At 42.3% G+C, this 109,787-nt stretch overlaps 1 protein-coding gene across 1 annotated transcript; it reads left to right on the top strand.

Moving 5' to 3' along the window:
• The first annotated feature begins 19,502 nt into the window (after window positions 1-19,502).
• LOC105683217 lies at window positions 19,503-101,641 on the top strand. Its single transcript, XM_012395670.3, has 2 exons — window positions 19,503-20,521; window positions 98,361-101,641. Exons 1-2 carry the CDS (start codon window positions 20,273-20,275, stop codon window positions 98,436-98,438), a joined length of 327 nt encoding a protein of 108 aa, XP_012251093.1. The 5' UTR covers window positions 19,503-20,272; the 3' UTR covers window positions 98,439-101,641.
• The last annotated feature ends 8,146 nt before the right edge of the window (window positions 101,642-109,787 follow it).

Here is a 109,787-nt window from a genome sequence, read left to right as displayed (position 1 = left end):
TTTCATCTTTACTTCTTGATTTGAACGATATCCAAGGAGAGATAATAGGAGCGTCCGAAATAGGTGGAGCCTAATTGACGTCACCCAACAGTGATTTTCAAATCAGAGAAATTCTAATTTCTCCATTTTTGAAGAGACGACTGATTGATTAAGATATGGGCATTTGTCTTCGAGCGAGACTGGAAGGAAGTAAAACACCTGACACCGGTTGGCCGGTAAAATTATGTGCTCGGCAATAACATCACTTTACGTTCTCTGGCTAAGATGGCTTTGACTTTCGATAACTCCTGATACATCGTCTGAAAAATTGTGGTGTGCGCGAGCGAGAAGAAATCGGGTCCATTCGGCTTATCTTAGGTACTCGGATAGTACGTATTTCCCCTGCCTACGCCCGAACATATTCAGGATAGGTCGATCCGATCAAACGATGTATTCTTGCAATTTCGCCTGGTTACATCGACAATTTATGACTCGATTTCGATTCCATTTCACGCCACAGTTTGTTTACTTATCGGCATCAATAGTTCGCACGTATACCTGTACAACTGCTGCTCGAGATATTACATTTATTTTGTAACGCCCACCAGGGAATGATACATCATTTCGTGAAAAATGTGTACATTTATATTCCTGTAAAAATAACAGAAGCAGCGTCGTCACGCTACACGCTATCAGATGCTATATTTTCAGATCTGATTCGGGGCTTAGCTGCAATTTAAGTGACAAAGCTCGTTTTTTCATTTTCCGAACATTTTGGGAACCTTATTGACTGTTTGTTCAAAATTATCAGTCCCAAAAAGTGTGATACGTGGTTCCAATGATTTCAAAATGAGTAGTCTACTCAAAATGACGATGTAAGATGAAATCAATGAATTAGTATTAATAATTCATCACTTTCGGAAGTCAATTTATCACCGGTCACTGAAATGGGCAAGTCTACACGGTGTCCCCAGGTTTGCTGCGAACTCCGATTCAGCGGATGCCTAGTAAAATGGCCGCGCTCTGGAATTGGCTGCAGCTCGGCTCGTAAATTCGGTTTTTCGTCGCCAAATCGCAACTATCACTTGTGAGATTCACCTAAATGATCGATGAGATCGGCTCGAAGGGAGCTCTGGTAAGTATTTTGGTTTATTTTCTGTAAATAGTGTGTATTTCATGAAAGTATTGCACCTGCTCATGTGCTTCGAGTAAGTATCGGTAAGACCCGATCCGCGCCGTCTGCATCACACTTCACTAAGTTTTTCCGAGCAGTTTCGGACCGATCCATTGTTTCACGAGGCTGAATCACAAAGGCGCACAGGGTCATGAGAAAATGGGATATGACGAGGGTCGCTGGGATAGCTATAAGTTTTTCAAACGATCCGCGGTATACCTACGGTAGATTTCACCCAATTGCAGCAAGTGTTTCATCCGCACTCTACCTTGCCAGCTGCAGAATCTTTTTTATTTCGGTATGGGTATCGACCTGTGGAATGCTCGTACGCGTACGCTTTGTTATCAATGGTGAGCTAAGTTGGCATTCTCATCATCGGCTGAAGATAAAAGATGAGAAGAGTCTTCCACATCAACATTAGAAATTTCATCGACGCTCAATGCATTTATCGAGGAATGGTCAAATTAGATTTATACCTACGGAATATGGTCACGGTATTGGTAATTAACTGACTTTGGAAGTGAAAGATTGGCTTCTATATTTCGCGAAATTCCTAATCGAACACCCTCTAGCACCCTTATCGCTCGGCCGATCAGAGATGACGAGGATTTAGGTATTCTCTTGATGCTAGTAGAATCATGCATCACTGATTGAACGGAACGTAATGTTGATTCAAAAAATGCTTTCAAACGAGATGCTATCCAGAAAACAACAGGTAATGAGAAGAAATCGAAAAGAACATTTGGCACTGTTCGTACGATGCCATGATATCAACACGACATACACTAGGATCTTATTTTGTTCAAGTCTTTCCAAAACAATTCTTATATAGTTCCAGAAAAAAATGTTTGAGTGAAGGTACATAATTTGGGAAGATGAATCGAAAACAATGAGGCCAGGATTCTCTTAGGAAAGGGAAAAAATAACGCCAATTCACCTTGGATGTTTTCAAAAATTTTGTGCAGATATCATAAGAGATGACCCACTTTTCGTTGCAATCCATCAATATTCTGCAGTGGTGGCCACTTTGCTTCGGTATTCTCTGATGTATCCGATCATCTTCGTATCAACCTACTTTCTATTTCTATATTCCTCCGTCGATGAAGATTTGATTAGATCATGTTTTAATGGATCCTAAGCGAGATCGAAGTAGAATAATTGGATGTGGAATTTCTTGTCAATAGTAATCGCGCAGAGCTAGGTTAATGGTATAGTAAGTGAACTTTTCTATCTTGGTAAACAATTTTTTTGATTTTCAGTTAATTTGTCAATAATTGGCGGATTTGCCCATACACCAGTCTGAGTACTAATTGCGCGTTCTATCCTTCTCAAATTAATTCCTATACAACGCAAGTACAGCAAAGGGGATTGAAACCGCGACTTCAACATTTTGAGCGTAAAAAATAATGGTATGAAGGAAAGTTCGAACGATTTTCCGATAGGTTTGTTACGAACCCCTGGGATGTGTTGCAGTGCACATAGGTGAACCGCATTACTGCAAGTCCCGCGTCGATTTCTTGTATAAGTTTGACGATAAGATTGAAAAGGCACTTTCGTATATGCGGCTATTTTGCCCTCACGTATCCTACCCACAACCAAGTTTCCTGTTCGGAATTAGAACTTTAAAGTACATTCCAAACTATTTCCCGCACTCTGCACTTTCAATTATATTTTAAGCGCATGCAGTATTCCGCGCCAACTCTACAAATTTATCACTCGGACGAATTCTGTTTTTTTCTCACATTCACACGTTGACCTAAACCGAGAATTGGACTAAAAAAATTTATAATGGTATCTTACCAACAGCCTGGTGTATACAGGGAGATTCACCAGAGGTATCCAAATAGGTGGAGTCCAAACGACGCTAAGCGAGAGCAATAACGAATGCGATAGCCGGTCTATCGTGTCACTGTTTTTTCCGTGGCTCCTCTCACTGTTCATTGGCTACAGAGCGAGGCATAACGTCGATCAGTCTCCGCCTATTTGGACACCTCTGGTGACTCACCCTGTACATGTAGTTTAAATACAATGTATCAATCAGTTTATACACACATATAATTGTGCACGTGTATACGTGTGAGAAATAGCTTTGATATTGAAACCTATGATCCAAGAGGAATAAATTGACTGGATTCTAAAGTCTCGTAGTATCGATAGGTCTGAATATGAGAACGGTGATTAATCAGTTGCATGGTAGGATGAGAAATTTCGAAAAAAACATCAGCAAAGCCCAGTTTCTTGTGAAATTCAGAAAAAAATGTTGTAAGATTGGAGGTTTGCCGAGTTAGCATACAATGCCCAAGTGGTATATGAAATTTTTACGACCCAATTCGCCGAATAATTACTATTAGATTCGATCAAATCGTAAATGCGAATCATGATCTTGTAAATTTGCATTCCCTCCGAATGAAAGTTATTTTTCGTAATCGTGAATAATGGAGAAAAATGCAGTATCACATAAACTGATACACGTACACCGCATTCACGGTTCAAGTGGGATGGGCGGGATTAATTTTTTGAAACGAAACTCCGCTCGAACGTTGTTAGGGTGAAGGATTTATCCCATACGGAAAGCATTATTATTTCCAGAAATGTACTGTAAACCGTGATATATGTAACACACATATGCCATACTCGCGTATTTGTATTTGTATACCTGCTGTCCCGGCGATGCCCCGGAGAAAAATTTCGACGCAACATTGCCCGGAATTTGGGTTTCAGTTAATTTTACCTTGTTCTCACGGCGTTCCATTCCCCCGGTTAATTCCGAAGTGCCTCATTTTTTTTTCTGCTTTTTAATTTTTTTCCGCTTTACAACCCCCAGTGGGCACGTGTGTATGTATGTTGTGCATTACGTTTTACGCATACGGTATAGGTATACATAAATACATATACAGGTATTACTTTTAGCCTCGCTGGCTTGCCGCCCAAAACCTACAGAATCACCCTTTTCGCCTCGCAGAAAGCTCCAGACCGGTTCTAGGTTTAATTTGGCAACTGTTTATTTGCCCACACGGTCGAGGTCCCTCGGAGCTTCAGAAACTCGCGCCAGTTATCACAACTGCTTTGAGGGCAGATCCTGTGTCTCTCGTCTTCCCTGTATAGTTCCTCGCTCCGCTTCGCCCCTCAGTTTGGTGGAAAATATAGAGATATAGTTTCCTCGGACCCCTCTGGCCTGTCGGCAAACACCGAGAAAGACAAATAAAATGAACCCTTTGTCATCTCGAGCTGCGTGCGATGCTGAGCGAAGTTCACCTCGAGGTTCAGCTACACAGCTAAGAGCAATTTCCGAACAGGCTGTGGCTCGGGCACTAAAACAGCCAGCGGCGTTCGGGAGATTTTCGTATTTGCTTGGTTTGATGCGAAACACGGCCAGATGAGATGACATTCACGCTAGGTGGAGACGAGCGACGGGTAATAGGGCGATATTGTCTTTTTTACGCGAACCCTTCATAATTCGTGTTTCTTTCATTAGACGTTTTATGCTTTTATCGCGAAAATTGCTATACATACACCTAAATACGGAAGAAGCGAATCAGTGCCCTACTTCTGTTGCGATTCCCTTTTACACTTTCACTCTTTGCTGATGCATCACTTCGCTCGCTACCTGCCGATGTGCATGCTATACACCTTTCCACATGTCCAACGGTAAATGAATGCATGATCGTGGTTCCTCTCATTTAGGACATGACATTAGGGCGATCCACAATTATCTTTGAATATTCGAAGAAAGTCCCTGCTAAAATCAATTAGGCGAAAATCCGTGTTCAAATAGCGTGAAATTAATTGAATCAAACTCTCTGTAGACGACGAATACTTTACATAGTACAGTGAAGCACAGTTTTCAGTGATTATTTTTCTACGAATACTTATTCCGAATAAGAGAAGTCACCCTTGCCCAGAAAGTGTTTCATGCTAAAATGAAAATTCTTGATCCCGAAAAGTATGTCGTGATTCATTTCTCTTTTACTGTCATCATTTTCGCTTGATCTAGTTTGTTTTTATTTCTAGCGAATTCAAGATTCGCGGATCAGCAGCAGAGAAAAAATGTTCATACATTGTACAGGGACCGTCCTACAATGTATACCGCAACGTTATACTGAAAAGGGGCGAGAACAAAAGTTGCTGGATAACAGACGATGCAATGGTCTCAGCCAGAAAACTATAACCAACTTTTTTGCGCCACCATTACGCGTCACCTACCACTTACCGCAGGAATACGCACCCACAAATACACAAGGTGGCCCAGAAAAATAATATCATCTTAGAACTTGAATGCGTAAAGTAATCCTAAAATACTTTGAGGTAAACAAGAGAAATAACGTCTCATTTCTTCTCAGAGGTTCCAAAACGTTTCTCCACCACGTTTTCGGAGATGGGGGTTTTCATACGGTCGAAATGTTCAACACAATTCGAAGGATTTCAACATGCATTATTGATAAGACTTCGCTAAATATTGAATGATATTCCTACCATTCGCAACCCACAAGACGCAAATGAGAAACTTCACTGACATGCATAGCATAGAATATTATGCACGTCTCCAGCGGAAAGCCGTTTCTCACGAATGCGATTGCGGACATTAATCTTGGAATTGTGCTGCAATATTTCGCATTCATTTTCAGTATGAATGACCTACTTTCCGCCCTTGAATCATGTAAAACTTAATTTCTAACGCTTTTTCGCCCGTATCCCATGCATTGAAAAATAACCAAGTGCGAAGGGATTTGAAAATCCTCACGGGGACGCATCCATTTTAGAATCAAGCATCTTCAATAATTTGTCCGAGTTGCTCTTCAAAATTCGTGATAATCATGGAAATCGAGTTCGATGTAAATCCCATTGTCGCTGTAACTCGTCCCCCTGACAGCGACTTTTTTATAACCTTTTTTTGTCAAACGCCCACTTCTCGACAAGGGGGAGCGATTCGTAGAATCCGGCAAAAACAATGTTGAAGACTAATTTTCGCGGTAGTCTTTGAAAAAAAATTCAACAGTGATGTAAAATTTCGCCCTTATTCGCGTTTTGAAGTCGACCGTTATTTCCAGTCACCCCGTATACGCAGAACAGAAATGTATACAAAACATCTACCGCGAGTATAATACATATGTATGGTATATATAAGTATATCCAAATACACATAGGTATAATAACGCAGACCCCGTAGCGTGCAACTTCACTGTGGAGTATCATGCAAACTCATTCGTGACGAAATTCGCCGCAAGACGACGGAAAAAAGGGCCGGGGGCCCAGCCAAGGAATAAGGACGAACTAGATGGAAGCGGAAGGGGCACACGATGGGTACGGACAGATGAACGGACTCCTGTATACGTATCAAACCGCGTGGAACGCAAGCTAAGCCAACGGGGATATGGCACCGTTATTAGGCTTATGCTCGCGTTGGTGAAATTGAAAAATAAATTGTTGAGGGACTTGAAGTCCCCGGTATAGTAGGCATGCCCGTTATACGCAATATTTACAAAAGCTATAAGCCAACCTTATACTTTGCTTGTAACGCCCTTGTCATAATATATTATACTCTACTTCTGTCACTTCCAAGAGAAAAGTAATTTCGATACTTTCGAGTTGAAGAACACTCCCGCCGCGCCCGTCCGTTCCTGTTTTATTACTACAGACACACATATTTATGTACATATAAACGAGATTACACGAGGAAGGGGTGGAACAGTTGCGTCCCGTCGACTATCGCGAGCTTTCTCCCACCCTGCGAAAACTCATCAAATGAATTTTAATCTATTTTCAAAGGTGTTTCGAAGTCACGATTAAATTGGAAAATAATCCATAACTTTTTCCCCACTTACAATTAGACAGGCCACAGCGAAGCACTCCAAAGCCGAAGGGTTTGATCGCAACGACCTGACTCACCTTTCGTTCCTTCACGATCCAATCGCATGTAACCCACAGAAAAATTTGGACACTATAACGAAAATGTACTATCCTTGAAACTTGAACTGAATAAAACAGAGAACATGGAATCGTACTAGTTCCGATTGGACTGGTTTAGAAATGCAAATGGTTACAACGCTTGAAATGGTTGATTTTTTCCAGTCGATATTTATTGCTATACATAAAGACCAAGAGGGAGCAATTAAAATTATGGAAATGAATGAACAGGCGTGATTGCGCAGACATATGTGTTCACGTACATTATTTGTAGGTATGCTTTTCTCAGAAGTTAGAGCTGAATCGATCTATCTACAAAATTGATCGAGTTATCGCCATTTTATCGACCCAAAAAGTGAAATATCCGGGATATCTCGATGGGGAAAATTCGTAGCTCAATTTGACCAACGGATTCGTGTTTCTGAGGTCAAAATACGTAAGAAAAGTACCCTACAACCCATTTTAAAAATTCAAAATTTCCAGCCCAAAAATCAAAAAAATTCAAAGGGGTACCCCTTGGATTTTTGTCGATTTTGGACCAAAAAAAAATATTCTATTTTATATGCTATTCTGATGTATTTTGACCCCAGGAACCCGAATCTGGGTGCCAAAATGATCTATGTATGAAATTTATCAAGATATCGTCAATTTATCGCTCTAAAAAGTGAAAAATCCGGGTTATCTCGATGGGAAAAATTCGTAGCTCAATTTGACCAACGGATTCGTGTTCCTGAGGTCAAAATACGTAAGAAAAGTACCCTACAACCGATTTTAGAAATTAAAAATTTTTGGCCCAAAAATCGAAAAAATCCAAAGGGGTACCCCTTGGAATTTGCTTGATTTTGGGGTCAAAAATCAACTTTTTCTTTAACTCGAGGTTCTATGGTATTTTTATGGATTTTGATCCCAGGAATCCGAATTCACAAGTTAAATTGATTTATCTATAAAATTGATTGAGCTATGACCAATTTTTCACATTGCGGAACAGAAAGATTGAGGATATCTTGATGAGACAAATTTGTGTATTGATAAAAAAAAAACTCTGACATGCGTGTAAAAATGACCTAAAATTGAAAACAAATTACGGGAAAAAAATTGGAACGACGAATGAACTCAGATGTGGGACGCGCGATCGTACGCGTGCAATACCAGTTCATAGGTACACAAATGCGGTGCGGTACCATTGATCGATTGCTTGGGTCCTCTTCGCTTTACGATACTCCGGCTCACACAAACACACGCATGAGTCAATTTGCACTCTCGGAGATGCATCTAACCCAGTATGATATACAAATAAATAAACAAGTACCCACATCCATAAAAATATCACAGATCGTAGAAGTGGTTAAGATAATACGATAAGCGTATTTGGCGAAATCAGAAGCATTCGAGCACGCAACGACTACACAATACAATATAACGATACAGTGGTATACAACAGATAACAGATATATTTTGTATGAAAAAATGGTATGAGTAGAAGATCATCAGATCCGTCGTATGTAGTCAAATTATTGAGTCTCAATTTCTCGAAATACAGATATGCTTATAATTATATATATATTTTGTAAAAACTTATCTCAGTTAAGCGGGGACCTGACAGAACCCAGCGTCAATCCACGTTGGTGGTTCCGGCAGAATAGAGTGATTTTTGGCTATCGTCGTTGAGGTCGACAATTATCGGTATTACCCGACAATCGCCGACTCCTTAAACGTTCCCCCCTACCTTCAGTCACTCGGAATAATTGAAATTTTTTGCGTCGCCGAAAGAGCGTGTACAGTAACTTCACTCGATGATGATAACAATCAAAGTTTCGCACTCCGTTCGAGAAATATAAGCGTAATTTTCATGTTTTTCTAATGCTATAAATTTTCAGGAGACACCTCCTCGTTGAAGAGCGAGAGGTAGGATTTCATTAATCGATTCATTTCCCAGTGAGGCATGGCATCCATCAATAATTCGGGTAATCTAAACGGTCGAAAGAATCTACATTGTTTATCTACATGTGCCCCGTTTCAGTCTGCCGGGTGTGCCTCACCGATCGATGTTTTTTTTCGAGTCATAAAACACGTAGAAGATACCGAGGAATCCCGAATAACGGGAATACGATTTCTCCCATTTCCCTTTAAGTTTTCAAACTTTGAGCCACAACACGATTGAACTCATTGATCAATTTCAATGCTGTTAATAAAATAATAGAATTGAATCGTTTTGATATTTCAAAACCCATTGCATCAAATTTCTGTCGAGGAATGGGGGGGTGGCTCTTATTTCAGAAAGTCAACCTACTGTCAAAGAAGTGGTGGTTACGCCTTTCTGGTTGTTAGGCTTCGATGTAGAAGCATTAGCTCAATGGGGTGACTATATATACACGCGGGGAGGAATAAGATAAGAACCTGGGATTTTACGGCCCTATGAATTTCCGAAGGAAATCTCCGGTAGTCCCAGAGTTATAATACGTTGTTTACAGGTATAAGCAGTTTGCTTGGGTACCTAAGTGATTCACGGTTGTGGAGATACCCGGGGCATAACTCGGCGGCGATTCGCCACCGCGAATCTTGATACCGCGCTTCGGTCTCTTTGTTGTACGAGTGGGTTGTACAGAGCATAGTACCAACTACCAACGTGTATCGTATAGGTCGGATAGGAATTGTGCCATACATATATTACGCACGCACACGTCCACCTGTGCACATGTACAGTGCCGGTTTACAGGTGACGCAGTAATACATCCTGGCGTACATTTAACGTCAAGGTCCTACCTCCACCGGCAGGTCACGGTAAGGTGCAATAATGTAGCACATCTTGCGTGCGGTAGACAAATGAATCGCAGCGTTTCGCATCTCGTATACACTGCAATCTTCCTCCTTTATAGTCGTTTCGTTCAACGTCTTCATTTTGCCTGCACAAACTAATACCGAACTCGCTACAATATAAGCGTGTACCAGGGTGGTGCTCGTCAGGATCATTTTGAAATTTTCACGTTCTCGTACGCCCGGTTAGGTCGATTGCGAATCGCTTCGCGGCCAAGCGCACGTTTGGACAATTTTTTTTTCATCACTAACATCGGAGTTACGAAAAGTGAAATTTTTATACCAAGAAATACATGTATCTTCCCGATTAAAACTCTCCTCTCGTGGAGGGTTGGGTTTGTTGTTGGTACGAAAAGCTCAATACTTGGCAGAGATTGTTCTCAAATTTTTCAAAGGGTTTGAGGGGATGCACCAATTTGAATTCATAAATGACCTTCGTAAAGACTACCCTAATGTATGCATGTTATTTATATGCATATCATATGTATGTACGCATGCCGCAGTAGTTGGTTTCTTGATGCAAACACGACAAGAGCTATTCATTTCCTCTGGAGGAAACCAACGCCTCACCGTTAGTCGGTGCGGTCCTGATTAAACATCCGACAATCAGAGCGTTCTCCGTCACTCATTTGTTTCACGGTTGTCTACGGGGCGCGGGGATCGATGAAGGGAGTCAAGGGAAAGACAAGCGAGAAAGAGTGAGAAGGAAAATGGAGAATATACGTTTATGACAAGGAACGATCAAGCAGGGTCGAACGGGCGCGGGGAAACGGAAAATCCAACCCCCGAGTTCCCTTCCCCAAAAGCATTGATACCACGAGGTAGGGATTTTTATTCGAGAATTCTCCAACTCTCCGGTATAATTGCCCGCGATGCGCCGATATGAACGTTGTACGAGTTATTTTATTTTTTCTTTTGTTTTGCTTTTTTTACTTTCATTTTATTTTCATTTTTTACGGTATACCTACCTTACGTACGTCCGTACACACGTACCCCGCTTTTCCACTCGTCAATTTTAATTGGCGACTGGTAATTGGTAATGTCGTGTGCGCCGCGATAATTGAGGGGGATTAACGATGCTGGCTCGAACAGATGATGCGGTTCTAATGCTATAATATTTACACTCGATACCGAACTAATATCTAGACGTACTATGCGCACGTGCGTATTTGCAGAGGGTCGTTTCGGGGGAGATGATCATTAGAGAAACATGCTCAACGGTCAAGGGCTGAGACGTCACGAAAATCATTAACTGAAAGTTACAATTCTCATTCAAACAATCATGTTCATGACGTGGAAAGTTTGTTTGGAAAATTTTAGACTCACATAATTCTCTGAGTCATGAATTTTATCTTCCCTAATGATATTAACTGTTTTCCTAGGTCTTGAAAAGTTCACGTAAATCCAGAAAACAACGTAGCTTGACCCTTTATCGTGAAAAATGCCGAGATCCGTCGAAGTATTGAAAAACAAACGTCATTACAAATATCTCTGCTCTATCCCATTGAATATTTATCCTTTGTCAGGGAAGAATCAGAAATGCGGATGAGATAATAATATCTATCGATTTTTCGAATCAGGTAATTAGATGGCGTGCTGATACAATAAGGGTAACGCCGTCGCGTATTACAACTAACATCGACAAGGACACCTTCCTTCCAGCCTCTCTGAATCAAATTTGCTACCACAATTAAATTCTCTTGGGCCTTTACCCGTCAAAATACAAGTATGCAAACATCTACCCGCACGTAACACGCTGAAGGATAATGCGTTTACGTACCTACTCATTGTCGGAGCTTGGGGGTACTTTGATACTTGTTCGGTGGCTACCGAGGAATTACACGAGATAATTTTGACCGTGACTACGCACTGCAGCAATATCGATTGATTGCTCGGAAGTTTATCCTCAGCAGAATTCATCCAGGAAAAGTTGATATCCAGTTAATTTCGCAACGTCGCCGAGTTCGGAATTGTCCCACTTTTGAACGGCGTCGATTTCGTCATGTTGTCCGATGAGACAATTAAATATGCAACTCGTGAATCTGCGAGAATACTCCCAGTTGAATCGGAATTGTATTTGGATGAGATCTCTTTCCTGTTTCCATGAAACGTATTTTGATACTCGCTAACAGCAACAGCGAATAGAGCGTCGACAATGTCAGCAGAGATAGTGACACGACATGAAATTAAGTTTGAGACTTGTATATTTCATAAACTCAACTAAATGAGAATCGATTTATTTGAAGCACCCCTCAGGTATGTATAGCGGATGCTTCGCGGCTGTAATGACATTTATTGATCAGGGAAACGGTCGATTAATAAAATGCGAGAGAGAGCAGCTGGATCCGTGGCAGGAAACGTGAAGCCCACGTTTAATAAAACAGCCGGTTGGAACGAAAATACCAACTGGATAAAGACGTGAGTATAGGAAGAGGGTACAGGAGTGATAAGGAACGTCGAGGGAACGAGCGATCGAGGATGAGAAGGAAGAGACGACATCACAGGGGGAGATAATGAGCGAACCAGGGGGATGGCGGGATAACTGCGGAGAGAAAAAAAGACGAAGCGAAAGGTGAGGAGAGAGCGTGCGCGCCTTCCAACCCCGCGAGCGAGGGCAAAAAGGAAGCGATGGGCGAAGGTGGGGGGGGGGGTTGAACCGCTCGGGGCTGTAAGACAGTTGAATAGGAAACAATATGCAATGCTGCCAACTCTCCCTCCTCTCCGCCCTTGCTCGTCACTCTCTCGCAGCGGTAGAGAAAACGCTTCGAGCTCGGGTCCCATTCAAAATACAATGTCTAGCAATAAGTTACCTTGAAAATGGAGCATTAGAATCTGCCGGATACACCCTTTGTGCGGATTTCTCGCTTAATTGAGCTTTACAATATTATAATGCGACGAACACTGCTTATGTATTGTCCGTCTCAATTTTTTCCCCTCTCCCCACGACGCCCCACGCGACTCCGTCGCCGCTGCCGTTTGAGCCCTCGTACAAATGACGAGTTCTTATCTTTATATCTTGAACAAAACTCAGATTACAACCTTGTAGCTCCGGTTTCTTTCCATCCTACAACTCTGACGATCGCGAGTTGCGGTAATTTTCACGTTTCTCACCAGCTCGTATTATTTCGGTCTACAATGTATGGAATTTACAAACGTATAGTATAAGGTAGTGGTCAGCATGGACGCCGGTGAGTGGGAGCACGATTTCTTTTATTTCGTTCAACCGCATTCATTCTTCTTGCCTCCGCTATGCCGCAGCGTGACAGGAGTGCAAGATGCACCTTCGTCCTCCACCCCGCCCTGATGTCGAGAATATGTGGAAGTTGTAGGGGAATTTCTCTAGCCGATAAAAGGCAATAAGTGTCTGGCATCGAAGCTGCTATCGATCGATCGCAACAACATCAGTAGCAACTTGCACATGAACCACGAGGGAAAAGTATTTTTCAACTGCATCTATTCATTGATATTTCTATCTGGAATATCGGAGAATCGCACCACTGGCTTCTGTAATTTCATGGACTACTGTTTCGTGGATGACCGTTCCTTGGGTACGGTATTATTCCGTTATTACCCCAGATCGTCGCCGACGTCAATTCGTGTACGTGTGCGTATTTCGAATATTAACAACGGGTACAATTTTCTTTGGATCCTTTTCGATATTTCGAGGACCTTGGAAATTCACCCGTCGGTTGTGTGTAGGATGTTCCCGGTGAAGTTCCGCTCCTCGGAACAACAAAAAAAAGATCCATTTCTTTCGGCGATATGCGAACGGGAATAATTTGGTCTGAGGTAAGTTCCATGGAATGCGACGGAGTCGGAGGAATGCCTATAAGTCCTCCGAATGAGAAATTTTTCGTCGGGTGATTTATGCGTCATCTTTCCTGGGATCGTTTGAATATACAATCCGGGGAACTAACCACTCGGTATGCGTAGTATTAAAGGTGTGCAAGTCATTAATTTGTTATTTGTATCTTGAATATTCATGCTTATATCCGTATCGGTGGTGCGGCAATACGAGAAGTGCGTAGCCACGTACAGTCTCGTGTATGGTGGTATAAAACGCGAAGTGAAGTTAGGTCATACAACTGCGCAGGGGTTCTCCCTTAAAAGTTTTGGCGAGTACCGAGAAGTTCAAAAACTTTGTATGTATATCGTTTGCCATCGAGAACGCAACTAGGAGGGGGTTGGGCGGGTGAAGGAGGTGGGGGAAAGTTTTGAGATGAGAGGGTGTTGTTGATATATTTTTAAGAGCGCTCCGTCGTCCGTATTTAAGCCGTTTGTCAAACAAAAACCGAACGCGAATCTCGTTAGCTGAACGTGAGCTTGCTCAGCTTTGTTTGCCAAGTTTCGATGGAACGGCGGGGCGGAGGAGGCGAAGAGGGGTGAGTTTGCCGAATGGGCCGTGGGACGGGTGGATGCGAACGGGGCGCGCGGACTATGCTTTTGTTTCGATGTTTATTCTACGATTTGTTGCTTTTCGTATTTTCCGTAAAACTTCAACGGCGGTCGAATGGTCCGATTGAGGAGGAAAAAAACAAAGTGATGAGCGCGGCTCGTCTTAAGCTATTCTAGTTATATCCACGAGTAGACGGGCTTGAGTCCGACACATCCGGATGGGATGCGCCCTGGTTAACCTCAATCCTCTTTACTCCACTTCTATATCCATTAGACACGTAATTACATCCCTCTTAGCACCTGCCCGACGAACGACTTCTCCTGAAATTCGATACGTAATTTTCTGCAGCTCCTTTGACGAGGGAAAACAAATAGATTGATTGGACGAGCGCATCGTACGAGGATATTGATTTATTTTCAAGGTGCAGCGCGATCTATGGAATAGGTATTTTCTTGTCGCCGAACTATACCGTGTACTTTCGTCGATTCGAAACCACGATTCGATTATGGCCGTGGAATTTGGTTGGCATCGTCGTTATAAATTTCCACGTTCTTCGAACGATTGTGAGCCGATCAATCGATGGGAAATAAGAGTGGCGGCGGACTTTATCCTCGGTAGTTCCGATCCACTTTGACCCTTTCGCGAGAAAACTTGAGATAGTTGTTCCTTTTGCTCTTATTTCTATTCCAGAAAAGCCCGGTAGATATATAGGGAAACACAAGATTCAGAATCCGGGCTTGAAAACCCATCGGTAGGGAAAATAGATTTTTTCACCATACACGGCCCCCTTGAATTTATCAAGTGTCAAGTCCGTCGGATTGCCGGAAAACCCCGATAGGAAAAGAACTTGAAAAATAGTTCCGTGATATATTTAAATAAAAACGACCCGAACTCCTCGCGCCGATCTATTCCTAGGTACTGTTGAGACATTTTAAGCAATAGCAGCGTAAATTTTTCGTCTGCCGTACGACAATCGAGTGAGGCAAGACCCTTGACGGTATTCAAGAGTGAGGACCCCTTGAAAAAGGCTAGGCCACGCCATGCTCCACCACGGAAAATCCCATGAGAGTTGAAAGTCTTTAAATCGCACCCTACAATGCGCCGAGATTCGAGCTGAAACATTCATCCCTCCATCGCGGGAACACCGGGCAACATTTCCGGGTCGTTTTCAGTCTTTGTAGTAGGACAGCCGGGGGCAGGATCGAAGGCCGTGTTATACAGGGTGACTGTATTTGGTCATTCGTTTCGGCGATGGTGGCAAAATTGAAGAAGGTACGGAAAAATAAGGTTTGCAAAACTTCAACTTCCGACCTCTGGAAAAATTTTGCAGTTATCATATTTTTTCGTGCGTGGTTCAATTTACACTTGCAACCAGATATCGTGTCGTCGATTCATCGAAATCGGTCATACGGTGTATACGTTATACGACGCAGCTTCATTCGGCCAACGCCATGCCTTGCTTTTCGGCACGAGGATTTCGTGTTACGTGACATTATAATTCTGATACCCGTTCAAATATTTGCGACAAACACGTGTTCGATAATCTATATACCTGTGGGCATCCTATGTCATAAGGAGCTTTTTGAAGGAGTCAGCCGGTTGTCTCGTGGTCGAATTGAGATTAAATTCAGGTCTCTGAAGTTTTGCCACGTAATTTAAGGATAGGCTTGTTTCGAGTTCTCATGAAATTCCCGAAGGGTTCCTCGGTCCAGAATTTAGGAGATGATTTCTACGTTCGTTGACCAGAGAACATCCCAGGGTGAAGATTCCAGATCCAAACCCGGGTTCCTCGCTCCATTCGACTGGATGAATACTTTGTCTTAATACAAATTTGCTCAATGGCGAATTGAATACTTGATTTCCAATTTCGCGTATAATCGACGTTCGTTTCTTCCCTCTCCGGTTCTCAATCTCTCCTTCGGGGTTCTCCCGAGTCATCCTCCTCGCCCCAACGACGCTACGACACGGTTCGCTAATGCTCTACCTTCAGATGAACCTGAATTTCCACCTATCTTGATTTGGACCCCCTTCACTTTTGATTAACTTCTCCTTACTAATTCTCTTTGGATTTATTCCCGCCTACAATTCCTTCGAGGGATTTTCGATTTCGAAATTCTCGGATCGTATAATAGGCGTCCCCGCGTCTTCCATCACGGACTGCGTGCACTAATCTCAATTTACATTTCAATGGGAAAATCATCTCGACGCAAGTCTACCGTCCGACATTGATTGAAAAGTATACTTTAATATTGTACTCGTTTTATTTATGCCGTTGCGTACTGGTCGTGAAATCGCTCGTTCGTTCGGCGATCGTTCCATCGACGAAAATATTTCCAATCGAAGGTTCGGGGGGGGGACACTTGAATCCGGTGAGCAGCCGAGCATTTGGTGGGTACAGTCGGTTGACGCAAAGTTAATCAGGGTGAAATTATTGCCGCGCGCTTAATTACTGGGCTAGTTATTGGCCGCATCTGGTTCTGCCCACTGCGACCAACCCCATTCCTCCTAATTTCAATTATTATCCCATCCGTTAGTTCCAGGGACCGCCTCTTCGCGGGCTTGTCGGTTTCGCCACCCACTATTCAGGGGTCGGTCCGCTCTGTAGCACCGCGAATACCTTCTCGTATATAAATAAGCTGGCGGCAGGAAGCCTCGCAGGGGCGAGAAGTGTGCTGAGGATAAAGAGCCGTCGAAGCCACGGGAGATGCGCCGGGACATTCGTCGTGCAACTTTCCCGCAGGAGGTGTGTATTTGTGTGTACGTAAAATTCGTATGAGACTGTCAAATAAAGAGCACGTTAATAAGGAGTAGCGCGCGTGGCGCTCGGCTGTCGGAGCCACGAAGAGTCCTCACTTCGAAATTTATTACTTGTGTAACGCCGGCGTCAAGCTCGCGACGGTGCGGACCACTGACCCCCGCTTCGTGTCCGCGTTACTTCTCTTTTCCAAGAAGGGAGAAAAAACCAAACCGCATCGGGGACGGCCGAGAGACAAGAGTTAAAACCCGACCGAGCCGAGGAAGAGAACTACCCTTACCGCGCCACGAGTCCATGAATTTTTAAAAAGATGCCGAGGGGGAAAAAAAATTTCTGAAAGCGGTGGGATATCAGCGATTCCTTCAGGATACGAAGGCACGTGTACCCCCGTGCATAAGCATACATACATGTATTATACGAAATAGGTACGTACGTGCGCTATGTGATATAATAATAGGCTTTTCCCCTCACATATGATACAGGAATCCTATGCCAGCTGCCCACCTCCTATCTTTCACGACAGCACCACTTTCCCACCTGGAATAGAGTTCGACTTTTTTGTTTGAAAGATTTCATTCGATTCCGTTGCCCTTGTTACAGCTAGATTTATCGCTTGAATGGAAGTGTTGCTGTTGCCACATCGCGCGAGCTATACCTACTGCACCTTATTGTTGTAGTTCTTCTCGAAGGAGTTTTCTCATCAAATTCCGGTGAAGATATTACCCTGCGGTTCCGAAGCCCTTTAATCTTGGAAGTTCAACGGGCTCGGATTATTGCCGGACAAATTCTGGAGGTGGTTCTTCTTTTTATCAGTAAATCATTATCCTTTTTTTCCAAATCCTTTTCGCGCGACCTCCATCTATTTTTCTATTTTCAAACAAAAACGTGAGAGTTTGGCACGGGACATACCAAGTCCTGAGAGAGAGGCGATTTCGAATTGATTGACGTTCTCGCGACCCCGAGACAGTGCAGGGTACGCTTCGAAGTGATGGATTCGAGACGTAATATTGGGCAAGTCTGCTCGTGGTGAAAAGGCCAATGCTTTCTGAAGATAGACATCTCCAGACAGCCACTGACTTGCCCTACGGGATAATAAACGACTGTTTTACGAATAAAGTTACCCAAGAATGCTTGTCTACGTCGAGAATTGTGATGTCTCGCATTTACCACACGGTCACCTTGTACCCACTCAACTACCATTTCGCTCTTCTCACTTCCTTAGTTGAGTACATGATTGGTTTCCAGTTTTAGTTCTTTCTTACTATTTTTATACGAGGTAGGTCATGGCATGTGGAGAAAACCGACTTATACGCAACCTTCGAAATTTAGACAGATTATCGTCAGCTATTAGGTCGCGCGGTTTGTATTTCACGTTATACGACTATTGCAGAATAATGATCGAAATGGCAAGGAGAGGATTCAACCGGTAGGTGGAAGAAAATACTTCTGCACTTCAGAGGCTCAGGCTTGAGGCTGAAAAGGTTTTTTCCTCAAAGTGGAGATTCGGGAGATCCCCGGCATTTAATATTAATATTTTTCGGATCGGATCATGGTAACCGCGATGTATACCTTATCGCTTCGTTGCGTTTTCCATTCGTTTTTTTTTTTTTTTTATTTGCAATTTAAGTACCTACCTATATTTATCTATGTGGATGACATCCAAATCCCATTCGAAACGATCAAATCTTCGTTTCTTGATCTTCCGAAAAATTGAAAGAGAAAAGAGAAAGATAGAAAATCTTAACATCGTCTCAAGAGACTTTTGATGCAACAAGGATGGATAAGTATCTACAGGCGCCAAGCGAGGTCATATTTCTGAAAATTTTTCGGACCCTCAAATGAATCGTAAACCTCCATTCCAGGGAATATAATTTTCATCCCTTACAATTGTGAAATCATTTGCAGAGTAAAGAATTATATCCCTGGGTCAACGATCTCAATATTCGAACACGTAATGGGTATTCGGTTCAGCATTCTCAGCATTCAGCCTCATACCAACCCGATCTACTTACCTTCCTAATTCATGTAACAAACGATGTTTGTTCGAAGCTACCGCAGTGATCCCTGAAAATATTATTTCAATGTCGGCAATGTTGACGAGTCAAAGGAAAAAATCGTCCGGTTTCCCGGCCCATGATATTGTGCATGAGAAATTGAGAGAAAGAAATTGAGCGCACCGAGTATTTATTATTCATCACCGCGCTGCTCGTCCGGCTGATCATACCCCTTACATTACTACTATCATTTTCTGCCCCGGCTGACCAAACTCATGTAGCTATCACTAATTTCCCGTAGCACCGTCTTGGCCTGTGACATGAGATCTTAAACGCCGATCATCCAATGAATTTTCGCATCCTCCGGTTCTACGAAGTAAGAGGGCTACGCGCGCATGAGCACGGACCGCGCTTGCGCTTATCTTTTGTTTTATCTATAAGGGTAGCTACCCAGACCGCGGGTGGTTAGTATCTGCCTGACCTGATCTGAGCGAGCGTCGAGACGTTGCGTCGATTAGGCTGAGGCTCGCGCGAGTCGTTGTTGTCATATCGTTACATTAAGGTTTCTCTCCGGTGGCTCGTCATTCCGCCACTGCTGACAGGAGCGATAAAAGGATCGGTCGGCTGGTTTGTTTTTTTTTGAATATAAAAACAGCAGTGTTACACCTGGATTCCTGGTTTGGACTAGTGGCAAGAAAAACCGTAACATAAACAGTTGAAACATTATAGGGGATGAATTGAACACCTGATGATTAAACGAGGTCGTTTCGTCGGTTGAATTCAATCGCACGTAAATCCTGGTTTCGACTAAGAACAGTATTTATAAACCGTTCGCTAATAAATCGCAGCTCGATTTGATGCCACTCCATTTCACGAGGCAGCCACAATCTCACAACCCTCTGATGTAATGATACGCGTTTGTCTTTATTTAACTTGCTCTCCGCTCTTTCCTCCTCCTTTTCCTCTTCCACCTGCTCCTTCCCTCTCTCGCCACCGATCTATCTATCTGGCCTCGGCTCGCTGACTCTCGGAATAACTAAAGGCGTACTTATCTCGCCCATTCATCCAATTTCTTTTTCCTTCCTTTCCTTTTACTTCTCTATTCAAAAGAATAATACGTCGCGTCCCGACCAGTTCTTCCTGAGATTTCTGACTTTCCGGACCATGGTTGCCGATGGGATTTAAGAACCGAAGTTCACCGCAGCGAACCTTGTAATAATAAAAATAAGTATACACACAAGTATCATCGATACACAATGGGCGTTCCCGATGTCGAACACGCCAAAAGACGTCTCCAGGATATCCTGCGACGAGCTCAAAAACTCGAGGTTTCCACTCAGGAAGTTATCTCGACAAGAACAGCCCAAAAACTGCTAACCAGATCCAAAAGCGCGCTCGCTTGGAGTATTTGGATAGCCATCTTCGTTTTGACACTTTCCGCCGTTGTTTACTCACGTTGGCCAGTCCAGGAAGTTGAAACTGTACGCACTGTCCTGAGGAGAACGGTAAGTTCGATTTGTAACACTTCTGATAATTGAATATCGTCAAAACAAACTCCAGCGAATTTCAGACAATGACACTTCAAATGCCACTTTGCCACCATACTCGCCTCCCTTTGATTCGAGTCGAGCAAATCCATCACCCACAATGACACTTGAAAGCTACCGTTTACCCTACGCGATGCGAACGGTTACTCTGATGCGAAAGGGTGCAACAATCATATGTTATTCGCACTCCGCTCATGTTTTCGAAAGTAATCATGTGCACATCATGAATCAGCTAATAAGTGCGACGTCATTGATATTTCGGCATGCTAGTTTCTCTGCTCATCCATCTCAATGACCAAAAGACATTTGAATGGCTAATGTTCAACCGTGTATCGAGTGGCATTGTTAATGTTACTTCAATAAGCCATCTCGATGGAAATATCGGATCGAATGTTTTTGCCGTTCGCAATGTAGCCATCGATCTATCCACAGTATCTGAAATCCCCTCGCTTCGCGAGCGGAGGAGGAGTATGAATAGGAACCTGCACGCTGGTGTTCGATATCATGAAACGGTTATTTGGGCCGACCTTTATGCGTTTAAACCGATCTACCACGTACTCGGGAAATCTATAGATAAGTAAAGTACATGGTATACACATGTGCATATGGGAAACTGATCTCACGATATGACGTCGTACGGTGCTGGTGTGGTTTCGGTGCAGGTAGTGGAGGAACGCTGAAACCGCTTTCGCCGGGCGGCGAAGAAATGTTGGCTTGTCAGGCGGAACCAAAGGCGTGGTTCTATAACACGTGTTTGGGAATTGCTTCGTTGAACAGAGGAAAAGTAGTAAAATCGAACGCGAATCGAGCTATTTGTAAGGATAAACGGCTATTTTCTGTTCCGCAGCTAGCGATCAGCTAGCTCCTATGGCGTCAGAAGGCTTGAAAACGGTGTAGCTCTAGAGAAAACGACAATGGCAAAGGTATGTAATACAACCAGAAAGCCAAGGAGTTTAAGTAGCAGCGGAAAGCGGTGCTCATCCATAGGAATGTCTGGTATTTAGAAATTCTGTGGCTTCTTGCACCAGACATGCTTCCATCGATTTCCAAGTTCGCATTCACCGGAGGCTAACCCTGCTACAGGTATGCTTTGATCGTCCGTATGTTACAGTCGGGCAGGGTTCTTTGTGTCCATGTTGAAGACCTGAAACCAAGTGGAGAAAAGGAAGGGGGGAGGCAGAAGGACAGTTTACAAAGGAGAGAGCGAGTGCGGAAGAGATGAGGCGAGGGTAGCGAAGAAACAGGGGTGAGAGAGGTTGCTCATCGCCCTTATTTGTTTGTCACTTACAATCAGTCGCGCAAAGTTAAATTTAGAGTTGAAAATTCATTTTAATATCTCCACGGCAGCAGCGCTACGCCGCGTCTATGAATCCTCATCCGTAAACGCGAATGACTCGCTCTGCGATGAACACAGTAAATTGTTTGGGGAAGTAAGTTAATTAACTTCTCGCCGTTGTAATTATCATTGTTACACACGAATAAATCTTGGGGCTCCTGCGACGGTAGGAGCCCTAATACAGCGGTGGTTGGAACCGTCGTTTGTCCGTCGCTACTCACGCAGGACATTTTGAGACATAATTTTAACGTTTTAACGCGCAGCCAGGCGACGCGACGCCGCGGAAGACATCTGCGATCGTAACATCTGCACTGTCAATTATATCGAGCTCAGTAGCTATTTTCGTATAGATTTCACGCAAAAGATCTCGCCGGTATTAGATACTGGCATTGAACGATCACGTTTCCGCGTCAGGCGTAACAACTAATTCGCGTGTATGGTATCGAATGAAACTTTGAAATGAGTTTTATCGGGACTTTTTTTTAATTCGCCGTCTATCTCTTGAGTTTTAAAAGTACGCTACAGGGGCGGAAAATTGATTCAGGCAACGGGATTCCACTGGGTGCGAAATAACAAGCGGTGAGGTGGAAGCAGACGGAGGGTATCATGCATAGGAGTAGAAAATATCAGTTCGCAGGTCGTGCTGTGGCTAAGGGAGGAACAAATTCCGACATATTGACCCATACTCGGCTCCTTGTCAACCGAGACGATCTATAGCCGGGGGTATTCCACCGGTGGCACTTTCTATGAAGGATAAACTGTCCCCAAAGGGTCAAATGACATAGTCCGTCAAACGCGAAGGCGCATACGAACGAAAATCATATCATCATACACATTTAAAGACGCGACATTCTTAGCACGGAGTGTTCCCATTTTGCAGAATGGGATGAATTATTGTAAAAACGATTTGTAGTCTAAAAAAATGTTTCAAACTACAGTCGCAGGTTTCGTGTGGCTGTAGCACCTTTTTAATGAATTTAGTAAAGTTGTGAGCCTTCGAGGTTCGAGGTTGGACAGGATGCATGAAAACGACGCGTCGGGTCAACGCTTCACCGATAGATTTTCCTTTCCAAGATCGGTGAAGATCCGTGAAAATTTGTTGCCGCAAAATTGATTTTGACCTTGTGCGTGCTCGGGGTCAAAATTCTTAGTCGCTTATACAATTTAATCATCACTAGAATCTTAAGTTCCAGAGACCGTGGGTCGTTAACGAACACTTTAACCTTGGAATAATCACGAAATCAACACAAACTGAAAAATAGGGATCCTTTTGTGTGTCTAATTGAAACTTTGGGACTACACGACGCAATTATAAACACTGTTCACCCTTCAATTTTGCGGTTACAAATTTACATAATTCATTAGCAATGTCGAGTTGGAAAATCACTTACTGACAAATCTAAGGCACATCATTTTTATATACCCTGTACAAGCTTAGCCTAGTTGGGAAATTGTGATCTTCGTTTCAATCCGAATCGTCTTGAAAAGAGCTGCACAATAATTGCAATTCTGATCGAAAAGTCGAATTCCTCCATCTCAAGCATTTGAACTCTTGGTTCGATGTAACTTACCCACGTTTCGCGGCGACTTGGCGAACGAAACTCGCACAAAATTATACGAGCACAATACTCCTCTTTGATGGCCTGACCAAAACAATGCCGCACTGGACTACAATTATTTATTTCTGGTGGAAAACCTGCAGCCGCAACGCCGCACCGTATCCCACGGAGCGCTTTGTCCGTGGCGGGTATAGAACTTTACGAATGTATGCTAGCGAGTCGTGAGGTGCGAGGTATACGAACATCGTGTAGGGGATGAGGTGTGTAAGCCCATGGGTGATGGTGTAGAAAGAGAAGTTAATGTCTTTCCGTAATGGCGTAACAACGGGCTGAAAGAAATAAATATAAAGAAAACAGGGGTATTCAAATTGTCTCCTGCCATTTATTTCTATTTGCGATAACGCGTTGTAATCTTCCAACGAGGGTTAGCAAGTCACGACTCAGGGTTGCGGAAGCTCGGGAAAAATGAGCCTCAGGAATTATGGAGAAATGGAGCATAGGTACTACGCGCAGATATGCCGGTGTACGCACACCGCGTTCACTACGCAGAGAAACGATTAACGAAGCGCGGCTCAATAAAAATCTTTTATACTTTCGTCTCTTCTTTCGTTCGTTATTTTCCCTCGAAACGCGTTTTTCGTATTCGGGCTAAGCACTCGCAGGGCAGGTGTACGAATAAAAGATAACAAAATAAAATAAAATGAAAAAATAAAAAAGTGAGAAAATGTAACGAAACAAAAGCAAAAGAAAAAGGAGGAAACCGAGTGCGGGAAAGTAGAACGTGGAAAAGGTTCGTTGTTATCTCACAGATAGCGGAAGCTTTCGATGAGGGAAAATGTGCTTCGCCAATATCGCCCTGAATTCTTTATTCCAGCTCCCCGAGATGAAATTTATTAACGACTTTTCCTTCCGAAATAAAAGGGGACTATGTCGTCGAGGGGTTCACGAAGAAAGTAATACTTCAATAATTTACAACCATAGAAGTAGTCGACCTCCACTCGCAAGACCTGTAGATAGAATTTTCTTTTTCCTATTTTTTTTTCATTTTTTTTCTTTATTTTTCGTACCTTTTTTGTCCTCTCTTTTTTCCGCGTTGAAACTTTCCAACTAAAACCTTTATTATTTATCTTCAACATTGTGCCCGTCACTGGCACGTCGGGGTCTCGTAAAGGGATCCCTTTGTAAATATATCAGCAGGTGAGGTCAATCTCATTGGTACCAGTTGCAGAAGTAATTTCCTGTTGGTATCCTGAATAAATTCATAACATAGCATACGTAGCTACCTGCCTTTGCTACCAACCCTCGTACCTACCCGCCCGATATCTTGGATCAGATAATGAGAATGGAAAGACTTGCAGAAGGCAAGTGCCACGACTGTGGCGTCGTTCCGTCTATCGCTGGGAAAAGATCGAAGCCAATTGAATTCCCACGCGTGTGTATAAACGGTGCGTTCAGACTCTAAATTATTCCGAGTACCTACCCAGTCTTGGACGAGTTTTAATTGAAAGTGGAAACCATCAGAATTTTATTTTTCGGAAAATTATTTAATTTTCTTTTTATTTTCATTTCATTTGCGGCAGCTCTTACCCCAGACCCCGTTTATTTGATTTTTGGGCATATTTTTAATTTAAAAAATTCGTCAACATCCAGCTACGACAACGATATGAAAATTCCTTGGAGATTCTTTCGAAATTGTTTGTCGATAGATCACAGAATCGCGTGTGCTTTGATACCACCTCGAAATTAATCACGCTAAAATTTTCCCGTCTCATTTCGCTTTTTCGATGTGGTGACGTTTTTTCGTCTCGCTTCTCTTCTCTCCGTTTCACGGTTTCCACACACCTTTCGCCACCCACAGATCGGATGAACTTGGAGATGTTTTGAAATATTGATAAAATCCGCGATATCTCCCTGATCGGATCACCATCGGCAAAAAGTGGTTTGCTGCATTGACCGCAATTGATTTAAAATATATGACGTATGGAATCCGTATCGAGTCGACAAACAAAGACTCTCATCTATTTCGAAATCGATCGACGGGCTTTCGTAATGAATTCGATTTCGTTTTCCCTTTTTTTTCTTCAAGCTTTCGAAAGTCTTATTTTCGCTTGTCCTTTCCTTTGTCAACGTCGTTCTACTTGTTATTTTCGTCGTAAACAGGACGCGACAGACGAGGGTCGAAGAAAATATTACGAGATCTCATCTGGCCCACTCCCTGCAAAAGCTTCTTTCACTTGGAAATTATTCCCTTCTTCGCACCAATCAACTTTTTTGACCAAAGAAATTATCTCGTTTTTATTTTCATTTATATTATAATTTTTGTGTTCATTTTTACATTCGTTTTTACCTTGACGTATGTACACCTTATGACCACCCCTCGTCGCATGGCCGCATTTTATTTCCTTTTTTCACGACGAAGGGCTTCTTAACAGTATAACTCGTATGCCTGATTGTCTTCACGTCGTGTGTTGGTACAGGAGCCGCATAGTTTTCCAAATGAAATTAATTCTGCGAACTTTCGCTAAACGCGCCGCTCGCGTCCTCCACGAAATAACGTGACGCTAAACGGTTTCATGCATCCCGGTAAATAAACAATTTTACGTCCAACTTTTATTATTTGTCATTCTGATTTGCGAGGCGATTATATCATCGAGAAATAAGGGTCATATCGCATCGTACATGGGTATGTTTTTATCAGGGAATTTTTTGTTTTCGGAGGGTTGAAGTTCCTCTGGTTGCCACGCCGCTACGCATCGTTTGTTTGCCACGGAAATTGACGCCCTCTTCTTGTAACCAATTCCTGTGAAGTGTCGATCTAAATCTCTGTCAACCGTCGAAGGCACGAAATTCAAACATACGCCTCTAGCCAAAACAAGAATCTATCTAGCGCCGGGATTCTTCACATCGCTACGTATGGGTTGTACAGATCACCCCAATACTAACTCAGGCGAACGCGTACGGGGCGATTCTTCTTAGAGGCTTATCCCGAAAAATCAAAAGAATTCCGAGACGACGTTGAAATGAAGATGGTGCTAGTCGAATGAGGATTGATAATTCAATTATACCGATGATCGAAAGTCGTGTGTTTACTGCGGATAACTCGCGATCGCATGGAACTATTTCAATTCAAAGCAGTAATACATTTTTACCACCTAGCAATCGATGAAGGCTCTATCTATAAGTATAACCCAGAAAAAAATCCAAGCGGTTCCAGTCGATTTCTAATTCCGCAGCGATACATAAGCAATAAATCTACGTCAGAATTTGAAATAGCTGAATATACATATATATGTATTCCCATAGACGAAATACGGATCAATGCTGCAACCGCGTATACTACATAGGTATACGCGCTATGTATAATCCTCATCGCTGCAACGTGTAGATCGTGCAGATGTGTCATGAAACTAATGTTTTATTGCTCCGCGCGTGAAACTAGTCCAGGTAAATGGGGTATACTGTACGTGTATAAATATACCCGTCATCCACGTGCATCTATAGGTATATAAGGATATAAGTTACGGAGAATTTCAACAATTTTTTTTCAGTTCTTGTCGTTTTATTTCTTTTCATGGTTCGGACAGTTCTTGCCTTCCTCTATTAGGCAAAGTATAAATAAAGGGACAGCGTTGGCCGGGCGTGTGAAATGAACAAAATTTTCACACTGCTGATACATACGTGCCGTATATATAACCGTGTATTCCATGTAGTCTCGGAGAAAAATTCTCCCGCGATACACAATAAATCTCTGTCAAACTTTCAAAGTGTTGAATATATATCGTCCTAGTGGAGAATATGGATCGATCAATCGAGGAATTTCACCGATAACGGCTATACCACATCGCTGTTCGCACAGGTGTGTGCCTGGGAAACTTGCACGCTTATTTATTTCATTATTTATTTAGTTTGTTTTTTTTTTTTTTTTTTTCTTTTTTTTCGCGTACTGCAGTTCGCCTTATACCTAGCGCCGATCGTAATCTTTCCCCCCGGAGAAAGTGTTTCCAAGTATTACACCTATACAACACAGACATATTTTCGCAAGCGGGTTATCTTTTATTTTTCTTCTTTCCTCGGAGTATACCCACCATTCGTTATAATTGCAGGGTGAGAACTAGGAGAGAAGAAAGCCGTTGAAACGCGAAACTTTAGTTCCAGAGAACCAGATCCTTGTTGTGTCGTTGGATCCGTGTTGATTGTATATTGTGTTTCACGCGATACTTACCGTTCGTATACTCGATACCGGTAGCTGTGTATAGGAGATATCGGAGGCCGATGAGATGGAATTAGTAGACCGGTAATCCGGTAGTTCAGACTCATGAAGTGAGTAGGGTTGAGGTATACATATATGAACACAGGCCTGGGGTGAGATGGGTCTCTACGGATTCTGTTTGCATTTCCAAATCGCGCTAATTGTCTGTCAATACCGCGGGACACCGACTTATCGAGCGAAACTAGAACGCGGCAAAAAATTTTATTTACAAGTATAAACTGAACATGTATACGAAAATTATCCATTTGGAAGAGAACGTATTACATTGACTCCGAAAATATCACGGTGGGAACTCGATCCTAGCCGTTGAAAACTGATGCGAATGTTCTATCTTCTGTGTTGTGTCATACTATACTAGCTCTACGTACGTACGTCGTAAATGGCGTCGCCTGGAATGATGACGAAATCACCTTGCTGGCAAATAACTGTTATTTACTACCTCACAGCCACACGACATTTCCATTACCGTTGCCGTTGCCGTTGCCGTTGCCCTTGTTGTTGTTGTTGTTGTTGTTGTTGTTGTTGTTGTTGTAGTACCGTCAACGAGGTTAACGCGGTGCGGCAGTCTTTTTAGCATTTAAATAAGTACGCAAATGATCTCTACCTTTTTGCGTTCTTTGTATTCTCTTTCTGGGGTAATATTGTACGTTATCTACCCCATAGGCGGTCACGTGTCAAGCTTTTACGTCACGTTTAATACAGTCAGCAAAATTGAGTTTGAAAAATTTTTATATACATCCTAACAAGCTACATATTTGCAGAACATGCTTCACAGTGCTGTGACGAACAAACGTATGCGGCATTTTCCTCGGAAATGGAGCCATTGTTTTACACACCACTACATTATCATTGTCAAAAATAATGAGAATCACGGTCGGATTAAACGATGGAAATATGTTTTACCATGGACGAACCGTAGTGGATGCTAACGCACGTATTTTCAGTAGCTTTTGCCAACAAATAGTCCCTCGGTGGAAATTGAAGAGCTATACGAAGTTAAGCTGAAAATATGGCAACAATTTGTGTGTTATTAAAATGGTAAAATTCAAAGTTAACATGAAAATGTGTTCGGAAGGAATTTCTTTTCAGTCGGTCGGAGGACACGTTTCCGTGTGCACCGAAAATAAATTCATCCGACACTCCGTGAATAAGGATAACTATACTACACCGAGTCAAACGTATACGTACACGTGTTTACGCGTGTACCCGATGCGAAAGTACTGCACTGTATATTCATGCTGACTACACACATACTGATATAGTCATAAAAGATATTTTATTCTGACCACCGGTCCTGCAGGGTTGATCTGTCGCGAGCAGACGACACGGGGGGATTTTGCGGGCGAATATCCGCGTGATGTGGTTGTAAGGTTGGGTGTATGAATATGCACGTACAATACATATCTATGCACCGGCCCGTGTAATACCTACAGCTGCAAAATGGTTGCGAGATTATAAGGAAAACCTGGGACCCTTCTCTGAAAACCTGGGAGGCTGTTGGACCGCCGCCGCTGAGAGATTTTAATTAGGATAACCACGAGCCATGCTCTTGAATATTACATTAGCACCGTTGGCTACCAGTCCTTATACCTTCTGGTTCTGGCTCGTACAGCTGCTGAACAAACACGATGTTTTGTACGGTCAAGCGGAAGGCTGCTAGAATCCACGGCGAACGTGTCTTTTTTTTTTTTTTTTTTTTTTTTCACGTTCTTAAACTCGCTGCGGGTCGTTTGACGAACCGGCCAACTAACCGTGTAGCCCGGTCATTTTAGGAAAAAAAAATCAGCGAAAGTTAGACCTAATTTACAGCAAAGGGCAAAAATAACCCCGGGGTAGCTCGTTGTCCACGAAATCTCACTCCGAATTTTGTACAGTACTCCGGAGGGCGAGCAATTTCAATGAAAGAGCAAAAGCTGTTTCCGACGCTACGACCCGATTTCACGGATTTTTTTTTTTTTTTCTTTCTCTTTTTCGTGGAGAATTGAATTCCCCAGAGAGAAAAAATCCGCAAGAGCCCGTACCCGAAGTGTCTGGTTTTAACGCGAGCAGCGATCGAAGTCGTACGTCAAAAACAGGGCTGAAAGACATCTGTGAAAAACTTACACCTGATGAGGTAAATCTTCCGTATTATAGTCCACACGGTCGTTAATGACTGTGTGCATAAATCATATACTTCTCAATGCGTCGCACGAGCGCAACTGCATAGATTCGTTAATTGAATACATCAGCTCAGTCATGTGAACAATGCTATTCATATTTGTAATAAACGACATCACCGAAGCGCAAAAAATGATCTGCAATCAGAAAACTTAATTGGGAATGTTTGTAAACAGAAGGAAGAAAATAGAAAAAGGGAAAGAAAAAGTGTCCGAATCTCATCATTATCGAGCTCGTAGCAACGGATATCGAAAACACTCGGCAGAATGAGAATCCAGACATCTCGAAGGCGTACGGGTACAAAAAGCTCTTGTAAAAAGCAGATCGGAATCACGGCGTTGATCGTCTTGATGGTGTTCTGGAATGAGCCTATATACAGTTGCCGAATAAAGGACTCAAATGTCTCGAGGTTTTATCCTCTCACAAAACAGACGTCGCACAGATGGATTTCGAATCCGGATTACAAGTGGAGAGAATTTTTCACCGCCCGCTCCAAAAAAGTCGATACAACTCGTTAGGGAGCCAGAAAATGAGGGATGTTATTTCGATCTTGGCGGAAATTTTTTTTTCAGGCATCGCGTCGTCGCCGGGTGAAAAGGAAACGGAAACGGGAATCGTTGTTTCCGGTATTCGCATCCGGTCTGACCGCGACGAATGGAGAAGGACATATCCCTGCGGGGGCTCGAGGAAAGGAAGCGAGGAGGAATGAGACAATGGAAAATAAAAGAAAAACGTGGAATCCATTCCTGGAGAGCTTCCCTTCGCCGCAGCAATGAATGTCTCCGTATAACGCCGAGTCCATAACTGTCAACTCTGACTTGTTCGCTTATGATATATAACCGTAGTTTTCTGCACGGTTACGCGCTACGCAAGCCAAAACTCTACCCTTCATCCCCCCCGTTTTCGCGACCTGACCGTCCGTACCTCCCGCACCCTCCAGGGGAAATCCCCCTGGAACTTACCATGGTGATTTCAACGGACCCCCCCTCTTTCGCTCAACGAAGCCTGGCCGAAGTTAACTGCCATTAATTACGCCATTGTGTGTTAGATTAACGGGAGTGTGAGAGGGAGTCGTATCAATCACTCAGCGACGCACCGTATGTAGAGAAGGGCACCGATGTAATTTCAAGGGGTTAACTGGAATTTAGCAGTTTGAAATTCGGGTAAAAGTCAGACGTGCGAGTGACTGAAGTACCTCTCGATGCGGGGAGAGCGTATTCCGGACGCTTTTGCTAACGGGATATCTCACGGGCCTTTGAACACGCCCGGCTCTACCGCGTAGAGATGTAGGTAGATCTGGTGTACACGGTCAGGTGGGCCGTATTATTTTTCTCCCCCGCGAATTTCGGTTCCGCGAACCTTCGAAAGAATACCAGAAGTCGTCAAAATTCGGAATCTCCGGGAAACTAGCGATTTCGCTTGGTCACCGAGTCCTGCCCTTCACCTTTATTTTTTTTTTTTTATAAAAAGCTTCCGAGCTCCAAATTCTAATCGTTTCATTCAAGATTCAAATCGGTGTGAAAAAATTAACAACGCCGACGATTGAAATCGTGAAAACAATCGCTCATCTACCGAAAGGCGAAAGCGAGGGGCGAAATCCGAAGATCGAATCCAATCGTGAGAGGCTTGAATAACTCCGATGCTTACCATATCCACAAAATCGAGGAAGTGAAATTCGAAGAATAACGCGGCATTTGAAATCGCGAGCTCTGGGGGTCTTCAACGTCAAACGTGAACTGACTGTGTTTTAGAAAAAAAAAATGTAGATTCAGCTGATCATGAGTAAGTCGATCTCATCAAGTGCACGTGGAAAGTTACGGGTAGTCGGTTGAAATCAAACGACAAAAGTAGCGCATGACGAGTAATGAACGTATTTTATCCGAAGTAACTACTTACTGCAGACGTACCTACCAACGAAGGTAGAGGTGGTAACACACGCTGCACACGGGAGCCAATCTAAGTTGTGCTTAAGTACTAGTTTAGCAGCACTTACAACATAGACTCCTCCAGACTTTGGTCTCGAGATTTACTGGTGTAAGATTCCTCTTCCCTTAGCGTAATTGAAAGATAACATCAAGTGTATATACACATGTTATACTCATAGGTGTGTACCGGATCCTTAGTTTCTCTGGAATATCTACACCCCGGGGACACTAATGCGTAGATATTGAATACCTGAATATGTGAATAATCTGAATATATGTGTAGATATTTGCATGCATAGCTATGTATAGCAACGGTCTACAGTAGACTCAGACATGCAGGTTCCATCACTCGCTCAGTTCACGCTGCTATCTCAAATAGTAATCACACACGTCGTACGAATAATTAACAAATACACCTCCCACACCAGAAACCCGGTTCACCGAGTTCGCGTGCGCGCCACTCATGCAGAAAATTTAGCACTGCTTGAAGCCCCAAGTGGAGATACTCGTTCTACCGTACACTCTCTAACAAACATTAGAAACTTTCTAACGGAGGATTTAGCCCTGTGCGTCACATCTCTGTGCTCAAGGGATGTTTTCTGTTTGCTCTGTAGAATGACCTGAGAACACACTACGTAGAAACGCGGCGCCGCGTTACGGAACCTGTAGGTTTACTCCGACTCACCTTGCCGCCTTTATTCGCTGGGTTTTTGAAGTAACTGCTTTGGACAGGTTCGAAAAAGTTCTCGAATTTCGGACGTAGCGACTTCCGCGAATTCGGAAGATTGTTACACAAAAATAGCTCTCGCCGTGGTATCTGTGGCCCACGCGCTCTGACAATGAGACGAAACTTGGTCTGATTAACAGAATCTTTTTGTTGAATCAAATTCCGGGCTTCACCGTTACTTTGGACCAAAGTTTTCAGCGATGGGAATTCACTGTTTGATAATTTCGTGTGATTTCGTCGCACGAAACGACATTTGGACAAAAACAATTTGGGCAAAACAATTTTTAATTTTTGAAAGAAGCAATAATTCAACAGGAATTAGTTTTTGTTGCATCAGGTTTTATCCTCGTCTGATTAATAAAAGGTTCGCATTGAAATTTTTTATTCGACATTTTCCTGATCGCTGAGATTTCCTTTTTTCGCAATGCATCGTCCCTGTGGAGGTATATTTTCGAGGAAAGTACATTTTTTTTAGAATTTTAAAATACGTTCATATCCCGCAGCACCTTATTCGGTATGTTTATTATTGGTGGGGAACCCGAAGGTCTATCCGAATCTCGAGACGATGTATTTTTTTCCTACAACTTCTTCCCCACGATTTTCTTCCCTTCTTTTCTTTTTTTTTTTTTTTTACTTTTTTCATATCACGAAACGCAACGGAACGAGCATCTGACGCAACTTTACGAATTCTTTTGATACTCCAAATCAGGGATTCCCGCACCATAGCCGCCGTAATTGACTCTCGGAATATCGAGAGGAAAACAAGATACATCGTCTTGGGGTTTGGTAAAGACAAGCTAGCGATATTTTCTAAGGTGAGGAGCTATAACATCAATTATGGGTACCGCCCGACTTTGTCTATCGTTCAAATTGAACGACGCACTTTCGAAAGTGGCGAGGTGAAAATAACTTCGAATTCCTCAGATATAGAAAAAATTGACGAAATCTTCCACTTCAGGGTACCTGCGCTAGTTCAAACGTGTGTGACTCGTACAGGTACCCACTCAAAAAGTTTCACACGAGATATAAAGCGGCACTCTAACAGTGGATCGCCTGAATAGCAATGTTTGTACTCGAATCATCCGAATATCACTCGACAAAGGTAAGCGAACGAACATATTTTACTCGTAACTCTAGGTTCTATCAAAAGTCACATGGTTGTAGAGAGCGGCTCGGTGCTCGAGGCATTTCACTGAAATATTCAATGGCGCAAGTAGTTACGTGAAAAAGGTCAACTTTACTCTTGCTAAAAGTTAGACTAGCCCCTGCAGTACTGGGAAAAGTAACATTGTCATGAATTATTATTGCCGTCCCCGAAGGCTTATATCTTTCCGTTTACGCCTCGAAAGACATTCCCAGTTGGTTCAAACTTCGGCATCTACTGTAAGCGACTGACTGGAGACAAACGCCTATATTTTTTTTTTTTTTTTCGGCACACTTTTCTTATCCATATCCTTAACTTCGCCGTCACGCGCCCGCTGCACTCTCCGTCGTCGCGGTCGGCTCCGACTCGACGAACTTTTTATCTATTTTCGCAAATTGATAAACCGAAATATTAAATTTTCTTCCCGGGGGACGTGTTTCGCCTACGCCGCACGTTTGCTTGTTCGCCTCGGCTAAACGGGGTCTCATCCAAGCCGAATTAAAGAGGATAAATGCGCGGATAAAGGATACGGTAATGAGAGTAGGCGAGGACGGTCACTGCGCCGATAAAAGGATGTGCGAATCGTGAATTGAAGGCATTGTTCTCGAACAATGGACGAATTATGCTGGGTTAAAATCAGTCGACGCGAACGTCGCGACGAAGTTTCAAACTAACTAATCGCCGCTACGACCATTCGATTCGTCGATGGAATATTTTTCTCTCCCAGCTGATCGCTTACACCGAACGTTACGTTTATTCCCCACATGTCGTGTACGGAAGCTATGACTACCGCTGTGCAACGTTTCGTGTGATCAGGTCGACTTTACGACTGACCTAAATATTCTTCCGAATAAAAGTATAGCAACACTTTGCGGAAAGATATCTCATACATTATGTATCTCGAAGACAAATCGATACCGTGCATCATCTTGAAGAAATGCGTAGACCTGATATTCACATGTGAATAATACTTGTATCTACGTCACTCGAGGTGGCCCTTGATTGAGTCGTTTTTCAGTCCGATGCACTGTAGTATCAGCTAAAACATTTTCAAATCAATTGAAAACCATGTCTTACGAACTTTCACGAATTCATCATCCATATTGAGAGTTATCACGTAGGAATCCTAAAAGATTTTCCAAAGCAACTTTCGGAATTTTGGTGTGTGTATCTTGCGAAAGGATTTTTGATTTTTTTGTTCGTGAAAGATTACCTCACTTTGCTTTAGATGAAAATTACACTCCATAATGTAAATTTTCAAAAATACTAAGGAGAATAACTCAATCTCTGTTTCTGTTATTTTTTATACAATGAAATGAACGACTATTCTTCAATGGATATTCGATCCATTCAGTGATTTCGTGATACCGCACCAGTTCGGGTTGTTTTTCTTCCTTCCTGCTTTTCTTTCTTATATTCCAATCCAATCGGACTAATGATTCGTTTCAGATCGCTGTTCTTTCAAAAGTTACATATCGTTAGAAACAAAAAGTGATCGAAATCGTTTGGTAGAATCAGAAACAATTAAAAAACCAACTGTGAAGTGTTAAAAATCGTGTGTGACCTTATTGTTCTAACTGGGGTTAAAATTGAGCCGCGAATACAGCCCTAATAAAAAGCACTTTCGAATCTCGGTGTATGTACGTGCGTACATACAATTAAACGAGCGAGACATTAACAAAGCTGATAATATGTTCGGCGTCTCCCTCGCAAAGGTGTTAGCGATTTACGTTAAAATGCACCGCCAGAGAGACAAGTGCCCCGTTGTCTACGAACGGTATTGAGATAACGCGTTGTTGAACTCTATTGTTCGGCAGGTACACGGAGTTGGCTGATCGTAGATTAGACAGGTCTCCGATTCCCTGTAACTCGCGTACAGCTACGAGGTGCGTTATCGTTAAAAATCTATGGGAGGCTACGGGGTGACGTTATTCCACGGTCCACCTTTGCAGAATCGAGCGATCGCGGTACACTTTCTTCATCGAACAGCCTTGGCAGGGGCGGGGTGACGACTATAGGCGGCAACTGAGAAGGTAGCCATCTTAATTAATATCTTATCTCTTTTGTTTGGGCGCGTGGCGTATCGCCAGCTCGAGTCACCTCGTTGTTTAATTTTGATTAGGATTATTTAAAGGGTGCTTACCAGATGAAGGGGTGAAGTACGTTCCCCCTTTCCGCTTTGCCACCCCTTCTGGTACGGGGTGCTAAAAAAGGGGAGGGAGAAACGCCCGTTAGAGTAACGGGTACTCTCCCAACGGAGGATCGGGGATCGAGAAGGGAGGAGGGAGGAAGAGACGGGTAGAAAAGGGATGGGAAAAGGGAAAAGAGAAAGGGATGCCCGTTTAATGATTACAACCGAAAATTTAGAGAGATACGGCGTACACGGTATAACCGGTGCAGGAAAAAGGAAAAGGGTGAAAAGGTAGATAAGAGAAAACTTATGAAAAATAATGGGAAATTTTCATCTCGCGATTCGAGTGATAAATAGAGGTCTGGTTGTACGATATTATTTCGCTTCTTTCAAAAGTTCGCCCGCGGTATCCGTTGACGCGTTTACCTTTTATTCGCGTTTTGAATTCCGGGGTTTTGCCCGGGCCACTGTGTACGTCGTTAGCGGCTAGTTTTTTTTTTTTTTTTGACTTTAGAAACGGAGTTTGTGACGGTTATTTCCGGTTGTATAAACGGTATAATTATACCGAGTCTAGACAACGGTGGATACCGTTGCTTTTATTCGAGATGACAAACTGGTCGCGCCTCCGAATTCAAACCGGCGAAGCTAATATCGAAACGGGTTTGTTAAAGCGCATGAGTCCGACGGTGAAATGGGACCTATTCCACTTTGGAATTCATTAATTATACGCGATTCCTTTGCATGAAATAAAGGAAATTAACCTTGACGATCGTCGGGTGGAGAAGAGGGAGAATTATTATGCTCGCTGGAACGAGTTTCGCGGACCTAAATAGAATCGTTGAAGAAGAAATTATATCAGCCACCTAAAGAGGACAACGAAACGACGTGCGACTCGCGCTCCTAGCTCCCCAACAGTTGCTGATCTACGAAAAGACCTCGAACGGTTCGTTGAGCGGATACCGAATACCGCGCGGTGCAGTTTGAAAACTTTGCAGAGATGGTCTGGGGGGTTCGCCGTCACATTTACAACTGACTCGATTAATCTCAGTTTTACAGAAAGAAAATGATTTCGTAATGTGCAGTTCGGGACATTCGTGATTCTTCAGGCGAACCCCGAGCATCGATCGATACCTACCAAGGTACCAATTAACGTGTGCTACAGGTAAAAGGACCAGCTTATCCGTGATCTACGCTAGCGAACCGATGTTATCCGGGGGTAAAAATCTCGCAATTTTAACTCGACTCAAAACTCAACCAGAGTAATGTAACTGACTGCGGAACATTAGAACAAAGGTAGAAACATTAGAAACGGAGGCACATTAGCGTTCCTCCGAAGTGGGTCGCGTCACGCGAGGGTCAGACTTTGAACATTCCTATACAGCTGTGGCGGCTGGGTGCGAGTCCATTCGACGTGAAATTAGCCAAGCTTTTACCTCCGGTCACGGTAATACGCCGTAAGCCAAAGGATCTACTGAATCCTACACGTGTGTAATTCACCTACAAACACATAAATTTGCATATAGACTCGCAACTACGTGGGTACATCTGGGCATCTATTTTGGGGAAGGTCGCAACCCGACTGCGAAGCTCAATTGCACCTGCCACACCGTTGCATCCCCTTTGAATTTCTGCATTTCCGGCGATTCCATCGCGCGATACGCGCGTTGAATTCTTTCGTGTCGTCGTTGGCGATCTTTTTATTACCACCGTCGCTATTACTCTTCCGTAATTAATCAAAACGAACAACTTCAATTTTAGATGAACAATAGATAGACGAATGGATAGACATGATAATAAATGAATAGTACAAAACAGTTTAACAAAGTCCTCGAATGCACCCAACGAGAAATTTAGTTGTTTAAATAATAAACAAATTTCATTGTCGGTCCAACCGGGTTTTGGTCGTTTCAAGAGAATATTTCTCTGATTAACAAATGGGAGCCAAGGCGACGCTGAGGGCTTACCAGTGCAAATTATGTGCACCAGATCCTACTGCAGTGCGGTTGTAGTGCTTTAATGGGAAATTTTATTGCAAGCAGAGCGGAATACCGGTAGAACCTCTCTCAAAGATTACCACGTGATATGAAATAAAATTGAAACAATCGTCGGTTTCATGCCGGGGGTAGTCGTACTTTTGTTTATGGTATAGAAAAGTACTTCGGAGAAAGGTCGATTTTCTGTTGAAGATGGCGATCGAGTAGGAGAGCAGCTGATTTTTACGTGAATTTCTTTGTGATATCCGTTGTTCGAACGACGATATGATAACGCGGATGACTTTTACGAGTACAAAAGGATCTTCGGATGGGTGTGAAGCAAAAAAATTTCCCCCGATACGTCGGAAGAAAATTAACCTTCGTTGAGACCCATCAAACTTCCGGTTTCAAAACGTACCAATCGTTCTAATAATTTCTCCGGAAGCCGCAGTGGTCGCGTCCTGGTCGATCGACAAAGAGTATCCGTTTTGTTCATTCTTTGAGAAACCAATTACGAATTTCCTCGAGTCCCTCGGGGTTCGATCGGGAATTCGTGTACTTCGTTGGATGGAAGGAAGCCGAACTTTTTTAAAAAAAAAATTCTATTTTTCTCACCGTCGACATAACGATTTTCGCGCTCAAATATCCTATGAAATAACAATTTTTCCATGACTTTGATTTTATTTTTTGGTTCATTTCTTTTTTCTCTTTTGTCTCCTCCGGTAGGTACAGCGACTCGAAAAGACTCGTTCACGGACTAGAGAGAAGCCCCACCTACCCCATGGTGTTTAACGGTATCACGGTACAACCTGGATTATTGTTGCTCGTGCAAGAAAACCGTGTGAATAGGGGCTGCTGAATCAGGGTTCATTCGCGACATTAGCCTATAATCGCAGTTACCTAATGGCTCAAACAACGATTATACAATGTATTATCCATCGAGTAGCGATTGCGAAGACGATATCCTGGGAGAGGTAACAGAAAAGCTACTCCTCAGATTGTGCTGGTGCCGAAATGATTCGCTATGGATACGCGATGATCGGATGAACCAACGAATCGAGGACACATAGATGCGACCAAAGCTCGAACATTATTGAGTTCTACGCTGTAAAATAAAGCAAGTAATTTGGGAATGTAATAGATGATGCTCCAATCATACTCCGATCTCTATATAGTTCCGGTCTCCGCGAATCAATGATTCAGCAGAATTTCTTCTAAGACTACTCGAACAGAGTTCACCGACATCTAAGAAATATGATGTTGAGACGTGGTACTTCAACAAATGACGTAATATCAAGAACGAGCTAACCTGAGCTGGAACTTCTAAATAAATCATACCGGAATCAAATCTGCTTGAACATAGTTTTCTGATACGGCATCGCTCCGATGAAATATTCTTTGCAGAGTTGTTATTCGCGATCGCAAGAAAATAACGGAATGAGCAACTCTCCACGCGTTATTGTGCCGATGAATTGTACGTGGGATGAAATTACTTTCTTTTTTTCCTTTTTTTTTTTTTTTTTTTTCTTTGTTCACGGTCATCTCGAGGATGATCGTCGACGTTATTGTTATCACTCCCGGCTCGGTCGTTTATTTCTTGAGCCATGTAGCGTCGAAAGCGCGAACCGGTGTGCGGTTGTAGGGTGGAAGCGTAGTTTCGACGTCGATTGTCATTTATCAAATCGAATCCCTGCCTTTTACAACCCTCCATTGTTAAACGACGAACAAAATCAGTTTTGTTCAGGTTCAGTTTGTTGTCTGCTCGAGCCGATCCTCCTCCCGCACGGCCCCCGCTTCGCTATTCCTCGGGTCAAACTACTCGATTAGCGGGTCTTTTATCAAGCAAAACTTCCGCGGCACTGACGTGGATAGTTAACCAGGACGCCTCGCTCGAGGGGTTTGTGCCACCCCTCCCCTTTGTGCAAAACCCCACCGTACCGTACCGAGTCCCATACGACGTTGACTGATCAGCCATCCCTTTGGTATTCACCGTGTGTTCCGAAAAAATATCGTAAGCCTTGTAGCTCGAGCGTTGTAAGCTGACACGATCGCCCACACCACCGCAATTTCTAAACCCAGTCCCGCCTCATTTCAACCTCCTTCTTACGCTGTGAGGGAGTTTCCGTTTTTTTTTTTTTTTTTCATTTCTTTTTTTTCATTTTTCATTTCTTCCAACCCCCCACCCCCTCGCCGCACTTTTTCTCAGAGAAAGTTTATAACAGGTGTGTTGGCGCGTGCGTGAGTTTGTTAGCGTACGTGCGCGTTATACATATGTGTACGGTATAGATATATACCTGCGGTGTGGTAAACCTGCAGAAATAACTCGACCGCTGAGTCTGGAAAGAAGCCATACCTACAAGGCCACGAAAATTTTTAGATTTTATCCAACGTTTTTCTTCAAAAGCCCCAAGTTTCGTCTGGAATTCCCGCTAGGTCGCGGCTATGTATTAATAAATTCAAGAGGGATTGGCTCGAAAAATTCTGAACCGAATGTCGACCTATCTTACTTTAAAATGTGCGGGGTCAACAGCAGGGTCGATTTGCTGTAGGTGAAACGATGCTTCCTTCGTTTGATCAAGGGTTTCGCGATAAAGAATTATCGCCTAAAAATCATGATATATTCGATTCTACGATACAGGTAGATGAAAAAAGATGATGACACTGTCACTGCACAATTATAGGCGCTACGAACACTCCGGGTGGGATTTTATGCCTTGTCGTTTCCATGAGAAGCCAAAGAAGTTTTGGAAAATGGGAGTTCAAGAGCATCGCTTCATGGAATTAATCAGACCGTGGATGTGCCGTCATGTAACGGAGAGAACGAGGGGAAGGACATTCGGTATCAAGGCTCCTAGAAGCAGCAAGTTGATCTATAACTTGATATCGGAAATTGTCGGAGGAACTGAACAGTATGAAACGTACTTATACTTGAAGGGATCTAATTTGACATAGTCTTCTGAAGTCTGACTCGTCAGACATGAGTAAATATTTGTAAGATCTTGTCGCGCGAAGGAAGGGTAAAAGCTTACCGACAAGCCTGACATCAAATTTGATATGTACGTCAAGCACACATTTATTATTCAAAAGTTTGCCGAATCCGATGAAAGTATTTCCCGATGTATCGATCTTGTATACACTAATCTTCAAATAGCAGAGTCGTCGGATAATCGATAAATGCTTACGGAAATAGAACAGTGCAGATAAATTGAATATAACGAAATTGAAATTTCTAGATGTCAGAACGTATCTACAGAAGGAAAATTCATTTCCCTAAATGAGAAATATTGAATTCACTTTCGAAGTCGGAAGAAATCTCTTCAATCGTTCAACAAGCGTGGATTTCGATCAAAGAGAATGATCCACATTTTTAATTTGTCTGGAATTTCGAGTCAAAGCAATGTGAAGAGCGAACACCTCAGTCGAATTTGATGAAAACTTTTTAAATGAAAACCCGAATCCGTCTCTGAGGCATCGCCAAAGCGGATCTGCGTTACCAAAATAAGGATAATTTTTCTTATGTGAAATCGACTGAACACCTGAAGAGGGCATTGAATTGTCTTGGGCTTGCGTCTGAATGTTTCTTGAAATAATCGGCATATCGCGCACTTTTGAAGCATCTTCATTATCAACTGTACATAGTTGAAATTTGTGGGGTTCTCGTAACTTTGATCAAGGTCGTATTTTCTTTGATAAAATGAGAGACTGTTCGTTGACGAGTCGCGCTATGAGATATACGGGTACGTATAAATACGATGTAACGTAGTAAAAATGAAAAATTCGCGCTTCTGAGCCGCTGTTTTATACGATATGCCGTACGCCGCGAGCCGTGCAATATAGAGAGCAATATGCATAGTTCTTGGCTACTCAAAACTGCAGCGAGGGCTATAAATTTCAGTAGATGCAAGTCAAAAACAGGGAGATAAAATTGCAACGTTAAAGTGAAATACGGTCCTGACGCTTAGAGTCATATAGGGAGTCGTTAGCAGCCATCAAAATCACACCACGCTTTGCCGCATCGTTCCCGTGATTCACCCCCCGTTCCACGATTCTGGAAACCACCCTGAGCACTCGTGTGCTCGCGCATGTATGCAATGCATACATCGGGTTGACCCGATAAAAAATTTATTTTTCATTTTTTCAAAACCGTGCGGGGAAAAACTTCACATTTTGTGTACATACAACGCTCTATGAAATTCATAAAAAAAAAAAAGAATAATGTGAAGCTTTAGAGATCACCCGATAACGTTTTTCAAAATCAAAACGTTAAAATCAAATTATCTTATCGAACGAACCCATGCACGGTGTACATACCATTGAATACATGTGTACGTAGAGGGCTACCCTTGGCCTACTAGGGGATTGAAAGAGTTGGGGAATTTTATCGGGGCTGGAGCCTTCTTCGGTTCGCGGAGAGGCGCGGAGCGCGGGCGCTGGGAGGAAGAGGGAGACGGGTATTGACGTGGCATGGATATTTTCAACCCCATCCTCACTCAACGGAGATATATCCGAAAGGGTGAGAGTATACAGACAACGGTAACGGCCTCCCTCCCCCCCAGCCTTCGTTTCTTAGGGAGTTGGTAGCGCGCTATTGTATCTTCCCGAAGCTTAATGCTTGCGGGCTGGGGCTGAGTGCTGACGTGGTCACCACAAAGAAAAGGACCAATCTGCATTTCATCGGGTTTTCGATCTGAGAGGAGAAAATAAAAAAGAATCCATGACGTGATCTATTACGTTCGATTGTTGAGCGTGGATATTCCGGTACATTGTTGAAAGAAATGAAGAAGAGAAAAAAAAATGTGTGTCAAATATCGATACCGAGTCAGCGCCCGTATTCAACGAGTGTCGGGGCATCTCTTGTTTTCGAGTTCCTCGATGAGAATATCGGAATGTTAATTAAAAGATTCAAACGGAAATCTGTTTGAAAAAAACGCATTCTTTCGAGCGTTTGGAAACTTCAGCTTCAGGACTCGACTTTCGGCTCAACATACAAACATGAATAATTTAATTAAGCTCTCGCGAAATCTCGTAGAAACGCTAAAATCAGACTCTTTTCACCAATTCAACCTCTGAAGTGTATTGACAAGAATTTTCCGAGACCTGATTCTTTTTCATTGCTAAGTTTTGCTTTTTTGTCGTCTTTCTGCTTCTCTTAAGACAACAATTACTCCGACAATGGGATAACTGTATTTTCGTCGGTCGTAGTTCAACAAGTTTAATTAACCGATAATTCACGATTTCGGACGATGAAAAAACATTCGTGATATTATGGTTGTCGATAAACTACCAGTACGGACATAACCGATATCATTCATCGGAAATAATTGAAGCTCGCTCGCTGCGAACAGAATATATACACTTTGACCTCCTAATTTAATTAATTTTGCAATTATAATTACAAACGGTACTACCGCACTCTGTTTTCCACACATGTGATAATAACATACGTAAACTTCAGCTTCTACACCCCAAACAACCTTCCGCTTAGAATTAGATTTGCAAAAGAAGAGTGCATTTCACGGGGATGAACGAATGAATACACCATGCGACGTAATCAATTAGCGATACCGGAAGAAATGACGGTTTTATTTTCCTTCTGTTCATTTCTGACAATACGGTTGAGTCGATAGTTTTAGGACTAAAGAAAGAAATTTTCACGGTCATCATTTTTGGAGGTGAATGCTTCAATCGTTTTAAAAATTAAGAATTCAAATTCGACGATCGTATTTTGCATCTGAATAACAAGTTTTGGCTAGTAGTTATATTCTCAAACATCGCATTCTAAATGTACACCGTAGAGTTATGTACGAAAAGATATTATTATTAATACTATTTTTATTGTTATTTTCATTGTTATTATTATAAATTTCTTTACTCGTCCAAATTAGCGAGCATTTCAGATCGTGTCAAAAGCCCGTCCGTGGAGATACAGACGCCACCCGAGGGCGGTACTTCAGGAAGCTTCTTTTTATCTATGATGAAAAAGAATTAAAAAAATAAAACGAATGCGGAATGCGCCTAACGCTGCACATGGCGCTGACGATCAAACGAATGAATTTATCAAACCAGCCTTTTACAAAATACTCGACATGGAACATATTTTAATAAAACAAGTGAGGCGGACCAGGCAAACAAAGAACAAACGGAAAAATAAATTAAAAATAAAAATGAACAACAATCACCTGGAAAGCAACCAAAGAATAACAAAGCAGTACTATACCATGGTGAACCCGCTCAGTTTCTACGAGATAAATTGTCGTACAATCCCATTTTTAGATATGAATATGCATGTGTAGGGAAACTTCATGAAAGGACCAGAAAATTATCAGTGTTGCAATTTAAGTCTAATGTCGTTTCTATTTTTTGGTATTTCATTTGTCAAATTTTTCTTTCTTCATTTTTTTCTTCTATCAACAATATGCACGAGAGCTTTTCACCTCGATTTCCGCTTCATCTGGGATTCTGCTTACAATTTCGCAATCCAAGATGCTCAATAATAATTTCGAGCTATGCAATCGGCGTGACATTTTCACCTTAATATTTACTGTTCTCTTACTAAAAATATAACATCACTTGTGACGTAGCAATTTAATCCACCCTATAATTTGATGAAAACTGAATGCAATTACGCGAAATGAAATATATGGATCTCGAAAGCCGACAGCTCGGAAAAATCGATTTTGTGTACGCGAATCGAGATTGAACAACGCCGATGCTATGCCCGATCACACGATATTAACCGACCATATATTTGCAGCACGATGTACGTACTTCAACAGCTGAGATCGCGTCGTTTCCAATCCTGAAGAATATTATCCATAGTGAATAAGTGCTGCAGGATATATTTCCACGAAGTTGGAATAAATTTAGACGCAGATACAAACCGTCTGGAATTCTCGAACCGTGTACCTACCAGTCGTGAGAATCGTGATTTTATATCCAGCTGCTACACATCATTACGAATAAAATTTACGCCACGCCTGCATCTGCAACGGCTGCCGACTATTGAAATGATTTTTCCATTTACTCATGTATTTATTTATTTATTGATCTTCTCCTCATTACGTTTTGCATTCCGGCGTAAAAGATATACCGGCACAAAGAGAGCTCGTGCAGGCGTTAGAGCCCGGATTATTATTACCACCGCATCCTCGGGTCGTCTCAATAACATTCTCTCTAATTGTTACACCCGGGTGAATATTTGTTGGAGAATCCATTGTTGCGTAACCGATGATCAGTTTTCCCACTTTCTCTTAACTTCTGCAATACCGGAGTGATAATATGCGTGACATCCGGCGAAGGTTGCAAATCGGCTGAATTTTTTCCAAATTCAAAGTCAATAAATTCTCGTGATATTCGTCACAAGTTCGAGGAGGTCAATAAATCCGGAATGATGCACGTCGGTAGGAAAATGTGAGTTACGTCTTCGTTATAAGCGCGGAGTGTTCCGCAATGAAGAAAATCACCTTTTGTATAAACTTCAGCGTGGCGGTAGTAATAATAACAATAATATTGAAAATGATGGTAGTAATAATAATAGCTTTGCTCGTCGTCGTGTCTGCGGGTGAAAATCTAGAGACTCTCTGTTTGGCTCTGTTTGGCTACCTGAAAACACTTTAATCAGACGGTGAGGACGATCTTCACTGTGCGGAGACCTCAATTAGTACCAGCATCTCGAGTCGCGTGAGATACTCGGAGAGACGGTGGGCGGACAACTGAAGAAAACGACGTCGGTTGACATCGTATAAGATTGACCTAGATCCGACTGTGCGGTAGTGCAGTAGCATCGCATACCGCGGTATCTCCGATAAGACGACTATCGAGGTAAGAAGCATCGCCACTCCTGACTTGATGTATGTTACGACCGAATGAAACTGCTCAAATTGAGAGAAACGTAGCTTTTTAACCTACCGCGCAATCATCATGCGAATCATTGTCTTTCCAAGATACGCCTGAGATTTCAAAGGCATTCAAATAAACTTCAGAAATGCTCGAGTTGGCGCTGTGACATCGATAAAATCGGAATAGATTCGATCGATTATTTCGCCCTGTAATTACTTGAAAAAACAAGGCGAATTCGATCCTCAATTCGACAATTGTTGCCCCAGTTGATTTCTGGATTGAAAAAACATGAAAAATTCACCTCAGGAGAGAAGGTATTGACCAACGGGGTGAACGAGTCCCTTTTGTCGGAGATGCCAGCGATGTCGAGACGCAACTTGAGCGGACCATCGGGCCGAGCATCCCGGGCAATTTCAGAATTTTCACCCCACTCCAACGCACGTATGAGTTACATTTTCGTATCGATGTATGTAAAACACTTTTTCCCTGGACATGGAAAAATGCGATGGACGAGAAGCAAGTACATCTCTCGGTCGTTGCATTCGTCCCCACCTTCTCTCATACTACCGAGAGATACAAGTTTCACGAAGGCGAATTTATATTTCGCGAAGAGTGTCCATCGAGGGACCAGATTCGCGCGCGAACGCGATCAAAGCCCGCGTGTGTTCCGAGTCTCATAATCCGAACGAAGCACTTTACACATTTTATCGACGGTATACACGTAAGTATACCATACATTGATGTAAAATACCCGCGGAATTGCACCACTCGAAATGCGCCGCAACATACATTGTAAGTAGATACAGCGTAAAGGTTGGGTATGAAATGGTGTCGCCTATTATAGTTAACGGCGTCGTTCATCACCCGCGGCCTACGCCGGTTTAAGTCCTAGCTAAGCCTCTCGACCCCCGTCGCTTTCTCTCTTTCTCCGTATCACTTCTCTCTTCAGTTTGCAAGTAAACGACTGGGTTGAAACAAACAAACAACCGGAGAACGTCGGCTACTTTCCTTATCTAGCGGAAAGTTAGTTGCCCAACAGGGGTTACCCCGTGATAACGCGATGATACCGAATCGAGTAAGAACCCTTATTTCGGCCTTTACATTTCGTGGAAGTGGAATTCGGATAAACTCTTCTGATGGAATATTCGTGCCGCTGAACGTACGCGCTGGGTCCAGATGCGCAACTAACTTCTGTCACTTTGTAATAAAATGGATTACCGAATCATCGGGTAAAACTGTTCGATTACAGGAGACAAAAGTTGTCGTGTCGCCCGGCTACCGCAGCTGCAGTCCATTGTGAATTGAAGCTTACAGTCCATTCCAGAATCAATTGCGAATCGTCGTCCCCGTAGTGGTCTGTAGATTTCAATTGTTTGAACGGTTAACTGGAGTAAATACGCAAATGCGGTATACCTCGATACCATATGGCGTATTCGAACTGCAGTAGTATCGGTTTTCCGTGAATGGTAATCCGTTCCATAGCTTCAAATATTTGATTGTTTGTCACCCAAACATCAAAACCCTCGTCACGAATTTTCTCCAACCGAGGATCTGCACATTTCAGCGTTCCTCGTCATTTTCAAAGATCGAGTGTCAAGCGAAGGCTTCATCGCTGTTTGACCGGTAGGAGAAAATCTTCAGATCCACGATTCTCGCCGGATTGCCGTCTCGTTATTTCCTATGCTCAATACAGTCGAATTTTCTTATCTCGACTCTGACGATCTTTCCATGTGGAGTACGTCGGTCACACATTGTACGTCATCCAAATAAAAGCTCATAGTTGCAGATGGGTTACGTTATCGCGTTTGAAAAATGGATAAAAATAAATGCATCGCCGTACCTATGCGATACGTATACGTATACGTTTATAGATAGGGTGGAGGAAAAATGTGGAAAAAGTGGGAAAAAGAAAACCTCGTATATAAAATGGGCATATCTTATCTGATTATCCGAAAGCTGTCACGTGCCTCCGCTAAGGCTGCGGAGAAAATCTTTCTGCGAAGAAGTAAAAGTTTTGATCCTCGAATCCGCGATATGTACAGGGTTTCGTCCGGCGTGCCAATGTGGCATTATGCGTATACATTTACATACTATATCTTACACGTATATCCTGTACCAGGGTTATACCGACGTAATCGTGCAGACCGCATGTACGTCGCATACATCAAAACGTTGTGGGATCCAGACAGCCGCACGGGTCACTCTAAAATCCCCTGTCTGTCGTCTGGAGCATCCGCAGTGCAGAGAATATTGATAAAAGAAATTCTGAAGCGTTTCGACGGACGTATGTCGATGTCGTCCCCCTCAATTTCCGCAAAAGTAATTACGTCCTCGAAGTAACGATAACGCAGTAAAGAAAGAAATACGACAGTACCATGACCGTGTGTATGAAAAAGGCGAGTGATGAAAAAAAGCCGAATGGAATTAATCCGAACGTATGCGAAAGGGAGAACAGCCTTGTCATGATTGGAAACGTGACCGTATATGAATGCATTTAGATACCGCGGCTCATCGCACACTGACCGACGTTGGCGTTGATCGTGTCGGATAAGATCGAGAAATCCGTGAACGTCTACCAACGCTTTGAAATTCGCTATGAAAAAAATCTTGGCGACGTTTTCCATTTTTCTTCTTCTTTTTTTTTTCTGCCTCTCTCCCCCTCTCTTATCAACCCCTTTTTCTTCCATATATGCATCAGTGATATAGCTATGTATATAGATCACTCCAGACGGTAGTACGTATATATAAGCGAGAGCAGGCGTGAAGTGCGACCGAGTATTATACGGGAGAGAAATGAAATGATGAAAAAGAAAATCTGCCGCAGCGTTCGACAACTTTTGTACCGCGGATGATTCAATTTTGATGGAACTTTTTTCACCTCTCTATGTTTTCGAATTATATCCGATCGAAATAAGTCGGAGCTTGCACGTTTGCAGCCTCGCGACGAGTTTGGGCTTTGTTGAGTGTAACGTTGGGTTGAGTTGAATTGGGTCGGGTTAGAAAATGTCCAGAGCTTGTATTTAGCGGTGATTCGCCCGTTTCCCGCGTTCAGCTCGATTGAGCGAAAGAGGGACGGGGCAGGATAAGCCGGCGAGCGGAGAAATCGGAGGAGAGGAAGCGGAAGAGAAAGAGCAAAAACACCCGCCTCTGCGATCAACTCGTTGGCCGTCGACGTTTTCTTTCTACGTATTTTTTCCTCTTTGACCCGATTTCCTCAATTTTTCCATTTCCGTCGTTCGTTTTCCCGTCGCTCCGCAGCGACGTAGCAACTCCGACACCACCCTTCCACCCCTTTTCCGCCGCTGCTTCCCTATATTGCCCCCCTCCCCCCGCGCCTTCTCCGCCGGTTCTACCTTCAGCCCCGTCACCGTCGTCGCTGTTGTCCCCGTCGCTCGTCGTCCCCTGATTCGTTTGATATCCCTATCATTAAGTTACCCTGTTCAGCCCCGCGTTCTTTTTTTCTCGCTCGGTTCTCACCCTCTTCCCGTTGCCCACCTCTCCCCCGGCTTTTCCATCTTCACCGTGTTCTCCGGCTCGACCCAGAGATTTCGCCGCTATATAGATACGATTATTCATTCCCCTATCTTATCCGAGCCGTCTTTATATTTCACCTCGATAAAAAATAGTTAGAAGTAACCGCTTGTTCGCGTACGTACGACGAATAGACGTGCCCGCGAAGGGTGTATAAGTAAAGGGATAGGAAAAATTTAAAGGTAAAGTAAGAGCTGCCGCGGCGTTGGTGAAACACCGAAATGGGGAGTATGCTACTGCGGAAGGGAGTGAAATAAACGGTCTTGAGAGCGGAGGGGAAATTTATTCCCCGCAACTATCTGGCCTTTACGGCCGGCCAAACAGCCAAAATCCTGCTCGCCAGACAAAATGTGCTTTCCGCCGAAAGAACGGTGTCGGGTTCGCAGTGCGTCGTTGCCAAGGAATAGAGGGTACGTAGCATTTATTCACCTAGCTCATAACGCCTCCCTTAGAAAAGACTCGATGTAAACGATAACGTGGAATTTACACCGTTCGACAAATAATTTCTTCACTCCGTGCTCCGAATCTCATCGCAGGTGATCTCTCCTCTCTGTGGAATCGCCGATAATTATCGACAATCAAAGAACGATCGAGTCCGACTTTTATATTACCGAACCAGATATTGCTGATTGCGAGCAAAACGCGACGCTCACGTACCGCCGTGGAGCTACGTGTATACGCGACGGTACGCCGCACGTACATGAAACGAGCGTGTTACACGCACGTACAGAGGTGTTGGTGCGATCGTACGTTTCACCCTAAGCTTAACGACCCCCGATGCGCATTCTATTTCGTTTGTCCGTAACTCCGATTACGTGGAAATCGTACTCGTCAATCTAACTGCAGAGGTGGCGAACACGCCTATCGTACGCGCATCAATTTTCCACCGCACGAGATCGATCTACGTACAATGAAGCGAAATTGTCAGTCGTTATGGAATTATATTGTCAGGAAGGGAAAAAAAAAAAAAAATATATATATTTTTCCTAGGTACCCGCGTACGTACCATTAGGCGCACGAAACTCGCGAGCTGTCTTCGCCCGGGATTTTATCCGACTCATCGTCGGAATTGGAGATTTCATACGACCGATAATATATTTCGTGTCAGCGATACGAAAACGCGAAGTGAGACATTTCGTGGAACTATTCGAATACACATCGATCAGATCTGCGTTCAGACCTATGCGATTTTTTGAGGCCATGTATGGGAAGGGGTTTGTAACATACGATGAAGTGGTCCTTGGAATTGGAAAAAAGTCTTATCCCAAATTTCATTTCCCAAATTTTATTAAACGAATGAAGTAGAACTGCAGCGACTAATTTCAAACGGTTTCTTGATTTCGAACAGTAATCCTGTTTGAAAAATACCGTACGACTAGGACATGACACCTAAAGCTCAACCTCTCGAAAAATCAATTTCAACGTTCCAACTCCCATAATTCTCCTACCTGTCAAAATTCCATTCGACAAGAGAGGTCTCGGATGGGGTTGGAAAGTTCAAACGGAGTCCCGCGAGACCTTGTATGTACTTCTAATTCTTACAAAAAAAGATAAGCAGCACATTGTTTTCAACCGTTGAAATAAACTGACATCTACAAATCCCCGCCAGACCTAATTCCCGTCTGACAGTTTTCGTCTCGTCTTTATTCCACCGAAAAGTTTCGTCAAGGTTAAGGAAATTTGAGCCCGAGTCTTGGGCCAACGGTTTCTTATTCGGTTGAACTCTGTTCAAACTTCTCCTTTTTTTTTTTTTTTACACCATTACACAAACTTGCATAATCACCGCACGGCTCTAGCGAAGGGATGAAGGAAACTGCGCGCGAGTACACCGCCACTTGAAATATTCAAGGTTTAATCTAAACTTTCATCTTATCACTAAAATCCAAGCCGAGGAAAAAGACGAGCGGAGAAAATGGGGAGGGGCGTGATCGACGCACTGCAGAGTTCAGAGAAACATCGCGCGGGTGTTCGATTGCACCGCGCGGATTCATCGCGAAAAACCCGCCGCTGCAGTAAATTCGGACTCAGGTCCTCCTTCCGAACCAGCAAATCGTACATTTTGACGTGTTTTCAGGGCTTTTCCGTAAATAGTAGCCATTTGTCCGACGCTCCACCACCGGGTAATCCCCGAATACTGATTGGATGGAAATGAGTAATAAATATGTCGGATAAACGTTTTGAAAAAAAAATCGTACAACTGGGCCAGATATATTCTCGTCGTGTGGTTTGCGGGGATTTCACATTTTCCCAATAGTTTCGCGAAACCATTAATTTATTTAATTTTCTTTGGCTACGACGTTCTCGCCTATGGACGTTCGATTCCAACCGGGATCCGTGACTTTTCTCCGCACCTGTTTTTTCTTCAACTCTTTTCTCCGTAATAACGATTTTTCTTCTTTTTTTTTTCTCTCTCTCCCTCTTTGTATCGCGTTCCTTTGCACGGCCATGTAAAGTCAAGTTCCGATGACGTATGAAATGTCGATGTTTATTGGATTCTTCGCTCTCGTCTTATAGCGATTGGATTCCGAAAGAGAGTTCTGGAAATTTTGCAGCGCTAATCTAACGCTGGATAAGTTTACAACATTTACAACAACTTCCGATGAAACATAAATGGAACATTTAATGGAGAGCCAGTGGACGATGAATGTACCTTACACAGCGTAAATCGCCGTGACATTTTTCTATCGCGGGAATCGTTTCATTTATTGAACATCTTTGCACACTACCCAGCTTGTTGGTTATAGGTATGAAATATTCCTCGAATAAATACTACCTGTTGAAAGTAATATCTCCATAAGAGCCAGTAGAGTGTGACTCACAAATGCAGCAATAAGACTGTTTAATTATTTCCGCTTTTTCATCTTTTTTTCTATCTCGTACTTCTACTTCTTGTTCGTTGTATTACCGGTAAAACATGACTAGTATGAGATAAGTGAGTCGATGTTGAATAAAATGTGGGCCGGACATCGAATTTTGGCCTTTTTACATCGAGTTCAAATCACCCGATGACAAACTTCGATGCGAAGGCAATATCTGCATGCGTGCATTCCAAGGACTCTAGTCGTCGTCTCTGAAACTGAATCAATCAGAGTGAAAAATGCCTCACTCGCTTCGCTCTCGTTTGCGTTCGGAACGGTGTACACTTATAATAGCATTCCTTGCTCGCTGTACCCGATAGCGGTTGGCATTCTTAACTTTCTGAATAAGTGGCGACGACAAGCTTTGATGTTAATTAAAGTGATAACCTTCGAAACACCTCGAACGACGGATCGCTCGGTGCTGCGTATGACGCGTACTCGGAACGGAATTATGAGAACCATCCAGGTAAGATCAAGATTAGCACAGTTCCAAGTGTTACCAAGTTTAGATGATCAAAGTCTGTTCCTTCGGTGCTTTCAAAGTTTACCTATATTACCCTAGTAGTCTAGAAGTAGAGAGAGGTAAGGCATAGATACATCATAGTCGAGGTATGAGACAAGGTAGACGAAGAGGTAGGAGCTAGTCAACGTTGGCTACGTACACAACCGCGGGGTACAGGCCCGCCCGGCAACTTTTACGACTTCGATAACTACACACGTATGGTATATCCGCGTATAGAGTCACATGTTTATGCATGTTTAGTTAACCCTTGGATATGCTGTGGCACGTGAATGCCCTCATCTCCATAATGTCCTACGTTTCTCCATGTTAATATCAAACTTTATACTTCACCCCGCATAGAGTTTGGATCATTACAGTTTAAAGCGAACGTGAACAATCGTGCGGAACTGGATATCCTCCTATTGCGCGATGATTTCCAGTCACATTCGCACTGCGGTATCAGTATGGTAACTTCCGGATTCGGATCGTTCGCGCTCTCAACTTTCATCCACGTCTTAAGATTGGTGAATTGTCGATTTTTTCGTTTTCTCCGCACCCTGTGTGCATAGGTAGATCGATAATAATCCGTACGTATTCGAGGTGTTTATAATTCGCAGCTTTTCAAAAATCACGTTCGCACATCTGGTGCTCCATATAGCGTGCACCTACACGCTCGTTTATTTAATGGAGTCTCGATAAGTGCGCTGTAGGATACCTACTCACGTTGCAGTATAACGAGTAAAATATCGCACCCTTCCCGACGTAATATTAACGCGCGTGCATATGGTTGCAGGTAAAAAATCCGCGATTATCCGTATCAATTTCTCAACTTTTATTTATTTTTTTTCTTTCGTCGACTGTAACCCCATGTGACGTTGATATTTTTAACCGGCGTAATACGTTCACCGCGTTAGAAGCCAGCAACAGTTTTTCCAGATCTGCGTTACGCGGATTCGGATTTTAGAATCAAATTCGAACCACCGTGGATTACTTGGTCTCGCTCTTCAAAAGTCACGTCCCAATAGCACTGAAAAAAGTCTGTCAAATTAAATGGAATAACCCCGAAAAGATCAGTCCGCTCTAAAACGTGGATATAAAACTTGAACAGATTGATCAAGTTCGACTAGTTTTTTCCTATTGGAATCTGAAAAAATCCGCGAGCTTTCATTTGTGTAGTTCTTCAACTTGAGCTGGAATCTACCGACACCCTGTAAATCATGTGCATCTTTTAGTGCTGACCATTCTTCTTCTAGAGTTTTTCTTCATTCGAATCGAAAGTTGAAATAAACAAAAATTTACGAGTGGACATCGATTACCCTAACGAGCTTGTTAGGTCGACTTTTTAGCGATGCTAAGACGCACAACTTTAGCGCACTCTCAAGGTCAAGCGAATCGGAAAATTTAGGTACGATCAGTCCGCGCAAACTGGAAGATCCGTGAAGTCGGAATCCGTGCGAGTGTGCCAATACACTCGACAAATCTTGAATCTTTTTTTTTTATGAGACGGCTTCTCAATCGATACACGTATTCCGCGGAGTCTCCAACGCGGTGTAAATTGGACCGTGATAATTTCAGACACCTGCCAATATGGGAGCGATAACTTTTTCAGCCGCTAGCGGATAGGAGTCCTCCGACTAATTGAGAGGGCTGAGGGTGAAGTAAAGGGTGCCGGGCGGAGGGGAGAGGAGAAGGAAAAGGCAGCGAGAAAGAAACTTCTCGCTCAGAGTCGACAGGTATACCGTGAGGGAGGTCAACTTCATTCCTCGAGTCACACCGCTAACTAGCGAAGAGCAATTCAACCCGGAGGGAAACTTTTTCTCACGTCAGCGTGTGCAGTCGGAAGAAATGAAATAAAATAAACAAAAAACTTTCATCCGGTGTTACGCTCGCCCTCGTCGTATGACTCGCCAAATCTGGCCGACTTTACATGAGGTGAAACGATCGAGGCTGCGACGGCTATTCAGAGGTGAAAGACCCCTGGCTTTTGAAGGAGTGCGTTAATTAGGCGTGAAAAATTAAAAAAACTACCCCGACGACTTGCGGATTCGCATGCGCGATCGGGAAACTTGAAAACCAATTGTAACGTTAACTTCCGTCTGATCGAATTCCGATAAAACAGATCCACATTTTAAGTAGTTTGAAACTGCGTGTGATTCTATGGATGTTAAACGGAATAATCCCACCGGAAAAAGGCTCCACTACCTTTCCTGTGAGCGAAATTAACAAGAAAAAAAGTAACGAACAACTGCGGTCGATGTATTTTGATCTAGGAATCCAAAATACATTTGAATTTGTGCCAATTTTTACGTACGTTTCTAGTTATTATTTCCAAGTGACATTATTCCAGGTCGGAATCCCGGTGGGATTTTTTCCGATTAGCTCGTTGAATACTTCGCTCCATTTTCAACAGCGGGTCTGCATTCGCAATTAACCGGATTTCCTATCCGCAGGGTGGCCTCTTTATTAGCGTTGAATCGCTCTTTCATTTTTCCTTGCGAATGCGCGCGTTGTTTGCGATACTCAAAATTTCCGCTTGCCTCAGGGGTTGTAATTTTTCATTCATTAAACATCGCGCGATCGGAGCTGTAGTTAGATTTCTCGAACCCATTATACGACGTAGTTTTGACCATTGTTCGGTTCAATACACGGTGGAAATATTGTTTTTTTTATTTTTTGTTTTTTGGCGCGTTATTCTTTTTAATTTTTTTTTGATTTTTTGTGAAATCAATTGTTATCGCGAAAACCCGGACCTGGTGCATGACTATATTCCTGTTCGAATATGAGAAAGCCGGGTGCACCTATAGTAGGTATAGATGAGTAGGGTAGGCGCGAAACACTTTGGAAAGTTCCCATAATGAATAACTAATTTGAATTTAATATCCTTGCGTAATCAAATACGATATTGCGGTGCAAATTGCATTTTAAACACTCCAGAGTCAAAGCCGGTAATACAACTTCCGTTTAAAGCCAAACTTGCGATGAAAGTTTAAAACGATTCGCCTAACTTTCTTAATTACACGACTCAGTAGCGTGGACGCTTATTATTATCAGTCTAATTATTACAGATCTTTATATCATCAATGTTATTATTACCGATGTCACCTTGTCATCGCTACCGTTGTAGGTATAACAGATAATCTTCACCGCTGATGTCGTTCTCGTCGGTGAAACGTGATTTTTCCGGTGAATCGGTAAAAGATACTCGCCAGTTGTTTCGAAACGAATACCGTTCCACCGAATTTTGTTACCGGACTCCAATACTCCGAGTACAGTGCGAAGGTAACAGAGACGCGATTTTCCGTTGGTGTGTACAGCATACATTCGATACAGCCGTAGCGGAATGAAAATCGGAAACTGAAAATTTAAGATCAACGATTTCGTCGGGCGTACGGTACACGGAGGAGTGAAGCTCGGAAATCCGGCGTACCAATCTTGAAGAGTTTGAATCGTTAGGAGAGAGGAAATAAATGTTAAACTGTAACGAGCGAAGCAATACCCATCGCCCCGGGGAAACCACCTCAGAGTTTGCAGCAGAATGAAGCAGGAGTTGTAGCGAAGAGCGCTTAATTGCAAGAGCTCACTTCGCAGGCAGTCAGAAGCACGCGGTAGTAACTTGAATGATTGAAACACTGTCCTCTTTTAGTATTATATACCCGGCCAGAATACCTGCTAAGTATCATGCTTTCTTTCCGCTAGTTTAATAAGACCCTCATATCCGTTTCTTCGGGTAATACCTCGACGATTTGAGAACGTGATGCATCACTATCAATGGCATGTACTCGTATGTTACGTGGAAAGTGGAAAATGGGTACAACATATCGGCCACGATTTAGTTGCGTGCGAGCGACCGCCGATTAAATTATATCGCTCCGTATCATCGTGTCAAAAGCAATTAACTCGAGCGTGATGTCACGCCAGTGATGTGTGACAAACGACAATCGAACTAAAGCGAAATACTAGAGCTCAGTCGGTGAGCTCGCACGGCTCCATGAAATTGATAAGATCGGACCAAGCGTGATCCGTATAGAAACAATAAGCTATGTACGCAACTATGTGACTATGTATCCCCGCATACGAACTCGAACTCGAACGACTTATCTACTACATGGCTGCAGCTGTACAAATGCACTGATCCCTAATCGCGACGGGATTTCGGGTGAAAACAATAATCTTTCCGAACTTATCACGAATCTGAACGTAATGTACGCGATACCGTCGACTTTTTTTTCCGCTTCATTTTCCAATACGGCGAATCTGATACAGAGGCAAATACCCGAAGTGTTTTTTTTCTCAAGACCACCGATTTGGGCATCGGATATCGCTAGTTGAAGGGTATTACAAGATCGTGCGACTTCTATCGAGAAATTTTCGAATTCTTCGAGGGTAGAATTTTCGAAAACGGAACGCACCGGTATACGTGATACACGCGTGTGCCGCAAAGTGAAATATATATCGCAGATTGTCTGAAAATTGTGGGATCCGTTGAGTGAAGAGGAAAAAGTAGTTCACTTGAAGCAGTGACGAGGAGTTAAACTCTCGCGGAACAGTACTTTAAAATCTCTGAGAGTGAGTCGCGAAAGAGGGGAGGGGGGAATAGATGGAATAACGTAGTTTGTCAACGGTACTTCGCTCCGTCGATGGCTAACAAAATCTACCGCTCCTACCTTTCCAGGTCGCTTCAAAGGGTTGGAAATTTTTTCATCGTAATTAGAGAAAAGAGAATGAATGAGCGAAGTATGTATGAATAACACAATAATGAACGAATGGAATATAAATGAAGTAGTCTTCTCCTTGAAGGTCCTCTATCTCTGGCTGCCGAGAGACCAGCGGCCGAAGAAGAATATTCGATTTCAAAACTATGAAACGAGAGCAACCCAAAATTTGTTAGAACTGTTTCGAGTCTGAATGTTCGACAATTCCAGAAAAACCTCTCGGACAAGACAACGCTCGAAATTTCTGAGTGAAATCCGCGTTTTCAGATCAGTGTATGAGAGGAAGGAAAAGATCCAAGTGGAATTTCGTGCGGTCGATTTTGTGAGGGGCGACGGTTTGGAAATTCTGTCGATAGGCTCAGGACCGTGTTAGTGATTCTCAAAATATTTATCTACATCGACCCGACTTGATTGAATAAGCGCTGGGGGATAATTAGTCGCAGTTGTTTCTTCGAGGCCCCATTATCTGACCCCGTGATAATAACGCATCGACAAATCGCGTGCCACTATTAACGTGAGATTATAACGATATACGACACTGTACGTATAGCTGAATTTGTACAGCCGGCTTTGGCAAGAGCTACCACCCAACTGCCACCGACGTCCACGGCGGACCTCATAGATGCCACAATTTGATAAATGGTTCTGTTTATTGGAGGTTAATTTTCCTCTCGAGTTCTTCGGTATACCCGAATCAAGATTAGAAACCTCACTAATGTTCCCTGTGATTACCTCCGACATTTTTTCACACCCAGAACCGCAATCTTTGTTTTCGGAACCCGCCAACCCCTTTGAATAAAGTAGGCACATAATGCATGAAGGTAGATAAAAGTATGTGGAACCCATTCGATTTATTTGAAGACCAATCACCGATCTTTTTCGCCCAGACCTCTACTATTTTGATGATCGAGAAATTAGACTATCAACTGCGCGTATACGTGTGACGAGTGAATTTAATCAACAGTTTATAAACGGTCATGTTTGATGGGACGAAATGTACCTATTCTATAGACCGGTACGAGCGACGTCCGACGAAACTCTTCGTATAAATTCCGGATCCAATTTTTACGACGTCATTTCACCGTTACCCTCTTTTTTTCATTTTCATTATTTATGTTTCATTTCATCGTACGACGGCTGTACCGAAAAGTATCTGCAGCTGTGATTGTACTGCGCGAGTCTATCATCCCTTTTACGATATTGAAATATGAAAAAATTGTCTTTTTACATGTGCATACAAACAATGTACCATATTGTATTTAATATCAAGATGAAAGTAACTTTACGGACCATATTATGTAGGCGACTGTCAGACAAGCGACTGCAGCTCGCGGCTACGAATGTTCGAGCTACGATAAGATCCGTGCATCTCGATTTGCGAGAGCTTTCATATTTTTGTGTTACAGCGATATTTGCACTACAAGAACATATTATACCTACCGTATCCAGATCAACTCGAACAACCTCCTCTGGGTCAGGTCCGACCTTCATCTTCTGTTTTCACTTCTACACTAACGGGTTTCGAAATTCAGCGTGAAGAGACGAGAATTTCTCAGTTTCGAAAATCGTCAAACACTGGAAATCAATTACATTGGAAGTGGTGCTCAAAAATGGAAAGATAATTTTTGGGGTTAATTGAATGCGGGTAAGAGCGGAAAAGAGTTTCGACCCGACCCAAGGGGGTGGTCTTCGGATGTTGAACGAATTGAGCTGGATCCTCCCGCCGCGTGCAACGCGGGAGCCGCATATCCCTTTAATTTCTTCCCGCCTGCTTCGAAAACCGCAAAGTAGTCGTGGACGTTTTACCGCCCTAATCAAGGAAACAGCTAAGACATAGCGGTATTCACTTTGGAGCAAAGGCTCTTAATCGACGTACCTTATAGACATAACGAAGCCGTTATCCCTTACCCGGTTTTACTTAAGAAGCTCGCTAACTTTTATAGTCACGGTCGTAGGCATATACAACCCATACTCGCGAATATAATCCGACTAGCAAAATACGGAACACGGGGGAATAAAATGGTGGCTCTTAGAAATCAAACAGTTAGTTCGAGCCTTCGAGGGTCGTTTCCTCCGTATAGCTGTGTACAGCTGTATACGTAGGTGTATGTACCGTCCTTCGGGCAGTCCCCTCGCAGGCTATAAACGTATATAGACGGTTCTTTCGTTTCGTTTCGCCAACAGCCATTTCCCGGTTTAGCAGCCGACCATTCTCTCCGGGTAGTGGCATCGACCTCCACCGGATACTGACGGGTGAGCGGAATGACATTTTCTTATACATTCGATAACTTGACGCGTTTCAAATATCTGATTTCGGTGAAACGACAGAAGAAAAAATATGGCCGGTAGTCGGTAACATACGTAACGGATTCTGGATCGAACATATATTCATTTGTACGATGAGTACATGCGATACAGCTACACCAATATTACTTTTGACACTCGATGTCGGAGAAGAAATTCCGACCCATCATCCGAACTGTTTAATTAAGGCGAATGTTCATTTTTCTCATAATTAGAACGAAAATATAAGCGCAGGTTATTTAGACTGCGAATTTCATGTGCTTCGTTCAGAATGACGCACCCAGAAGGTGTCTGTAATCGGAGAAAATGAAATTCCTGATCCGGAGGGGTTGGGGAGTAATACGTACGGAACCGAAACAAGAATATGGATACATCGAGGGCTGAAAGTAGCAATAGACAAAAACATGAGGGTGCTGTCATAAGGGAGTTTCATTCAACAAGTGAAGCGAATTGAAAATCACGGATATATCGTAAGTTTGAATTGAATTCGGTTCGGGTATTGAATCTTGCGAGTTGCTCTTATTTCTGAATTAAAAAAGCTCTTTCGCAAACAGATATCTTTGCGATGATAATTCAATTCCGATACCAATCGTGGTCCGGATCTATGAGAATTGTTTCTAAGTTGAGGTATTATGACTTGACCGAAACCGTACCATTCACAGTAAATCAACATTTACTTGAATTACACCGTCATCGAGGTGAACCGTTGGGACATCCCAACTCTACTTCAAACCATGCCCAGATATTTTTCAATCCGTTTACCTAAATCTATAAGAACTCAATCTGGCCTGTTGTGATTTTTTCTTCAAGGCTTCAGTTTTCGCGTGAAAAATTGACGTTGAGAAAAACGTTTTTTTTTTCGCACAATACGAATTTGCGATCAAAAAAACATGGGGTTTCCTTATCCGGAAAAAATGTTATCCCTTGAAACCCCAATACAACCCCATAAATTTTGGAATCCCCGGTATCATTAAATTTTCCTTCTTTGATCCCGCAATTTTTTTCCCCGGAGATTTTCCCGAGAAATCCCAAGTAGTTGAGATATTTATTCGTCTCGAGTTGAATAAGTCACCCTGTACATTCGAGGATCACGTAGTTTGAGGTATCAAAACCCTCCTCACAATGCGATGAACTAATTCATTAACGATTCAACGACGAAATAAGTTTTATCGCCAGTCATCAAGGATTTTACAGCACACGTACCGGAAAGCTCGTAACGAAGGAATGAGAGAAAGAGGAAAAAGGAAAAACGGTGCGGCGAACAAGAAAAATCAAGGGAAAGAGAAAACGGAAAAGTAGAAAAGATGAAGAAAAAGAAACAGAGAAATAACGATCGCATATATTCATTGTAATTGCGTCGTTAATAACGCGTGAGCTGTTTTTTATATTCTCAAAACATCGGGCGACGCTATTATGATCTTTGAAATGTGGGCTCTGTGGTCGTACGCGTAGCTCGTGCTCCGGTCGCGGCCACATAATAGCCAATGAGCGCATCGCTGCACCATAAGTGAGTCTATCGATAACGGTTTATTACGAAATGCTTCAATGATATCGAACTGCGGGAATATAGCGGTCCATAACATCACTGCCAACACTGCATATCGATATCTGAAAATTAGACACTTTACAGACTTGGCGGCATAATCTGCCTTTCGTCAGAGGCGATTTGACCCATGCCGGTAAATAAGTAGGTACATCAGAGCGGATCAAATTTTCAAAATTGCGCGGATTGTCTGATGTTTCGTCCGCTGTATTCGCCTCTTATTTTCGGTGAAATGGAAAAGTGTGTTGACGGGGACCAGCTCGACGTCGCACAGCGGGCCACGAAAGAACGATCAAAGCGACCAAAAGTTGACTTTCAAATTTGAACGTAAATTAAACTTTTATTGCATTATAACGAAGTATTTACGCGACGTTGTTCGTTGCCCCGATCGTAGAATTAAAAAGCAGATTCCGGCAGGGAAATGAACAAGAGGCGAGCAAAGCGAAGAGAGTGCGAAGGTAGCCGAGAGCCGAAATATCCAGTTGCTACGGTGGTATTGCGATAAAAAGAAGTGGAGCTTTGAACGCGATGTGCCGCGGATAATATACATGTGATGTTTTTACACCCTTATAGCTATAGAAACGGGATTCCGGATACTAAGTACCCATGAACAGATGTTCTCGTAATAAAATTGGCCGTCTAATGCAGCCACGAGCCACTACCCTGCCTACCTTATTCCAGTAGTAAAACCAAGCGACGATCGCACAGTTGCGGATGTAGCGGGTATACCAGGGCGTTCGCGCATGAACACTTTACCGGACGCGCTGCGGTAACACCGCGTCGCGTATAGCTAATCGGGAACTCGGCGCTTTTATCTCTGCAAAGACAGACTACGCCAACATCGTTTATCACATCGCATTCGAAGACCTCCGAAACTCGCAAAGGAAAACACCGCGAATGAAAAAATGAACCACCAGCGAGTCGAAGAGCGAACGTTTTTCTCCTTGAAACTACAACGGCGGATTCTAATCAGATTCCTCCAACGTTTCACGGAGCAATCGTCGCACCGCAATCAGCTGCGACGTCTACCTTGCTGGCGTTAATTGGAACAACTCGAGCACCGGAGGTACATGTAACGGTCAACCGATTTGACCTAATTCATGCTAAGCCGAAGCCTAGCGGGTATCTTTGACCGGGCAACGGAGGAAGTGGAAGGGGTTGTTTCGCAGCGATGCTTCTCCAAAAATCAACGGACACGTACACGCGATGGATATGTCGTACATGGACACTCGCGCGCGGAGTACATGGGAACTGTACTTATCGACGTATGGATACATCCTCGTACCTTCGTGTCGCCTGGGAGAAATGTGCGAATACGCGAAAGCACCGCGAAGGTAAGTAACTGCGAAAACCAAAGCTCAGAGGTGCTCGAACGCTTCGAACTCTCGACTCCGGTCGAGGCGTTTAGGGGCACTTTACCGCTACTTCGTGATCAGAAGCGACAAGGGTAATGGCCAAGGACAAACGGTCCTGGTTGCCGCACGTTACGGATGCGTGAAAGTGAGGGGGAAACAAAAAAAAAAAAAAAAAAAAAAAAACAACATCACCTATCGGTCGATAAACTCTGTGTATACCATTGACACGCGCGCCTCCCGAGATTACCAGTCTTTCCCGGGGCAAAAAAGCCGGCAGACACTTCGCCGGGCGGGGTATATGTACGTATTGCCACTTTCCACCCCCCCAAATCCGCTAAACAAAGTAGAAAATTCACCTCAGCGATTTCTTCGTTCTCGCTGAGCTCCGAGAACCGTTCCTCGGAATATCCCAAGATCCCCGCCCAGCTGCGGTACAATACCCGCTATACCAGGCAATGCGAACGGAAACGAGAATGGCAACGGGACCTTTTTGATATTTTCTAATCTATTTTTATTCAGCCTCAGGCGGTACTCCTCCGTACGATACGTATGCGTATCCGATATACCCGTGACGTCCCGATTCACTCCGCGCGCTAGTCGACTGAATTATTTTTTTTCATCTCGTGAAAAATTTTGTCTCGGGCTGTATGCCGAAAACGCGTCGAATTCTCGAGGGCTCGTCATGCCGTTTTTTAGAAAGGAATATCGCACAAAGGGCGTATCCCTAAAAAATGATGTATTCGATATTTGTACCCATCGAGGTAACATTACCCTGGGGTATTTTCCAAGTTGATAATTGAAAAACCGTTTACAATCCCAAGTGGAAAACGCAGATTGCATTACTCCGGAATTTCCTGATTTCACCTTTCATGATTTTAACGACGAATGAGCGCCCTGCCGTGGTTGGGGGATGGGCATCGATTTGCGATGCAAGTTCCAAGCCGCGGTGTACGTATGCACCGCTTCAGTTGCCTCGACTTCCATAGGACACGGGTATTTTGACGGCATAGGTAATTTCGTCCGCACGATGTGTTTCGCGTATTCGAACGATTTTTATTACAGTTCCGGTGGTGCCGAGCGCGACGCTACTCCTTGTGAAAGAGAGTTCTTCGGACGGGGAAACGCCAATAGCAGAGAAGAAAGGGGAACGAAGGGAAAGGCCAGAGGGAACTGGGAGGGAAGAAAAAGGGAAAGATAGGGAGCAAATGGATCGGGACTTATATTTTATATTATTCCTCGGTCACTTAATCCCCGCCGGGAATCGGTATCACTCGGTGATACTGATTAGGTAGCACCCGGGATCGTTTCGAGGATCCTTTGTTTGGCTGGCATTGTGTGGAAGCAGAAAGGGGATGCGAGGCTGTATCTACTTGAGGGTAATTTCATTGATGATATCGAAGAGACGTGGACTTTCGGATGACGAGGTCACGATGCTTTCTCGATTGTTTATTGTTGTGCGGGTACGACAATGCTTTTTTCCGCCTTCAAAGTCTCTCGATAATTGCAACAGCTGCATTTCTTGCCATACCTTTTTTCGAACTCTGAAGTGTTTTTCGGAAGATACCGTTGCAATTCGTTCGAAACTGAAAGCCTGAACTCGACGGGATGGTCAGAATAACGGGGGAGAAATACACGGAGGGGTAGCGTTTCGTCGTGTTATCGTTTTATCCGGTGTTAGTCGCTAATTGGTCTTAAGCTGGAAATTAATACCATCGGTTCCCTTTGGATTCTAACGAACTAATTCCCGATCACTTAGTCGGGCGCGGATTCCTCTTAAATTTCAAACTTGGCCTCGAGATACTTTTCTCACTGTAGAGACTGCAAAGTTCTTGGCAACGTTTATGCGGCCATATAGAATAGCTGTACGCTAAACCGAGCTTATGAAAGTTTTCAGGCTCACCGCCAAAAATCTTGTCTTCGGTTGCCACGAGGAAAATTTAGCATCACTTTAGAGCGGTGGTTTGGATTCGAGTTGCCGTTTCAGGAGAAAAAATTATTCAAGAAATATCTATATATATATGTAGCTATAGACGTACAGTATCCGGGTTGGGAGTTCGGGAATAGGGGGCATTTATATTTGGAACGCGCGAAATGCTGTATGAAAAAAAGTTGGAGAAAAGATATCTTCTGAAATCGCTTAAAATTCAAAACGCTTCATACGAAGCGCTGCAAGCTGGATTTCTCGACCTGGACCTTAACCCGACTCCCGTTGATATGGAACTACAAAATCGCCCATAAAATATGTAATTTAGAAACACGCACATATTTCCATGGGTCATAACATTTTTTACGCCTACGGAGGTTCTCGATCCGAACCTTCCCTATCGTTTTCTCCATCTTCGTCACCCCGCACCCACGAATAAAATTCACCACGCCGACTCAACCCTCTGGTATTTTTTGCCCTCTACCCCCTCCCTACGTTCTTGCGCCGCCGAAAAATTCTCTGCATTTTCCTTACCCTCCCTCTCTTCAGCTCTCTTTTTTCCGGTAGATTCAGCAGATCCTCGAAAAAAAAAAAAAGGAAACAAAAATTTGTGTATACCATGTATACATATAGATATACATAAATATATATACAAGCTAATTTTTCAACTTCGCATAAAACGCGTTACGAAGCAATGTACAATATTTATATTGCGAGGGTTCTACAGTTTATAATGGTACTTTAATCATCAAGAAAGCTCTCTCTCTCTCTCTTCCGTGCAGCAATATTGCTCGGTTGGACCAAATAATTCATATCTGGGCCACTCATCGTCCCAATACGTGATCCAATATTTGTGGAAAATAGAGAGGGGAAAGAGAAAAAAAGGTAAGAAAACAAAAAGAGAGTCGAATAGGGGGGAAATCCTTAGGTAATAGTGAGTGCCCGCAGTGAGCAAATCCAAAACCACGAATCAGACGAGTAGTCACCCCCAAACAATCGATCACCCCTAATCGCCTTTGCGTTCCCTGACTGGCCCCGGATTTGAGAATGCCTCAAACTCCACCTCAAACCCTACCGTAAACCTCCGCTACCCTCTACCTACCTACCCCTCCTCGAAAATACGTGGATAGTTAACTACGACCGCGAAACCAACCGCAACTTCGGACCGGTCACTCGAGCAGCTGTGTGCCGAGCCAGAATGGAGGAACTCCGGGATAAACTCGCTGCTGTTAACGTTCATGGCCAGAGGCCTATGACCCGGAACGTGATAAATATCTTTAAGTATGACCGCCTTCGCCTGTATCTGTCCATCCGCGCTCACCTGACCGGGAAAGTGTCGGGGTGATTGACGTTTAAATTCTCGAACCGTTCGCTGTTTCATGCCCGGTCGTTATACCAGAAAACTACCCCTCGACGATCCGTCCCCACGGAAACAATATCATCTCAATAACGGCGTTGGTCGATGGCCATGCCCAGGCGTCAAACAATATGTTCAGTTCGGTTCAACGAACACATGAGGTGGAGTGAAACGGTCCACTTTCATCCGAATCCTACTCGATTAGATTCTTCCCCTAGTCCCAATTGGGATGACAAAAATGATCAGGGGGGTCTGTGCAAAATTAATAATTTTACTCAAAGTTCACTCTATAGGGATAAAGAAACGTGAAAATTGGAGAGAAAAAAAGGAGGGAATCGTCGATTTCAATATGTCGTTGAAAACGCGCCTTGCACTAATATACTTCTATGTGGTTGAATTGCGTGGTAAAAAAATGTATTGTGATACCAGAGATAATTACTGGGTAATACTAAACCGTGAGTAAATTCTTTACAGGTGAATTGAAAGAAAGAAGAAGAAAACTTTCACTCGATAATTTCCATGGTTTCTAAGTGATTGATTGCGTTGGTATAGCTGTTCCTTCTTGAAATTATTTATCACTTTCTTCTTGTTATTTTAATGGGAGTACCGACCGTTCGAAGAAATCCATTCTTCCTCACACCCGCTCAACGGAGTGAAGTATATCGAGGCAATTTGATAACTCAGGTGCAATCTTGGTCGGAGAACGGTGGCCGATGAAATTCAACGAGGGGGGAGGGTGAAGTGAGTGAACCGCGCCGCGGTATTCGGCTCGGTTTAAATAACGTAATGATACAACGGTTAGGAAATATTTGTGGTGGCGGACAAAATAGATTAATCTACCATTAATTCGTAACAGTCTCCGGGTGCCTTGGAGGAAAGTACTAATGGAGGTGGTTTTATAGGTTGAAACCATCCGCGGTAGTTCACCTTCGTATAGTTGTAGATGAGCTCCTTTGAATATTTAACCCAGTAGGTTTCCCGTTTACGTTAATGACCAGCCCCGGCTATTCGTTGCCTAATGTTAACTCTTGCCCCTCGTTCTACGAGACGTGCGCGAAATGAAGAACTCCAAAATTATACCCAAGCCGAGATGCTCTCTCGAGCTTCGTTTCGCACTATAGCTGCCGTTACCTTTAATTAATCTACCAAAATCGCCAAAACGAGATTAAAAGGAAAAAAAAAATAAACAAAGAAGTAAGTACGAAAGATAATTGACACAAAAAAAAAAAAAAACAAAGGGAATCTTTTCGCCGGTTCAAATGATTATCGTAACCATTGAAATACCAGACACCCTTGATCTTGGCGACGTAATCCAGATGCTTTCGAAAATGTGGCGAGCTTGGTCGCGTCATATTTTGGCGCTTCGAAATTCAACCCCATCGCAAGAATCGCGAAAACTTCTCCCTCTCGGTTTTTTCCTAGCATCGTTTGTACGGAGAATAATAATAAGTAAGCATAGTAAAGATGAGAAAGCGCAGCTTATGTTTCCGGGCAACTTTCTATTCGTACTTTCTCCGTCCCCTCCGTCGCCCCTGTGCAGCCGTCTTATTTTCTCCCTCTGCGACATCGGAGACCTTTTTTCTTGGATGTAGTTTATCGTCTCCATCCCCTCGTCATGCTGTAATCCGGTATGCGGTAACGCTCACCGATTAATCGCGTGCCCCCGATTCTTATTTCATAGAAGAATAGAAGAATTATACGTGCAGCAAGCAAAAAAAAACGTTGGAACGGATTTTTCTGTCCGAGTTGTATGAAACGTGAAAACCGATTCGCGCGAACTCATTCCTTTCAACCATAAACGAATTAGTTAATCCTACATTTCAAGGAGTGGTGCAGGGAATGAAACACAAAAAATGTTTAATACAAACCTGAAAACCGAAGAGAAAGAAGAAAAAAAAAATGTATATAAAATGGGGAAGAAATTCTGAATCCTTATTTTAAATGGATTTACTCGAGTGTCAACTGTTCCTGATGCTGACAAGTGAATAGCGCCAACGTGATATACAACGTGCAAATTCAGCGAAGAATTACGCATTTATTTCAGACCTGGCGTGCCGCGGAGTGAAATCTTTCTTTGACTCTGAATGGAGCTGAGAAATAAGAGAAAAAAAAAAGAACGAACGCAAAAAAAAAAAAAAAGAAATAAGAGTAAAAAAATGGATGTGAAGGAGGAGGTAAGTGTGGAGCGGGTTGGAGGGCGAAAAATGAAGAGCAGGGAAGACCAGGGTTAGTTTGAAATATACGCAGCCGCTTCTGCTAAATCTACCGGAATTAAATATCGAGCGCTGGCATCACCGCTCATGAGTTATGTGCTGTTTAGCGAAACCAACATCGGGATGGCGGGGGAGAGGAGGGTTTGAAAGCTAAAAGCTGAAAGCTGTAAGCTCGCTGTTTCGTGGTTAGGGTTTTCCCTTTTCCTTCTGCTGCAATATAGCACGAGGTGTATGAAAATTACACGTGGGCGCTTTGCTAGGTGATTTCGAACTCGAAAACTGTCCTTGACCTCGTTGAAATTATTCAAGTTCAACAAACTGTGTGCCCGGAAATTTACGTCGATCGCAAAAAATGATATTCTCTCAGCTGGACAATTGTTATGAGTCATTTTTTCATCACTTGACCTATCAGAAACGACAGAAATTAATTTTAAGAGAGAAAAAAAAGTCGTTCAATTGGTAGTTTTTCAATGTATCGTTTCGAAAAAAGCCAATCTTTCCGATGTTTTCTCATCAGTCACGTAAACCTGCTGAGAGATAAACTTTTCGAATCGGAGGTACGTCCTGCACCTCCTCAGGACATAATTAGGAACTCCTTTGAGACTTTTGTCCCTCTTGATAAGTATAGAATTCCTCAAGCCAATAAGAAACTTCTATCTTTAATCAAACACTGAGGTCTATTTTGCGGCTGTATAACTTTTTGCGTTTTCTACATTGAAGTTTATGAACAAACGAATCAATCGAATTCGAGAGAAAAAAAAAAAATTATATACAATATTTTTTTGTACGATAAAACCGATCCTCGTCGATCTCAAATTGAAATAGCCCCTTCGGGAAGCAGCGACGTATCATTTTTCGCCCCGTACGCATTTCCATTTTTCGTTGGAGCATCGCGTGACATTGTATATATCAATTGAAACGTGTGCCGGAATAATTCAAATCCGACAGTTCCTAGTTTTAAATAATTTTTTATATTCAATTTACGTTAATTGATTCGGAAATAATATTTCAGTGTCGAACGTTGAAAGGAATCGATCATGAAAGTGGAAAAGGGAAGACGGGAAAGAGGTAAAATGAACGAGCTTAATTTTTGAGAAAACTAAACCGTTCGTCGCCCTATCGAATCGAACGACAGCGCAGCGAACTGCAGCAGTGCTAACGGTCACTCCGTAGGCAAACACCTTGGTTCGATTACAATGCTTCGGGCTAGCAGTTGTGTCCCGTTGAGTATTTCTGCCTATGCCGAACAACCGTGGAAAATAGAAGGTAGAACGTAGAGAAGGTTTAGCCGTACGCTTTATACCTCACGGTACATGGGTATGGACCCTGAGTTATACATATATACGACCCTTGGAGAGCTACGGTCGGCCATTGTACGCGTATATGGGTATATATCCGTGCATTTACGTATCCATCTATCCGAATGTTCGTCTCTATCCTTGTGTTAACCACGGCGAACCTGAAACATGCCCGTTCTATTTCCGCCATCCGCCGCGGGTTCGTATATACGGCCGTATTGTGTTTGCTTTTGGTCTTCGCACCTGGTACCAACGCCAAGGGAGTTCCTGTACATGAAACCTAACTACCAAATCTCGATACGAATATCTCATTACTAAATACCGTATATACCCGGCGGATTTGCGGAAGGTTCTCGTAGGAGGATCGATGAGTAGAGTGAGAAATTTTTTACCCTTCCAATAGCGTCGCTCTCTCCTTCTCTGCTTCCGGTTTTGTCAACTCGGCCTTCCGAATTGCTGCACTACCAGAGTTCGAACCCAAGTGGATTGTTTATCCACTGAAAACTCGGTGCTGCCGAGGAATGGAAAAACACTCGCCACAAGCATTGGCGAATCTCGATGAAAAATATCCAAGGCTGGATAACGAATCGTTAAAATCGGAAATAACCCAAATCGATTTGTGTAGTCGAGTATTTTCGAAATTAATTTCCTACCCGTTATCGGGTGATAATTTACGTCGGAATTTTCCCACCTGATGAAGCGGAATAAATACTTGAGGTAAAAAAATCTTTTACAAGTCTCGAGTAGAAGTATTACGTATAGTTGAACCTGTATACTATGTATAGACGTATACGGTTACATGCAGATATACATATACCAAGAGCGTCGAGCTTATACCGTCGAAGCTCATAACGCTGCTTCGTGGGGGATGTTGTTTTTCTTTCTTTCCTTTTTAGAGCTCTCTTTTACACGTCATCGCCAGCGAGGAACAGTTTGTGTTTTAGGGTAGTAACAATTATACGACCACCCCGAATATTTTCTTATATTTTTATGACTCGTGTAAGTTTTTTTTCGTTCGTTTCGCTTCTTTTATCCTTCTTTATTCTTTTTTATTCATTCTTTGTTTCAACTGTTCTTTTTGAACAGCACCGCTCATTCCCAACTAAATATAACCGAAGGGTCCCTTTCAACTTTTTTAGGTCGCTTTAGATTTGTTTTTTATTTATTCGTTCATTCGTTGATCTTACTTTTACTTATTTCACATGGCGTGGACGACGTTCCGTGGTTTATCCTTCGTACAAGGGGTGCGGATTCCGTTCGCGAGTACTTTTTGAAAAATTTGAAACTTCATGTCGAGTCCTGTATTGACCTAGGAATGCGAACGAATATTGACGTGACGGAATAGCGGTACACTTACAATTAGACGACGCGACTCGTGTTCGCCCTTCTGATTTATCACGGTCGCTTCGACGATTGTCACCCGATATATTTGCCAGCGGTTGAACTGAATCCAAAACTTTCTTGCGGTGTAAACTGATTTTAAACTCAAACCGCATGATCGAGATGAGCATGCTTATACTACACGTACCTATAATACGGTTCTGGATGTAACGTTAAACCAGGAATAACACGATCGCCATAGTTTACGGGAAGTTCTGCACACGATGGATTTGATACCTAAAATCTGAAGTGAGATCGGGTTCGGTTATACTTACGTGATGCAAATGTCGATAAACTCTAAGCCGTTATCCATTTCAGCTTGTATACTCCTCGCCACTGCAGTATCGGCGATGGACCTGCGATGACCGGGCAAAAACCTGAGTGATTCCAACAAATTTGGATTCCTTTGATTCCGTTGAATTTCAGTTACGACCAAATCTTGTCGAATCCAAAAAGTATGAATTTACTTTTACGTTTAGAAAATAACGAATGATTTGATCAGCTTGTTGTCTGTTATCTTCGGTTGGTCGACACATTATTTAATCGATCGATTGAATAATTACTAAATATTAACGAAGAACGCAGAACTGAAGTAATTTATACTTACTTTCAAAATATTCATATAGTTCATACATATCATAGATGAATCATGTAGGAACTTCAAAGGTAAACGGTAAAATTCAAAATATAGAGTTGACGTTGCCTAATTACCTACGTTCTTACATGTAAAAGGTATTAAATCTCATCCGTGATTTTCTAAAGAGAATGAAATTTCAAAATTTATATTAAGACGTATTTCTCGATACGTTTCACCCGTTACGCGGGGTCATACCGAAGCTCTTTTGATGTAAATGGAAGTAGAAAAGGTAGGGGGGGGTGGTGCGACGGTTGGGTGTGTGAGAAAGACTGCTGGGTGGTATAAAGAGGGTTGGAACGGAAGGTGGCGGCAATACGGGTAAGTAGGGGGCGTCGAGTAGTAGATAATTGGAACACTCCACGCTACTTGAAAAGAAGGCCAATACTGAAATGTCACTTTATCGGAATTTCTGATATTGATCGGAGAGTTTCATATTATTGCGAAAGAAAAGCTCAGCTCTGCGTGAGCTCCATTGCGCGTTGGATTTATTTTGTACTATTATGCCCCGTATGAATCCTGGTATATCCGGAGCTGAGGACTGGAAGAGCGTAATTCACCGAAAAAAGAGATCTCAGAAAATGGATAAAGCTTATAGGCGTGGAAATTAAGTCAGCCCAAATTGAACATGGTTCGAAAATCCAGTCTGTTACTGACCGTTTCATCCCATCCGGTAAAAGACAATTATTGTAATCACCTCAGAGAAGTGAGATTGAATTTTTGCTGAATGTCAACGTTTTTAGGTCCACAGAATCACCCTTGACTCTTCTTGGTTGGGCGTGTGTATGATCAAATTTATGTCCAACTACAACTTCAAATTCAAGCCCTCATTCAACTTTGCATCAGCTCCAAAAAATTTCTTCAAGAGCGAATTCAGTGTATTTAATAATTCTCATAATCCTTAGCCGACCAAGGGTATTAACGAGCTCGGAAACTCCTTAAGAATCCCATCGAAATTCGAGACGAATCCTTGGGTTGGAGCAAAAAAAAACAAAAAAGAAAAAAACATAATGAAATGAAGATGAAATAAAGTGAAATGAAAAACAAGTAGTTCGAGACGTTTGACCGCGTACGTTACGTATTTCAACGGCAGCGCGCCGACGGGGTGGGGAGGGCCTCGTAATAAAACTTTATATTGGTGGTCGACGGCTATCTTCTCCGACTCCCGCCTGACCCACCTACCCCTGTTTTTTCTCTTGCCCTGCCATCCACTTTTCCCCCACCCAAGTTGATCCCCGAGAGAAAACTTAAGCCGATACCGACTGGAATGTATACAACAATTTTTCATCCCGTTTTCAAACTTGGGTCTTTTTTTTTTTTTTTTTTTTAAATCTCTTATTCCACAAATCCCGTTTGTACCGACTCACGGTTGTTTTTTCTATACCTGCACTTGCGTACATCATACCATAGACTACGTGTAAATACGAGCGACGTACGTACCCAGCACGAAAACTGCGTGTCAACGTTTCTTTTACGAGGAATCACGGTGCAGTGTTTCCTGGCTTTTCTATAGACGCGCGGGGGCGTTTTATTTCGCAAACCGGCAACCGGAGTGAAAATATCAAATTTGATTTATGTACAATTTCATATACGATTATTTTAATAGTTCCAACCACTGCAAGAGCATCCATTCAATCCCATAACGTAATTGAACAGGATTATCATTTTTGGTAAAAGTGTATAAATCGAATAATTTTATATAACATTACGTGCATGATATAATGCGCGTTTTGCTCCGCTCATTTCAAGAGTTCAAAGTGGACGGAATTGGGGTCCGCTAATGGTAACGCACAGCGAAATTACATAATCTACGATATTTCCATATTGTTATTGGTATTTATTTTTGCACCCCCCCCCCCCCCCCCCCCCACCCCGTACGTAATTATCGTATTTACTTTGCGGCGTTACCGATCAGAGGGTGTTGAAATATTGGAAATTTCCTCGCGAAATCCCACGCGCTTTGAAAATAGCAATTAGAAAAAAGTGTTGATTTGATATACCGTAACAAGTATTTTCGACAACAACAAAATCGGTCGGAAAATAGTTGCGTATAAAAATAATTAACTACCCCTTCCTCACTTTGTAAATCCGATTCGAAGGGCTTACACAATAACTAATCCACGTACTCCCAGCTCCCGGTATACTTCTAGAGCTTCTCTACAACGATTTTACGGTCTGAGCACATAAGTCGACTGTACTATTTTTCTTCCAACAAGTCATCGGGTTTATCGACACCGCGATTGCAGCCGCGAGGAGGAACGGAGTGAATGAATTTGGTGTCCGCTAAAAAAATTGTACATCAGATTCTCATCGTCGCTTATCCAATTCCTCACGAATCCATGTTAATTGTGTCAGGTGTCCCGTGTGAAGTTATCGAGGTATTCGAGCTAACGATTCTGTTGCTTCGTGTCGCGTATTCGTAAGGTATTATACGGTATTATACATCTACCGCCGAGTTGCTCGTGGGTTGTTTTATCTCATTGTCGGTTGGTAACGAGTAGTAATAATTCGCGAGAGGTGAATAGCGGAACGTAACGTTCAACTAAGATTATAATGTGTAATGAGGTGTGACTAATTTTCCCGCAGTATATCACCGTCTTGAGCGACACAGTTAACGTCATTGCCGTAGACGCTCGAGTGATATAAAATGAAGATCGGAAGGTGCATGGGAAAAAGAAGCGAAGCGGCTCATGATTATAGCGTGGGATGGATTTTAGGGTCGGCTTTTTGAGGTGGAGAAAATTTTCCACGCGCTCAAATCCGAGCCGCAAACTGTCAGGGTTATACTGCGAGGGTCCGCTGGCACCGCGTCGCGCCGTTCAGATGGTATAAGTGGCCTCTGTCAGAAATGGCAGTGAAATGGCATGAGGTACTCATCATTTAGCGATGCCTCGACGCTCCGACGTGTCCCTACGCCACGTCGTCATACGTATACCCACATCCCGCTCTCTGCGGCGTAACCGTCGAGGAGGCGATGATGCGAAATGGCAGCATCCGAACAACTACACGCGCCATTGATTCGAATCGCTCGCTTCGTTCGTATTAGCTGATACAGTGGATAGAATTTACATAAAAATCCATCGCCCATAAATATCGGCAAAGCTGTTCGTGGCAACACCTACGCAAACAGGCTCGCCTATACCTATAACATTCGTGTACGTGCATCGCCACGTCTATGAGGGTAAAATTGTCCAAGTAATTTTCTAGTTTGGCACACGTGAACGCTCAACGAATGAAGGGGTCCAACTACAACAATAACAACAACAAAAGCAACAACAACAACAACAACAACAACGAATACCGAACAAATAAACAATTCCGGAGGTTGTTTCGCGGTCGTTAACGAAGTTGGCTGAACTAATAACGTTTTTGACCCTTCCAGCTACTTCTTTTCGCCTTCTTTTGTAGTTCGGTCACGCCAACCTCGGTTCGCCAACTTGATATGGGTGGCAACTCTTGACACAACGAGGCAAATCTAAATGAAATTCCAATCCACCCTATGATTTATTACGACGACGTGGTTGACACGTGGTTATATGCTTTCGCGAATATACGCTCAACTCTGTACGAGACGATTAAGCTGGGGTTGAAATGTACTCAAGCTAAATTTGGGCTGGATTTCCTATCCATATAATTCAATCCGACATCACAGACATTGAGTCGAATGCGTTGAGCATCGGTGCTCCACTCACGCAGTCGCGTCTAGGGTACAGAAGGGTCCTAGACTCGCAGCGTTCGTATCGCGGCAATATATATCCTCTTTGAAGTTTTAATGAAATTTTTCAAATTCCGAACCAATTTTATACGAAACAAATTATACTCGCTACTGGTCGTAATTGGTTCCAGTTTGAAGGAGTTTTCCGACACCTAGTTTTATGCGATATCCTTGGACGTTTATACGGTCCGTGCGGTCTCACTGACATCAGTTCTACCCGGGCGGAGGACTTTTTGGGCTTATCAACTCGAGGGAAAGTAAATTCAATAACTCGATGAAAATTATAAGGCTTTTATCATTTGCTTTGGTTTCAAGAGATCGGAAATCGGTGTATGCGGTCGATGCTCCGAAGGTCGATCTCGTTCTCTTCGATAGGATAGGGATGATATTTGGGGAGTAGAAGTTACAGAGGGAACTTTGAGTTAGGGAATGAACCATTAAGGAAATCAGGGAGGATACAGATTTCGGAGTGGAAAGTTCGTCGGCATGACGTTGACCATCATATAGCTGCGATGTAGATGGATGCATGGCAATGAGAGTTATACATATTTTCAAGAGGTTTCGAACGATGGATGCTGGAGACGTAAACAAAGGATGAGATCTGTTTAGGATCGAGTTTTGGCGGATAGAGTTACTCATGCATTTTATTACGAAGAGCTCACTATTCACTCGAAGCGAATTCGGACTTCTACTATACGTCAAGATACGGCATTCAACTCTCCGTAACACGAACAGAAGCATAATAAGACCGCAGTGAGATCGTTGTATGATAGTGGAATATCAGATTGTACAACGAATCGGTAGCCGAAATCAGAAAAGGAATTTCATCTCGAACATGGAAACAGTAATGGAAATTCCTAAGCTTTCAACGTATTACTCTGCTTTTTTTTTCTGACAAGGTGATGGAATACATAGCATGTATACTCTTATTAGGAAATCGAGGACGTCGAAAGTTTAGACTCCAAAGTAAGGAAATATATCCGCGCGCAAAATATACGCGGCAGTTCGAAACCCTTCAGCTTTTTTTATTATTCTCTTCCCCCTTTTTCGCAGCTGTAGATCTATCCTCACTCGAGTACCTCCCCCTCGCCTTTTCAGATTGTAAGTTTCACTTTTTATTGTGCTTCAATTTCTAGAGGAATCGACGTGCGATTGTCGGAAGTGCCGCTTTCACTTTGCAGTATACCTTGTACATCCGACCTACAAGTTTTCCCTTATACGCAACTATTCTTCTTCTAACTTCCTATTTTATTCTTCTCTATTCCGCGCCGAAAATATTACTTTGTACATCATTTTCTCTCGAATCGAAATATGATGAAATCTCACTTTTTTCATTTTCACACCCTGCGCAAGTACATTTCACGGACGCTACCTACCGCAAACCATATAGCGAATTGTGGATATTATCAATTCCGAGAGACTAGATAGAGAAAGTGGAGATTACTGTTCCATTGCCTTTATTATCGTCACCATTATCATAAACTACTATATGAATTCCGCCATGAACCTCCAGTATGATATTACGAGCTTGTAGAGCAAAAATGCTAAGTTTACGAAGATCACTTGCAAGTACGCAAAGAATTGCCTATTGACGATAAAACACTGAAATTCTCTCTTCATTTCACACATAGGGTGGGCCGTTTGGGATGAAGTAACCCTCTCAAAGAAATTGGTCGAAACTAAAAATATGGATCAAATTGAAACCGATCGATTGATTACCAATTATTATTCTCGTGTTGAAAACAGAAAAAATGAAACCAGAGGAGAAGGTAGTTAGAAATTATGCGTGACGGTAAATCAAAGACTCACCATGTTTTCTTCTGTAATTTCATTCTGGAAAATGGATTGATTCCCCGAACGCTAAAATTTTTCGAATGTAAGAGGTATTTTCAATTTTCAAGACTGGAATGGTAGTTGTACTTTCCAGTTTCAATTAATGAAAGGGTCACTCAATTCATCGCTCTCTTTAAATTCTATCCCATTTGTTTCGGTATTGATTAGTTTTTTAAGGGTAATCTCTTCGTTATTAAAAAAAAAAAAATGAGAACTCTGTACTCTTCAGAACGGTTGATACCGATTAAGCTTCGGCATCGGATAATACTGACAAATAACTTTTAGGAGCCAAACAGAGCGAGAAGTTTGAGCATTTTTAGTTCGCCCTAGTTGGCGATGTATTCAATCAAGCAGATTTCTCCATCAACCGCCCGAATAATCCTCGGTAGTATGATGGTAACAGCATAATAATTTCTATCGTTATTATCTATGTTATAACGAATATTATGATTGTACAGTTAACTTCGTGACCATTATATGATATACATGTATTCATCAGAGTTATGAGAGGTATTAGTGTAATGTATGCAGACCACCGGAAGGCTGGATCGCGAATTCATTATTGATATAGGTAATGCAACAGAAGAGCGTCAATAATTTTCGGGCGATCCATACAATGTATGGTGGTAGCATGTTACCCGCGATTAAATATAGGGCTATTCAATGAGCGATATACGTTTGGTTCAGCCGGAAATCGAATCGAGAAATTCAACCGAACCCAATCGAACCAGTGCACTGTTTCAAGAGTATCAACTCCGCTGTGTACCTGTAGGTATGTGCGTACGTGTATAATATAGTGTACACACTTCGTTTGCTGTTCATTTGTACGCTGTGGACATGGATTTTCAGTATCATACGTACAGAGGTAGTTCCAAACAAAATACAACCATTTAAGTATTCGCCAAAAATGAAATCGTACAACTAATTGCGATATCCGTATTGATCACTGCAGCGTATCTATGTCAATGACGTCTTTCTTGAAAAATGTTTCCAGAGAATCATGATTAATCGAACATCAAGAACCTGAATCCTGAATCCATGTTGAGTGTATTTGTCATTTCAATTGCAATCCGGGAAAGACGTGAAACGAATCATTTCTCAAAAGCCCATTCAGTCATTACGTGTTACGTGACCTACGAGGAGGCAGTTTTCAGCATTTCTGGACAGTTGTGACCAACGACGAATAGACTACAGCCTGGTGACTTCTAACGTTGTTCAAAGTGTCCAGGATTTGCATTTCACACTGCAGTTTTTGGCATCCTCCGGATCTTACACTGCATTTTATTCGTTCGACGATCCGTCGTTCTGCAGTTCAATTCAGTTGGCACTCGTGAGTTGTATCCGTAAAATCATCTGGACACCGAGAACTCAAGAACGAGGGGTCCGGGAGCTTGAATTGTATTGCTTGCATCCGCTCCGATCTTATTTACCGCAGGCTACAAATCTCGTCGACAACCGTTTACAGGATTTGAAAAATACTGTTGGTGATTGAGAAAAATCAAAGCATCGATCGCGCGTAACTCGGGCTCACCACCCGAACTCGCACAACAATTATTTATCCATTAGTCCGAGTGTGATTTCTTTCGACGCAAGAGATTCAATACCTATTCGATGTTATTTTGATCGTAAAATCAAGTAGAGTTTTCCAGGCTGGCAGAAATAAAGGAAGTGATCCATGACTAGTCGAATATGCATACGTTTGCATAGGTATACAAAAGAGCATAATATAGAATGCATGTACATATATTTCATGCTCAACATTCAAATGGAATGATCAGTCATTGGGGATACGAGGCGAGCAAAGAATTGTTTTGCATGTGAACCGCCATCGGAAGTCGCTCGGCTATTTTACTGGAATTGCGGATTAGGATCGGCTGAGCCCAAAGTCTATTTCCGATAAATAGACTCGTGGAGCGTCTTATCTGGTCGGGTACGGTAAAAGACATATTAGGGGATGGATACCCTCATCTAAGGGTTATAATTTGCCGCCATTATCCGGGAACACGTCCAGCATAACCAAGTATTCCATTTCCCATTTTCGATATACCATCGTTTTCTACGCGTGCATCAATCCCCTGTGTTACCAAGGCCTGTTATACCGAGATGAAAGTCCCCTCGGCTTCCACAACCTCTTGATTCGACCCCTAAGAAAATGTGAACTCCCCCCCCCCCCCCCCCCACTCCAACCTTGTTTCACCCCGTGCCCTATAACCGCGAACCCTTGCGAGCATAGACATCTGTTCGCCCGCGGACGCAAACTCAATATACACCGGCATCATTTAAATTTTAGATGAGAGGTATAAAATATTACTAACTTCACCTTCAGCATATGCTCGAGCTTTGCTTAACTTGAAACCTTGTTCTTCGGCTAATAAATTTTATGAATTTAATCCCGCTGAATTCATCGGTAACTCTCTTTCTTGTGTACGTACACATGTAACCATTCTACTGCATACACACGCTTATTTTCCCATATATTATACACCCGGAACCTAACAGATGCGGATTCAACGTATAAAGTACCTACATAGGTTAAAACATTTACTCAAAGGTATACCCGTTGCTCACTCGATATACCTATACACGTATATCGTATATTCCGTCCACGTATTTCTTCAATTTTAAACAGATATTTCTGAAAAGCAGAAAAAATAAATCAAAAGTCACGGTACGAGGGGGTATCATATCGGGAGTTTATAATAGCTCACGCCTACGTACTACAATAAGATAAAATGGGTCGAAGACGATGAAAAAAAGAAGAAAAGAGTTAACGTCACGTACCCCTTGAATGCATGTCCCCCATCGTCGGTCGTATCGCTTCCAGATGGTTCGATCGCTGGCTGCACCTTGTGGCACGCTTATTAAATCTCCTATTCTTAGAACCAGGTGACTTGCATATGCATGGATATGCGATGCAGTACCCGACCTCATTCCGGGACCATTACGTTTCAATTCCTTTCGGAATAAACAACACGGCCGACTGGCACTGTGCCGCCTTCACCGATATCCGAACCTCTTCCTTACGATATTATGCTCCCGTCATCCCGTCATCCTTCTTTTCTCCTATGTTTTTTTTTTCCGTGTTCCCTCGTGTTTTTTCCTCCCTTTTTCCCCCATTTTTTTTTTTTTTTTTTCCCCCCGACTCCGTTTGGCGGGCGTCCGTTTGGTGTCGATCCTGATTCCAACAGGATCGCAACTGCTACTGCGACTTTGACTGTCCCCATACATAATTCAAGAGCTGTAGAGGTAGCCCACCTCCGATACCAACCGTACCGACCTGCCTCCTCCTCTTGATCTGTCCTCTCCTCTCTCTCCCTCTCTCTCTCTCTCCCTCGCACACACACACACACACAGAGTTTCCCCCTTTCGCGCACCCTTAACTCACGCCGGTGGCGACTCTCGCCAGGGAGAGCCCAAAGTGTATCCACTCTCGCAGTCTCGCGCGGACCTGTATTGATTTCGAGTGCTTCTCTCTAAAGCCCCAGTTTCTGACGCCACGCGACTACAGGAACCGAACACAGCTCCTTGGACCAGCGAGAAGCGAAGAGTCCCAAGTTCCCCTACCCTCCCCAAACATCCATTACGGGCGCAGGAAGAAGAGCGTCAAAGAAAGGGAATGGGGGTAGGTAACAGGGTGGAGGAGAAGGGGGAATGATGAGAGGACGTGTAGCTTCTGTACCTATAACACGTGGGTACATGAAACGAAAGGGAAGAGAAGAGATGGTACATTTGTAAAGCAGGGAACTCGATTTGTTAGGCAGCCTGATGAATACGCTGTGTTTAGTAAACCACACGTCGACGAAGTTCAGGCGACCTGCAATCCAACGGGTATATATCGACCTATAGAACCGGCACGAGGCACTTTATTTAATAGCGTCACTTGCTATTTCGAGACGTAGGAACCGGTCGGATAAAAAGGGGGATATAAACAACACCGAACAAAACGAAGGAAATCTAAAGACGAATTAGGGAATGCTCGGATCCCTTTTACATCCATGATTAACGAGTTCGTGACCATTGTTACACCCACCAAATTACTCAGGAAACCTAGAGGAATACTGGAAAACATGTCCAGCCATTTTCGCACGACTTGACCGCTCGACTTAGAATTTAACGACGATTATTATCGGCTCGTGCGAAAATTCGTTTTCCTCGCCAACGGAGCGAAAACGCTCGTTTTTCCGATGAAGAACATATTATTATTTTTCCGAAAATGTTTGGGAAAGCCCTGCATATTCACTTTTTACTCACGATTCGAACTCGATCGTGCATGCAAACGCGTGCCAACAGCTCCGAGGTTATTTTAAAATCCCCCGTTATATTAACGACGAGGAGCGGTCTTAATCTCCTCGCAATCATTAGTACCGCCGACACGGCTTACGCCTCCGTTCTCGCCAGTTTTCTACAAGGCAGCGAAATCGTCATATCTTTTGTTTTTTTTCAACTACCTGCAGCTACTTAGCACCCGACAAGAGAGAATTATTGCCATGATAAAGATTATACCGGAATGTGCGGGTCGCGACATTGTCCTCATCGTGTTTGCAGTTCAAAACTATGCATATCATAACGATCGTATTAATCAACTGCGGCTATACCGCTCCAGCTGCAACGCATTATGGAAAGACCGAAAGAACAAAAATTGGTAGATCAGAGAAATAAAATGAAATAAAATTATCCGCACGCTGCGTAACAATTGGGAACGCGTTCCGCTAGAAAGAAATATCAACGATGTCATCGAATTTCATTCAATACCACAAAGTTAATTGCTTTTGATCTCGAAGTAGAAAAATGTGAATAAAGTTTGAACGGATCAAATATAACAATGTAGATAACCACATGAGAGAATGTCAGTTCCTTTGTAGGTACAAAGTAGGAACGATTGTAGATATAATACAAGTGGGACTACTCGATGATTGTGCATGCACAACCGGTTATGTGCACGCGTAATAATCGAAGTAAAACGTGAACTGTAATATTGTAGTTCGGGACACTATAATTTGATAAGTTTTTCTAACCATAAACCTTAATTTGCCCTCAGCTCGAGAAGTCGGTATGGTTGGATCGTGTGTTCGAGGATAATTTTCCACTAGTATAAACGTACAACGATCGTTATCTCATTTCATTCGAGGGTCAATGTATTTTAACTACTGTATTAGGTACCTTGTGCATGTTGAAGAAAAAAAAAATATTATTACCATACCCAACTGGAGATCGTCGGATAATCGGGAGGGCTGAACTTTTGAGATATGTCGTCTGAACAGCTAGATCAAAATTCAAAGGCGATCGTTAAAGGGCCGGTTACGGCTCCATTTCAGCTGGAAACGCAACGATACATCGCGTTTCATTTCATTCGCGATGTATAATCCGGGAGTCCAGATGATCATCGGTTGATTAAAAATGACTGAAAAGTCAACCGCAATTCGACGCAGCCGAACCCCGATGGATGTATTTTGATGAGAAATTAAAAAATGATAAAGAGAAGCGCAGGGAATAGGAATAAATGACATACGTGATTATCTAAAACCGTCTTATGTACCTACACGTTTACTCGTGACTTTCAAGTAACGTATGATTCAACTTCACATTACTTCAAATCACCCAAATGAATAATGTCGACATTATTTACCAACCTCTCGGACTTCGATCCTTCTGATTCCTCATGTTTTCGCCATGATACAGGTGAACCTGGAGAGGACACGAATTTAAAATGTGCCGTGAATCCTATTCTAGCAGGCAACATCGTGATTTTATCGTAAGCGCGTCGCATCGTTCTCTCGCTTTCTTAATCGTTAGCGCGATTATTTTTACTAAACGGTAAAGAGCTCAAGATAGAAGGTACCACGCTGGGAAAAATAATTCTAATTAAAATCAACGCCTATCTGATCTAAAAACATGCGATTCAATTACTTTTATTTTGTGCTTTTAATTTCATCTAGGAAAAACGAATAGAGACAAGAGAAAAAAAGGGAAATAAACCATGCAGTAAGTTGCACGGAATTGGAGTGAAAATTTATAACGTCATTTATGGCAGTATTTAAGTCATAAAAATATACAACCCGCCGTATCTATATTTCTCTAGACCCGATTTCTTGATTAAATTTTCTAAAGACCGTATACAAGCGAAATAATAGCTTCATAGTCAATGAATATTCACGAGGATAGGTATACATCAAACCATGGATCACGTTAATCATTTCGGTCGACGGAATTTGTCGCGCTTCGATATTTTAATAACTTTTTTTCGATTGTATTCTGGTTTTATTCATTTTTTTTTTTCGTACCGGCCCTCGATGGAGATAATATACATGATGTACCTACAGCACCTTTGATGTCAGCTGTTCGCGACAAATGAGAATCATTTCGTGAAAAAAATTTCCGAACTTTCACCGAAATTTCGTTTTAGTTTTAAAATCACATCGCTGATAGTTATTATACCGACCGAATTTCAATTTACATTCTTTCAAACTTCGCGAAAGACACCCTTAGCTAGTCCAAACCCCAGGGATTTTTTGCCTGGAGGCATCCTTTTCTGCTTTACATTTTTCACCCTCTGATGATATTCACATTTCGATATGCCCCGGCGATGTCAATCGACCGACGGACTTGGCTCGGTCGCTCGACGTAACTTGGGAAAACGTAATTGTCCGCCCGGATACAATTTGTACGCGATTCGTCAAACTTGTTATATGTTTTCTTTTTCACTTCATCTTTTCCACTTTTTGCTTTCGCAGTCTCTCCGTCCCTCTCCCTCTCTCGTTCTTTCTTTATCTTCATTTACCTTCTTTTTTTTCTTCTCCTCGCTTTTTTCCATAGCACCTGCACGTGGGAGAGCATCGTCTTGGAAGAGAGGATTTCTCCGCTTCTCCGGGTCACGTCTGTAGAATTTCTTTCAGAATTTTCTGCCTGGAAATTCGCCCTTTCCAATAACTACTCTCGCGTCAGGGTTCCCTGCCGCATCCATTCCTGTTTCAATGCGTGAGATTTTTCGTTTCGAATCAGAAGTATGTATGATATACATATAGATGGCCGTACAATATTGTATTGCATTGAATATACGTATCTACCCGTATACGGAAATAGTCGTACAGAAAAGTGGTGTTTCAAACGTACGTAAAATATTCCTGTATGGGGATACCTTTTACACATAAGATGAATAAACTAGAGTATATATAGAAATACGCATACCTATTCTCATTTTCTCACCTCGAATCAGCCTACTTTTAGCACGGCTCTTCAGTATCAACTTTTTATCAACTTACCGTTTCTCTGAGTTCAGAGAAAAAAATGAAGTTATTGTCATCGATCCGAAGATGAGTGATCAATTTTTTGTCCGACGATGTCTTGAGAACGAGTGGTCTGATTTTGATGAACTTTGTCTCGATCGACGCGTCTCTTCCACACTTAGAACTGATTAGATTTCGGCTTCAATCAGTTCAGTAGTTGTCGAATTATTTGAATAACAAGATTTGAAAAAATAAAATGAAAATAGTTGTAACCGAAGAACAGATGAATGGATTTAGATGAAACCGCTCGTTACAAACATGATAGATGTATAGCGCTGGATCATGGCGAGGTACATGAATAGAAATGTTCAGAATATTACAGACAACACTTTTCACGTGCCATGTCGTGACTTTGAACCTGGGAAAAGGTGATGAAAAAGTTCATGTGGCAAAAATATCCGACAAACTTGTCTCACCTTTGCACTAATGGAGGATATTGAAAAGAATTTTCTGTGCCCAGTCAGAGATTCGAATTTGATTGAATTCTCACGTCTTTGTCGCACAAGATCTCCACTGCCGTCTGACAAAAAGCTGAACGAAACTCCAGACAAACAATTACCTGTAAATAGGTTACAAAGTAATTCCAATGGTTGAGTAACAAAAATTTAAAGAGCACGAAATAAATGTTGGACTGGTTATACTCGTAGCTCTATTTTCTAGAATTTCAGCCTCACTTCAAAGAATCAATAAGATTGGTTGAGGTAGAACAAAACATTCTCGAATAACTCCTATTGAGTTCGAATGAGAGAAAAACGAATACTCAAAATCGACCGAGGTGTTCGAAAATGTTTCTTTAGTTAAAAATCGTACGACTATAGTTATCTTTTTTCTTCTCTTTTTTTTCATTTCGTACAGTTGTAAACTTTTTATCCAAACTATTGATATCCGAAGTTGGTCCAAATTACGAAACTTTTTATCATTATTCCTCCAAAGTTATCGTCTTTTAGTTTCATTGATTCTTCCATTGTGTATTGAATTTGCAGAAGAAGGCAGAATTAGGGGAGAAACTTTCGTCAATCAGCGGAATTCTGCGATTTTACCCATAACTCAGGTTCTCGATAGAAAAATTTAATTTGTCATCGATTTTCAGAATTCTGAGACGTACGCAAATTTCATAATCAGTCTCTTACCGATTAATCTCGTTCACGTGTCATCGTTATCAGAATAGAAAACTGACGGGTGTCCTAACTTAACTTCGTCAGCAAACGTCCCTATCGCAGTCGAAAATTTCCAGTTTTTCTATTTTTATTTATTTCTTCTACTTTTCATTCGAATGTACCTACTTGGCGCAAAACTCTGCCGAGTCTCTTGATATTTTCGCTCGGGGAAACAGCACTTCAGACAAATCGAGAGACTGACGTGAAATTTTTTTTTGCGGTACCCACAGAGAGAATAAACGATGTAAAAAAAGAGAGAGAAAAAGAAGCATGGAAGAAGAAATAATTCTCGAGTCTTCGAAATCTGGAGGTAGAGAAAATTTATATTGGTAAGAGCTGAAGATGCGACGATCGGTCAGCTGCATTTCTACTCCAACATGTGGATACTATTTGGAGATTTTAAGGTAGCCCCAGTTTTTGCATGCCAACTATCTAATTATGTGAGTAATTTTAAATTCATAGAACATCCTACCTGCATCGAAATTGCCTTAGGATTCCTGCCGAATTCACGTGCACTTCAGGGGAACTAGCCAATTGTATTTTCACGTGCAATGACGCTCCACGCGTCAGAGTCGCAACGTTGGCATGTAATTTAATTAACACGATATAGCGACTGGGGTGATTTTCGTGTGTACCTATGCAGCTCCGCAGAGACACCGAGACCTCGAGCGTGGATCATGCAATATAAGGTTAACCCAGTTTTAAATGCGGGTGAGTGCGAGGTGGTCTACTGCTCGGAAAGGAAAAAAATCAGATATTTCCCTGAATTTCGAACGTTCTTCATTTTATTAACGGCAATGGCGCGCACGACCGTTTGGGACAGAAACAGATACTGGATAAAAAAAAAAAGGAAATCGTCGATTTACTGCCCATGAAAATAATTCTCCCATTTCGAATTCCCAGTCCGCATGAGTGAAAATACCGACGATGCAGCAGATTATGGTTGAAATTTGATAAATGTATCACTCTAATAGGACAGAAATCGGGCTTTAGATTCCGAACGCTGACCCAGCGCTTCGTCTTAATATTTTTCTGGACAAAGTTCGCCCTCAGTCCACCTCCCGAGCATTCGAACACTTTCATATAACTATATATTCAGTGGATACGTATACGTACACGTACATCCACACGTGTATATATATATACATATATACGTAGAGAAATATAGATATCCATATACATGTAGGTAGCCACGATCGTGCAGCGGGCTGGGTTTCTCCCGGGGTAAAGTTGTACCGCGGGGTTGGGAAGACGCAGAGGTGGTCTCACCCCGTGCAATATGTATTGCCTGTACGTGCACGATATTCTGTTGCCTTTTATTGTTATCTATTTGAACCCCTTCGGCATCGTCCCTCTGGACCATTCCTGCAGGCGCACTTACAAGTTCGATTCAGAAGTTCCAAGAAAAAGTGTTGAGAGTTACTGTAAAATGTACCAGCTTGACTTATTTCGCCATAATGTCATGGTTCTTTATACATTATTTATTCCACGTTCCTTATGATCGAATCCTCCGGTTATTAAACAAGTGGTTCGTGCAGGCCTCGGTTTGGACTTGGCTTTTTTTACAACGTGAATTGTAACGCCGAGTTCTCTTTCAAGGTTCCCTGAAATCTCCCAAGTTCGGATACCTGTGTGCCCGCAATTTCGAGATTGGAAGGAACGTGAGACTCGAATCTGCCAAATCGAAGTTAAAAAAAACTTCGCATACACACTTGAGCATATATGCGCGCACCAACGGTTCGCGCGCACGAATGCTGGTATGTGGAGGTGGTTTTCGTGAGTGCGGAAACGTTCTAGCATGCACGAACACGATCCGTCGCTGGTCGGTCCATCAAAGGGTTCTCGTGTGAAACGATGCACAGTCTGGATGACATCTCGTTATCATGCTCAAGTGTGTACGCGGATATGCATTTGTGTATTCTTCTCGTTTGTTCATTACACAAAATGCCGCACCACGGCGGACTCGGTCACGCTTCCATTATCTCGAATTTCAAAGGTCTGATAATCTCTGATAGCATCCGTACCTATACCCATTTTCTTAATTCGAATTTTCGCAACGGCTACGTTGCGCCCGTGCTCGCCGGAGCTATAACCGGGTCATTCAGGTTTAAAGAGCATAATACACCAGTTCGGACAGTTCTTCGCGTTACATAGGTGTCCATTTCGATTGTGATTTTCCAAACTTTTCACCTAAAGTGAGTTTTCAGTTTTGAAACTCCGTGCAACTACTGGTAATTTAGATTCAATCTAAAGAAAAAAACCTGCTCTAAAACAACAAAAAAAAAGTTGAACAAATACGTAAGAGAAGCGAACTTTGAGCCGCGGCACCAGTAGAACCGAATGGGGGTAATCGGGCTGCTTTTTCAGCATTCTACATAGTTATGAAAACTGTCCCACGTTTGGGCCCAAACCCAACCTTGCGTAATCATCGGCTGCGGACTACTCTGACCAGCTACACGACCCGTTTGGGCGAGTAGGGAGAGTAAAATAGGCGGCGCGACGGGCAGGATCCAACCGAAGCGTACGAAATTTGGTTGGGAGCTATGTCGTTTTCTCGTCGAACAGGGTATGCGCGTATACCTTTGGAAGCTTCGGCAATTATCGTTAGCGGTTCGCAACCTTCTTGTTACCGAAATTAATTCAATTGCCTCGTCCCCCTTTTAAACGATTGAACAATACGGTTATCTATTATTAACGCCCACTCTGATAATAGGTCGGTAGCTTCGAGCAAGAAATAAGAAAGGCCTTCCTGCATCTGCTTCGTAATACCAATTACGATGAAGGAGGTAATATTTTGCATGAGAGAATACGGAGGAGATGTGATTATAAAATTGATGATCGCGTGCTTCTTAACGTTCGTGAATTAATCACGAGTAAGAATTCAGCGCTAGATCTTACGGCCACGAAGAGAATCGCATCGAGGTTGAGTAGTGCATTACGAAATATCGAAAAAGGAACAAAGCGACGCGGGGGGAGAGGACAATCAAGTCGAGGGCTTCGGTCTTGAGTAAACCCTCGTGCTCGACGCGAATGTGTGCGCGAGTGTGGATATGAACGTGGTCGGGGATAGAGGTGAGTAAACTACGTAGGGGTTACATTACTTATGCAAACTATTGAACGGAATCCTACAATATCAGATGGATATCTGTTTAACTCTGAGATTTGAGTGGGCATACGCGTTTGGGACTCCTCCGCAGACTCCATTATCATTTAATCTGAAACCCTGAAGGGAATTGATGCAGTCAAACAGTCGATTCTCAATAAGTCATAAGTGGGCAGGCGAGCACGCGGACAGTGGAGCTGCGGAGCCAGCTCTCCACGGGTCTGGAGAATCAGTATGCACCGGGGATATACGGGATAGAGTTCTCTCATAGAGTTCCAGTCGAGAGTTAGTGGGAAAGATTGGAAATTGGGGGATGGAGAAGGAAGAATGGAGGATGGTTCTAGGAGGTTCTGAAGGGTGGCGGTTGCCGTTACGGGTATATAGTATTGGCGAAGAAGCGAGAGGGGAAAGAGGGACGAGGGAAAAACTAGAATCGGGAGGGGTGGGGGAGGATGAACCCGGGGGTCGGGCAGCTGCGGGATCGCCGAGTAGCAACGGCGGTGGTATGGTTCGAATTCGACTCTCGATTGAGTCGCAGTTGGAATGCGCAAGTGAATTTCCGTCTACCGGGGACCAACAGGAGGTGGCTAGGCCAAAGAGTAGGGCAAAGGGACCAGCCTGGGATTGAGTTAAACTTACAATTCAATATACTCTCCCGACTCGCTCGCAATCTTTAATGAATGACATCAAAGGATTTCGTTATTAAAGGCTTAACTTCGCGGCCGAAATTTCTCTCCGTGCGTTCGCTTAAACATCAACTCCGTAACGTCAAAAATTGACATCACAAAATGAGTTTTCCGAGTTTACAATGTGCGTATTGTTCATACAGTACCAGTAGTTGGAAATCAATCGCCGCGTCTTCCAATTTCTGCCACCGTTCCCCATCTCCTACCGCCCTTCTTCGTTTTAGATTGAATCTTCATCCCGCTACACTCGAAAAACGAAGACAAATTCGTGTCGATGACGTACATTGTTTTTTCTTCCTCCGTCGATTTCTTTTTTTTTTTTTCTTATTCCGACTACGCAATTCTCGTTTCGTATTTTTATATCAAAGTCGAACCCAATTACATCAACGACTAGATGTTTGCTTATGCCACCGCGAATCAGTCGGTCGAGCGTGAGAAACTTCCTTCAAAAATCTTCCCGACCGTATCGTATCACGCGTTGCAAGAGGTCCTGAAAAAGATTATCCCTTGGGATCTGGTGGTCTACCACCGGGAAAAGCACATATGTAAGATCTCTTTCCTAAACACACAAGACCATCGTTTTCAAGAGGAACGAGTCCTGGATGGTTTGATGAGGTTTTCACATTTTTCATTCCTCTGATAGCGATACCAGTACTTTTTTTCATGCCCTCGCCAACCTTTGCCAAGCTCATTCGAATCGTGAAAGTAATAGTCAGAGGGCAACCCCCGTGAACGCCGAACCATTGAAATATCGGAACTGACCACTCACTGTGTATGTGCGAGAGAATATAACGTTTCGCCCTCCATTCTTGACTTTATTCGAAGAAGTCAATACGATGGATTCACGCTGTTCTCTGTGTGCAATTTCTATCCTCATCGTTAAGCAAGTCCAAGTAAGACCGGTAGCGAACGAAGACGAACGCCATTGAATAATGCATTTCGTTCGATGGTCGTGTTTCTATCTGCCGTGGAAGGCAACGACGATGTGGCCAAGTCCTGAAGGAGGAATCGAAATGAAGTGGCGAAATGAGAGGAAAGGGGAGAAGAGAAGAGATGAGACAGACGGAAGCTGCTAGGTATCCCATCCGAGGCATCGATGGGACCAAAAGCAGAATGGTTTTGTTGAGGGGGTACGGGGGAGCGAGGGGATCAAGCGGAGCTTCCAGGTGAAGGAGAGGCGCAGGGTTAAAAACCTACGCCCGCCGTCTGTCTTTACTCGGCAAGCCTGTGGCTTGTACCAATCTGTATTTATGCGGAGGTGAATCGGAAGAGATACATTGTCTTACCGAGGAAGTGCCATTCTTTCCCCACCCTCTCTCACGCTCTCCACCTCGATCACAACCTCAGTTTATCTCGAGTATTTTTCCTATTTTTTCTTTTTCTGTAGCGCGGTGAGTTTCTCTTCCCTTTTTCCTTCGCGGCTATTTCGTTCAGCTCCCAAGCCAACGACATCACACGTAGAGTCGATTGCACGATTGATTTTTAAATCAACCTTCACCGCGCTAAGGACATTGGCCATCGTCGCTCTTCCGAGCCGTGTCATTTGCCGGATTGCATTTCCAAGTGTAACTCGATTTCGGCGCGTTGAATTGGGATAACGACTGGGGAGGGGTTGTTGCCTCGGTGAAAGCGTCAAAGGCCGTTGGACAAAAATTGGTTTCGTGTCGCGAGGTTGATCAGCGGTGGCTGCCACAACCGCAGAAACAACCATCGGTCCCTTCCTTACACGAGTTATTCAGTCGGGTATGGCGTTCCAGATAGGATGTTTGCTCTGTTAGCTCGGAGTGGCCCGACAGGCCTGTAACCTCACCCTACATTCTGGCCCTTCCTTGTAGTTAAATTAACGACTTGATTGAGAACGTATAACAGGGTTAAAGTTTGTTCTCGCGGGAGGGTAACTAACCAAGGACAGCCATCAAATTCATTATTCAACGGGGTGCGGGGACGTCATAGGAGATTTACCCGACGGTCAAGGGGAAGCAAAAGTATTGCAGAATGTATGAATTTGAACCTTTCCCCGTCTGCTGAAAATCCACCATTCGGTATCCCAAACCGTTCTCCGGTTGCTAGCAAACCTATAATCACCGGTTATCCTGCAAGCTAGACGACGCTGTCAGCATTTAGTCTTGGCGATAAAAAAAAGGGCGTAATCTCTTTTCCTGATTCTCCATCCAACCCCACGGTTACTTTTAATTCTCCACCATCCGGCGGGAAGCTCTGTTTAATCTGGACCGCAACCACACTGACCTCCGTAGACTAGGGTATATAGTGTCGTTTTTCTAACAGTTACCCCGAATTCCCGCAGAACTCGGAACTCAAAGTTCAACGTTGGTCGTTACCGCTGGTGCAGGTAAACGTGAGACGCCCGTAGATAAACTGTCCTATTTTCAATTTGGACGTCCTCTGCAGAAGGAAAGGTTTATTTCGGGAACCGCTGATCTAATTTGCCGGATCGGCTGCTGCGACATCCTCACGGTATGTTGTCCCCTGCGCTCTCCGTAAAATACACAACTAGGTATACTGCGCATCCTACTGGAACAACTGCAGCAACGGAATCCACGACTCACATGCCAACACAAATACGTAGCTACCTGCAGCAGCACCACCAACTATACACGAGCACAAATTTACTTAGCTTCGATTTCATCCCCAAAATAGATGGGTCGCCTCCATCTTCCTCCGAAGACTCCGTCGTACATAAGACACGTCATACTTTCGTTAGATTATTTTCTAAGATATTAAAAAGAAAAACGTTTCGTTTTATTCGTATAACGTCCCAGAATACTGAGTTTTCTAATATTTAATGTACCGGATCTTGGATGGAATCAGATTTCGAAGTAGACTTCGAATATTTAAAAGAGTAGTTTCAATGTGGTGGATCAATATTTGGAACAAATATGTGACCTACATTGAAAATAGGCACGATCAACGTTCTAGGATCATTAACCTCGAGAATATCACACATCGAATGTTTTCGGATATTCACCTGTAGTTGACGTGATTATCGTTTCAGATTTTTTCAAGTAAAAATTGTTTCTTAATCAAACGGTCAAACTTTGCCTCTTCCAAACAATGCCTATACTTACCCGAAATGAAGAAAGCACTCGGAATTTTGTGGTGGACCTTCCAGGAATCTGTAGGAACTGCAAACGAAGCTCGCTCCCGAGTGAGTCCTGTTTATAGCTGCAAAGGGACTGGTAACGCAACTACGGGAGATTGACTTCCCTTCGAACCATCAGGAATTCCGTATACATGCTCGAAAGTTGTACATTCAGCTAGACGAAAAGAGCAGTTGGGCGATGACGATGTCTTTTTCTGCATACCAACGTTACCGATGTCCTTTGTTCATGTAGCGAGTTGTACGGGGATCTTCCACGTGAAGATGTACGTTGGTACCTTGATCTTCGGTGCCGAAACTACCCCTCAGATGGATACGTCCTTCGTCGAAGCTCGAACTCGCTGGAAGCTTGAGATTGGTAGCCTTGTACGCCCTCGAAGCAATGGCGTTCTTCAGCTTCCGCACCACATCGTGTTCATTTAATCTCACGGTTTCCCGACGAGGATGTTGCTTCCGTATTCGTGTTTCACGGACACACAGCAATTCTGCTACTGTTGGTGCCTCCGCACCTTCAAGATTGTCTGCAGTGTACACTGTAGAACGAAGCACACGAAAGCTCACGTTTGCACTCGGTGAATTTCTCCCGCGATTGTTGGCTCTTCTACAATGCACCCTTTTCTCACCTTCTTCACCGACAGCCGACAGATTCTATCCCCGCCTCTGCCTCTGCCTCTGCCTCCGACTCTGCCAGCCAGCACCTCGGCAACTGTAGGCATCGCAAATTCGAACGCATATGTGTGTGCATACACGTGTACGCTCGTGTATACATTTTACCTTCGGGGGCGCCTCGCCCCGTTTACCTCCTCAACTATACTCCGCTCCGTCGTTGTATTTGCATTGAATTTCCACAATACCCACGCCAGGCTTTCTTTCTCGATTCGAGACTGAGAACTTTGTTGTTTTTCCTGTTCGCGCACCGGTGCTTTCATGGCCTGCGCTGGCCCACTTGCTGGTTCTTCATATAAACATGACACACATACGTTTACCCTCACGTACCATGTACATGATATGAACGTACACACATATATATATATTCGCATGGAGAGACAACGGTATCCCTATTGGAACGCCTGAAACAGGCGTAGAACGTCACAGTCGAGCGTCTGGCGTTTGCATAAGTTTACCCGCTCCTCTTGTCTATACCTACCGCGCGTTTACCCGTCCAAGAATGAAAGTAGTGCAAGTGGTATGCAAACACGCGGAGTATCAACCCAATCTAAACAAATTCCTACCGTCTAGAAAATTCAACGGCAGTACATATGTACCTATCCGTAAATAAGGTATATATTTATACATATACCCTGTACACGACTCGGAGTTAAAACAGCTATGTACATACATAGCTATGTAAGAGGCACGCAGCTGCAGGTGCAACTTTGACTCGGAGAGTTTAAGCCGAGCTATCTAAAATGCTGAAAAGCTCAAGAAGACGCCCAAGAACAAAAAACAAAAAGAGGAGAAAAAAGATGAAAACCAAGTTGGAAACGCTGTGCGGTACGCCGAGGTCGATACCATCTGGGAGTCTTAAATCCATCGGTCTTCATCTGTTACGGTAAAGCTGGTTTGAAAAAGTGCTTACGTATATACACTTGTAGGATGGGTATACCGCAAAGTGCCCACTATTCATACTCGTTAGTGGATAAGCTTAAATTCTAGTACTCCTAGCGAGTATAGAATCCCAAGAAGATGACTCTCGTAAAAATGTATATGTGCGTACACGTAAGTATACGAGGTACATGCTTCGCATGGCTAATTAATCGGATGTCAAATGTCCGACTGGATGTTCAAGAAATGGCTCGTATCGATGTGCATTTCGATACAGCTTTTAGGGAAGATGCTGAAACGGGAGGGGAGACAAAAAATTTCGAACTTGATGTTTTCGTTATCCCCAGATACCTGTCATGCGTGAATCATAGGCTTTAACGCATGCCAAAGCCATGGCAAAACACCCGCAGGGACACTGCTCTTCCGTTATACATATGTATAGGTGGCGCGAACGCTGCACACCTATTATTTGCATTCAGTTAGTGTTTGGCCGCAACAAATAAACGTTTATTATGTGCGCCTGGAAACGTTGTTCCAAAAATTAACAAAATTGCGATATTGAAAACAATCATGATAAATTTATCATTTCTCCGAGAGTCAAAGAAAAATTTCTTTGTGCGAATTATATTCATATTAAATATATCAGTTTACTTAAATAAAGGGTACATATTGTTCTGGGTGTAGTTTGATATCATCCCAAGTTTCTAATTCTGAAGATTTCTTTGGTGTACCGATTACTCACCTGTCCACCTTTTCAAAAACCGAGTTTTCGTTTCAAATTGCAAATAGCATTGGGCGTTCTGAAAATTTATAGTACCTGAAATCACATTATGTATACATGCACGTATGAATACACGTAATACTCGATATAGAACTAACATTTTTCATCACACATCAAATTCTAACTGTAACTGGGAAAAAAAATTCTCGCAGCTTAGCAAAAAGCAAAAACGCGCGAATCGGCGTCCCAGCTACCCGTTCGCCGCTACTATAGAAATCAGCTTTAAGGAAAAGAGGGGACCGCTCGTCCTAGTTCTCCGTTGAAGTGAAATTGCAAAAATAATTCATGTCCGCGACAGAAGCACCTTGATACAAAGCCCAACGGAATACCGAACCTTGTACTATACAAAGACCTGGTAGGAATAAGGAAGAAAGAAGATGCCCAAGGAAACGTCAAAATGTCATTAAGCTCAGTACACCGTTACGGAAATTGACTGCAAGATAGAAAGGAGAAAAAAAAAGGAAGAAAAAACGGTAATTTAATGTTACAGAGGGTGCCTTGTGATAGTCAGGACCTCTTTAATACTACAGGGAAATATACTTGCAGCAATATACTTGATTTTATAACCAACAGCAAGGCAACGTGGACGGAGTAAAAGGAAAATGGTAGTGACGAGTACCACTCCTTCAGCAGAAGGCGGCTCCGCGAGGGTACTTCTATCAAATATTTTTCGCGCCCTGATTCTCAAGGAGCACATTCAACCCGGTATATAGTGCGCACAAAATCAATTGCAATACCAGCCGCGATTCAAAATTCGAACGTGATTTAAGTCACTTCGCGACATCCGATGCTGCAGTAAAAGGCACTACTCGATGACTTCATCGTAATGTCTTCGAATTGTTGTTCATATTTTTTTGAACCTCAAACTGTTGTGGCATAGTTGTTGCTATTCCATGACGAATGAGTTTCGAAAAATATGTGGGAATCAATTTTCTTCAACTTCCATCCAAACTATATGATATTCGGAATTTCTGACTCCAAATTTGATCCAGTAAATTGAATGCAAAAAAAGGCTTGTTTCAATCCAGAGGTATCGAAAGTCATTGAATGTGATACACAAGGCGTTAGCAATCGGAACATCGTGGCGAATATTAATTTATTAGCCGCTATCATCTGTATAGTTTGACACAGCACAGATGACCGTTATAATCTTACTTCCAAATTAACACAAAGATTATTCGGATCAACGTTTTCACGAATCAACCGAAGTTTTATTACCTTATTCAGAGAATAAGTATAGCTCCTGGAGTTCGACGAGTTCATGTTTGTACAATATGAGAATTTCAGCTATATATGAACGTACTAGATGTTTTTTCTGTTCATGTTTGAAGAACATAACATCAGGTCGTAACAATTTGAAATGTAAATCCTGGTTGTAAAGAGACTTGTTCCACCCGTGTAAGTATATAGGTTATATGACTTCGTTATTTTCCTGGTGATCTCATTCGTAGGAAAGTAAACTTGGCTCCGAAGAAATTCTTAAAAGCTGTATACAACCGTGTAAAGAAAAGACTTTCTTACCCATTTTTTTCCTTGATGCACGATCGTAGGTGCACGTACGTGTGAATTAAATTTGAAACTAAACTCGAGAGTTCTTGGCAGCTAGAAGTTGGCGAAGAGTAGAGGGCGTTACTGTGCGAGCTGCTCCGCAGTTTATACGAATTCCGTCTGAAAGAAATGCATAATACTTGAAGTATAGAGGACGGCGAAATCGCGACTAGTACACCTTCCATTCTCTTCCAGCCCAGTATATTACGACTTCGTGGAGATGTTAAAAGGGAATAAAAATAAAACAAACATAAAATTGGACCGCGGTAAAGTCGTTGGCGGTGAAGAGGTGTCAACACTTAAACAAAGACCCCTGGGGTTTTGTTCCTGGCAGAGGCTGTACGAGTTGTAAAAAGTAAAACAAGCCCTGGAACTGCATCGAATCAAAAATACAACGCACGACGAACACCCGTGCGATATTGCCGTATAAAGGCTGAATAACCCGCATCCCAATCCTCTGGGTATAGATTTATAGATGTAAAATCCCTGAGGAAATCAGCATTGCAACGTAGTTACTTTTCTTTGTCTAGGAATATGCCGCCCAAGAGTTTTAGATATTCAAACGCGACACTTAAGTGCCTAACTTACTCAAGCGTACACCGTGCCCGGTGCAAAGTAGCAGCTGACGGTGAAAGATACTAAAACGACGTTTAATCCGATTACACAATTCGTCGGAACGAAAAATTATCAGTTTCCTACGCTTTCTCACACTTTTCTTCCTCGTAACGGATAACGGGTATACCGGGTGGTTCGGTGAAAACCGACTTCTTCCAAGGGTGAGATTAGATGCTGAACCACTCTACGAATCTCGTCAAATTCATTTTTTCAAAACAAGAAGCGGAGAGAATTCGCAAAATTATTTAGTAGTCAGTGGGAAAACCTTATCGAGAACCTCTTCTATCTCTTCTACGATAAACCTTGAATTACATTAGCACACCATATTCTTAGGTTTCAGGACGACCCTGTATATTATAGTAATGTTAATTAAAGATAAGGCACTGCAATTTCTGACTGCAATTTCCAATCTGTTATCTCGCAAAGCTTTAATCCCTATATATACCCGTACCGGTATGTTTCGAAATTCAAGTAACATCGGGGATTTAAAATCATAAAAATTAGAGATGGCACGATAACTTGGTAATAGCGAGTCGTACGGTCGAGACCGACGCCGTAGTTAAAATTCCCCAACAGCCAATAGAGCCGAGTTGATGCAGCCTTAAAAATGAGTGCGCGCTTATCTTTTCATCGAGCCACAGGTCACGTCAACTGCCACCTCAAATTGTCAGTTTCTACTTTCATTATGCTAGACAAATTTTACCGCTATGCAAAGGGATAGTAAAATGTCCTCAAAATTGCACGCGCTTGTCTCGGGGATATTTGCATGGTGTTTATGTGCATCTGGTAATACAGTAAAAGCTGTATGAACAATTTTCAACCCACCATGAAATTCCTAAGTCATGCAGCGAAAGACCGAGCACATATTCCACACCTTCGTGCTTCCGTAGCGTACATCCCGCTCAGTATACATACGTATTTTTATTGTACGTTTATATGTTCTTCATATGCAATTTTATCTACTGGAGTCTGGTACATACATACGAGCATACGTCTACGGAAGCGAAGTGAAAATGCTCAAATTGCGCGCATCACGTCTCGCCCGTGCGCTATGTAGTTAGCAAAAGTTGCATTTTGGCGTCGCTAAAAAGCGTGCATATATACGAACGGTTTGCGTCAATCACCGTCTTTTGCATTTGCAAACACCGTGAAGTTTCGGTTGACTTTTTTCACGTATACTAACCTCGACTACATAACATTAATAATATCGTCGGATGGATAAAGTTGATGTTGGAAGCGGGTAATTAATGGAGCGCTCATTTCGTTCTTGGGATTCGGAACTGCCTCTTTTATCAGTCGCAGAAATACAGAGCATGTGTAAAGTAGCTTTCCAACTTCGTTACATCAAGTGTCACAAAATGGCAAATTAGTATATTCTCATCAAAACTTTTCGTATCTTACCGATCCATTTTTATGAATTCAAACTCCACTGGGTGATTCATTAATTTTACCACCGTCCGAAAATTTCTGTTGAATTGATGGAGCCTCCAAATTACATCCGTTTCGAATCCATTGGATTTTGTTTTTAAGTTCACCCTGTTTTCAAATTCTGCAATTTTGCGGGAACGGGTTTTAAAGCTCCTTCGGTGGATGTACATTTTGAAATGTCAGTGAGACGTAATTTTTGTGCGCTGCGATGGCCAACAGCTATCCGCGCGGGTCGGGTACAATATTTGAAGGATTGAAGTATAAAAGAAAAGATAAAAGTCTTTAAACGTGATTGTGTTTTTGTGCATTTCAGTGTGGCGCTGGTGCGACGGGAGAATTTTCCGAAAGAGTTGCGGCGCTCCTTCACTCGTCGACCCAAGATGACTGCTAGTCCCGGTCATCGAGGCAATCTTTCCAATTGTATCATCAGCTCCGAATATTTTTAGAGTTTATTATAACATTAATATTAAAGAAATTAGTAATTCAGATTAAATTATAAAAGTGAGTCGACGTGCGTGTGATATGTGGAGAACGGAAATCAGAGAGTGCGTCCTGTGTATATATGCGATTTGTGCGTGATTCCGTATTGGTTGAACGATGATCTTGTTTGCGAGATGCAGAGACAGAGATAAAAGAAAGTAGAGGAGGGGGATCCAGGGGAACGGAATGGAATAGCGAGGCCAATTTGTATTCCAGAAGACCTCACTTGGCGGAAGAGAAGGAACTCTTCGATTCGGGAGTAAGAAATAGACGTGACGGCGGGTCGAAGATGCAACGGGGATCTAGTTTAAACTTCGATGAACTTCTTGCTCAGATGGCATAACTTTCGCTTTCGGTTACCTCCGTGAATTCTCCTAATTCACACAGTTCGCCCTCATTGTCAGATGAATCTGAAACTGTCACACCCCGTGACGAATTTTGCAATTACATTATGCATAGCTGCCGCTGGATAACCTATTCGGTTCCATGAATCATCCGCGACTGTATCGAGCGTTTCACCGGACTTCCAATTTCGCCGGACTCGTAGACATTCCGGCAGACTTACCGAAAACGTACAATTACCCTAACGTCAAATCATTTGATCAAAAGTTTGCGACAGAATGTCATGAATTTTCATCCACCGAAATCCCCTAACGTCAGATCAGGATCACAGACATAATGTGCACTCGCTGTTACGGTTACACGATACATATTTGCAAATGTTATATGCAAATCATGATGACCATTTTAAATACGAATAGGTTGATATTATTTAACTACTAAATAGACCGCCTAAATAGATCATTCACTACACTTAACATTCCGACGATAATTTTCTCCCTCAAAGCGATTCAAATTATATTTTAAACTCATTCAAACAAAATAATTCCACCCTTTGTCAATAAAACCGGGTTACTGTTGAAAGCGAGCATTCATATATAGGTATATTGTTTGAAATGTAGTCCAACAAAATTGTACCGTGCAATTCCTCTGCTTTTCATTGCTGCGTTTTGTGGGTGGGTATAGAGAATGTTTTCATTGCGTCAGGGGTACATTGGTGCAGAAAAAAAGTCCCGGTTGAAACTTTTACTTTCACGGGATAACCGGGAGAACAAAAAAAAAACAAAAATCACCTAAAAAAAAAACTCAATAACATTTGCGGACATTTTTTCATTCCATGAACCGTCGGCCGCATATTTTGTCCGAATAAAATAAGTATGTACGTAATACCCAATTTCAACCCTACTACTTTGTTTGGAAAATACGAGAGAAACATATGAGCAACAAAAGCAAGAAATACATATTCTCATAGGGTGGGCAACACCTCCAGTCAGTCTGATCAGCTCGAGAAAGCGCAGATGGAATTTTGCGCGCGTGGGGAAAAAAGCGAAAATTGAGAAAAAGATATAGATAGAAGGCAATGAAAGAAAAAAATTGAATGAAAGAGAAAATAGAAAAAAAAAATAAGTAAAAATGTGTACTTTAGGAGGAGAAATGGAGCAAAAAATCTAAAAATAAAGTAGAAGAGCGATGAGTTGGGTGAAGCAAGGCGAAGTTGCGCCTTTGAAATGGGTTCGGAAGGTGTTGGTGCGGTAGCACGTGGAAAAATATATATCTATATATCCATATATGTATAGATATACGGGAATACATAGTCTATGTATAGGAGGAAAAGGAGCTGCGGAGGGGGAGAATATAGCGTGCAGTTGCATCGAGCTTGAGAAAAATAAGAGAAAAAAAGAAGATGGAAAAATTACGGTGCAATATCGAATGTTTATGAAAGAGTTTCGAACGGATGGAAATGATTCGCGCTTGAGAAAAATGTTAAATTTCAATATAGGGTGTGAAATGAGTATAGGCGGGCTGCAGCGTTGAACAAGCTTACTGCAGAGGGGTGTGGGAGTATAAAGCTTGTTAGCTGATGGTATAGTTGCGTCGGAATGCCTGGATTTATGTTGATAGTACATCCGTAACATCATTCGATCGATGTTCAGAAAGAGAAGCAAAACCGAGAACGATAGAACCTGTAAGTCGATGCCGAGGGAGGCGACCGAAAAAATATCATGTGGGAAAAAGATGCGCGATCACGTATCCGTAATTGTCCAAGCAGAACGGTGGGATAGAAAATGGACGAAAATCGTGGTGTATAACGTACCACGTATTGGATTCGTGCTACGTGCAGTAGAAATAATGGAACCAAACGTAACCGAATATAAATACGTACGGCTGGGCGTATGTCGTAATGAGAGGCAACAATATGTGTGTCGTGTCTGCGATGGGGATAGAAAGTGCATTTGCAGCCTTCCGGCTTCCGGCGTGCCTATAGATGCTTCGCTCCGCTTCCAGATTTTCAATTTTATCGGACGCCGTGTCCCGAGAACTACAACTGGCGCGAGACTACGGAGAAACAGGGGTTGGAAATGTTGACCAATGCGATTGAATCGTTGTTTTTTGAGAATATACATATTATAGTGCATGGGATGGACAGAGCGATTCAAATAATACGCGCGGTCTCAACCTCACGATTCTGAATACCGTTGAAAAGGTTTTTTCGAACGATTTTTGAGTTATGATTTTGATTACAAAAGTTCCATAAAAACTACACGATTTCAAATTCTGAAAAATTCGGAACATTTTGAGCTGCGATTCACTTTGAGAATTTTGCCAAACGTAGTTTTCTTTTTTCAACTTCGAGTAATCGTAACTCAAGAACGTTATTCGATAGGGAGCGAAAAAAATTTTTTGGAGCAAATTCAAAATAGTGAGAATTGAACCGTACTCGTGCTCACTTGGACCACCCCATATGCACTCGCATGTAGATTGTACAGAAGCAACTGCAGAAATGTACACGAAGGGTATACGATCGCCTTTGTTCCGAGTATGTTCGAACGAACGGAGGGTTACTGGAAATAGTTGCATGATTCCCTTTATATGTCATGGCCATTGTTATAACCATCGGTGTGTATGGTAGAAACAGAATACCATCGTGTATTTCATCCATCAATCCCTTAATTAATACGATGTCCTAATTATATTTCATGGTATACGTATTTTTATACATGCAAACATTTACCTCATAACAATGGTTTGCCTACTCTGCTATCGTAATTCTCGTCACACTGTAACTCAGAGGGCTGCTTCGTTCGAATGACCACAATTGTTGGAATTTTTCGAGAATTCGCCAAAGATCATGTGTTTGAACAATTACTCCTTCTAGTTTCAGTTCAATCTGCTCTCTTTTCTGTTACCAGCCCTTTTTTCGTAACTGAGTTTTTCTTATCTCAACATTTTGGAGGAATGTGTCGAGTTACTTAAAATTTTTATTTTCAAGTCAGACCTTAAAATTTCCCAGTCGATAGGTGCAAGAGACTCAATCAAGCACCTACTGAAATCTGTGAAATTTCGAGAAAAGACCGAAAGTTCAGAGTTCAAAAACGAAAAAGTGTCGTTTCGACATCTATAATTAATGAATTCGCAGGACCATAAAATTACACCGATTGTACTTGTATCGACAACGAGAGAAAGCGAGAGAGCGAGAGAGAGAGAGAGCGAGAGAATGAAGCAGTGTAAGTGAGAAACAGATATGGATCAGATGTTCAATATAATGATTGAATATACAATTGAACAAGATCTAGTCATTAACTATAATTACGTATAGTATATTTGAACTTTTCCTGTTTGACTATGATGAATTGTGAAAATTATTCATTCAAAGCTATAGCAATGACCAAGTAGAACAGTTTGTAACTTCCTTTGATAAATTGAACATCGATGAGTTCAACAATTTATTTTTAACCTAATTATGGGAAAGACGTAAGAAAAAGCGTTGCGCAAGAGAAAGAGTTGCACAAAAGTAGATTATACATATACGTACGTACATATGTATGTACCAATGCAGTAAACGAGGAGTAAAATCAGATAATGCAAATGATTCTCATGCGCCATTTGTCTCTGCGTAAAGATATACGTTAATGTGCTGTTGACGGATTTGTTCCGTTGTAGGTCCCCACGGCTTACGACGCTCGACGAAAGTTTATGTGTAGCTATTACACATACTTATACGTGCTTTCACGCGAAAGCTCGACTCATAAGAGAATTGGTGAGTCGAAGTGAGAGGACTTTTGGCAATTTAAATAGCGTCGCACCGTCCTTCGCTACTTTCGCTCTACAAGGTATCTATTGCACGCCTAGTCGGTTACAAGAGCTCACACCCAAGTGCGTTGTTGTTTTTTTTTTTTTGTTTTTGCTAAAAATTCGGTATCGCTACGAATGATTACGCCAATTCGGTTCGCAAATCGCGATGGAAAATCGCGAGGGATCGCGAAACAAAGTTGAATCGTTAAAATCGGACCACAATTACGACAAGGCTAACCAAGTAAAATAACTTCGGAAATCACATATCCGACCAAACTACATATCGATTTCACACGTCGAAATTATATTAAGATTCTGACGGTTCGAATTTGGTTCGCAAGCCTTCGCAATTCTTCATAGAGATTTGCCAGCGAATTGTGAATATTGTTCGTTTATAGCAAGATCGAATTTTTGGTGGAAAAACAACGCACTTACGATCAGGTACGAACCCTCGTAACGGGACTAGGAGGACACAGGTACCTGGACCGAAAGAGGAGAAGGTCGTTCTGATGCTATTTGAATGACCAAAAACGTTCTGGTCCCGGGTCAAGGATAATTCTCCTATGAGGACCCTCCGTGCGAAAGCACGATATACACACCCACCTATTAGATATAAGCCTTCATTTGAATCGTATGTTAAAATTGGTTAAGACCAAGCATATCGTAGACAACAGGAGGTAAATTGTCGTTTGTTATAATGAACGATTCGCTCAGAATTTTCTATAATATACATCAACTACTCACACATATGATATAAAGCTACTTACCTTATATCGGACACGGGTGTACCAACCTATACACAACTCGTATACCGTAAAATCCGTTGATTCTTTCGGGACGCCGTTTCCTTTTTTAACCGTCTTCAAAAAAGGAGGAGGTTCTCAATTCGACTGTATATTTTTTTTTTTCTGCTTTTTTTATTTCTTATTCATCGAGACGTTATTGCGTCATTGTTTTCAAGCCCCTGAACTTCTTTTCGAAAGAACAAAAGACAGGGTGTAGCACCATCCTCGGGGGATCCCGGTGAACACGGAAAGTTGTTGGGAAAAATTGACAAGCGAGGCTGCTATTTTACGGGCCAGTTTCGCTTCTACAATTCACACAATATAGCTGTACTACGTAGATACGACGACGCAAGCCCGACTCTCTTTTGTCTTATACAATTTTCGATTGTCCATTGTTTCTTGAGGCAGCCTACCCCTCCCTGTCGGCTGCCATCTTGATTGCCGGTGAATGAAAATATAAAATAAAAATTATAAATGCAGGAGACAAAATATAATACATAACGGTATGAAACAAAGTACTTTGAAAGACAGTATTTTATGGATAATAATAATAATAATAATAATAATAATAATAATAATAATAATAATAATAATAATAATAATAATAATAATATTGATGATAAGTATGATAATATTAATAATAATACCAATAACAATAACGACGTAATATAATAATTAATATTCGTGACGATGATGATTAATGGTAACGATTCTATGTATAATGATAGCGAATATGATAATGATAATGTAACGTTAATCTCCGTTAAGAAATTTTATTCCATTAATTTTGTTGATTATTTATAATGTTTGTATAACGGGACCGAGATCGCTTTGGCCTATAAGACCACACATTTGTTAGATAAAGTGTGATAATGTTAATGGAGGGTGAGAGAGGAAGAAACAAAACAAAAAAAGAAAAAATACATAGGTGAATAAATAACAGAAGAATTAATTCACATTTATATAATCTGGGGTAATAAATTTTTATGCCACATTAATTATCTAGTGTTGTAAGGCTTGCTCATCAAAATATAGCTGTTTTCATTTTACGAACTATTAATTAAATAAATTGAACACAGCTGTACCAGGGAATCAATATTTTTTCCGAACGGGTCGATATTGGTTCTCGAACTATTATTTGAAAGTGCATAATCAGAAAGGGCCGACTGAACTGTGCGTAACGATGAGCGCGGTTGCCTTATCTTTACGTAAAACAATGCACACGAATTAGGTGTACTACGTATGCGCGACTAAAGATTAAGGTTCGATCGGTGCTTTCGCTTAATTTCGGATTTATCTAGATAATTAATATCAAGAAACGAAGAACAAGTACAATTATCTAGATGATGAGATGATCACATATTGATTATATGTATACTCGAAGAAGTATTATATATTATAAATTATATTTAATATAAAATAATTATCCGTTGGTACATATCGTATTCGAAGTAATTGAAAGCTGAGAGGTTTAAATTTAAGCAATTTAGCGAGGAAATAACTAACGCATAGTAATGATATGAAGAAGTAACGTTAATAATGATAATGATGATGACAACAACAATAACAATAATGGTAACGGGGAGGATAATACTGCAATTGAGAATATTGATAATTCCATATGATATTTCAAACATACATCAATTATTGTAACCCATAATGTAATGATTATTATAATTCATAAAAATAATTGTACAGTACTTGAAACAATTTTGTGACACCCTGTACACACAACGAATATGTAATAAAAATAAAAAATGAATAATTTCGTTTTATACATATATATGCAAAGTTATAACGTGTACTTCAATAACTTTCCGATAAATTCCCCTAGAGATTCGAAAAATTTTTTATTCATACATTATTGTTTTTTTTTTCACATCGTTTCTCTCCTCATTCATTATTCTATTCTTTTTCACCTGCCCCTCTGTGTCCATGAATATGTACAGGTATCCCTAGGTATACATTACATACTTCTGTTATTTCATTTTCTGAATTTTTCACCTCGAACCACCCACGCGTATGTTATTGAAACTGGGTGTACGCCTCAAGTTACGTTAGAAATTCCACCTGCATTTCAATTATCGATATGCAGATACGTTCCTCATTTGAATATTTGCTATCGTAGTGCGTCCCGAATCGTTACACCTTTTTTACATGCACCAATCGTACGCGATATCCACCTAATGAAAATCATACTCATTTACAAAAACGACCGTGGCATATTAGATAACGGACGATAGATAACACAGGCATATTCGAAAATAGCGATGTGGGAGAAAGAGAGAGGCGAAGAAAGAGAAAGTGAGCCTCCGATCCTAATTCATTCCAACTGTCTTCCAGATTATTTCTATTTCTGCAATACCTGTTATCGTATTCGTAGAATTTTGTATTATTGAATTTTTCTCTTTTTATTCTTCCTTCTTCATGTCCATCACCCGTACTTGATCTCATTTCAATCTCACATTTTATAATATAAAATACATAAGTATGCCGATGGATAAAAATTTCAAACCTTTACGGACGTATCACAAGTTGAATTTATTTTATTATTCCAACTACATGAGTGACCGACCGACAAAACCGTGACGGGATGGAAGTTAGATGCCAAGAATATTCGAATAATCGATTACCTGCACGTGAACAGGAGTAAAAAAGCGTGAATTATAGTATTTAACTTTTAATGTCGTCCGCTAGCTGGTGTACCAAAATTTAATTATGAAAAAACTTGAATGAATTTTATGCTGAAATATAAAGATTCCAGGACTACAACAGAAGAAAGGTTCCATCTTATTCCTTTCGGAGGTATTAAAATGGATTTGATGGAGGATTCTGAGTGTTTTCTGGATTAAATATTCAAATCTCTTTGTGAAAACAAAATCAGAATTTCACTCCAATTACGACCTTAACATGTTCTTCTCGTTAGTAGCGATTTTTATCGAGATTTCTCGAAATGAAAGAATTAAGTTCCAAGGACTTGCAAAATCTTTATTTCCTGCTTTTTCACGGCAAGACCGGAACAAACGATAAAATCATTGCTGGTCGCTTTGACTTAAAATTCCTCGTAATTACTCTTGACATACGCATAGCTCCGTTTCAACGGCTGACGAATTCTCTATGCAAGCCGAACGCGTAGGAATGTCGAGACACGAGTAAACTTAACACTTCTTTTACCCCCTGTGAGTCAACAAGTAGGTACTACAACGGATGATCCTGTGCCGCTCTGAGCTAGAATTTAATTAAAATTTTTAGTTGAGAGCTGCGAAGGGTAGCGCGATAATCAGCTGTTAACAACATTCCACCATCGGAGAGTTGTTGAAGTGAATTATTTATCGATGTATGTAAATAGTTTAAATTTCGCTGAATAGTCACCGGCGTAAAAAGTCGTAACGTATTATTATTACCTCCCAAGTTATTATAAGTTTCAAGAAATTCGGAGACCCGCGTTTCAAAGCTCGAGTTGAATTACTTTGACACGTTATTTCACCGCACTGCGTGGACGAGCGGAAAATCGAGGAAAGGTGGCCGACTTTTAGTACATGAAATTTTTTTTAAGCGTAATATCGTATGCATATATATACATACATGAATAAATAAATAAATATCGGACGACCGATCGTCGGGTCGCAACGGATTCGGAGCAATGGAATGCGCGTCTTTCTGGAAAAATAACTCGAAACTTTTGATTTTATATCTATGGCATCGCAATTACTTCCCGTGTAATACGATTTCAAAATACACCATTACTTTTTGGCAAGAGTTTCCATCCCCCGAATATCGCGAATGTATAATTTTGTTTTTTTCTGAACGTGATCGATAATAAATCGTAAGTTTAGCAGAGTCGATTAATTTGAATTGTGATCGAATCACTTCAGATACGATTCGATGTTTGAACTCAGCAAAGCGTTATTATTGCATTCTGCGAGGGGAACGTTTTTCTCGAATCACGTTAAAACCGACAAAAATGAAATCTAAAGTTTTCGAGACGGAGGCGGGGAAGGAAAAACCCGGGTCTGTTTAACTGACCGTATATTTGGCCCCGGCTGCAAAAAAAAAAACTCACAAAAACAATGTTCAATTTGAGTTTCGAGCGGAGTGAGAAACTTCGCCTAAAGTTTTGTAACACAGTTAAGTAGTAGAGCGGTTCGTTAGGTCAGACATCGTCCGCTCTTCTTTATGTGTGCAACCCGTCACTACGTGCAGACTGCCGCTACGCCCGTTTATACGATTCTCACTTCGTACCTGCGAATTCTATGAGCATCGAATCGATTAGAGAACACGTCATTCCCCACCGGCGAGAGCAGACGCCCTTGACTTGAATTCTACGTTTACTTCGACTCTAAAAAATATCGTAATACGTCTTCGTAAACCGTCGTAAATCGAGGAGATTTTATTCGTTCTTCCATCTCGAGGAACTATGAAAATAATTACAGTCTCTGAGAAAGAGGAAAAAAAAGTAACTGGAAAAGGAATCGTTATCGCGAGTGTTTCGACGTACAGTCGGACTTACCTTGATAAAAGGAAAAATTCAAGGAAGAAGAGAGGAGAAAAAAAAGTTAGAAATACATGTATAGTCAGTGGTTGAACGTTCTTGGCAAGAACAAGGTAAAATTAAGCTATTAACAATCAGGAAGGCAATTAGAAAAATCCCTTGGTCGCGTTAATCTCTTCGAGAAACGGCAAACGAGTCTGGGATAACTTGTTTCAATAGAGGGGGTTGTGGAAAAGCAGGTGCGAGAAGGGTGAGCGAATGGCGAGAGGAAAAATCAGAAAAACAAGGACGAGGAGACGAAGAAGAGGCGGCGGGTAGGAAGAAAAACGGAAATAAAATAAACTCAAAAGAGTTAGAAAAAAAAAGTGAAAATAGTCATAAAAATATATGAAAAGTAATTTGTGGTCTTATAATGTGCAGTAGCGGCGCACCGGGTCTCGCGCGGGCAAGGGGCGTGGAGCGAAAGTAGGATTTCATATTTCACCGTCTTTCATTCGGGAATTAATTATTTCTCGAGAGGAGCGAATGAACGCGAGGTAGGCACTGCTGAAGCAAAAATAGTTGAGCAAAAGAAATTCTCGTTGGATATGGGAAAGGCGCTACGTAGAAGTTGCATGGAACTATTTTGTTTTTTCTCAAATTTAAACCACGCGTTAAACCTTTGTAACCATATTGCGAGCGGCGCGCTATAAACTGCTTTCATTCGATAGTTCTTCTTTTTCTATTCTTTTTGTCTATCCGTATCACTTTTTTTTTCAGTTTTTCCATCTACCAACGCCACCTGCAGGATATTCATTCGCTGAATTTATACGTGTGAGAAATTCTTGGAAAGAAAAAAAGATTCGTAGCAGAAACTTTTCCAGAACGATGTATCTATTTGTTCGGAGTTACAGCGTTGGAGAGTGAAGGAATGAAAGTTTGAGACGATCGAACGATTTGCGAATTTCTTGAAATTTCCAACGACTGGTTTCCGTATATGAGCTTTAATAATGTGAAAATTTGTAAGACCACTTCGGTGAGCTCGCGAAGTGTACCGCGTAGTTTTAGTTCTTCGAAACTCGACGAACGTCCTGACAATATGTCACACAATAAGCGAAGCCGTAAAAATAATTTATCCTTACGAGACTCGTAAAGCGAGTTTATTGCATAACATGACGAATATCTATACCATATTTTCCATACGATTAGTATTCCGTGCTCGCGCACAGTTCCGATATCGGTTTACCATACCCGCGGAAACATTGCCAGGGTGTTCATAACGAATTCCGATATTGCCATTATCCTGAATACCATGGCAGCTACCTATTAATTTCTAATAAAACAGAACTCAAATAATCCTTGACGGCCACTGCCGAATAAATCAAATATTCGTTTTTCCACACCGTGATGTGTTCATTTTAATCTGGCGTGTACGATTCTAACAGCTTATACCCTTGTATAATTCATTACATTGAAAAGCACAGCTGTGTAATAACGACCCGTTATAGATCGACAACCGGCGGAGATGTGACGCGTTTTATCCTCTCGCTCCAGGATTATCGACTGAGCGTTTCGGTGTTCGATTATTCATGCGTAGGACCTCGGGCAACGTAAGTAGCCGGAGTCGTTAACAAACAGAAGAACGACGTCCCGAAGTTGTCATTTATACTCTCACCTTCCGGCTGCGGGGGGTCGCGCTGTGTGTATACGTGTTCTCTTCTTCATTTTACTTTATTTTGTTGTTGTTATTATTATTATTTTTTTTTTTTTCCCTCTTCTTCGCGTTCCACGATTCTTTTTTTCTCGCCTTCTCATTTCACCCCTCCGCGAGGCGGCTTTTTCGGAATTAATCCCAGGGTAGCGACTATAC

Source organism: Athalia rosae, chromosome 2, assembly GCF_917208135.1.
Source record: "Athalia rosae chromosome 2, iyAthRosa1.1, whole genome shotgun sequence".
Taxonomy (NCBI): domain Eukaryota; kingdom Metazoa; phylum Arthropoda; class Insecta; order Hymenoptera; family Athaliidae; genus Athalia; species Athalia rosae.
Note: the sequence above shows the minus strand (reverse complement) of the source record. Positions and strands in the feature narration are given on the sequence as shown.

Coding starts and splice junctions, on each gene's coding strand:
- LOC105683217 (XM_012395670.3), top strand. CDS start 20,273: ATGGGCGTTCCCGATGTCGAACACGCCAAAAGACGTCTCCAGGATATC. Junction 20,522..98,360: donor GCACTGTCCTGAGGAGAACG/GTAAGTTCGATT, acceptor TGTGCATTTCAG/TGTGGCGCTGGTGCGACGGG.